At 40.3% G+C, this 121,896-nt stretch overlaps 2 protein-coding genes across 8 annotated transcripts; one reads left to right on the forward strand and one right to left on the reverse strand.

The window, feature by feature from the left end:
* Positions 1-6,266: 6,266 nt before the first annotated feature.
* On the reverse strand, positions 6,267-91,098 carry CD86 (CD86 molecule). 5 transcript variants are annotated; one of them, XM_047874181.1, is made up of 8 exons: positions 49,888-50,001; positions 37,450-37,499; positions 24,787-25,122; positions 22,193-22,498; positions 19,113-19,262; positions 10,141-10,186; positions 7,894-7,970; positions 6,267-7,313 (listed from the first exon to the last, which is right to left on the reverse strand). In XM_047874181.1, the coding sequence occupies exons 1-8, from the start codon at positions 49,902-49,904 to the stop codon at positions 7,306-7,308; spliced, it is 990 nt and encodes a 329-aa protein (XP_047730137.1). In that variant the 5' UTR covers positions 49,905-50,001; the 3' UTR covers positions 6,267-7,305. The 5 variants fall into 5 exon arrangements, with proteins under 5 accessions (XP_047730137.1, XP_047730138.1, XP_047730136.1 ...); XM_047874182.1 differs by lacking the exon at positions 49,888-50,001 and adding an exon at positions 91,042-91,098 and having other exon boundaries at positions 6,267-7,970; XM_047874180.1 differs by lacking the exon at positions 49,888-50,001 and adding an exon at positions 73,780-73,906 and having other exon boundaries at positions 6,267-7,970.
* A 68-nt stretch (positions 91,099-91,166) lies between these two features.
* ILDR1 (immunoglobulin like domain containing receptor 1) lies at positions 91,167-120,904 on the forward strand. 3 transcript variants are annotated; one of them, XM_047874177.1, is made up of 8 exons: positions 91,167-91,389; positions 102,751-102,921; positions 104,263-104,412; positions 108,008-108,127; positions 108,487-108,633; positions 115,222-115,353; positions 115,568-116,347; positions 120,610-120,904. In XM_047874177.1, the coding sequence occupies exons 1-8, from the start codon at positions 91,335-91,337 to the stop codon at positions 120,627-120,629; spliced, it is 1,575 nt and encodes a 524-aa protein (XP_047730133.1). In that variant the 5' UTR covers positions 91,167-91,334; the 3' UTR covers positions 120,630-120,904. The 3 variants fall into 3 exon arrangements, with proteins under 3 accessions (XP_047730133.1, XP_047730131.1, XP_047730134.1); XM_047874175.1 differs by having other exon boundaries at positions 91,168-91,389; positions 115,568-116,388; XM_047874178.1 differs by lacking the exons at positions 102,751-102,921; positions 104,263-104,412 and having other exon boundaries at positions 91,168-91,389; positions 115,568-116,388.
* Positions 120,905-121,896: the final 992 nt, after the last annotated feature.

A 121,896-nucleotide genomic window follows, 5' to 3' on the forward strand; every position in this document is an offset into this window, starting at 1 on the left:
AAAAAAATACTACCTTGCTCTTGTGTGTATGTAAATAGGGAACAATGTAAATGGTGCCAGGATGAGAAAGGCTGGGGTCCTTAGTTTCCTCTGAAAACAGTATTAGTAGACAGCCTAGTCCCAAGACACAGCATCTGTGGTTCCCCCAGCATTGGGATTCTGATTTAGACTTTACAGGTGTAGGGCCCTATGAATACCAAAATGTATTCCCCTTTCCTCATTCACTAAAGAAAATTTATTAATCACTGTAATAGAATGTGTAGCTTAATAGGAAATAATTTGAGAAGTGGGAAATCTTATGTGCTTTTTCATAAGAATGAAAACTACTGGTTCTTTCCTCTTCTCTGTTTCATTCATTATCTGTGACTTTTATCCTTAATGCTTGTTAAGTTACTCTTTGCAGATAAATATTTTCTTAGGAAATGTATAAGGAACAGACAAAAATAACTGCTCACAAAATTAGAAATGTTTTATTACATGTTGGCAAACTTGAAGGGTAGCACGGTTCAGAGATGTTGCTGTAAACAGACAATTTTCCTTTTCTATTCTACTTTAACCTTCCCACCACCTTACCCATCTCTGAGTGAGTTCATTGTCCGTTTCCACATCTCTCCAGACCCTGCTTCTTAATTCCTGTAGTATCTATCTCCACCTCCCATGAGGGCCAAGGAATGTTTGAGTTCTTTTAAGCTCTAAAAGTATATGATTCCATGAAATGAGAGGTTTTACTTAAGTTAATGAGGATGTTTACTAAAATTGAGGGGTAGGTACGGGACACACTTTTACCTCCTGTGGAGGGCCATGTGACTCTGTAATCCTGCTTCTTGTTGGCTGGGAAGATCTGGTCTGGTGTGACTGCTTTGAAATAATGGGTTCAGAAGGCTGAGATGGTTCAAGGGATGATTATCCTGGGTGGCCAGAGGCAGCTTTTTTAGGGAGTGATTCCAAGTCATACTTAGAGCGGGAAATTAAGATTTTAACCTGGGAGGAGAAGTTGATTGTCAGGTCTCAGTGGTATGGCAAGGCCAGAGGCAATTGGGTGATCAAAAGCCAAAGCTAGGATGGTTGGTAGAAGTTGGCATGTAGAACATGAAACTACCCAGACTAGGATGTTTAGGACTATAGCCATGTATAACAAAATAACACTTGCTATTTGGTGGCTTGGATTTCCCCTAGGAAACCTGGAAGTCCTCTATATATTGGCCAATGGCCAGAATCATGGTGCTTGGTAGGAAGGAAAGTTTTAAGATAGGAATGAATTACTGCTGGGAGGGGCATTCTGTGATCCAAGGATATGGTGTTACTGTGCAGCCTGGGTAGTTGTTAGGTGTGTGGTCCAACAGACATAGTGGTATTTGAGCCAGGTTTTAATGATGAACAAGAGTCCATTAGGGGCGCCTGGGTGGCTCAGTTAAGTGTCTGACTCTTGATTTTGGCGAGCCCTGCATCAGAGCCTCTGACAGTGCAGAGCCTTCTTGGGATTCTCTCTTTCCCTTCCTCTCTGCCCCTCCCCCTCTCATGCTCTCTCTGTTTCTCTCAAAATAAACAAATAAACTTTAAAAATTTAAAAAAAAGGGTCCAGTAAACAAAGACAGAGATGGGAAGAAATATTCCAGAGATACAGAATAGTGTAAATGGAAACAATCTGGATAATACAGGCTATATTTCAGAAATTATTAGTAGCTAAGTCTGGCAGTACCATGGTTTCCAATAAAAGAAGAGGGGAAAATAAGGTTGGTATAGTTGGGTTAGTTTCAAGTCACATTGTTGATGACTTTGGATGTTAGACTGGAGGCACTCAATGGTACAGTCCTAGAATAGTGGAGTTCCAGGTACAATGATAGATTAAATACATACATCTAATTTTATTACCTTCAAAAATTCCATTAAAACTAAAGAAAAAATATTTTTTAACTTAAGTGGACAAATTTAAAAGTATAAGAATAGGAAAGGAGACAAGTTTGGAATCTGAAAAGTAGATGGTTGAGGGGTAACTAACTTAATAAGGCAGGACAGCCAAGTCTAACCTGTCAGTGCAGAAACCCAAGAAACAATCCAGTTTATACTCCAGAGCCATCAAAAGCCTCAGGAACTGGTAGGACCAAGAACCAATTGAGGGGAAGGTTGAGGGAAAAGATAAGGGCCAAAATAAGGAAGACTGGGTAGAAGTTGTGTGATAGTTAGAGCTGCACTTTCCTTTCCCACTCCACACCACTAGGCAACTCCCCCCTCCCATCTTGGCAGAAGTCAGGAGTCTTGTTCTATGGACAGGGTAAAGCAGAAAGTGTTTGAATTGGGAAATATCTCACACATTTGAGGATGGAGTTACCATACTGAAAACATAGATTACATAAATTTATTCATACTTAATAAAGCCTGCAGAGACCCCACCACTATCACATGTGCACATATTGCTTTTCTCTTTTCTCTCACGTGACTCCCAAAGTGCTGACAGCCAGACTTCCACCTTCCAAGCAAGATACAGGAAAACTATCAACTGAAGAGGAAAGATTTAAATGTGGTTCCCCCATAAATGCCCATCCAGATCCCTTGACTGTAATGGTAAAGTTAACAAGCCTACCCATAGACTTAGATCCTCCAAACAAATTTTTAATTCCTTACTCTTAATCATGAACAGACATCACCATCAGACATCTGAGCAATCCTCCAACATGGATGATATAGACCAAAACCAACAAATAAAAAGAAACAAGTTGGAGGACACAGAGATAAGGGAGGAAAAATAAGACTTGAACAATAACCTATTACTGACATTTTCAGAGAGTCAAGAGATGATAATGCAACATTAAGAACAGACTCCTTGCAAAAAGAAACATTCAGAGAATAGAAAAGAACTTTTGGAAATTAAAACATGATAGCAGAATACAGCAAAAAGGTTGAAAGTTATACTTGAGGAAATCTTTAAGAAATCAAACAAAAGACAAAAAGATGGAAAATGAGAGAGAAAGATAAAATGGGAGGATCAGTCTAGGAGATCCAACATTGGAATCCATATCCTAGAATGAGAGATTAGTGAAATAGAAGGGAAAAAATAATCAATGAAATAATTCAGGAAAATGTCTCTAGAGTGAAGGACATGCATTTCCAGATAGAAAAGGCCACCTCAGTGTCAATCACAGTAGATGAATGGGAATTTTATTACAAAATTTAAGAACACTGGATACAAAGAGAAGATCTTAAAAGCTTCCACATAAAAGGATAAGGAGTCAGAATTTCTATAGCCTTGTCAAGAACAACACTGAAAACTAGAGACAATGAAAATAACTTCTAATCTAAAATTCCATATCAAGCCAAGTGATTAATTAAGTGGGAGAGGAGAGGAGGATAGGGTAAAGACATTTTAGATACACAAAATATCATTAATTTCCTATATATCCTTTCTCAGAAAGCTACTGGTGGATATGTACCACCAAAGAGAGGGAGTAAATCCAGAAAGATAAAAAATGGGGGCACCTGGGTGGCTCAGTTGGTTAAGCACCTGACTCTTGATTTCAGCTCAGGTCATGATTTCACACCCGCATCAGGCTCTGCACTGACAGCGTGGAGCCTGCTTGGGATCCTCTCTCTCCCTCTCTCTCTGCCCTTCCCCCATTCTTTCTCTCTCACTCTCTGAAAATAAATATTAAAGAAAAGAAACAAAAAATGAAATGCAATAAATGGGAGATACATTTCAGGGTGACTGTTGTTCATCAGACCTAGAGTATAACTTGTTCAAACTGGAACAGGCTCAAAATTTGTGTCTAAAGATAGTGCAGGACTCCATATCTGTTAAGTATTTTTTTCTTCTGGAGTTAACAGGCAGATGTGGTAAAAGCCAATGGGATCTCACTTTTATTATAAGATCCACAGTAATGCTGGCATATGGGTGAGAGTGAAAGCCAATATAGTAATATGTTTTTAATATGAAGGATTATACTGAAGACAGGTGTCTCTCTTAATCATCTTAGCAAGGGTCTTATGTTTAGGCTGTTTGCTTAGGTGTAGAATAAAACCAAATCTGGGGTGCCTGGGTGGCTCGGTCGGTTGGTTGTCCGTCTTCAGCTCAGGTCATGATCTCACGGTCCGCGAGTTCAAGCCCTGCGTCAGGCGCTGTGCTGACAGCTTGGAGCCTGGAGCCTGCTTCAGATTCTATGTCTCCCTCTCTCTCTGCCCCTCCCCCTCTCACTCTCTGTCTCTCTCTCACTCTCAAAAATGAATAAACATTAAAAAAATTTTTTAAATAAAAAAATAAAAAGAATAAAACCAAATCTGCCTGAATAAGGGGAAAAATATGTACACACACATGTGTGTATGTATGTTTATATATATATACTATATATACATATGTATATGTACACACACACACACGTGTGCACACACACTTATAAATAGGCATAGTGTGTCTATGGAAAGATACATAAGAACCTGGAGATCATAGTTGTCTCTGTGTGGCTAGGGAAAAGAAATGTGAGGAGACCTTTTCACTATTTATCTCCTTGTTTCTTTTAATGTTTTGGACAGAATGCAGGGTAAGAGAGACAACAGACTGGGATCAGTAGAGATTGTCATGTTCTTGAATTGAGGAAAGAAGGGCCTGAATGAGAAAAGAAGGGGTGCTTGCTGAAGTCATAAGAATACTTGCCTGGTCTTGTGATAACCAAATGTGGCAGAAAGGTGGGGTGGCAGTAGGTACTGAGGGAGAGGCTGGAGGGCAGTGGTCAGAGATGACTCTTTGCTTTCTAGCCCAGGTTAACAAATCTGAGAACACCATGAGAACACTGAGGAGGGTGGATTACAAAAGAATAAGTGGCAGGGGTAGAGGTGGAGGAGTTGGAGGCAGAAGTTGTAGTTTGCTTTCCTTCTGACCCAAAACTCATTTTTGCTGGTCATATCATGTGTCTTATCATCCACAGCTTCTGGTCTTGTGAGATGATGGAGTGGCTTCTGGAAATCTCAGTGATGTATCCTTGGGAGGCACCACCTCAGAGGGTTGAGGGAGTGTAGTGCAAAATGTGCTGTAGGCACTCAACCAACCAAAATGGTATTTCTTCTATGGCTGAGAAGCAAAGGGGCAGGGGGGCTGATGCTTTGCAAAACTTCCCCCAGCTCTGTCACTTACTAAGTTAGTGACCTTGGGTTAATTACTTTGACCACTCCATGTCTAAGTTTCTTCATCAACAGAATGGTCATTATATCCTGATACCTCACAGGGTCATTGTGAGGAATAAATGAGATAATGAGTTTAAAAGTTTAGAAGAGTGCCTGGTACAAGGTAAATACCAGTAATGTTAACTAGTAGTGTTATACTTAATGACATCTTTTAACTGTTCTTGGCTTTTCTTCCCCCAGACTTGGAACACAGAAAATCTGGAGAATTTAATATACAGAGGAAGGATGTTTTCACCAGAGGCACATTAATGTTTCATTCAATCTTTGAACAAATAGTTTTGAGGTACTCTTAGGTGCCTAGGATTCATTGGTAAAGAAATTAGACACATTGCTGCCCTCACAGAACCTAGAGGTTTTTTTTCCCAGAATTTCCTTGGGTCGTCTCACATGTAGCAATATATACTAAGTGCATGCTATATGCTAAGTGAATATACATGTGTGTGTGTGTATGCATTTATTCATTTTTAGTTGAGATATAATAGACATATAACATTGTACCAATTTTAGATGTACAACATAATGGTTTGATATATGTATAGATTGTGAAATGATTGCCACAATAAGTTTTGTTAACATCCATCACTACATATAGTTACAAACTTTTTTTCTTGCGGTGAGAACTTTTAAGATTTACTTTCTTAGCAACTTTACAAATATACAATACAGTTATATGCATTTATTTTATAATCAGGGTATTTTAAAGAATATTTTACATTAAGATTTTGTTTAATGTATATATGAGCACATAATTTAAAATTACAGAATATAAAAGTTACAAACTGAAAACCAAGTATCCCTTCCCTAACTCCAAACTTCCCAGTTGTCCTCAGAAAGAACCTCCCTTACTTGATTTTTTATGTCTCATGACTGAGATAAACATATAGAATCATATAAGCCCCCTTTTCTTATACAATGGTTAGGGAAAGGGGAAGAGGAGGGTGTGGGATGAGTCAGAGGCCATTAGCTGACTGGAGAATGAGGCTTCCATAGAGACATTAAGAGGGAGAAAGTACATTAGGAAGACAGAGGAAGTAATATCAGACTACAAGGGTTGAGTAGTACCACTGAAGTAGAAGCAGAAAATGGAGACTTTTAAATCAATTTAAGAAAAATTTATTAAGAACTCACTATACGAAACATGTTAGAAACCAACAAGATGCTTATGGCCTAATGAAGCAAATGCAGGGAAGAACACACAAATGGTAATATTACAAGGACAAGCATGGCTAGTACAGCTGTCTACAACCTTCTAGATTCCTTTATGTAGAATAAGAAGAAATATTTCTGTGGGTTGGGCCTCCCAAAGTTCTCTCTTGGTTTGGACTGAGGCTGCCTCATCCCTTAGTGATGCTGCTTTAGAGCCAGGGTCATCTGACTCATCTCTACTGGGCTAGTATAGTCCTCTCGTGTACCCAGTTTCCCCATCATTTATAATGACATATAGACAGTCCTCAGATATAAATTTGCCAGCCCTGCTCTTGGCCAGCTGATCTCTCCCTAGGGCACCTGCCAGCTAAGTTGGCCTTTAGATGATTTACATCTTGGTCCTCCTGATTCCACTCTAGCTCTTTGTGTCTCAGAAGTAAGTTGAAAGAGTCCTAAGCTTCCTTCCATTTATCCCATTATCAAGATGATAGCTCTTCCTCCCCTGCTCTGCCTGCAGCCAGATGAAACATCACAATAACTTGATTATTATCCAAACTTCTCACCAACCACCATGGAAGCTGCTGTCTGTCTTAAGTCCTTTTGGACAGACTGTCTACCTGTTGCTAATCCCAAGGTTTGTCAGAGGACTGGACAGACAGGACATTCATGTGCATCTCTGTTGTCAAGATCTTTCATTTTTTTTCTGAGTGTTGTGATCTCTCAGTTGGCTCTTGCATAGTTGCCCTGGACCATCATCTCAGTCATTTCTTTTAAGAAGAGAAGTAGGTTCACAATGCGCAGTGCTTGACCCAGTGTTCTCTGCTAAGGCTTATCTATAGCTTGTTCCACAGGCGGATCCTTCTCAGGTTAGCAAGGGCCCAGATAGAAGTGGATCCAGGATCCAGAGCTGATTCCATCTTCATTGTTCTTAATTTTCCAAATTTTGAGTTGGTCTGCTCATCATTGTCAGCACGCCAAGCCACCATTTTCCTACTGATCTTCACAGAGGGACAAGAGCTCCTCAGCAGTGATTTTCTCAGGGCATAGTAATTACATTATTATAGTACACATCTCTTTATGTTTCAAGATATTGATAGCAATACTATAAAAGCCATAAAATATATAACTCCCACAAGACTGAAGAGGTAGTTATTCAGTCACAAATATACAAGATAGAATGAGGCACTACCTTAGAATTATCATAGATAAAAGCCATTATTCCAGTAATTGGGAGTTCTACATAAAACGCAATTTATAAAATTAAGAAAAGAAGGCTGAATGTGAAACAGGAGGTGTTAGTCTTAAACATTATTCCTGAGCCAGGAGCCAGTCAGGTGAGCTTGGCGCACAAATTTGCTCTGAAATGAAAAGAAGCAGTTAACGTCTGCTCCTGAGGTAGGGAGCAGAGCTGGCATTACAGGGTGGCTTTCTCAGATGGAGTCCTGGAACCTCCACTATTATTAATGGTAATAATAATATTAATAGACAAAAAAAGGTAAGCCCAAAACTTGAAGGGAAAGGCATATAAACAATGGACAGTTATATGGACTTTATTCTTTAATTAAAAATGTGTAGTACTTTTGTCGCCTGAGGCTGTCTTCAAAATGTTAACACACTGGGCTTCATCAGATCTCTCAGGTACGTGGTATGGTACTCTGGAAAAACAGAAAGAAAAAAAACTGGGTGAGATTTCACAATACAGCCACTTTATTTATTTATTTTTTTTTTTCAACGTTTATTTATTTTTGGGACAGAGAGAGACAGAGCATGAACGGGGGAGGGGCAGAGAGAGAGGGAGACACAGAATCGGAAACAGGCTCCAGGTTCTGAGCCATCAGCCCAGAGCCTGACGCGGGGCTCGAACTCACGGACCGCGAGATCGTGACCTGGCTGAAGTCGGACGCTTAACCGACTGCGCCACCCAGGCGCCCCGCCACTTTATTTTTCTAGATTTCAGTGACAGGGTGAAACATAGGGGGCCACTGCAATAGCAATAAGGAGAAACAAACTATTGAAGAGAGAGAAGGGGATGTGCTGTTCATGCTTCCTTCAATTAACTATCCTTTATTTTAATCTGGGCCTGCCCCTGCCATGTGTTGATTCCTTGCTGCCTTCTCTCTGTAGGCTCTTCTGGCTATTTCTGAACTGGGTCTGTGAGGAGGACAGGCAACATCTTAGCACCTGGGCTTATCATCCAGGATTCCTAGATTCACAGCAGTTTATGCATTAGGTCAATGCTGAGCACTCTGGGGGCTGTGCATCCTGGGGTTATGACTGTATCTTTGTGACCAGGTGTTTGACTTAGGATTGCTTTGACCCTATGACTGTGTGGCCAGAGCCTTGATATTCTTGAGAGCCCTGTTTCTCAGGGAGGATGGAGTACAAATAATCTGATTTCATCATGTTGTGAAAGAACTGATCACCAGGAATCCTTATGCATTCTTCATGCATACATTCATTCTGTCAACAAATATTTGCTACAATAGCCAAGATATGGAAACCTAAGTGTCTACTGATAGATGAATGGATAAAGAAATTGTGGTAATGTACATACAATGGGATATGATTCATCCATAAAAATGAATGAGTATTTTGCCATTTGTGACAACATGGATGGACTGTTTTTGTTTTTAGTTTGAATAAATTGAATTTAAAAACAACTGAAAACTTGAACTCTTAATAAAAAAGCACTTCATCATATTTTGTCTACTTTAGCCCCTAGTATGTGGACAAAAGATAATATAAAGAAAAGGATATACACATTTCCCCTGTGTCATATATAGGATTGCTTATTTAGATTTGATTACGTAAAAAATCTAGAAAGAAAGCAAATAAATGAAAAAATAAAAATCAAACAACTTATAATACTGCTCAGCTGAAAGCAAATGTAAGAGAAACTAAGTCCTGATGAATAGCATTTACTTTTCCATGAAACTCTTTTTCAACATGTTATATATTTACCAAATCACTACCATGTAAATGTTATGAATACATCCCATTATCTGTAAATCGGTAGATGCCATGAAAATTATAACTATAGAAAATTGTTAGTACTATAAAAAGGCTACTTTCTATGGATTAAAAAATATCTGCTACTATAGTTTCATAATAGAAAAAAATTATTGAGCACCTACTATATGCCAGGCACTGAGCTGGGTGCTAGCAGCACAATGATAAGCTTAACTGTTATGGTCTGTACCCTCCATAAGTGTGTACTTCACAGAGGTTAATAATGTAACTGCACAAAAATGTAAGTATTGCCTGGTGTTATGAAGATAAAGCATAGGGATCCATATGATTGTATAACAGGTTAGCATAATCTAGCTTAAGAATGGGTTTTTTAGAAGTGCAGCTCGAACCAAGATGTGAAGAATGAGTAAAGAAGTGGCAGAAGAACATTCCAAGTAGACGGCACAGCAGATGCAAAGACACTGAAGTTACAGGGAACATGTTATCTCTCCTCACTTATTTATTCATTCTATACATGTAGGATTCCCACTAGTCCAGGCATCGTGATAGGTACCGAGGTTACCATGTGAATCGTATACAGCACACACACACCACACAGACCACCTTTGGTGTTAATTTTTTACTTTACTATGACTGAGCTTGCCATGTCCCTTGAGCATTGTGTACTGGACATCCTGCCATCCACTTATAGCTAGAACATTTCCTTCCAGATCCTGACTAGTCTCATTTTCCTTTCTTTCTTCATTCGTTCATGTTTGCTAAGGGCTCAGCATGCCTCAGATTCAACTGATGGTCAAGTTATAAATTCTCTGGAGATGGTACCTCTTTCAGCAATGTTGTAAGGTCAAGACTCACCTTTCGTTGGTCTGTTTGCTCTCTTTTCTCTCCCCTTTGATGGTTTCTGAAAGAGACCAAAACAACTTTAGAAAATGTATTGCCTTATAGACACTAAACGAGGGAAAGTTTGAAGACAATCCAGTCCTAGGACTCAAAGAGAAATCATGTGCCTATACACGTGGAAAAGATGGTTACTTGATGCAATTTCAGGGGGCCTGAGAAGGCGTTTTTTTGCATCCAAAAAGCAAATGCTTTCCTTTATTCACTGTGTCTTAAGTTCTAATATTGGAAATAGACTTTTCACATATAGCTCTACCCTTTACTAAAATAAAAATACTACTGGGAGGGGTAACACATATAGTTTTAGCAATCATTTAGTGATTGGAAAAGTTTTCAATCCTTTTCTGAAAGTAAAGGTTTAGAAGAAGGAATAAAAGGAAATCCTGAATATGTTGATGCCTAAATGGTTGAGTCAGCTGGCACTACCCAATATTATGCAATGTGGCATGGATGGGCCTAAATGGGAAATCTCTAGCTGGCTAGATCTCCCAAAGCCTGAGTTGCTACTGATATGGGCTTACCACTGATGCAACTTGGAGTATGAATTCCTTTAGGCTGACTGTTGTGATAGTGCTTTTGTCTCACTCAGAATCTTGCAACAGGGATTGTTAACCTGGATGTCCATAGAGAACTTTAGGGAGTAAAACAATACCCTTGATGGGTTTTAACACTTCCTAGCATTGGCAGTTCTGGTGTGTGTGTGTGTGTGTGTGTGTGTGTGTGTGTAAAGATAATCAGCTTTATTGAGGGATAATTAATATACAACAAAATCCAGTGATTGTATAGATTTTTATGAGTTTAGCAAATGTATGCAGTCAAGTAACTACCACCATAACCAAGATATAGAACATTTATATAAGCCCCAGTAGTTCCCTCCTGCCCCTTTTCAGTCAATATTTTCCCCTATCTCATCCTCTGATAACCACTGATCTGGCTAATGTCACAATAGTTTTGCTTTTTTAAAATTTCATAATTCCAAAGGATCATAAGTGTGTGGTCGTGTGGTCTTTTTGTGCCTGGTCTCTTTCTCCTAGCATACTTCTTTTGAATTTATATATGTTGTTGCATGTTACTAGTAGTCTGTTCCTTTTTATAGCTCAGCAGTATTTCACTGTATGAATATACCACCATTTGTTTATCCATTTACCAACTGATGGAAATTTAGGATACCAGACTTTCAGTATTTCAGCTGCTATGGACATTTGTATATGTATCTTTGTGTAGACATATGTTTTTATTTCTCACGGGTAAATATCTAAGATTTCTGGGTTGTGTAGCAGTGCATGAGAGTTTCAATTGCTTCATATCCTCTCCAGCCCTTGATATTTACCAGTACCTTTAATTTTAGCCATGTTAGTGAGTGTGTAGTGGTATCTCATTATAGCTTTAATTTGTATTTCCTTAATGACTAATGATGTTGTGACTGTCTGACTGTGCTCATTGTCCATTTGTATATTTTCTTCTATGAAGTATGTGTTCAAGTCTTTTGCTCCTAGCCTTTTGTTAAATGGATTGTCTTCTTTACTAGGTAGTAATTTATAATTATATATTCTGGATATATAGTATATAAGTTCTTTTCAGATATGTATTTGGAAACATTTTCTCCCAGTCTGTGGCTTGGCTTTTAATTTTTTTAACAAAGTCAAAGGGCAAAAGTTTTTTAATTTTGATGAAGTCCAGTTTATCAATTTCTACTTTTTTGGTTTTCTCTTTATATTTATTTATTTATTTTTGAGAGACAGAGACAGAGCACAAGTGGGGGAGGGGAAGAGAGAGAGAGGGAGACACAGAATCTGAAGCAGGCTCCAGGCTCTGAGCTGTCAGGACAGAGCCCGACGTGGGACTCGAACTCACAAATCATGAGATCATGACCTGAGCCGAAGTCAGACGCTTAACTGACAGATCCACCCAGGCGCCCCCAATTTTTACTTTGTGCTTACTGTATCCTATCTAAGATTTGCCTAACCTAAGATCAAAAAGATTTTCTCTGATTTTTAAAAATCTCTTAATTTTAGCTCTTATTTTTAGGTCTATGATCCATTGCAAGTTATGTTGTGTGTGTCAAGGTTCATATTTTTCCATGTGGGTATCTAATTGTCCCAAAACCATTGTTGAAAAGACTATCCTTTTCTGCATGGAATTACCTTAGCTCCTTTGTCCAAATCAGTTGACCATATGAGTTTACCTTTTGATTATCCCTCTTGTTTCATTGGTTGGTATGTCTGTGCTTTCACTAATACCATGCTGTCTTGATTACTATAGCTATATAGCAAATCTTGAAATAAGGTAGTATAAGTTGTCCATTTTTATCTTGTTTTTTAGAATTGTTTGGCAATTGTATGTCTTTCACACTTCCACATAACTTTAAAATTAGCTTTTTAATTTCCACTAAACAGCCTGCCAGTATTTTGATTGGTATCTCATTGAATCCACAGATCACTTTGGGCCAAACTGATATCCTAATATCTACTCTTCTGATCCATGAACATGGCATATTTCTCCAATTATTTAGGCCTACTTTAATTTAGTCAGTAGTAATATTTTTCAGTTTTTGGTATACAGGTCTTGTACTTATTTTTAAAAAGTTACTCCTAACCTTTTAATATTATTTGATGCTACAGTAGCATTTGTATTTAAATGGCATTTAAAATTTTTTTCAGTGTCCAACTTGTTTGTTGTTAGTATGTAGAAATACAACTGATTTTGATTTTGTGTATTGACTTCGTATCTTGAGACTTAGCTACACACAATTAGTTCTAATAGCTTTTTATGGATGCCTTGGGCTTTTCTATAAACATGATCATGCTATTTTTGAAAAAAAGACAGTTTTTCTTCTTCCTTTCCAACACGTGTGCCTTTTCTTTCTTTTTCTAGATTTTGCACTGGCTAGGACCTCCAAGAAAATTTTGAATAAATATAATACATTTAAATGTGGTATCTTTTCCTCATTCCTGATCTTATGGAGAAAACAGTCAGTCTTTTATCATTAAATATGATGTTAACTGAAGGTTTTGGTCTATGTCCTTTGTCAGGCCGAGGAAGTTCCTCTATATTCCTACTTTTATGAGAGTTTTTCTTTCTTTTTGAAAATTATGAATGAGTATTAATTTTGCCAAATGCTTTATCTGTATCCACTGACATGATTACATGGCTTTTCTTTTTGGTTTGCCAATATGGTGAATTTTATTGCTTGATTTTTTTATATTGAGCCTATCTTATATTCTTGGAATAAACCCCACTTGATCATGATGTATCATACTTTTAATATATTGCTAGACTTTAGTTGGTAATTTTGTAAAGCATTTGGCCATTTATGTTCCCAAGGCATATGTGTAGTTTTCTTTCCTTATCAGAGCAGTCTGGAAACTGACTTTAAGTAGTAGTTTGGGGGCAATCATACAGCTCATCTCATCTTTTCCCTTCTTTCAGGGATTACAATTTTCTACAGCTTGTTGTCCAAAGTCTGAAAACAGTTGTTTCATATTTTGTCTGATTTCCAGTTGTTTACAGTATGAGGGAAATTCCTGTAGCAGTTCATCCTACATGGGAGGAAGAAGTTTATATCTTCTATATAATTTTTAAAATTTAATAAATTTAAAAAATTTTTAATTTTTACAACTCAGTCTATTTCCTTACTTCTTTTTTTTTTAATCTTTTTTTTTAACGTTTATTTATTTTTGAGACAGAGAGACAGAGCATGAGTGGGGGAGGGTCAGAGATAGGGAGACACCGAATCTGAAACAGGCTCCAGGCTCTGAGCTGTCGGCACAGAGCCCGACACCGGGCTCGAACTCACGGACCATGAGATCATGACCTGAGCCGAAGTCGGCCGCTTAACCGACTGAGCCACCCAGGCTCCCCTCCTTACTTCTTCTTATAATCATGCACTGAGATGCCCTTTGAAGCCACAGTTAAGTATGATATTTGTACTCTATGGCAGTTCTTCAGATATTTGAAGGGAACACCTTTCCCATTCCCAAAGCTTCCTTTCTGGCTAAGCATCCTCAGTTACTTGAACTATTTCTTATTTGACTGAACTTCTAGACACTTTATATATCTGGCTAGGTTTTGTTTTTGTCAAGGTTCCTTTTTTTAAAATAATGCTTATAGCTGAATACAGTTTTTCAGATGTCTGTGGACCAACATAGAATATTTATATTGTCCTTTTATACCCATGACAAAACCATCACCATTAAAAAAAAAGCTTCTATTTTAAAATGAAAGCGGACAACAAAAAAGCAGATTCTAATCTTGTGTATTTGATTACAAATTTAGCATTCTGAAGGCCAGATGTGATGATATCACCAACTTTCAGTTTTTAAGTCCTGTGAAGGTTTCTGTCTAAATAGTGGTTAAAATTATTTATTTCAGAAAAGACACTTGCCCTTTAAGAAATCATTCCTGAAAGAGCTGAGACTCTTCCAGGTTTGGTGGAGGGAGGCAAACTGTAAAAACTGTTGGTTGCTAGGGCTCTATTACATACAGATTTCAGTCACACAAGACCCAAATGAGGAAGTAAAACTTCAGGAGGAGCTATTTTTAGTCTCTCTCCCCTATGGGTAAGCTGATAGGGTAACTGCTGATTGGGAAAAGACAGTAATTCAAGGTTACAATTTCTCATGCCTAATCTGCTTTGTTTGACAAATCAAAAAAGAGAAGAGAGATTAGAAACCAGCTAGAAGAACTGTGGCATTTCCCTTTTATTCATTTAACAGCCTGAACAGAGTAAATCTGGATGGTTGGGGCATAGAAAAAGTATAATTACCGAACAAACACTGGAAAAGACTTCTGATGCCAAATTATTTAGCTAGAGGGCTGTCTCCTCTGAGAAACAGATTAATATTGGATTAGGAGGAAGCTCCATTTTTGGAGAAATTCCTACTGGTTATCAGTAAGTTTGTGTCTCTGTGGATGGATCATGACTGCTTCCATGTCTATTTGTCAGCAGAATTTAGTTCCTTGTGGTTTTATGACTGAGATCTCCATTTCCTTGCTGGCTTTCAGCTGAGGGCCAGTTGCAGATTCTAGAGGCCACCCACATTCCTTGTGTCACAGCCCCTTCTCCATCTTCAAAGCTAGCAATGATGGGTTAAGTCTGTCTCAACCTTTGGATTTCTCCTTCTTACATCTCATCCCTCTAACCCAGCCTGGGAAAGATGCTCTGACTCATGTGATTAAATTGGGCCCACCTGGGTAATTCAGGATTATCTCACCATCTTAAAGTCATTACCTTAGTTACATATGCAAAGTCCCTTTTGCCATGTGAGATAACATAATAGGTTCTGTGAATAGTATGTGGACATCTTTTTGGGGACATTGTTTAGTCTATCATATAGCCTATCATATAGGCTATAGAGGTATCCACAAGGCAAAGTGCAGACATTGCTGAACTACAGAACCCAAATTTACAAACACATCTACATAGCATCGTTACTTGGAACATGTCCTCCTCCAGTGATATCAAGACTCTTCTCTTTGACCAAACTCACTAGCACAGGTGATTGTCTGATCAAACTTTCCCTAGAAATATTCTTTATCACATTCTTGGGAGGAAGAGGTCATATATGTGCTATGTTCTCTTGTTATTTTCTGCCTTTTATCATTCATAGCTCAGTTTGACTATTTCATATGCATACACACAGCTTCTTTTTTTCTTTTCATATTTTTATTTAAATTCTAGTTAGTTAACATACAGTGTAAAACTTGTCTTAGGAGTAGAATTCAATGATTCATCACTTACATACAAACCCAGTGCTCATCATAACAAGTACCCTCCTTATACCCATCACCCATCTAGCTCATCCCCCACTCATCTCCCTCCATTAGCCTCATTGTCAACAATAGCCAAGCTATGGAGAGAGCCCAAATGTCCATTGACTAATGAATGGATAAAGAAGATGTGATATGTATATACAATGAATGGATAAAGAAGATGTGGTGAAATATTACTCAGCCATCAAAAAGAAGGAAATCTTGTCATTTGAAATACAAAGCTTCTTGAATCCCCTTTCAACTTCTTTCATGTATATACACACATCCTCTTTAACTCTATAGTCTATTCTCCTGAATTTTTCTGATTTCCTCTTGGGGGAAGAAACATTCTTACTCTCCTTTTCTCCATTTCTTCTTTGTTTCATTTGTGAGCTAATCATTCCAAAGTAAAAGAAAATTTAGGAAACAGCTTATTTTCAAGCTGAAGCCTGCTTCTGCACATTTAGCTAATTCTAAATGGCAATGAGATTGAAAGAAAAAGCTCAAAATTGTCACCTTGAGAAGTCAAAGCTTTGATAACCACGATATATCTCTACATCTGACCCTGTGTTCTGAATTTTACACTTTCATATCATAGAAATCTATTATTATATCAGCACACTACATACTTTGGTGGTTTGAATGACTCTACCATAGGCTTAGTATTCATTTATTGAAATTGGATAATCAGTCCCCAATTTCCTGTGTTGTTTTGTTTTAATGTAGCAGGATGATGGGTTGTCCGGGTGGCTCAGTCAGTTGAGTGTCAGACTCTTGGTTACCACTCAGGTCATGATGTCACAGTTTGTGGTATTGAGCCCTGCATCAGGCTCCCTGCTGACAATGCAGAGCCTGCTTGGGATTCTCTCTCCCTCTCTCTCTCTGCCATTCCCCAGCTCATGCTCTCCCTCTTGTTCTCTCTCAAAATAAATAAATAAACTTAAAAAAATACACATAATAGGATGCAATGAACGACTGCTAATGTTATCCATCTATTTTCTAGTGGATCTTATAATCAGTACACTGACTGAGCCAGCCAGGTGACCCAAAATTTTATTTATTTATTTATTAAAGTTTATTTATTTATTTATTTATTTAAGTAATCTCTATACCCAACGTGGGCCTCAAACTCACAATCTTAAGAGTCCCATGCTCTTCTGAATGTCAGAATGGCTAAAATTAACAACGCAAGAAAGAACAGGTGTTGGCAAGGGTGCAGAGAATAGGGAATCCTCTTGCACTGCTGGTGGGAATGCAAACTGGTACAGCCACTCTGAAGAACAGTATGGAGTTTCATCAAGAAACTAAAAATAAAACTAAACTATGATCCAACAATTGCACTATTAGGTATTTACCCAAAGGATACAAAAATACAGATTTGAAGGGGTACATGCACTCCAACGTTTACAATAGCATTATCTACAATAGCCAAACTATGGAGAGAGCCCAAATGTCCATTGACTAATGAATGGATAAAGAAGATGTGATATGTATATACAATGAAATATTACTCAGCCATTAAAGAATGAAATCTTGCCATTTGCAATGATGTAGATGGACATAGAATATATTATGCTAAGCAAAATAAGTCACTCAGAGCAAGACAAATACCAAATATCATGTAATTTCACTCATTTGTAGAATTTAAGAAACAAAACAGATGAACATATGGGAAGGAAGGGAGTAAAGAGAGAGAGGAAAACAAACCACAAGATGCTCTTAATGATAGAAAACAAACTGTGAATTGACAGGGGGAGGTGGGTGGGAGATGGGCTAGATGGGTGATGGGTACCAAGGAGGGCACTTATGATGAGCACTGGGTGTTGTATTTAAGTGATGACTAACTGAACTCTACTCCTGAAACCAATATTGCACTGTATGTTAACTAACTAAAATTTAAATTAAAAATTATAAATAAATAAATAAAATCATTTGTGAACATTAAAAAAAAATCAGTATACTGAAATCTTAAATAAGATGCTGATCTGAAGCATTTACTCATCTGATGCTTTTTACCAAAGTGAGTAAGAAGGTTACCTAATTATTAGCAACAACCAAACTTCTACTACAGGCATTACTGATATAAAGTCCAACCTTACTCTACAACTTTGCCCAAACCAGCCCAAACCACAAAGAAGCATAAGATTATTATAAATCCAGGTGCAACTTTGTCCCCCATTAAGCACAGGGCCACTTTTATAAAAGTCAATGAGGAGGCTGCTCAATGCAGTGCTATTTATAATAGCAAAACTATGGGAACATCCTAGGTGTCTACCGATATGGAGTTAGTTAAATAAATTAAGGTATATCCACAAAATGGAATATCTCACAGCCATTTAAAATGATGCTGTAGAAAAAAAATAAATGATGCTATAGAATGATACTTACTGACATTAACAATTTTCTTGCTACATTTAGTACAAATAAGTTAGAAAACAGTACATGTGGTATTATCCAAACTGTGAAAAACAGTCCTATAATATTATTCCAATTATGGAAAATAACATAGATTCCAGAAAAATCTGGAATATGTACACCAAAATGTTGTCTACATAACTATTTCTTTCTTGTGGAACTATAGATGATTTTTACTTTCAGTATAATTGGTAATGGGTATGTAATACTTGGTAATCAATAAAAGTTAATATTATTTTTATAATATTATTTTATATTTTATTTATTATTATTTTTATAATAATATTATTTTAACAAGTCAAGGGGGAACCATTCATCCCACTTTCTTTTCCTCAGAAACCTAGACTTTTAGAGATGAGAAGGTGAATCTTATGGTCATCTAATTCTCCCCTCCTCTCACCAAGCTTCCCTGCTTGAACTCTGCCAGGTCCATAATCACTAACATTTAGAAGTGTTTTCACCATTTTACTTCATTTAAATGTTCACAGTGAACTCATGAAGTGAGGTAGGTAAAGCAAGGAATAATCAGCTTTGTCTGGAAACCAGAAGTACCTTTGTAAACCTTAGAAATGTTGCCTCTCCTAGAAAGCCAAAGCAATGTTGAGTCCCATCTATATGGGCTACAAACTCTGAGGGAAAACCTTTTCCTCCAGCCACTTGCTGACTTTTTGCCAGTCTGAGCTCAGTCAATGAGCTCCAGAAGGCAGCTGATCAGGAGGTAGCTGCAAAATAGCAATCTGTAGAGAGGACAAGCACTGACTCACCACATTCATGAGAGGGGCCAGGCTGCTTCTTCTTCCTTTTCCTTAGTGTTTTAAAGGACACCATCCCACAAAAAACAACAAACATTACAAGTACAGCCGCAATCCAGAGGAAGTGGCCTTGTTCAGGGTCTTTATCCTTAGGTTGTGCATCTAGAAATGACCACAAGTTTTCAATCAGCCAGGAAGGTTGATTATAAAAGGTTTATAATTACGGTTGTCTTCATTTACAAGTCAACATCTCCCCAGGGTTCTACTGCCAGAGGAGCCTGAAATCCACAATCTGAGGCCATAGAAAGCCCGAGTCACAGGGCCTCACAGCTAAGAACCAAGCCATTGCTCCTGGCCAAATGCTTGGACTAAACTACCTTCTCTTCCCAGAGGTTGGGATGACAAGGACTGTGATCTAGAAGTAGAGTGTCAAATTGGCCCTTGGTTCTGTGCATGGATATGGTACCCATGCTGAAGGTTTTGAATGTATAGTCATCTGTGCAGCAGCATGCTTCCTCAGCCCAGGCATAGTCAAGCCCTGGGGTCCTGAAATTTCCCTTATAACAATTTTTCCATCCACTATCATCTGTAGATCAGGTGTCAGACATACCTCACTTGGACAAATATAACAGCTTCCTATCTCCAGTTTTGCTTGTTTGTTTATTTGTTTCTTCCACTGAGGTCACAGTGGAAAAAGCAGGGCTTTCAGAATGTATCACCTACTAGAAAACCTTTGATATCTTTTCATGCCCTGAGGAAACCGGTTTAGAATCAGCTCCTGGGAGGTCAGGACATTCTTTCCTGCATGGGGACTTCTAAGTGTCTACAAAGTTGAAAAACAGACTTTGGAGAGAAAGCTTATAACTGAGTGGCCCATTTTATAGACAATTTATGGGAATGATTTGAATAGTTAATCTCAAATTACAGGCAAATAGGAACCACTGACCTATTAGTTTAGCTGCAATTTGTGGATCCATACCTTGTTCCTAAGATGTTAAGAAAAGGAGTTGCTGCCATTACAGGCCATTTTCAACACTTTTTTGAGTCTGTCCCAGTTTATCCCACTTGAGCCTGTTTGGCATTCCCAGTATAGAGAAGTTATACTTGATAACATGGAGACTGCTACCTTTTGACACTCAAAAAGATTCCTTGATTCAGGGTCTACTCAATTTCTGATCAAGCCATAGAACAGGGATACAGAGAGGCAAGCCCTGGCTTCCTGAGGCAGCTAGAGCTAAAACATTTCTGAATATGGTGATAGCTGGGAAGGTCTTGACAGCAGTGGAGAAACAGCAGAAAGGTGAGACATGATGAAACTACAGTGGTGGTAATGCCCTGTTCATTTGTAGACTGTGGGAGGCATGGCAGAGGAAGCCATGGCAGAAGGCCCCAAGGCATGTTAGGTGTGGTGGTATTGCTGGCTCCAAACAGGTGCTGAACCTCAGGGATAGCTTAGGAGAGGCTACTATTAGGCCAACAGAGGTTACAGTGAAGCAACCAGGACAGGCTATGTGGCCTATTTACTGGACTCTCAGAGGCAGAAGTGTCTTAGCAGGAGGAAATCAGTAGAAGGAAAGGATTGGGCCACCGGTAAAGCTTATTGGCCCCAAGGACTGTCCATAAGAATGTGTCCATGGACCAAGTTATGTTTGAACAATGAGACACCAGGAGAGAGGAAATAGCAGGGTTAGAGGATTAAGAAAGAAGTTGAATGGATGCCTTAGAAGAGGAAAAAACCAAAAGGGAGAATTGGAGAAGGGGCCAAGGTAAGCAGAAGGCAGACGTGTGGGAAAAGGGGTCAGGATCAGAAGCAGCCATAAGGGCAGTGTGGGTACAGGGTCCCTTTATTCCAGGAGAGAATCTTGGAGTTACTGCTCCTCACAAGTGAAGTCTCAAATATGGATACATTTCTTCCAGGGCAAAGCCAGACTTTAAAATGTCAGGCTCGTATTAGCAGACACTGCTTTATCGTCAGCCCTTTCCTCCAACTAGACTGGACCCTGTACTATACTGTCAACATGCCACAAGAACTTCTGCTTCTGAGTCTTTCCTTGATGCATATGCCCACACCACCACCTGTGCCCATATCAGATACTGTGAATTGATTGTGGTCCTCTCACTTTTCTTTTTTAATGTATGTTTATTTTTGAGAGGGAGAGACAGAGTGCAAGTAGGGAAGGGGCAGAGAGAGAGAGAGAGAGAGGGAGACACAGAATCTGAAGCTGGCTCCAGCCTCCGAGCTGTCAGCACAGAGGCCAACACGGGGCTCAAACCCACAAACTATGACATCATGACCTAAGCCAGAGTCGGATGCTTAACTGACTGAGTCACCCCAGCGCCCCGGTCTTCTCACCTTCTAAGCCTGGATGCTGAGAATTTTTCTTTCTGTTTAGGAAACCACTAGTCTGATGCCTGTCATCTCTTCACCATAATTTTAAAGCCCAGTTATCTTTTAAGATCCCATTTCCTTTAGGAAGAATTCCCAAGGAAGTTACCTACCTCTGAATGTCTATAAAACTGATTATCAGTCATTCTTGTTTTTAAATTTGGTCACATATTTCCATGGGATATGCTTTAGACTCTAATTCCAATCTTTTTAAAATCAAGTTTTCCATGTGTTTACATCATGGAGTTCTGATTCTATTAGAAGGTCCTTGAGGGCAGCGAGCATGTCTTATACCCTTCAGCTTTCATGTCTGCAGTCAACAATGTGTAGAATGGTTCTATACTCAGCATGTACTGTTATATATGAATGTATGTATGATGTGTGTGTGTTTGTGTGTATGAATGAATGGAAGAATTCTAGCCTGGAGGAATCTTGCATTTTCTGACTGAATTTCAAAATATTCTATCCAAAGGTAGCCCAAAAGACTGGGCTAAGAACATACTTCCTCAAGTGCAGCATGCGTTCATAGTTTCTGGGACCCTGCAGCACTCAGATGGAGAGGAGACCTCTGTCTGAGTCCTCCCTAATAGTACAAAAAAATGACCCCATTGGAGGTTTCCTGGCAAGCAAGGCACATTGAGTGATCTGCCTCAACCATTTGTGTATAATACCTGTTGAAAGAAATAGTCTTGGGAAGCAGCTTTACCTATATTGAAAGGTAGGGAGAGCAGCATCTCCAGTGTCTCCAGTTTCAGGGCACAAAAGACGCTCACATTGTGTGCTTCAGGGACTGAAAAAGGCAAGCTGATAGAAACGTTGTACAGTTCTGTCACATTATTTTGAGATTTCTTCATGACAGTATCATACTTAGTAGTTGAATTCTCAGTGTTTAGCTGAAAATACATCTCCTTAGGTTCTGGGTAACCTTGTATAGATGAGCAGGTCAAATTTATGATGCCAGAATTTTCTGTTCTATTAGAAGTTACTGTTATTTCAGGTTGACTGAAGTTAGCTGAAAGCAGAATAAAGAGACAAAAAAAAAAAAAAGAAATCAGTCTAAATTTAGATGTGTCTAGCAAATAACGCTCTGATCTGGGAACTCACTGGGGGCACATCTGGGAGCCTCCACGTGTGTAAATTGTGGGCCTCAGTCCATGGTGAGAGCTTCATAATGACCCCACATTTATTTTTCAAGAATAGAGTTTTGGACTATGCTTACTTCCAGCTTACCCAAATCAGGGGGGTACTCTCTGAGTGAAAGGAGGGCTGAAATTGAGTCACCAAAGATTCACAATGAGGCCATTGTGCTGGAGAGTGGAGTCTTGGGAAGGAGAACTGGTGTGACTTTAGAACTCAACCGTCTCGTGGGGTACGTTCCAGCTTGCCAGACTAAGGAAGCAGAAAGGGATTGACACCAGCCGAGTTTATGGTGCTGGCATACTCTGGGCCATATCTTCCAGAACCCCAAGCAAGATAGTGGTAAGTGAGTGGATGTGGATTTTGGATTTAGAAATTCAGAATATTGGTTTTGGGCATAACTGTCAAGTTTTCTACATCATGTACAAGATGAAGGTCAAACCCAGCCATTTTTAGGGAAAATATATGATCTTGATAAACACAGAGATTCCCCTGCCTTGGTTTGCCATTCAGATTCCTGTGGCCATTGAGGATCGCTGGCACCTAGCCCCTTCTGCCAGCCAGATCCCTGTTCTTCTTCAGTAGTCACTGGGTAGCTTTCAGGTTCTACATGCTAATTTATAATTTAGTAGATTGCCTTTAACAGTGATTTACATGTCATCTTTGTAAGTTTTGCTGTAAGTACCCTGTTTTTGTAAGTTTTGTAAGTACCCTGCCTATACTTTATGAAGTCTGTAGAAAGTGGGTTGCCATGGTGCTACCTACTTCGCCCTCCTTAACAATATCTGTGGAATCACAGGTTGGAAAAATGATTGTGTCCCACCTAAAACACACCATGTTTCTCAATGGTATCTGGCCATACTTTAAAAACATTGATTTAGCATGTGTACAAAATGTTCCAAAAGTCCTGCAGCCTACTTTAAATCACATAAAGCTTAAAGGGAGCAACTCATCATTCTATTTCTACTTTGCCTTTGCTTTAACTCTGTGTTTTCAAAATCAGTGTTGATCTGCCTTTTCCAGTTTCATTAAAAATTAATCTGAATCTAGTAATCTCACACCTGGGTATCTAACTGAGAGAAATGAAAACTTAACATTCACACAAAAACTTGTACATGTTTACAGAAGCTCTATTTATGATAGACCCAAAACAACTGTAATAGACTGAAAACAACCCAATGTCTTGCCATACACTGAGTGGATAAAATATAATACTCCTCAGCAATAGCAAGCAACAGGCTTTTGATACATGCAACAATTTAGATGAGTCTCAAAGGCATTATGTTGAAAAAAAGAAGCCAATCTTAAAAGGTTACGTACTATGTGGCTCCATTTAAGTGACGTTTTCAAAAGTTAAGACTGTAGGATGCAAAACAGGAGTTATGCATATGGAGAGGATATGATAATAAAGTGATACAGCATGAGGAAAAATTTTTAGGGTGACAAAAATGTTTTATATCCTATTTGTAGTGGTGGTTACATAAATCTATACATATGTCAAAATCAACAGAGCTATGCATCAAAATAAAATAATTAATTTTACTGTATTATAATAAAAAAAAACTGTAGTGATATGTAGACTTTTCAAGGCCTGGAAAAAAAGAGGAGCTGAATTGTCACTTTTGGGGATTATGTGTTCTGGGTTATTTCCCTTCATCAACCAGGCTCTTGGTTGGTCAGCAAACAGCTCATAAGTGACCTCCAGGTGGTTGAAGAAAAAACCCAGATCAATCAGCTATTACCTTTGCTAGTTGCTCTAGGCAAAGATTTAGTTGGTGAGAAATCTTGGACCAAAGGAAAAAATGAACATAAAAGAAATCTGAGGCCTATATAGCTTTGTAAACTTAGTAATGGCCAAATTACCCATGGTTTTCCCTTGGCCACATTAACTTTGTTCAGTTAGCTCTATTTTGCCCCCAAAGCAGATTCTTGGTGATCCTTCAGAAGCAATCTATAAAAAGTACAAGGACTTTCAGTTCCCTATTACCAAACCTTGCCTTCCCTTCAAATGGACTTCCCAGAAATGGCTGGCCCCTGCCTTCTCTCTCCAGGTACCACCCCCACCCCTCTCACCTCCCCAACCCTACCCCCTGCAACATTTCTCTGTTCATTGCAGTCTCATCTGAGAAGGTCAGGGATCTGAACATGCCCTTGATTACATACCAAGCACTGATAGGTCAGAACTCATTTGGTGCATGGGAACTAGTCCTTTGGGCCCTTTATAATGAATGAAACAGTGATATGTGCCCTTGTCCTTGATCTGAACATTGTGGAGTCTCAGGGTCCAGTTGTCCTTGTCAAAGCTTGTACGGCCCTTATATTTGAGATGAACATTTTGAGGGTTCTCTTTGCCTCTGAATATCTCATACAGAACCAGCTTATCCTGGTCCTGCCAAAATACTACCAGCTCATCCAGGCTTATGTTTTGAGAGTTTGTAAAATGGCATGGCAGTTCTCCAGTCTTGTTGAAATATGCTTGACTCTTCATGGAAGAAACACCTAAAAAAGGAAAGGTGGAGATTGGAGAAGGTGAAGCAAGAAGGAAAAAGAAAAAACAACTCCATTTATCTTTATACAATACCCAGATGCTATCTCACCAGTACAGATACTAAAGAACTAGATATTAAACTCTGGAATGTGCAATATACTGGCATCTGGAGAATGGGACCTTTGTTCTCTCTCACTCCACTGCTAACTAAAGTGGGCTTTGTGCAAACTGCAACCACTATGAAATGCACTTTCCTTATCAGTTTAATGAAGGGGTGGACTAAGTGTTCCAAGAATCTTTCAAGTACTATGGTTCTGTGAATTTAAATCCCAAGACAGGGAAAACCAGCAGAGTTAGATAATACATTTACATTCACCCATCTATTAACCTTCCTGTAACCTGAATATTGATTCTCTTCATTGTAGCTGTTACAAGGTCCATTACTTCTATGCCATCACCAAAAGTTCTCCCTTCCCTTCCCTATCCGCTTATCCCTTGGCCTGCTATAGTTGAAAGATTTCTGATAATGGCAACAAATTTGATACTCCCTCCCTTTCATTATGCCTTGATAGTTGGGTATTACATTGAGTAATATCTTTGAAATTCAAACAGTTCCCTTTGTAGAGCTTCCCTCATGAATACTGCTTTCCATGGCCAGCTCGCCCAAGGATATAAAGCAGTTTGGAAATGACACGGTCAACCAAAGCCTCTATTTTCAGTGACCTCCCTAAGCTCTTTCAGGGATCAGAAGGAGAACTGTGCCAATATGATGGTTGTTTTGGGTTTGTGGTGGTCAAAAACCATTTAAGGTACATGAATAAAATCCTGGAAATGAATCATAGATGAGAAGGTGAGGATGTGCCTTTGGAGTACTGGGGAAACCCCAGGTACGAGAAACTTGCTCTTCCCCATATGTGTTGCCACTGGAAATTTTTACAACCCCTGGAGGACATGCTGGGAAAGTTCAGATAAAGGCTTTCACCCCTAAGGACATAGTGAAGTGTGGAAGGGATGTGGGCCACCTAACTCCTTAAATGTGATTGATTATAGGGTTTTTGTAGGACTTGTTCTGAGTCACAGAATTACGTATGAGTTGGCCAAGAAATTAAGTAGTAGTGGGTGAGAAGTGCAGGGTTAGTGGGAAATGAAATGCTGTTTCTTAGTTAATATGAAGTTAAATACCACCCTGGGGAGAATGTTAGGGTGGGTTTTGAATAAAGCTTCATCATTCAAGACTTCAGTGAAGAGATGTTGACATTAAGCTGGAAAGGAGAGCAGGTTGGTGAGAGAGATGAGAGGAGTTTCGTTTGAGGTGTTCTTTGAGGGTGGTGGGAGAAATTGAATTGATCTGATCAGTGGGTTCTTCTTCTAAGAGGGAGTAGGACATATAACGGTGACATGCACTTGGCAAAATTGAACTATTCAAAGTGTGGCCCAGTGAGAACACATAATCAAGAGGGTTGGGTGGTCTTGTACTCTAAGGGAAGAGGACTCTGGGCACTCTTGAGAGTTAGCACAAGTTCAAATCACTGACTGTTGCATTGTGCTCACTAGAACCCTGTAAAACACTTGGCAAGTATAAAATGCAACATCTGTATGGGATGTGTTCCCATATTGGAGGGTGGTGAGAAAATTTACCTGAGTACCTGGAACTGTGAAAGGGGAACCTAAGAAAGATTTACTTATAATTTACAGCAATTGCCTTACAAGGCAATCTGAGGGCTCCTGCTACTTCTTTGCTAAACTCTGAATGATAATGTAAGAGTGCCACCTGCTGTAAAAGCTTCTAGTAGCTATATCTCTGGGGAAACTCATTCTGGTTTTATTGCTAATTTACCATATATATATATATATATATATATATATATATATATATGGTGTATATATATATATAGGGCAGATGACGTAAAGGCGAAACCAAACTCATAGTTGAAAATTCTACCAGTTAATGGTCAACATTAAATTATTGCTTAGTGGTCAACTGTGTCTTCTGGGCTTGGAAATGACTTCAACTTTGGCTTCTTTTTGTCTTCTTTGTCTATGACTGTTTCTCTGCAGAACCTCTCTCTCCTTCCTACTCACTCTTTCCACTCACAGATCACTCTAAATTCTCTGACTCAGGTCCCACACCCCTCCTCCCAAAGATTATAAGGGCTTTTCCTTCCACCCATCTGACTGCCCCAATCCTCAACTACCAATCAAAAGTGAAAGGCATGGGCATCACTAGGGGACTGGACAGAAATGCGAAATCTCTGCCCCACCCCCACCACCAGACCTACTGAGTCAGAATCTTCATTTTAACAACAGCTCAGTTTGAGAAGCTGCAAGAGAGGATCTCTACCTCTGTCTTCGGAGTAGAACAAAGAAGATAGTGATAGGAACAATTTATTCCTATTTGTCCCTCCTCCCTTTCCCCTCACTCTAGGGTAGAAATCACTCTGAGGCCCATCTTGAGTGGAACTGAAAGTATTTCACAATTTACATTCCAAGTTCCTCACCAACCACTGGCTTACATGACATCACTCAGAGCTACACAGCTAATTCCCTCTCTGACAATGTGGGGAACATTTAGCTCAAGGTCTATTTTTCCTAAGTGGCTTTAGGCCTCCCCTGTTATGACTCCACACCTTAGGTCACCCAGTTACTGGACTCATTGAGACTCCACTGGTGGTTAAGCATTGAGATTCTCTCCCTTGACCAGCATCTAGGTAACAGAAAAGGTCTGGGTCTAGTTATCACTAATTGCTATGATGATGTCAGGAGCTAGGCACACAAGAATCCATCTAGACACCTCCCTGATCAAGTAGAGAAGTTTGTTTCAAAGGATACTTGAGGACTTTCTTAACAATATAATGTTTAAAAGTTACACAAAACTGTAGTGTTATGACCTTGTGAGGTCTCCGACCACACCTGGGACTTTAGTCTTTCCAGGCCACTACCCCAAATGCATGTCTTATACATTCAAGGTCCATCTTCTTCTCATGTTACTATACTTATTTATACTCATAAATTTTTCTTCTTTTACTAAACTTCCTCCAAAGCTTTACCAAGCCCCCTGGAAATCTCATTCCATTGTAATAAACTCCTCTACATCTTCAATCTCTTCATCAAATATTTCCCCCAAGGTTGTGCTTTCATTGGAATCTGGCCTACCTGAAGGCCACCCTTTGTCCCCAGCTACTGCTTGTTTTAGCACACTTTGAGAGGACCTTGAGGAACACCCTTCCCCTTTTGAGGTGTTCACCTCTCTCACTGCTGTTACTACTAATCACTTGTCATTACTTCTTTGCTCACTGAGGCTTTTGGCAGTAGACGCAAGATCCTTCTTTCCAACCAGTTATTACTATCAATTTGAATGATTTAAGTATGGATAAGTTCACCAAAAACTTTGCTTCAAGTTTCTTTGGTCTTTTCTACTTCAAAGATCTTCATCCACAGGCTATTTCAGCAGCACCTCTCCCATGACATAACCCTGAACCTTTTCACCAAGAACATCTCTGCTCCTAGAATCCTAAACCTCAATGTAATTATCTCTGTCCACAATATATCTTCCTCCAACATTTGCTGCTGACTACTCCACCTAAGTTTGTTCTCTGACTTCATCAAGACCTCAGCTCTATCCAGTTTATACCCTGTAGTGTGGTGCTTACCAAAAGAACTCTCTACAATGATAAAAATGTTCTATATTTGTGCTGACCAACGTGACAGTCACCAGCCACTATAGCCATTGAGCACTTGATATGTAGCTAGTGTGACTGAGAAAATGAATTTTTAATCTTATTTAATTTTAATTAATTTAGTATTTTTTATTATTATTTTAGAGAGAAAGAGGAGTTCATGTGGAGCAGGGGAGAGGGGTGGAGGGAGAGAGAGAGAATCTCAAGCAGTCTCCTACTACGCAGTGCAGAGCCTGACGTGGGGCTTGATCCCATGACACTGCGATCATGATCTGACCCAAAATCAAGAGTCGGATGCTTAGCTGACTGAGCCACCCAGGTGTCCCTAATTTTAATTAATTTAAATATAAATAGCCGTATATGGCTAGCGGCTATCATATTAGATGATAGTATATCTTTCCAATCATTCTTTTGCCAATAAACTTGCCCCGCTGTACAGAATTCATCCTAAGAACATTTAATTTTTGATCTACATACCTGTTCTTACAACTAAATAATTAAGCAGTACCAGGGAAATTACTCAATTATTCAGACTGATGACATTACAAATCTGTAGTCTCCCATCTCACTTAATTTGTTCTCTGGGCTGATTACCCTACTTACTCTCCCTCATAGCAGTTACTTCAGCAGTTTCCTTCGCTACTGCTTTTAGTTTCTTTTTCTCTTATAGTCAAACTCTCTGAAAGAGTAAGCAGCAATTGCTGCCTCCACCCCCAGGCTCTGTCCCCCACCTCTCTGCCAAAACTTCCCTCACAGAGGTTGTCAGTGATTTCCCACCAATGCCAAATTCAGAGCTCTTTCAGACCTCATGTTATATGACCACACTGTTGAATGTCACTGTGTTGACCATATCTCCTTCTGGAAACTCTCATCTTTCCCATTCTCTGACCTCCTGGTCAGTTTTCTATGATCACTCTTTAAATGCTGATTATCTCTGGGGCGCCTGGGTGGCGCAGTCGGTTAAGCGTCCGACTTCAGCCAGGTCACGATCTCGCGGTCCAGGAGTTCGAGCCCTGCGTCAGGCTCTGGGCTGATGGCTCGGAGCCTGGAGCCTGTTTCCGATTCTGTGTCTCCCTCTCTCTCTGCCCCTCCCCCGTTCATGCTCTGTCTCTCTCTGTCCCAAAAAAATAAATAAACGTTGGAAAAAAAAATTCAAAAAAATAAATGCTGATTATCTCAAGTGCCTGTTCTTGATCTTCTCCTTACTCTCTACTCTCTATGTTTTTTCTTCTCTACCCCCCTGGATTCTTTTCTTCTCTATTCCCCTGTCAAGTATAAGCTAATAACTCATAGATGCTTTTCTTCAGCCAGTCACTTTTACTAGAGTTCCAGATATCCATATTCAACTACCTGCTGAATACTGCTATTTATATAGCAACAGATACTCTCTTGCTCCCCTGTAAATGTTCTTGTCCTCTACCTCATTGAATGGTTCCTATATACCATATATATACATATATATATATATATATATATATACACATATATATATAACATAATATCTATATGTTTTATAAAGTTATAAAAATATGTTATATGTTTTATAAAATATTATCTATTAAAATATATGAAGCATCGTTTAACGTACAATGGAAAACACATCATTATACATTAAAAAAACCCCAGCTCCTTTGAAGTACAAGCCATCAGAATATACCATCCATGACCCCTCATGGCTGCTGTTACCTGTCTTCTTCCTAAGTGCCCCTTTTTCACTGAAGATCTGAGCATCCGCTTGCTATAGTTATCTTCTCCTATCTTCTCCTTCACTGCCCCTGTCTAGGTGATTTCAGCTTCATGAACACAGTGTTGGGCCTCCCACTTTCTTGTCCTCTTTCTGTCCAATGGTGTTGTTGTTCACGCAACCCCAGCCATCTCCTCCCTGGACCAGACCCCAGACCAAAATTCTACCTCTATATCTCCTAAAAGCTCTCAATATCAAGCACCTCACCTTATTATCACCACTTCCTGTCTTTTCACTTCATTCCTTCTACTACCACCACTCCATCAATTCTTCTGCCTCACTGAAATAGATTTTGAATTGGAACATTACTCACTGAGTTTGTAGATACTCCCCTAGGCCAAGCCTCCATTCCATCTCCACTGGGATAATTGCAATTGCCTCCTAATTGATCTCCCCACTTTCATTCTTGCCCCCACATCTAGTTATTTAAGCCCAAATAATCCTTTAAAAGTGTATCTCAGGGGCGCCTGGGTGGCTTGGTTGGTTAAGCGTCCGACTTCGGCTCAGGTCATGATCTCACAGACTGTGAGTTCGAGCCCCGCGTCAGGCTCTGTGCTGACCGCTCAGAGCCTGGAGCCTGTTTCAGATTCTGTGTCTCCCTCTTTCTCTGTCCCTCCCCTGTTCATGCTCTGTCTCTCTCTGTCTCAAGAATAAATAAACGTTAAAAAATTTAAAAAAAAGTGTATCTCAGATAATATAATTCTTCTGTTCAGAAGTCTCTGATGACTTCCTACAACACTGAAAATTAAATCCATATCCTTTCACATCACCCTGAGAACTAAATCCAAAATCCATCCCATGGTCTATAAGGTCTCATATAATCTGGCCCTTGGTACCTTTCAAACCTCTTTCCCTCACTTAGCTCTAGCCACACTGGCTCCCTTGCTATTCCTCCAAAGGCAGGCACACTCTATCTCAAGGCCTTTTCTCGTATTGATCCCTCTGCCTAGAAGGCTCTTCCTCCATACAGTCTCATAGTTATTTCTTCACTTCATTAAGTCTCCCATAAAATGCTACCACCTAGGGAGATTTCTCTGACCGTTCTATTGAAGATAGCATCCTTGCCACTCCCTATTCCTTATAATGACTTATTTTTTATCAGAGTAGTTATCATGCCCTGACATGATGTGGTATGTTGGTTATTGTCTGTCTCTTCTGAGGAATCCATCTCCTAGTTTAAAAACCTATGTGTGATTTTTTTAAGTCCTCATCCTAAAGAATTACAAAGGTTTTACCTAGAAGGCTTCATGGGGAAGAACTGTCCTTCCCACACCAGACTTACTGCACAGCCCATGCACAGCAATCTCTGATACGAACTGTAGTCAAAACTCAAGATCTGTGGCCAGTCATGCTCATTCAAAAATTTACATTAATAGCCTGGACACCTTCATTCCTAGATTCCTTTGAGTTATTGAGCAGAGGCCTTCAGAAGCCTTTCCTGAGGTCTCCTAATGTTGGGGAAGAGGAAGAGCCTTGAAGACACTTTTCTTCATGCTGACTCAGTATGTCCAACCCAAGCACTTCCCTTCATCTTTCTTCCCCACCCCAACCTCAGGGTCCAAAACACTGTTGGAGCCTTTTGTTCTGGGCTCCCTCAACAATGAGAAGACCTCCTGGCTGTGCTGATCTACCTGACCCTTGGTTAGCATGCTGTACAGAAAGAGAAAGAAGTAAAAATGTGGAAGAACAGATTGAGTCATGAACAGTTAGTGTGAGAAGCTCTAGAGTTTCTCAAAGAAGAGAGAATGGAGGAATGGTACGTAAACAATAGTTGAAGAGATAAAGATTGTGAATATTCAAGTTGAGAAGAACTTGGGTCCTCTGATTTAAAATATATTCTAAGTATCAAGTAAGATAAATGAAAATAAGTTCACACCTAGAAATGTTGTGGTGAAACTGCTAAACTTAAAGCATAAAATATTTTTTCAAACTTATAACTTATTCTTTAAAAACTGAAGAAAGAAAACCTAAATGACAATTAGATTGAAATGTCCTTAGCAACCAAAGAAGACAGTGAGGTCATAACTTCTAAATGAGTAACACACACACACACACACACACACACACACACACACTAAATTTTAACTCCAATTCAATGGATTAATGCAATTTCAAAAATTATGAAAATGAAAATAATTTAGAAACTTTAGAAAGTATGTATGAAACAATATTGAGTAAATGTGAGAGATTCTTATATATATTGTGATCATAACTGTATGTAACTGTTTTTACTGCCTTATCTGTTGCTTTATAGTAAATACCAGAAAAGTGATTTTTAAATGGGGAAAGGAGTTGAATGCTTTTTAATAGACACATATATAAGAAGAAGGAATTAAAGAAAGTGAAAATGAAACCAAGAATGGGTAAATATTCTTAGAGGGTGTTAAAAGTGTTTTTATACCTTTGAAACTATGGCCCTGGAACTTGGCCCTATGGCCTGACAATGTAAGAGGGGGTCACTTCTGTTGAATAGATTGGCTCTAGAAGTAAAATGTTGCTTATATAGTAAGGGCTACTAAGTGTTTGTTTTTGTTTCCATAAATTAAAACAGTCCCATGGGGGCCAAAATTCAGAGTTACATATTCTGAAAATGGTATTAAGATCTCTCACAAAGTAAAAATAAGCCATAATATCTCAAACTTCAGAAAGGAAGGAGTCTGTCTACCATTGAAGCCTCTGTGTTCCCTATTCAAATTGAGCACATGGGTCCTCAGATCAAAAGTACATTGCAAGTACCAAGCAAGATAAATGAAAATAAATCCACACCTAGAGAAATTCTCTTTTCCCAGTTTTATTCTTGCTTCTAAACAACCCTACACTTATCCTATTCAGTGACCATCTCCCACTAAATTATCATGGCTGACAGCCCATACTCTTTATTTTTCACAGAGTGTGAGCAGGGGAGGGGCAGAGAGAGAGGGAGACACAGAATCTGAAGCAGGCTCCAGGCTCTGAGGTGTTAGCACAGAGCCCAACACGGGGCTCAAACCCACAAGCTGTGAGATCATGACCTGAGCTGAAGTTGGACACTTAACCAACTGAGCCATCCAGGTGCCCCTTTTTTCACTTTAAAGAGAGAGAGAGTGAGTGGGGGAGAGAGGCAGAAGGAGAGGAGAGAGAGAGAGTGTGAGAGAGAGAGAGAAAGAGAGAGGGAGAGAGAGAGAGGGAGAGAGAGAGAGAGAGAGAGAGGGAGAGAGAGAGACGCACACTCAGCTCAGAGCCCAATATGAGGCTTGATTCCATGACCCTGGGATCATGACCTGAGCTGAAATCAAGAGTTGGAAGACCAATGAACTGAGCCACCCAGGCGCCCCCCAGCCCATACTCTTTGGAACTTACTAAACACTCTACTAAAATGATGAATTACTTTTGGGATAAGATACTACCTACTGGGTTGCATGAATGTATTTCAAAAGACCCTGAAACAGTAGCTTAACATGGAATGACCCCAATAGGACAACTATTAGGCTTCATGACAATTCTTTGGGAATTTTGCAATTAAGTCTGAAGTATCTGCTCACCTCTAGGTAGTGATTTTAGTGACCACTATCAACAGTAGCAGGAAATAGGAGTGAAAGTAACCACATATATAAACATAATCTCCATGCAACCATCCGCTGGGAACCTGCAAAAATCTGGGGGAAAACAGTGGACCTTTCCATGTGGAAAAGATGTGGAATAAGGGTTTGACCCAATTTTATGTAAATTTTAAAGTGAAAAAAGACTTTCAGTTATACTCCGGGTACATTCATTGAGCCAGAGGTATTGATCAAAAGAAATGGGAAGCACTACCAGACAATAAGAGAGCCATCAACAAAAGTCAAACAAGAAAGAAATTTACTTCTGATGTGTGAGCTACTGATTTTCCAAATACCACTCTGGCTCCAGCTTTAAAGAGTTACAGAGGCACTGGGACAGCAGCAAACAGAACTTGACAGTTAAATGTGTCTCTCCAAGTGGCACCTAGAAATTCCCTTAGCTTTATAAATACAAAGCACAAATTGTAACCTAATTCTGCAAGGCCCTCCTTCCCTTTTCAGTCTTAAACTCTCATCCAGTTTTCATCTGAAGGGCAGAGGTGGCCACTATAATGTCTAATTTCCACAACTAGGGGAAGACACAAAAGATATGGGGGAGAGGAAAAACAAAATTATTTTGCTGCACTGCTTTATCTCTGCCATCAAATAAATCATTCAACCCTGCATTTTTGCTGCAGATTAACTGGGCCAACTGCATCTCCTTTCTTCCCTTGGATCCCTGCCTATGGCCGGGTCAATGCTCACCAACTCAGTAAGCAGAGATGTGTCCTGAGAAGAAAGACAGATAAAATTCAGTTGATTCTTCCCCTTCTTTAAAAAAGAATATCTGTTTTGTTGTTGTTCTTCTTTTTGTTGTTTTTAATAGCATGTGAAGCATTGACAATGCTACATTCTAATTCTAATCCAGTATCACCATTTTCCTATCCCAATATTGCAATTTTTATTGCCAAATATATAGCTTATACTTTTATTTTTTATTTTTTTTTATACTTTTAATTCCATAAAACTTAAGCAGTTACCATTTGGGGGGTTATTTTTAAGGTTTCAATACTGGTAATTCTCTTTTCTGAGGTTAAGAAGTGTCCAGGCAGTTTCAAAGTTAAAACAAGGGCAAAAGTGACATCTGGACTCAGTTTTGATAGGGTTTCTCAGCTTTATTCTCACTTTCAGTGTGCAGAATCAGAAAGTTTAGGGGAAAATGGTATCTCAGTTCAGATTTTTCTAAAAATCTGTTTCTAAGCCATTTTTCTTCATTTTTTCCCCACGTCATAAGAGCTGGGCTGGCCACTGTAATGAGAAGGGAGGGGGGCCCGAGCATTAGAGACAGCTGAAGTGTTGGCTATAGGGAAGGTGGAGGACGTGCTGGTGGGGATCTTGTGACCTTGGCTGAGACATAAGTGACCTTACCCAACAAAGTTGTTTGTATCTTCAAGGAACAAATCCTACCACTTATGAACAGTTCATGAGCAACAGTTAGGAGAGGAAGCATAATGTCAAGGTTAAGTGAATAGATGCTGAATCTACACTGTGGGGTATGAATCTAAGCTCTGCCACTTATACCTATGTTGGTCTTAGACAAATTACTTAACCTCTCTGGGCTCTTTTCTACATCTATAAAATGGTGAGTCAAAATAAGACCTAAAGCAGCAAATTATTGTGATGTTCAAATGAGTTATTATTTATAAAATGCTTATAACAGTACCTGGCACAAAGTAAGTGCTACATCTAAGTATTTGTCAAGTAAATAAAATAGGAAGTAGAATGGGAAGGGCTTCCTGCTGGATAATGTTCTCCAGAGACTTGTCTTAGCCCCTTTCTCTCTTACTCTTGCTCACATATACCTTATGCCTCCCCAAGAGCTAAAGTTAGCAGGTTATTGGCCCTGGATCGTAGAAGCTTCTGTTCTGGCCTAAACCAGTGAAGTGGTCAGTTAGCACATCTATAGACCTCATACTCATGGACTCAACAAGCTCCAAGGTGCCAAGTAGAAAACAGAAATCACAAAAGGCCTGTCCCAGCTAGCATCAATCTGAGGGAGCATCTCTCCCTAGAACCTTGACTCCTCATCACAGACAGCAGGCATGAGGCCAGTGGCCATGGGCCTGGTGTGCAGCCCTCTGGAGGAGGTGAACTCACCAGCATGCTGGTTACTGAGGGGCAGCCTGCCTCCTGCTATGGCCACGCTTGGGCTCAGCTCACCCTCCCTTCCTGCCCCACATCAGAACTGGGATGGTTTCTCTCTTGGTGCTGAGGGTGTGGAAAATGAGCAGCAGGAAGGGGTGGGAGAGGAGAAACTAAAGGCACCCAGTCACAGGGTGTGCGGCAGGAACCTCGATCAATCCCAGTTTATAGATGAAGAAACTGAAACTCAGAGAGGAGCAGCAAACAGGGAAGATCTGAGTTTTGTGAGGCCTGAGTCTTCTAAAACATCTTTGTTGGGGGTGGGGAGGGACGGGGAGTTCTCTTTAAGAGAAAGAATATAGAATTCAAATACAAAATGCCCATGGCCACTACAGTGGCACCCAACAGAAGGAGAATGTGATGGAGAGGAAAGCTGCAGTGGAAAAAGACAGTGGTCTTAACTATTGTGGTTAAAATATCATATTGATGAAAATTTTACCAAAGCAGGAGACTCATGATCACACTACTAGGGCCCCTTATGGAGGCTCATAGGGGACTTTGGAAAGTGTGAGAATCCCTGAAGCTCAGCTTCATTCACTTCATGGTGAATCCACAGATGCAACAAGCTGAAGGTCACTGAGGTAGGTAGCAGGGCTGGGCTTCTTGATCTTTCCAGTAAACAGTGGCAACTATGATCTATGGGCATGGGCTGGTAGGGAAGGCAGTGGAGGAAGAAAGGGAAGGTAGGGAACATGGAAACCAGTGGTCCCTAATGGAAGGCTTTCCGAAGCCCATCAGCTATTTTCTAAAAGCCAGAGAATGCCAGGAATGGGGACAGAGAAGACCAGAAGGAAGTATGTGTGGAGCAAAAGAGTTAAGCCTCAGTGGTATCAGAGCAGGGGCCTTCCCATAGCTCCCTGGGTGCTGCTGGACAGGCCAGTGTACCTTACTTTGTGTATCCAGTACCATGGGTATAAGATGGCAAAGGAGGAGGATGTGCAGAGGGGTGGAGCTCCATCCCAGGCTACACCTGCCATTGGTTGAGATACCTGTTCTTAATCATGATGCTTCCTTCTTCTGCAGAAAAGTGTTTTTGTTGTTGTTGTTGTTGTTGTTGTTGTTGTTTAATGTGGTATTGTGCAGCACTGTATAGGAATTAAGTAAAATCCATCAAGTCTCAGGCCTGGGCTCAAAATGGTCAACTCATTGGGAGACAGTAGAAGGATTCTAGGACTTTACAAAGTCAAAGGTTCTTACCAGAGAGCAGGAGGGCCATCACAAGGAGAGTGTGACTCAGTCCCATAGTGCTAGAGTTAAAAAAGAAAAGATAAAATTTGATTAGAAAATGACACTGAAAATCAAAACATGACATGTGGAGTTTGAGATTCACTTAGGCCCATGGATGTGGTAGAGACCATGCTATGTATTCACCAAAGCTATTTCCTTTTCCTCCTGGCTCCACAGATATGCCCTACACCCCAGCCTCCCCTGCAATTAGGTGGGCCACGTGATTGGGGTTCTAGCCAGGGGAATAGTAGGCAGAAAAGACTGGTGTTGCTTCCAGACCTGCCAACAAAGCTTCCTCTCTCTTTGTTCCCTCTCCTGCCTTCTTAGATGCAAAGAACCCAGAGGAAGAATCCAAGGCCCCAGAGGATGGCAAAGCCTCACTATGAAAGGAACTGGTTTAGTGAACAAATTAATGAAACAGCTCTTTCCACCCTAAAGTGATCAATATTGGACTGTAGCATGAGCAAAACATAAACTTTTATTGTGTTAAGCTAATGAAATTTTGGGGATTATTTATTGGAGTAATTGGCATTACTTATCTTGACCAATACAATGGGTTTGATGGGACAAATAAAGAGTATGTTTAGCAATCAACTTGCCTTTGGTTTCCCTGTGATTCTCGAACTTTAATGTGCATAAAAATCATCTAGCAGATCATGTTAAAGTAGTTATTTGGGCCTTGTCCATAGAGATTATGAATTAGTAGGCAGGGTGAAACCCATGTCTAACGAACTCAGAGGTGATGCTGCTGCTGCTGGTCTAAGGATCCCTCTTTGAGAACATGATGGAGCCAAAGAAAACAATAGGCATTGCTTTATACTCTCATCTCTTTCTTCCTCTCCACCCTCCCTCTTTCTTTACTCACCCATTTACCCCAACTTAGACAAAAAAGGCTGTAGAATGGCTTACAGGGAAGCATAGAATAGGGGAGAATGACCAAAATTAGAAACAGTTGAAAAGCAAAACAAATGCAAGAATAAAAAATGGAGACTTGTACAAGCCCAATGCTAAATGTTTACCATAGAAATCTGCTCATCCTGCATGGTTCAGGTCATAAGTTTGGCCTATAGCTTTTTACCAAAGTGAAAATGAAAACCTAATTGGTGAATTAATCTACAGATCTAATTAAGATACAACAAACCAATGCCCAGGAGAAGATGCACAACTATTTCTTATCCAATAGAAGAAATGTCTTCCTTAGGGGTGTCTGTGGAGGAGCCATCTCTGATCCATTTGGGCTATGCTAGATACCCTTTCTCTCTGCTCCCATAGCACTCAGCATAGAACTTTGAGCTATAAGTGTCTGTTATGTTTCTTCCATTCTAGACTATAACCTCTTTTTTTTTAGTTAAAAATCTTTGAATAGATTATACCTGCACATGGAACTAAATTTAAAAGTTAAAGGTGATAAATAGTGGAAAGGAAGTCTCTCTCCCAATCTGTCCCCTAGCTATCTAGTTTTCCTCCACAGACATAACTGGAGTGACCACTGCTATCTGTTAAGTTTCTTGCCTAGACTTGCAGTTATTTTAAGTAAAGCAGAATGAAAACATAGACCCATATTCTTTTTTCATTTCATTTTTAAACACTAGTGGTAGTATTTTATACACAATTTTGCCCACTTGCCACTACCTTAGAGGTTGTTCTGTATCAGCATGTACTGGGTATCTTCATTCTAACAGTTGCATATTCTGTTGTATTCTATTGAGTGATAATAATTTATTTCACCAGCCTCTATCAATAGATGTATTTTGCTGCAATGAAAAACCTTGATCATATGCAAAATCAGTGTGGGAGTAAGCTATCTTCCTAGAGGTAGAATGGCTTGACCAAAGGGTCAAAATTAATTGCAATTTTAATCTTTGAAACATTGAAAAATTGTTTTCCCCTAAGATTATATGTTTATGTCCCCTATGAGCATGCTTCTTTTCACATAGCTTTTGCCAACATAACATGTTTTCTAATTTGTCATCTTTACTAATAAGGAAAGTTAAGATGACACCTCATTGTAATTTTCATTTCTATTATTTAAAAAAAATTTTAAAGTTTATTTATTTTTGAGGGAGAGATAGAGTTTGAGCAGGGGAGGGGCACAGAGAGAGGGAGACACAGAATCTGAAGCAGGCTCCAGGCTCCAAGCTGTGAGAATAGAGCCTTATGTGGGGCTCAAACCCACAAACCGAGAGATCATGACCTGAGTCAAAGTGGGACACTTAACCAACTGAGCCACCCAGGTGGCCCCTCATTGTAATTTTTAAAAATTATTTTTTGGGGTGCCTGGGTGGCTCAGTCAGTTAGGTGTCCAGCTTCAGTTCAGGTCATGATCTCACTGTGGGTTCGAGCCCTGCAACAAGCTCTGTTGATAGCTCAGAGCCTGTAGCCTGCTTCGGACTGTCTCCCCTCTCTCTACCCTTCCCCCACTCACACTGTCACTCTCTCTCTCTCTCTCTCTCAAAATAAATAAACATAATAATTAAAATTTTTTTTAATTATTTTTCACTCTGGTAAAATACACATAACATAAAATTTACCATTTTACCCATTTTTTTTTGACAGAGAGCACACACATGCAAATGGGGGAGGGGCAGAGGGAGAGGGAGAGAGAGAATCTTCAGCAGCCTCCATGCCCAGCATGTTGTGGGGCTCAATCTCATGACTGTGAGATCATGACCTGAGCTGAAATCAAGAGTTGGAGGCTTAAGTGACTGAGCCACCCATGCGCCACCCCCTCCCCGCTCTTTTTTTGAGAAAAAGAGAGAGCGCATCTTACTCATTTTTAAGTGTACAGTGGTTTTAAGTACAATTACATTATTGTGCAACCATCATCACCATCCATCTCCAGAACTCTTTTCATCTTGCAAAACAGAAACTCATTACTTACTAAACACTAGCTCTCTATTCTCTCCTCCACCCAGGCCCTGGAAACCACCATTCCACCTTCTGTTTTCATGAATTTAACTACTCCAGGTACCTCATATAAGTGGAATCATACAGTATTTGTCTTTTTGTGACTGGCTTATGTCACTTAGCATAATTTAATCAAGGTTCATCTATGTTGATTGTATCAGAAATTCCTTCATTTTTAAGGCTTAATAATATCCCACTGTGTGTATATGCCACATTTTGTTTATCCATTCATCTGTTGATGGATATTTAAGTTGTTTCCACCTTTTGGCTGTTGTGAAAATGCCATGAACATGGATGTACAAATATCTCTCTGCAGCCCTGTTTTCATATCTTTTGGGTGTATAGTCAGAAGTAGAATTACTGGTCATATGGTAATTCTATTTTTAATTTTTGAGGAACTGGCATACTGTTTTCCACAGCAGCTGCATACTTTTACATTCCCATCAATAGTGCACAAGAGTTGCAATTTCTTCAAATGTTTGTCAACATCTGTTATTTTCTTTCCCTATGGTATTCATCCTAATGGATGTGAGGTGGTTCTTATTGTAATTTTATTTTTTTAATTTTTATTAAATTTTTTTTAAGTTTATTTATTTATTTTGAGAGAGACAGAGACAGTAGTGCATGTGGGGGAGAAGCAGAGAGAGAGGGAGAGAGAGAATCCCAAGCAGACTCCACACTGTTGGCATGGAGTCCAATGCAGGGCTCAAACTCATGAGACCATGGGATCATGACCTGAGCCAAAACCAAGAGTTGGACACTTAACTGACTGAGCCACCCAAGCACCCCTCTCACTGTAATTAAAACAAAATTTTTTTACATTTATTTGTTTTTGAGAGACAGAGAGATACAGAGCACAAGTGGGGCAGGGGCAGAGAGAGGAGACACAGAATCCGAAGCAGACTCCAGGCTCTGAGCTATCAGCACAGAGCCTGATGTGGGACTTGAACCCACAAACCGTGAGACCATGACCTGAGCCGAAGTTGGACGCTCAACCAACTGAGCCACCCAGGCGCCCCTCACTGTAATTTTAGAATGAATTTCTTTTATTATGAGTTTGAATATCTTTTCAAATGTATAAGAGATAACATTTCTTGTTCCATGTACTGTCCATACATTTCTTTTACATACTTTTGAATCTTTGGGCTTTTTACAAGTTTTCCTTAATTTGTAGGAGCTCTTTAATATTTAAAAAATTAGTGTGAATTGGTAACTACTTAGAAAAGTAGAGCTTTATGACACTGAGTTGCAAATATGTTCAGTTGCTGAAGCACACAGTATGTGTTCAGTATGTGAATCTCACACTTGCTCCCAATTAATGTCTCTTCCTTCCAATGATTTCAATAGGTTACAGAGCTTGGGCATTATCTATTGGGCCAGAGCTGACACCACTCAATGGTAGAGCTAGAGAGTTCTCTGTTTGATTCCTGTGCACTTCCTCATACTAAATCACCACCAGCATCCTATTTGTCATAGAAACTGAGGACTGGGAATCCTTTGAGTCTGAACTACGATCTACTATAGGAATCTCCCATTGTTTGCAATCCAAAAATCAGCATGTTTGACCTAGCCAAAGATTTGTTTTTCCTTGAGGTGATGTGTTGAACAGGGACACAAAATCAAATTATATTTCACTATAAATTTAACAAATCGTCTTTAATTCAAATTATTACATGAATCCGTATGGCCCAAGAAATCTTGGACAGATGGTCCCTGTAATTCATATATTGGGGAGAAACACTGCATATGACAAGGAAATCAATACCATTTTAACTTCTCTATTTGGAAATTCTCTCTTCCCCTGAGCGAAAACTGCCTCTCCTTAACTTCCTCTCATTGATACTGGTGTCACTCTCTGGAGCTATGCAGAGAAACCTTAATACACTTCTGCGAAAGCCCTTTAAGAATTTGGGGGCAGAGATTACATCCCTCCTCAAAATCCTGGCCCAGCAGTGAGTCTTTTTAGTAAACTTTACTAACGTTAATTTGAAGATTGCACACTGTCCTGGACAATACTTTGGACATTTTGTTTGTCAGAGACCCTCGTAAAATATGGTGCTAAAATACTTGAGATTGACATGATCCTCTAAACCCCATGTGAAGAATTTCTCTCAACTCTAGACATGGCATATGTGTGAGGATGCAGGCTTGGGTTGGGAAGCCAGTTTCTTCAATGTTTTCAGCTCTGAAGAAGAGCAGAAACGTCACTGTTCCCTCAGGAATAAACTCTCAACCACAACCACAAGTCATTGCTTTCTCCAGAGGGCCTGAGAAGTAGATACTCTTGCTTTTGAAGGGAGCGAGCAAAAAGGGGAATGGGAGAGGAAAGAACCTAAGAATTTACGGGGGGATTCTCTGAGAAGAGATTTCTGTCAGTGGTGAGCAGAATAAGGTCTGTAGGTAGGTGAACTGACCAAAAATCTAATAGTACGTTTTTGCCTCCATGTAGCTGGAGGCCCATTGTAGAAATCAAAGCAGAGCACCTACCCTAGTACCCCACTTTCCCTTACTGTATATGCCTGGCTCATCATAGACCATGAGTGAGAGTCAGCTGAATGACTATTTACACTTTTATTCCTCACAGCCAAGTGTGATTATCTGCCCCCAAGTTACAGATGAAGAAACGGAGCTGCTGAGAGGTTAAGGAACTTGCCCTAGCCACCCGGTAGTAAATGACAGAGTTGAGGTTTAAACCCACACAGTATCATTGTGTTCTTTTTTTTTTTTTTTTTAATATTTTTTTTTTAACGTTTTATTTTATTTTTTGGGACAGAGAGAGACAGAGCATGAACGGGGGAGGGGCAGAGAGAGAGGGAGACACAGAATCGGAAACAGGCTCCAGGCTCTGAGCCATCAGCCCAGAGCCCGACGCGGGGCTCGAACTCACGGACCGCGAGATCGTGACCTGGCTGAAGTCGGACACTTAACCGACTGCGCCACCCAGGCGCCCCTCATTGTGTTCTTTTTAACACTGATAGAGTTCCTTTAAAAGTTCCAACCAGTTTCAGCTGCGCTGTGGGAGCAAGGAGAAAGGATTATGATTCTACCCACTCTTAAGGTAGCAGGGGAGCAGCACATCCCAAAGGCCAAGTGTGAAGGTAACTCCTGGGATCGGAGTGTACATTACGGGAGAGGCAGGTGTTGTGATGGGGGTGGGAGGAGCCAAAAGTCCCTTCCTATCAGAAGAGTTTCTGTCCGAGCTTCTATTCATTCCACAAATATTACTTGAACACCCTTTCCGTGCCAGGCAGAGAACGTTCCTCTCCACTCCAGCCCTGAACAGGTTATCAGCGTTCTAGTGTGGATTTAGCTGCAGGCACAGGTTACTGTGTTTCAGCAAGTCTCACCTAGAAGAACTCTGGGGGAAATTCAGGTATTTGGGCAGAAAGAGGAGGGGATAAAGAAGGTATCTTTGGTGTCTCAGTTCTGAAGGAGCATGTGGGATCTATTTCAGGCAAGAGGCTGCATGAAGGGAGGTGGGGTGATGGTGGTTAGCTAGAGGGTGAGACTGGGGAGTGCAGATATGATGTCACAGGAAGTGAGAGAAGAATTCAAGGTACAAGCTGGTGTCAACAAAGAAAACTGTTTCCTGTTTCACAACTTTATCTAGAGTATTAGCCATGATCAGGGTATCAGGAAAAATGCTAAGTTTGCTGGTGTCTAAGGAAAATTGTTTGATCATTGAGACCTTCTCTCATGTAAACATTTAGTGAATTTACTCAGTGACAGGCTTGTTCTACAGGTTGTGGGGGATGTAAAGATGTGTGGGTCTTGGTCCCTCACTCAGTACTAAAAAAAATGATAGGGTGTACACATATAACTACAATTTAAGTTCTAGGATCAGTGTGGAAGGTGGCAATGCTTATCTCCTCCTGGCACATACAAGAGTCCTTGCTCTAAGCAAAGCAGGAGATGATGCTGCAGCCTCCATGGAGGGAAGATTAGGTCGGACTCAGTCCAGTACTCTGGGCCTGGTCCTTTGCCTTCTGTCAGTTCATCCTGTGACTGGACAACCCAAGCTTGCTGTACTGGCATTGTGAGTGAAGTCCAGGAGGATCACAAGCTGCCTGGGGCCTTGGTTTGCCTCTGGTTTGACATGCTGCATGAATTACGTCTCAGAGCACCAGAATCTGAAGGTATAATTTTAGAGCAGCTATTATCACCTTTGAGGTACTGGGAGGAATAGGGTAGGCTTATTTCCTTTTTTATAAAGTTTCTGAACTACAAATTCATAAGATTGCTGGGAATGGAATGTGTCTGAAATTTAATAGGGCCTCTGACAGGGTGTCTTGTGATATGCTTTAGAGCAATATGGAGAAATGTGGGATCAATATTATTAGTACAGTTAATGGCTGCAAAGTTGTGCCCTAATATCATTCATTCATTCAACAAATATTTATTAAACCAGGCGTTGTGCTAGCTGCTTAGAATATAATAATGAACAAAACCAGGAACCTCTTCACATGGTTGGTTATAGTTTAGTGAAGGAGCAAAAGAATCACACAGATAGATGTAAATTTGTTAACAATGACAAGTGCCACATAGGAGAGTTTCACGGTAATTTGAATGCCTATAATAGGACTAGTCTTAACTGAGATTTGAAGAATGATGTGATAGATTAAAGATGGACACATATTCTTTGTTACTCCTCCCATGAAGAGGTGAAGTCTAATCTCTCCTTAAATCTGGGCTGGCCTTAGAGACTTCTCTAATAGAATACAGCAGAAAGGATGTTTCATAAAAAGCCTTGCAGCTTCTGTTTTTCTTGGAAGACTCCATCATGGAAGATGTCCCACTACCCTAAGACCACCATGCCAAAGAGTCCATGCATTGATGTTTGGGTCAACAGTCCCAGCCGAATCCTGCCTTCCAGCCATCTCTGCCAAGCCACAAGACATATGAATAAAATCTTGGATTCTCTAGGGGTGCCTGGGTGGCTCAGTCAGTTAAGCGTCCAACTCTTGATTTTGACTCAGGTCATGATCTCACAGTTCATGAGATTGAGTCCCACATTGGGCTCTTTGCTGACAGTGTGGAACCTGCTTGGGATTCTCTCTCTCACTCTCTCTGCCCTTCCCCTGCTCATGCTTTCTCTCTCCCTCTCAAGATAAATAAATAAACTTAAAAAACTCTTGGAAGCTCTAGATCAGAGGTTAGCAAACATAGCCTGCAGACCTAATCTGGCCACCATCTATTTTTATAAATAAAGTTTTATTGGAATGCAGCTATACCCATTTGTTTAATTATTGTCTATGGTTGTTTTTTCATTACAGTGGTAGAGATGAGTAGTGGACTGTCAGGCCTGCAAAGCTGAAAATATTTTCTATCTGGCCTTTTGTAGAAAAAAATGGTGACCCTTGCTCTAGATTAGCACCATCCACTAGAAATTTAATGCAACCACATACGTAATTTGAAAATTTCCAATAGCCATATTAAAAAATTAAAGAGAAAAAAAAATAAAAAAATAAAAAATTAAAGAGAAATAGGTAAAAATTAATTTTAATGATATGTTTTCTTTAATTCAGTATATCTAAAATATTATAATCTCAACATATAATCAATATAAAATTATTAATGGATATTTTACATTCTTTTTTCTGTACAAAATCTTGTAGGTGTTTTACACTTACAGAACTTAGATGAACTACATTTCAAGTGATCAGTAGCCACATGTGGCTAGTGCCTACTGAATTGGACAGGGAAGTTCTATACTAGCCCATTCAGTAACTTAGTACCAACCACCAAGTGACTTCACTTGATGCCATGAGGAACAGAAAAATCACTCAAAACCCTGCCCAAATTTCTGGCCCACAACATTGTAAGACAGAGTAAAATATTCATTGTTTTAAGCTGCCGAGTTTAGGGGCAGTTTTTTAGGTAAACATAACAGATTGAAAAGTGCCAGATAGGTGAAGGGGGTAGTTTGGAAGGATTCTAGGCAAAAGGAACAGCAGGTGCAAAGGCACCACGGCAAGAAGGACATGAGGGAAGGTTGATGTGGCTTAAATGACTAGAGGGGTGGAAGACAAGCCTGGAGAGGTCAGTGGAGGCCAGACCATGCTTATCTTAAGGGTCAGCAAAGGATTTTGGTGTTTATTCTGAGTGCAATGTGAATCACTGAAGAAATTAAAGTGGAAGAGTGACATAATCAGGTTTGTAGTTTGAAAAGATGACTTTGGCTACTGTGTAGCAAGTGGATAGTAGGGAAGTCAGAACAGATGCCAGAAGACCAATCCGTTGACTATTGCAGTCATTTAAATGAAGAAGATGGTTGTTTGGTCTAGGGTGGTAGTAGCAGAAGTAGCAGTGGATAGGTTCAAGTGATATTTAGGATTATAATTGACAGGATGTGGTGATGGATTAAGTATGGGAGATGAGAATAAGGTATTAATTGATTGGTTTATTTATTCATTCATTCAACTGAGTATCAGGAATCACTCTTATTTAGTAGACTAATGCAGTGGATGCCACAGAGTTTTTTTACTTTTTCACTTGCACAAATAATGGGAAGTTCATTTCTTTAAGTAGAGTAGGATAGCTTAATGCAGTCTGGTATGTCAGATGAGTTTATATTTGATGTGATAGAAAATTGAGAGTTTGGGATTGATGGTCTGGAAGCAGAAAAATTATGTAATGAAAGTTTAAAGAAAATGAGCCTGTCAGTGGTCTGAGGAAGGGGTGAGGGCTGGTATCAAGAAAGCCAATATTAAACTCTCAAAGACCTCAGATGAAGAGGCTGAACCAGCATACGGACAAGAAAGAGAAGAGCATGAGCGACACCTTGATGAAAACATGAACACTTCCTGGTGTCTGGTGGGCATAGATGATTGGCTATAGATGTGTGTCACCCATCTTGAGCTTTGCTAAGTTCCCATGCCAAACATGTCTCTTTCTAGCTCACGCTGGATCATATGTCTGACTTGGTCTCCAATCTCTTCTTGGAGCAAATCCTCCTGGACTCCCATTTGTGGAGATTTTTCATACCTAACACTGCCTTAATTTGATTAGGTGTCCTTTCCCATACTCATTTGGGAGCACAATGTTTCCACACAGATATGAGGGGAACAGCATCAAAGATGAATAGGTACAAAGAAAAAATATCTATGTAGCTTCATATGGGGGAGAAGGCTGCTTTTATTCATTCCCTGATATTGTAGGTAACTAAAGTATTAAAATTAAGAGTCCATTCCCCTCACTCCCGGAAGAAGGAACGTACATAGCATGGTTAGCTTTCCAGTCTCCTTATAGCAAGTTTGTATACAAGACAGATGCCCCAAAATCAGATATTTTTGAGTCAAGGAGCATCTCTTTTCCAAATTATTAATGGTTTTGGAAACCATTTTTTCCTTTTTTGCCAAAAGGTGCCTGTGGGTAAGCATCTTGCAAAGTTTTACAGGTGAGTCTGTGCACATCTGGTCAAGGGCTCTGCCTACCACAAATAAGAACCCAGAACTCACTAAAAGGCATTTATGCCAATCATGGCCCCTTAAGAGGGCCCCTTCCTGTTGTCTCAGAACCAGAACCATGGTCAAAGAGAGAAAGCCAATGTATCAAGGGCACAATTTGAGGGACGTCCCCTCTCCCCATTCTGTGTACCAGCCCTACCCTGGTGCTTGGAATTCCCAAATTACTCATTCCTTGGGTTTAGGCATTTTTGAAAGCCCCTATTAAAATGCAAATGCTAGCTAGAAGGGAGAAATGTTTTGTTTTTAGCCATTAAGAGTTAAGTTCAAGTTAATGCAGCTAAATAGGAAATGGAACTCAGAAAGAAATCATACTCCTAAAAAGAGGGAGAATAGTGCATGGGAACTTTCCTACCCTGATGGGGAGATGGAAAGTGCCGAAGACATATTTTTCTTCTACATATACTCAAAATGGTGTGTATTTCCCAACCTCAGCCTGAGTATACTCTGATGTATGGTTTAGAAACTAGTCTCTATATTAGGTTAGAGATGAGGATAAAGGTTCAGTAAAGGATTGTGCACCTAGCCTATGGCCCTATCCTTCTGTACTGCCCCCCTAAACCACTCTTATTTGCCTGACCATGAAAGGTGAATTGTCAATTCTTGCCTGGACACTGGATAACCACTCCGGAACCTTCCTACTCCTTGCTTGTTTCAGACATGTTAGGTTCTTACTCTATTTCTTCACAGCTTCAGTCTCCTGGGAGAGGGACCCCCCCAAACTTATTTCTCACCTTTTTGAAACATGGTATTTGAACCTTGATTTTCTCCTGAAGAATCTGGCTTAGCTCACTTTTTTACCTTTTATGCTCTTTCTTCTCCCACCTTAGCTTCAACTCCATAAAATCCAATTCTCATTACCACCAGGAAGACATATCTGATATCCAGGGCCATTAGAGCAACCAAAGTATCAAGCTCAAAGACAGTCATTAAACAGTGGGTACAATCACAAAAAGCCATTTCCTTCTCTTCAAAGCAGTGTTGCTATACAGTCATTTTAGTGTGACTATTAATACTATTTTCCCACTAAGCTAAAAGCTTCAAGAGTACAAGGACCATGACTTTTATGCTCTCTGTTAAAACCCAGGACACAGTTAATCACTCAGATACATTTAGAACATGCTAATGAACAGAAATTTATAAAAAGCTTCCATTATACACAGGATAGCTCATGTAAATAGTATCAATGGTACCTGCAACAGCAAACAGATGAAATAATATAGAACTGTGAGCTTGTGCACATAATTAGACTCATTTAAGTCCACAGCCTTAGTCCCAAGATTGAGGTTGCATGTCAGAGGAATAGATCATCTCCCTAGTTATTACAATTTGAGAGGAGTGGGAAGTTCCCTTGGCCAAAAATTATTTTCACCTGTCTCTCCTTAAATAACTATTAGTGGAGGCACTATTTTAAGCCTATTTGCAAATGCAAATATGTTCATGGTATACAGAACACGAGAAACCACTGCATGGGCTCTTTTTGGACCTAAGACTTTCTTTTCAAATGAGCTCTTGGTCTCTGGTGCCAAGAGGAGCCAATATTGTGGGGGGCATTTAGATGGGAAGAAGAAATGGAGACAAAGAGACGGGAAGAGAAAAGCCAAATAAGAAAGCAGAGACCACTGCAGAAGCTGTGGGTTTTGCCCCAGTTCTCTGAACTTCTCACTGGCACAAGGGGCCAGCATCCTTGGATACCTTCTCCTGCAGTGGAGATCCTTGGAGCCCCCAGCACCCTGAGGCCAAGGGCAGCTGTTGGTTGTTTGGTAAGTGGTGCCTTCTGTTTCCTGCCTGTCCTGTCTCTTAGCTCACGAAAGCAGACAAAGGATCTGGATGGAAGAGACACATTTCTATAATGTCCTACCTCCAATGTAGCCAGTCTCAGAATCAAGCCTGGTGGTCAAAAGTTTTATGCACGTATTCCACAACCCTTCTTACCCACTCCCTTGCCAGCCATCAGCCCAACCTCTGAACATCTGCCCCAGATGTAGCTTTATCAGACACCAAGCTCCCAAAGCATACAAGCTTCATAAGAACATACCTGTCACAAATGCCCATCCACTGCAGCTCCCAGAGACCAGATGTATAAGCTCAGTGACATTCCCGAGGAACACAGAAACAAGGTGTTAAGAATAAACGATGAGGAGCCTTTGTGAGCTCCCCATAACTTCCTAACACTCTTTGTAGAGAAAGAAATAATGTCAGGGCTGAGACTAGAACTCAAATGCAGAAAGGGGAACTGACAAGAAAGAAATAGCACCACAGACAGGGGCTGGTTCCAGATAACTTCTGATGGCAGGTGGGCATTTCCACCGATGAAAATGACTACAAATGCACTGGCGGAGAGTGAGTGAATGTAAAGCCCTGAGGAAACTCCCCAAAGACAGCCCAGCCACAAACATGACAAAGACTAACAGAGATCCAGGAGTGTAGCCTTTGAGTCCCATAGGTGAAGGTTCAGCTCAGTTTAACAAGTGTTTTATGCAGCAGCCATGTACCAGGTACTGTTTCCGGCTTGGCAGGGCTGCAGGAGGCAGTCGGCAACCACAGAGCCCAGAGACTGGGTATTTTTCTTCTCACCCCACCCCCCTACAAACCATTCATTTGAGTATATCTCCATGGATCCTGCTAGAAGCCAATTAACATACACAGCTTGTTTTTAAATTATCCTCATCTAATCCTAATTATCCTAATGTAGAAAATTTGGCCCCTATTCCTGGAAGTGGGTGGTACTCGAGTCTGGGGACAGGTCACCAGCAGAAGAGTGATAGGTGTATGAATGCCAAGTGGATTTTTCCAAACCTAGTGCTTCGAGAGGGACAGGCTTCACACATATAATCCTGATCCAAATGTATGGCTTCTTTTCCTGATCCAATCAGGCCCTGAAAAGCCCTCTGCTCAGTGGGGAGGGGGGCGGGCAGGCATTTATGTGCCTCTGAGCCTGCAGCATTTGCATTCGGGAGAGAAACAGCTCCCTGTGAACCTGCCTCCTCTGATCTCTTGGTGGCTAGCTGGGCCCTGCAGGACTAGAGAAATTAAAAGTAGCAAAGGGAGAGCTGTTTGTTGTCTGGGTTGAGAAGAGCACCCAAGCAAGGACATGTGGTGCAGGGGAAGTAGCATAGCACAGGTTTGGAACTGGTAGTCCAAGGTCAAACCCTGGCTTGACCACCGAGCCCTGGACAAGTTATTGAACATCTCCCCATTTTAGTCTTCTCATCCAGGAAATGTGACCAGCATCCTTGATGCACTGTTCTGAAAAACAAATGGGATCTTGCATGTACATCACCTGGCACAGAGCATAGTATGCAGCTATTTAGTCTTCGTTATTACTTTTCTGTCTTCCTGACAGACTTTACAGTTCTGACTTTGACCTTTGCACAAAGTTGGTCCTTAATCACTGGAAAGGTGATGATCATTCTTCCCAAAACAGGTCTGTAAACTCCTCACCTTCCATCCAGGGTCTCTCAAACCCAGAGGGCTCTTATGTGGGTCCTGGGCCCTGACTCATAGGGTCTTCACTTCCTCTCAGCGATTCTCTGTGCATACCTTGGAAACTTCATCCTTTACTCGGATAGGCACCACCTGGGGTTTTCCTCTGGATTTTACAATCATATATATTTTTTTTATTTGAAAGGGTCCATTTAGTTTCCTTATTGTAACACATGAAATTACCCATGTATCAGAGCACAGGAGAATTAATTTACATACCACTCCGTTTTCAAGTTTCCTTCTCTTCCTTATACTCAGCAGTCAAAATATCAGATAGGCTAAATTGGGAAGTCTTGCTATCAAAATATTTAGAATAGTATTTCCCAAACTTCAGTCATTCTAGCTACTAGTACCACTTCATATCCATGTAAAAATCTGTATTATTTTTTATGCATTCATTTTAATCTTGACTTATTTTAAAAGGAATCTTTATATAAATAGTAAAAATTTTAAAGAGCAGTATTATTTACCAAAAATAAAGGGTGAGTTCAAACTCTGTGTTTGTTCAAACCTGTTGTTCAAACTCTGGCCCACTAGTTAATACCTGTGTGTTCTTGAGGAAGTCACTTAATTTCTGAGCCTTAGTTTCCTCACAGAGGTAATATTAAATGTCTCATAAGCTTGTTGTGAGGATTAAATAGGAAGACATGTATATGGTGCCTCACACAGATCCTGGCATACGGTAGGTTATTTAAAAAAAAAAGTTTTATTGTTTTCTCTTTTCCATATCCCTTCTCTCATCTCCTTATTTCAGGTCCTGATTAGAGTAGTATCCAATGCACTGTAACAGAAGTAGTGGAAGATAAGTAGTGAGGCAGGCAGCAGAAATAAAGGACAATTTGGTGTCACGGAATTCTCTAATTCTATGAACTAATTAGCATTGCAAGGTTGTTTCAGGGACATCAAAAGTCATTTTAGTCTCTCACTGAAGCAAGGACTCCCCTCGGTGTTATCTGTAATAGATGGATGTCCAGTCTTTGCTTTCTTACTTATGTTGGAAAACTTACTACCTGATATGACAGTTATGAGAGAAAGGTCTTCTTTATAATAATCCCAAATCTCCCACCACTCATTCCCCAGTCCCATAAGTGTCCCTGTCCTGTTTTCTAAAACTTGCAGGATATGTATTTTTACCCCTTCACATGGAACCCTCCAAATAATTGAAAACAGATATGTCATAAGTTTCCTCAGTAGTCTTTTCTCTCAGCTACATATTATCAGTGTCCTCAACTGTTCCTCATATAATGTGGTCTCTAGAACCCTAACCAGCTTGGTGGTTCTCCCACTGGCACCTGTCTCCCTGAATGTGTCAACATACCTCTTTGCAGAAAGGGCTTACAGAATGAAATGGATAGTGACAAGATCACTTTCACTAATGAGTCAGAGATCAAATTAGCCTGTACACAGTTGTACTGGAGTGGCTGACCATGATTTTTTTTTTCAAATGTCATGTCATATCACCACCTCTTGGCCCCATCTTATTTGTACGTCAGTGTTCAGCCAATCAAAATTACTCTGAATCCTCTTTATATCTTTCATTGTACTAGTCATCCCTCCAATCCTGTGCCACTCAAAAATCTGATAAGGAGGCCTACCCAAGAGTCATCAGAGCCAAGCATGCACGGGGTTCAGCAGTGATGGTGGTCAACAGTATCAAATGCTGAGATGAGGTTAAACAAAATGAAGAAAATCAGTTCCTTGTGTTTAGTGAAGAGGAAGTTACCAGTAACCTCAGAAAGTTGCTTTCTGTGTGGGGCTGCTTCCTCCATGCCTCACTCCCAGATGTTCTCATGTCTGAGGAGGCCAAGGCTACAAGAAAAAGCAGCAGGAGGGGAGTGGCTATAGATGGTAGCTGGGTTGGGGGGGGGAAGAGATATTCCCCTGGGACCACATGGTTAGGATTTACTCTGAGGGTGGAGGGGCAAAGCTAGAAACTTGTGGGCATTTGGAAAGATCCAAACACTTAGCTGAATTTTCCAATTCCAGCTATAGATTTGTTTGCTATACATAAATGGCTTCTCATGGCCACCAGTCAAGAAGCACTCTAAAAATATTCTAGGTGGTGGTGGTTCTAATATAGGACAAAATAATTTCCACAAATAATTATAGAGGCATTACTTATCGAAATGTTAATTAGCATTTGTTTTCTGAGATTTCTTGACACATAGATTTTTGCAGGGGAGAAAGCAGAAGTGACTTAAAGTCAAAGGCACTTTTGGACTTTTGTGAAAGCTCATGGAAGAGATAATATAGATGTCCTAAAAGGGAAGAGAAAAGAGAGTGCTTTTGAGATGCAAGAGGAAGGAAGGGCAGAGTTGTTTGGGTCCTGTGAGCAGAGGGATCAAACAAAGCACTCCCTCTCAGTGCTCCCAAGGGGATAACAGCTTTGGGAGTGATGGCTCATGCCTACAGAGGCAGTGCACTTGGTTCATGGGCCTCAGGAGATAACCTCATTTCCCACTGTGGCATAGGGGTGGAGAGCTGCCAGACTTCACAGACCACCGTGGTTTAGATAGTGAGGTTGCCAATAGCAACCAAAACGGTCTTGGGATTTGAGGCCCTTCCTCCTTCTAGGCACTAGGTAAGCTTCCTGAATTATGACTGGGCTGTAAGAAGGAAAGGGCATCCCTGTATGATCAAGATGGAATCCCCTATCCAACTGGTAGAATAGGTTTCACAGGTGAGATTAGGTTGAATTAAAGGAAACATGGGAAGTGACCATCTCTTACATACTTGGATTCATGGACAGAAATTCATACCCTATTCATAGTTCCTAAGTTATTTTTAATTTAGAAGTGATGCAGCACAGGGTGGTCCTGTTCTTATTCCCAGCCCTGCTGCACAACCTCTCAGAGTGCAGGAAGCCACAACCACTGTCCCCAGAACCTGACTTTTCCCTTTTAATGAAACTCTTCTGGGTCCACAAACAGGGTTCTCTGATACTGCTTGACAGAGAACATAAAACATTTGCTATGAATTTTTTATTTTACTGCTGTTATAAAATTGTATTTCAAAAACCCTTCATCCTTAAAACATAAACACACTAACTGCTGAGAGGATGAAAAGAGAAGCCACAGACTGTAAGAAAATATTTGCAAAACACATGACTGATAAAGGACTGATATCCAAAATGTACAAAGAACCCTTAAAACTCAAGAAAACAAACAATTCAGTCTAAAAATGGGCAAAATATCTGATCATACACCATACCAAAGAAGATACACAGATGGTACAGATATACATATTAAAAGATGCTCAGTATCATATGTCATTAGGGAATTGCTAATCAAAACCATAATGAGCTACTACTAAATACCTATTAGAATGGCTAAAAAAAAACCCCAAAAAACAAAAAAAAACAAAACTCCTGACAATACCAAATGCTGACAGGGATGTGGAACAATGGCAACTCTCATTCATTGCTGGTGGGAATGGAAAATGATGTAGGGACTCTGGAACTCATTGTGGCAGGTTCTTATAGCACTTAACATAAGCCTACCAGATGAACCATCAATAATGCTCCTAGGTATTTACCCAAATGAGTTTAAAACTTATGTCCACACAAAAACCTGTGCATGCATATTTATACCACCTTTATTCATAATTGCCCCAAAGTAGAAGCAACTGAGATGGTCTTCAATAAGTGAATAGACAAACTGTGGTATGTCCATACAATGGAATATTATTCAGTAATAAATAGAAATGAGCTATCAACCCATGAAAAGACATGGACAAACTTTAAATGCATGTTGCTTAATGAAAGAAGCCAACCTCAAAAGGCTACATACTGTATGTTTCCAACTAGATAACATTCTGCAAAACGCAAAATCATTGAGACAGTAAAAAGATCAGTGGTTGCCAGAGGATGTGAAGAGGGATGAATAGAGGAGCACAAGGGATTTTTAGGGCAGTGAAACTTTCTGCATGATACTGAAATTAATGGTGTATATATGTTATAAATTTGTCAAAACCCACAGAACTGTAGAACCTAAAGAGGGGACTTTAATGTAAAGTGTGAGTGTTAATTAACAATATTGGTTCATTAACAAATATACCACACCAATGCAAGATCATAACAGAGGAAACTATGTGCAGGGGAGAGGGTATATGGGAATTCTCTGTATGGTCTGCTCAATTTTTCTATAAATTTAAAACTGTCACAAAAATAAAGTCTATTAATTAAAAACATACACACACACACATACACACACACTACGTAAGCACTGATTCCTGGTAAAGCAACTAAGTTAATAACGTGACATTTTAGAGGGCTTCTACCCCATGGGTAAAAAAATTAGCATCAATTTCACAGTCCAGAGGTTCGCTTCTCCATGTTGCATACTTGTAATCAAATGCCATACATAAGACATTGCTGCGAAACATCTCTAGTTTTGTATTTCTGCCCTCTATTTTGACATTTTTTGCATCTTTCTGGTGCAGAATCATAAATTTTCATGTCAGTTCCTTGCGTACATTAAAAAGTCCCATTGTTTTCTAAGGGCCAGATCAATAAAAAAATAGCTTTCAGTTCCATGTTTCTGGAGGAACATTCTTAGAAATGTAGTAAGCTTCTTTTTTTCTTTGAGGCGGAGATACGATGTTGACCTACGCTTAAAAGCAATTTTATATAGTTTAGCATTGGAGGTTGAGTCTTTTTCTTTCAGCCAAACTTTTACAGCCTCCATATTTACATCCTATAAGAGGGTCACCAAGGTTGGGGGAGATCCTCACTCTTACAACCTCTAGCGCAGTCTCCTCTCTAGTCCTGAGTTGGTTTGTTTGGTCTCCTTGGCTGCCCTGGAGTATCTTATTTTATTCACTTTCTCGTGATGCAAATTCACACCCATCATTCATGCATGTTAAGAAAGAGGGAACGTGTATTGTTTCTTAATTTATATTCGATCAACTTCTGAACACAGAAACTAGGACTCAGTGACACACTTTTGCCTAGATGTCCTCTAAGGAGAAGTCAGAAAGGCAAAGGACACTAACAGTTATTTACAAGATCCTACTTAAGATCCTTGTCTGCATTTTCTCTCAAAACCAAATGGTGGCTTAATAAAACATACCTAAACTTCAGCAACAAAATTTATGTGGGTTGAAAATTACATTTGCATGTTGTAAAAGGTAGGGTAAGGAAAAATTGTCAAAAGGCTAAGTATCAGGATGTGCACATTTTAGAAAAACAAGTGATGTTGTACCTGGGATGACTGTGGCATTTACATGATCTGTTACTTTAGCTGCATGGGCAAGTGGGGAAGATTAAGAATGTGGCTCTGTGTAGAGCTCAGGCTAAGGACAGCAACCCCAGCTAGTACGGAGCCAGCCATCCCAAACCCAGGGTCTGAGAGTGGTCAGTGGTCTGGTGGAGACATGGCGGAGTGGGGTGGAGGTGTGCTGTGGCACAGTCAGAATTGGGAGTTTCTGGGAAGTGTGATATCTACAGTGTGGTGAGTGGAGATACTTCATTGTTTGCCCCTGTGAAATAAGGCCCTGGGGGACACTGGGGGACAGGCCCTAAGGAGCAATGGGGAACTGGGGCCACAGATCAGGAAACAAGGCGAAGCCAGAGAAGGACTACAGCCTGGGGAACTGAGGAACTCACCATTTGCCCCCTTGGACACTAGAGATCAGGATTATAGCAACAAGACCACATCTGGAGCCCCCCTCCCACCAGCTATGTGTACAGACACTTCATAAAAGGGACTGGGCAGAGCTTCAGGAGTGGTTCCAGGATGCCCATGGAAACTAGTAATACTATAGACTCTAGTGACACACAAAAGCACATATTTTTATCCTTTACCTTTGTTTCCACCCATCTTTGTATCTTAACATTATTTCCCACTTTCTAATAATACTTTAAAATCCACTGATGTAATTGCACCATTTGCAATTTCTACTTTTTAATTTGCCTTCATTCATTCAACAAATGCTTATCCAGCCCTAACTAAGTATAGGACTTGGGCTGGTCCTGGGATACAAGGAAAAGCAGAGGGTCCCTGCTCTGCAAGAGCCTGAAGGTGAATGCAGGAGACCTATACCAAACTGGTAATATCAAGGGGCCTGCCAACAAGTGATTTTCAACAAAAACAGCTTCAGTTACTAATGATTAAATAACATCTGAAGAGCATGTGGTAGATATTAACTAGGTTGTATAGGTCACAATTAAGAAAAATTTCCCCAGGCCCTCTGACTCAGGAATAGACTTCTCTAAGAAATATTGGTTCTCCTTCGGTTCATATTTTAAATGGTCACTGTGTCTGCATGACTGTCAGTCACAGATGGCACAGCAGAGAACTCACTCTGAGAGAAGGGTAGATGAAAGTGATACTTAACTTCTAATTTAATAATTCTATATTCTAGCTATTTAGTAATGTTTACAATACAAGAATCTCAGGACTATCTGAGAGTTTATACAAAAGATGGCCTGTTAGTTAACAAATAACAAAACCACGTAAAATCTTTCCAAGATGAATGAAATACATACAGCAGCAAGTTTAAAAATTGATGCCAATAAACTACCAACATCAGTGATGGCACTTTTCAGAATTCAACAAAGTAAATATATGATTCCAAACATATTATTTCGATCTTTAGTGTTACCTGGGAACATTAAACCCAAATTCACAAGATTGTGATCTCTGAATTTAAAGTGGCCCATTTGCTTAAAGATATGCCCTTACGCATTCTGAGAAACTGTCATCTCTTTCACAAAGCATCTGACATTTGCCATTTCCTTTAAACCTTAGTTAGAAGAAATAAAATGAGGTAATATTCTAAGTATAAAAGTTGCTTAAAGAGTAAAGTCCATATGCTTTTTCCTATTTGTGCAGAGGAGGGAATATAATACATAACAAAACTAACACATTTTAATAAATGGCAGCATATTTCAATTTTACGGAAGCATAATCTGAGAAAGCACCTTTTTATGCAAAATATTTATATAAGAACATAAATAAAATGTGCTCTACAAAGTAAAATAAAATAGATTGGGGCATATAGAACACAGCCAATATGACTAAGCTTGTTAAACAAAAAACAAAAAACCAAAACCACTGGATTTTTTAAAGCTTCCATTTCACAATAGGGTCGAAGGAGGGGGCATTGCACACACAAAGGCTCACTTCCCTGTGGCATCTTTGTAACCAAAAGCAACGAACGTAAGACTTCTGGGAACCCTTAAAATACGTATTTATCAACCTGGATTTGCAATTTTCAAGTTGGTGGTACAGAACCACCAGGTGTAATTTTGTAGCTCCCTTCACATGCCTTTATCTGGAAGATTCTGAAGGTCCACCACCACTTAGACATGTTGCCACTTACAAGAAATTTTCCACATCTATTCATCAGTGATGGACATTTGGGCTATGTCCATAATTTGGCTATTGTTAATAGCACTGCTCTAAACATTGGGGCACATATGCTCCTATGAATCAGCACTCCTAAATCCTTTGGATGAATTCCTACTAGTGCTATTGCTGGGTCATAGGGTAATTCTATTTTTAATTTTTTGAGGAAACTCCACACTGTTATCCAGAGTGGCTGCACCAGTTTGCATTCCCACCAACAGTGCAAGAGGGTTCCTGTTTTCCACATCCTCGCCAGTATCTGTTGTTGCGTGAGTTGTTAATTTTAGCCACTTTGACTGGTGTGAGGTGGTATCTCAATGGTTTTAATTTGTATTTCCCTGATGATGAGTGATATTGAGCATCTTTTCATGTGTCTGTTGGCCATCTGGATGTCTGCTTTGGAAAAGTGTCTATTCATGTCTTCTGCCCTTTTCTTCACTGGATTATTTGTTTTTGATACAATGGAATACTACTTGGCAATGAGAAAGAATGAAATTTGCCATTTGCAACAACGTGGATGGAACTGGAGGGTATTATGCTAAATGAAATAAGTCAGGCAGAGAAAGATAGAGGTCATATGTTTTCACTCATATGTGGAGTTTGAGAATCTTAACAGAACATCAGGGGGGAAGGGAAGGGGAAAAATAGTTTCAAACAGAGAGGGAGGCAAACCATAAGGGACTCTTAAATGCAGAGAACAAACTGAGGGTTGATGGGGGTGGGCAGGGGAGAGAGGACAATGGGTGATGGGCATTGAGGAGGGCACTTGTTGGGATGAGCACTGGGTGTTGTATGTAAGTGATGAATTATGGGAATTTACTCCTGAAGCCAAGAGCACGCTGTATACACTGTATGTTAGCTAACTTAACAATAAATTATATTTAAAAAATAAATAAATAAAAAGTAAAAATTAAATAAAAAGTAAACATACCATTTGGCAAATGACATTAAACCTTTTACTAATAAATTCAGATTCCTTTCATATTTCTTGAATAATTCTAAATACTGAAGATAAATACTAAGTGCTAATTAATTTCTAAATTTATAAAATAAACTAGCACCCTGCATTTTAAGAACAACAACAACATTTCCAGTAAAATAAGATGTCGCTCCTCCTACTCTTCCACCATGTGAGTAAAGGATGGTCTCTTTTGAAAAGTGCCTTAAATAGCTTTCCTCAAATCTGGTTTAATATCAGAAATGATGTCAAATAAGCCTTGTACTTGTTGGCTACGGTTTTAATGTGAGGAGTTGGAATTCTTAAGAAGGACAGCATTTGTAAACCAATTTGATCTTTGCAATTCAAGGATTGGAGACAAAATATTGTATTTGTCATCATACTTGAGTTGCGTTTTCACTATGCATGGCCTATTTGCATACAAACAAAAGAGATTATTTTTAAAAGAGGTTTTCTGTGTTTTTGTTTTGGTCCTTTGGTAAGTAAGGGACCAAGCCATTTTCATACCATGGACTTCACACATTATGTTTATGTCATCCTTCACTTCCTCTTCCTTACCACCCACTTCCATTTCATTGGTGGCCAGTTTTGGGGTCTCTGTCACCTCCTGTCCAGACTACTGCAACAATCTCCTGGCTGGATCCCTTACACTATCCTTTACCCTATCATTATTTTTCACCAAAAGCATTCTGACTATGAAACTTCCTCGCTTTGAAGACTTGCTCCCTTTTCCTCATGGACTAGTGGTCATACTTCTTAGCAAGACACACAAAGGCCTTCACAGCCTGAACCCAACTATTCTCTTCTGCTTTTATCAGTCAACCCACATAACTTACCTTCTAGTCACACCAGAACTGTTCACTGACCCTTGACCCTCCTAGACCTTTCAGGACTTTTTGCCGTCTTTGTCTTTGCACAAGCTATTCCTTCTGCCTGGAATGCCTTTCCTGCCTTTTCTGTATGCAGAACTCCATCCACTGTTCCCTTGAGATCCAGGTCACTCTGTACTTCACAGCTGGAACCTTCCCTGCCATCCTTCCCTCCTTTTCCACTATATCTACATCTTTCTCGCTCCCAAATCACATCATTTATTCTTTCATTATAACAGTTTCCTCCTTGTGTTAAAATTTCCCTCCTTATATAGATGTCCTATCCTGACTTCCACAAGAGCAGGGAACATGTTTAGTTCTCTTTGCATTCCTGATACTTAGTGCAGTAACAGGTCCAACAAACATCATTAAAGTTAATATCTGTTAACTGATGACTTATAAGCTAGGTATTCTGCCAGGTACTTTAAGTGTATTGCTTCATTTAATCTCCACAATAAATGTAGGAATTTTACAGATGAGGAAACTGAGTTTCAAAGAAGTTAGACCACTTGCCTAGGGACACACAGCTGGTGACCTCAAGTTTTAGCAGGATATAGAATTGAATCTGTTTCAATTTCTAGCTGATTTTGCTATATGACTATCATTAGAATGTCAGATAGATGTCAGCGTACTTTTTTGGTGTGGTTTGGCTCTTTTTAAGTCTCTCCACTCTACCTTTTACTAATTATGCAACCTTGAGTAAATTACTAAACCTCTCCAAACCTCAATTTCCTCATTTTTTTTTCGGTGGGGGAAAATAATACCTAATTTACATGGTCATTATAAAGATTCAGGGACTACACCTATGTGAGGTTCCTAGCCCCATCCCTGCTCATCACAGCAATCACTTCTTCCTTCCTGCTGTCAGCCATGCACTTCATATTCCTCCATTCACTCACTTAATCCTTACTCTCTGAAAATTGGAAACTATAAAACCTTCTAGCAGATGAATAAACAGGCTTCGAGAAATAAGTAACCTGCCCCCAATTCTTTTAATCCAAGTAAATGTTTTTCCTAAAGTCCCCAGAACTGAATGGGACCCTCAGATCGATACCTAAGTGTGTGTAAAGGGATCACTCTGCCTGTATGTGTGAAAACACAACTAGAGACATTAAAGAAACTGAGTTTGGGTTTGCTTTCCCTTTTTTTTTTTTAACTTTTTTTTTTCCTGGTGACCATGAACACTTAACAAGTCAGAGAATCCTCTTGAAAATTGAATCTTGGGTGAGCCACTGCATAGGCGTATTAACTTTTATACTCCCTGCTGTCTCAATTCTCCATGTCCCTCAAATTCCCACCTTTTTCACTGAGCCTTCAATCAAGTTCCCCCTTCTCTACCAATCTACTTCCTTCTAACCTGCAAGCAAAGATCTTGGGACCACTTTCCAGCTCAGTCAGAAGGGAAGATGTAAATGGCTTCTGCCTTAAAATTTGGTGCCCTGGGGGAAGTATCTTGCTGGGTCTATATTTTCAAACATCCCTAGCTTTTGTAACTCCTGACTCAAGTGCGTACATGGTCCTGGCAGTTAATGTAAATAAATGAGCAAAGTAGGCTATGTAGGAAAAGGAGAGCTTTTACCCCCTTAGAAGTTGAGCAGCCTCTTCCAGATTCATCTGTTGTTACCATATGAGAATGAGGGTCCATTGTTACTGGTTATTCTGATTTCCCAGAGGAGGTGGAAATCCAAATTTATGTGAATTCTCCAGATTTTTAAAGTACTGGCAACTAGTTATAGTTATTTTTTTTTAACTTTTAAAAATTACTGTCTATCTATATGCTATTTTTGGTCTACCAATCTTTAGTTTTCAATCTCTGTCCCAGACCACTTGCTCCCTAGTTCTTTATTACTTGGCTGCCAGAGCTTGTTTTGGGCCCTGATACAACACAGCTCTCTCCAAGCACAAATATTTCTACCCACAAATCTGTCTTGGTCTGCCATAATATATGCTCCCATAATGCTGTTCAGAGCTTTGGTCTAGAATTAGATTGGTGGCTGGACTCCTGGCTCTGTATCAGCTATGCGACCTGGACAAGTTATTTAACATCTCTAAGATTTAGTTTTCAGTTGTGGAAAATAGGGGATAATAATAGTACCTACCTCCAGGAATTGTAAGGATTAAGTGAAATAATATATGATAGAATGTGCCATAATGCCTGCCATGTGATAAGAAATGCTAGCTATAATGTAACCTTCTCCCTTCATAGCTGCTAAATAGGATCTCTATGTGATTCATCTTCATTTTCTCAACATTAAATAAAACTTTGCTGAATGAGTTAATAAACAAATTTTCTCAGCCCCCTCTTTTCTAGCCCTGATTCACTACAGCCTGGAATTTAATATATTCTTAAACCTTTCTATCCATAGTGTTCTCACACTCCTCTGAACCTCTGTTGTACTAGAGAACAGAAGTCAAAATTGGAGGCCTGAGCCAAGCAAGCCCCTCCAGACATTGAGGCATTACATAAAAATCAGGAGATATCACATATAAGTCTACCTCCCTAACTTCTCTCCAAAAAATGAGATTAGGTTGTACTGGACCACATTCCAGCACACAAGACAACAGAGTGGGGACCAGCAGCATTGCTCAAGATGGGGCTCATCTGTGGGGCACCTGGGTGGCTTAGTTGGTTAAGTGTCAGACTTCAGTTCAGGTCATGATCTCATGGTTTGGGAGTTCGAGCCCTGCATTGGGCTCTGTGCTGACAGCTCAGAGCCTGGAGCCTGCTTCGGATTCTGTGTCTCTGTCTCTCTCTGCCCCACCTCTCTCTCTTTCTCTCTCAAAAATAAACATTAAAAATTTTTAAAACAAACAAACAAACAAAAAGATGGGGTTCATCTGCTGTGTAACGAAGCTTCCACCATTCAGGCATCATGAGGGTATAATAAACTATATGCCTGCATCACATTCTATTATCTGAGGATCTCTGTAGGCATTCTGTGTTTACTCTTCCCGACTCAGAGACTGTACCTCACTACTAGGTTGCTTTTTATCTTGATTTTATCCTGCTTAGCAGAGCAATATAAATTCACTGAAGATTTAGCAATTTCAAAGAAAAAAAACCCTATTCCTATGATCCTGTCAATCTAGAGGTAACCACTATGACTGTTTTGACCTACTTGCTATGTTGTTTCCATGCGTTATTTTCTTTATAATTCCATAGCCTTATGTTTTCTCTGTCATTAAAAAGTCATCAACACACACACACACACACACACACACACACACACACGTTATCAACAACTTCATCTTTAATTTACTTAACCATTCACCTACTATGAAAAATTCAGGTTGATTCTTATTTTTCATTATATTAAATAATGCAATAATAAACATTTGTGTGCACAAATCTTTTTCATGTCTCATACTATTTATCTATATCCTTAAAAGTGAAATTATTGCAGAAGAGGAATAAGCATTTTCACAATAAGCAAAAGTGGTAGTTTATATATCTTCTAGAATTAGAAGTGCAAATTTGAATATGTTACCCATGATGACTAATAGGCAAACAAGTCTTTATAAATTAAGAGCAGACATTACCAAATGTACCATATTGGAAATCCAGAAGGCTAAAAAGGGGGCTTCATAGCTTCATGAAGGTACATATAATTACCAATTATAGGACAGGACTTTATTTTAATGTTTTTGGCATCCTATCTTACATAAAATATATTTTAAGTGGCTTTGTTGTTTGGCTTTCACCTTATTCACTTGCATTGAGCCTGCCCTTCTCGTATCTATAATTAGAGGTTTACTATAGTGACTTCTGGGTTTTAGGTAAGAATCCACTTGCTATGGGGCGCCTGGGTGGCTCAGAGTTAAGCGTCCAACTTCTTGGTTTCAGCCCAGGTCATGATCTCACAGTTTGTGAGTTTGAGCCCCATGTCAGGCTCTGTGCTGGCAGTGAGGAGCCTGCTTGGAATTCTCTCTCTCTTAAAATAAATAAACAAACTTAACAAAAAACCCATTTGCTAGAACTAAATAAGAAAAGGCAGAGCTAAAGAAATTGAAGACAATTTAAAATATAGAAAATAATAGATTTTAAAGAAAAAATATGAAGACTAAAACATGTTATTTCCATGAGACTTCATATCCACTATAAATTCCTATAAGTCTCATGGCATTAAAAAGCACTCATAACCACATTTTTTAGATGAGGGCACTGAAGTTCAGACAAGTAGATAGCTTCCCCAAGGTGACATGGCTGGTAAACAGAAAACTACTTATTAACTACTTATTATTTGACACCAGCCAGACTGACAAAACTCTGGCACTTATTCAAGACATACTGCCTACAGACAAATAGAAAGCAGTTACCTTTGTTCTCCTTTGGAACCTCACACACTTCACTGCTATTTTTAAAAAATCGTCATATTTGATATATTTACCACTAAACTGAGCTCCTTGAGAAATCATGTCACTCATTTTGGCAATTTCTAACATGTAGCCCAGAGCCTGGAAACAAAGGTGCTGAATGAACTGAGAAATTACTAAGAACATAGAGAAATAAGCAGTTGGCTAGAATGGGTGTGTTTCAGCATTCTTAAGCTTTTTACAGTTGGAAAATTGCTTTCCAGAAAGGTTATAGCCATTCATAATCCTCCAATCAATACCATATGAACGTACTGTTCTTCTTGTATACTCATTAGCATTATTATCCCCACTCCAACAAAACAAATTGTTAATTTGGTTAATAAAAATACCTCATTGGTGTTTGAATTAGTATTTGTTTAATATTCAGTGAAGATTAACATTTTGGGTTTTTTCCCATTACATTTTAAAATTAAGTTTTTGATTTTAATTCTAGTATTGTTAATGTACAGTGTTACATTAGTTTCACGTATACAATACAATGTATACAATTCAACAATTCTATACATTACTCAGTGCTCATTGTGCTAAGTGTACTCTTAATCCCCTTCACCTATTTCATCCATCCCCCCATCTACCTCCCCTCTGACAACCTGTAGTTAAAAATCTGTTTCTTAGTTTCTCTCTTTTTTTCCCTTGCTCAGTTGTTTTGTTTCTTAAATTTTGCATTGTGAGTGAAATCATATGGTATTTATCTTTATCTGATTTATTTCACTTAGCATTATATTCACTTCTTCCATCCATGTTGCAGATGGCAAGATTTAATTCTTTTTCATGGCTGAATAATATTCCACTGAATACGTATATACCACACCTTCTTTATCTGTTCATCTACCAATGGACACCTGGACTGCTTCCATAATTTGGCTTTAACTATAAATAATGCTGCAATAAACACAGAGGCACATGTATTCCTTTGAATTAGTGTTTTTGTGTTTTGGGCATAAATACCCAGTACTGCAATTAGTAAATCATAGGGTATTTCTATTTTTAACTTTGTGAGGAACCTCTTTGGTTTTTGATTGTAGCCATTCTGACAGGTGTGAGGTGATATCTCATTGTAGTTTTGATGTGCATTTTTCCCTGATGATGAGTGATGTTGAACATCTTTTCATGTGTCTGTCGGCCATTTGCATGTCTTTGGAGAAATGTCTGTTCATGTCCTCTGCTCATTTTTTAACTGGATTATTTGTTTTGGGGGTAATGAGTTGTATCTTTACTTTTTAAATGTTTTATTTTGAAATAATTTAAGATTCAAAGGAAGTTGGTAAAACTGTAAAGGAGGTCTTGTGTGACTTTCACCCACTTTCCCTCAGTGGTAACATCTTTTACAGCTGCAGTATAACAGTTAAAACTAGGAAATTGAGATTGGTATAACCCATAGAGCTTATTTATATTTCACCAGTTTTATGTTTTATGTGCATGTGTATAGTTCTATGCAACTTTATCATGTGTATAAATTTATGTAAAAACTGTCACTCTAGTGTAATAAGGAAATATTCCATTACCACAAGGCTCCCTTGTACTATCCCTTTATGGAGGCATACCTCCTCCTTTCTCCACCACTCATAACCATGGCAACCATCAATCTGCTTTCTTGTCTTTATGATTTTATTATTTCAAGAATGACATATAAATGGAATCATATGGTATGTAACATTTTGAGATTGGCATTTTCACATAGCATAAGTCTCTGGAGATTTATCCAAGTTTGTGTGGGTATCAATAGTTCTTCCCTTTTATTGCTGAGTAGTATTCCATAGTATATATGTACCATAGTTTGTTTAACCATTCACTCAGTGAAGGATATTTTCCCCTGTTTTGACTACTAGGAATAAATCTGGTATGAATATTCATGTATTGGTTTTGCATGAACATAGTTTTTTCATTTCTCTGGGATAAATGCCCAAGAATGCAACTTCTGAGCCATATAGTAAGTGTATGTTCAGTTTCTCAAGAAACTGTCAAACTGTTTTCCAGAGTGGCTGCACCATTTTACAATCCCAACAGAAAAATATAGGTGATCCAGTTTCTCTGCATCCTGCCAGCGTGATGTTACCATTATTATTATTTTTTAAAGCTATTCTGATAGGTGTGTAGTGATATCTCATCTCACTGTGGGCTTGATTTTCATTCTCATCATGGCTAATGATGTTGAATGTCTTTTGATGTGCCTGTCATCTGTGTATCCTCTTTGAGAAAATGTCTTTTTATATCTTTTTCCCATTTTCTAATTGGATTGTTTGTTTACTGTTTAATCTGGTAAATGAAGATATCTCATTGGAGCTTGAATTGGCATTTCTTTAATATGTAGTGAAATGAACAATTTTTGTCATTTACATTTATATTAAAAAATTGCTTAATTATTAACTGCATTGGATTGCTTTTGTCATTTTATAATTGTTGGTTTCTCTTCCTAATGACACTGTAAAGATTACATGTTGGCTATTTTTTTCTGTATTCTACACAGTTCCTGAAGACAATCAGTTTCTTGATGAAGATTTATTGTTTAGTTGGTTGAAAATAGTCATAAACATGAAGGTGATGAACTAGGTTTATCTTATGGGTAGTTACTTTCTCAGGTTTTACCCCATGGTTAGTTTCTGGCTGGTATTGACTAATTGGTTTACTTAACTAACTATTCATTCTTTTTTATTTTTATTAAATCTTTCAGTACAGCCAAATTGGATTAATTTGATCCCCTAAAATACAGAACTGTGACTTTTGAGTTGTTTGGCTGATAATATCTCTGAGACTACAGAAAGCAAATTTTAGACTCATTTTGACTTCAGAGCTTTCTCTTTTTTTTAAATCTTTTTTAAAAGTTTATTTATTTATTTTGAGAGAGAGATAAAGAGAGAGATTGAGCGCACATGCAGGAGGGGCAGAGAGACAGAGAGAATCCCCAGCAGGTTCCACACTGTCTGTACATGTGTAGAGCCTGATGCAGAGCTCGAATCCACAAACCTGAGCTAAAATCAAAAGTCAGTCGCTTAACCAACTGAGCCACTCAGGCATCCCATTGGCTTCAGAGCTTTCTAAGAAGATGCTTTAATACTTCTTCATTCCAATTCTACTATATTTTTCTGCTTAAATTATAAGCGATCCCCCAAATTCCACATCATCAGATTCACCACAAGTCTTCATCTCTGAGAAGTTTCAAAAAACAACTTTCTTATGGCTTTACAAAACAGAATAGAATCTGTGTTAGTACTAAAAATCTACCTTGTGGGGCACCTGGGTGGCTCAGTCAGTTAAGCCTCTGACTTCAGCTCAGGTCACGATCTTGTGGTTCTTGAGTTCGAGCCCCACGTCGGGTTCTGTGCTGGTGGCTCAGAGCCTGGGGCCTGCTTTGGATTCTCTCTCTCTCTCTCTCTCTCTCTCTCTCTCTTTCTCTCTGCCTCTCCCCTGCTCGTGCTCTATCTCTGTCTCTCAGAAAAATAAATAAACATTAAAAAAATAAATAAAAATCTGATTTGCCAAAATGTTAGCTACAAAAATCCTTTTCTTCCTGAAATCCTTCCCAAACCAGTTTGGGTGGAAAAGGAATACCTGTATCTGCTTTTCTCTCCTCTATTTAGCTATTAGAGTAGAGGAAGGAAAACTCCAGGTCTGGCTGTCTGGACTCTAGGTTGTTTCCATGTGGCTGTTATGGACAGCAGAGGTGAGTTTTGATCCAGAGAGGAGGTCCCTTTTCATTGCCAGACATTTTGCAGGAGTGGTCCCTGTTCTGTCTCTGTATTCTCGGCTCTCTATAATTTACTCCCTCTACTCAACTAGGAGATCTCTGCAAAGGTCACCAAGGGCCTCTGGACGGACATTTTCAGTCATTCTCCTACTTCACCTTTCTGCAGAATTTGACACTATGACTACCCTCTGCATTGTGAAATATTTTCCTTCTCTTAGCTCAGGTGACCAATCCTTTTTCCTCCCTCCCTCCCCCATTCACTTATGCCCAGTTTCTTTCTCTGGCTGTGTGCACTCTTCTCACCAAGGTATTATGCACACTCACCAAGTGTATTAGTTTGTTAGAGATAGTAACAAAATACCACAAATTGTGGCTTAAACAACAGAGGTTTATTGTCTCACAGTTCTGGAAGCCAGAAGTCTTAAATGAAGGTGTCAGCAGCATTGCTTCCTTCTGAAGGCTGTGACAGACAGGTCTGCTCCAGGTGTCTCTCCTTGGCTTGTAAATTGCCTTCTTCTCCATGTCTTTTCACATTGTCTTCTCTTTATGCACATTTCTCTAAATTTTCTCTTCTTTATCAGCACACCAATCATCTTGGATTAGGGTCCACCCTAATGACTTCATTTTAACTTGATTATCATCATGAAGACCCTCTCTCCAAATACGGTCACATTCTGAGCTACTGGGGTTAAGACTTCAACATATTAATTTTGAGGGGACACAATTCAGCCCTTAGACTCACTTTTTCTGTTGTATCTCATGTGTCCAACGTAGAAGTTTGGTAAATATGCTTTGTCTTTCCCTAGGCATGTTCTGTTGTTTCATCTATCTCCTCCCTTGGTTTCTAGGACATCACTTTTCTCCTGCTTTAATTCAATCTCTCTAGTCCCTCCTTGGTGTGTCTATTTTGGACTCTTCATCTTCAACTCCCTCCTTAAATGTCATGGTTTTCCAGGTTCTATCCCTGGCTTTTTCTCACTCCATCATCCTCTCTCCCTAGAGATCTTACCCACAATGAGAATTGCAGCTATGTTGAATCTATTCCAAGCCCATACCTCCTTTTTGAGCTTTGTACCTGTATATTCATTGTCTACTTACTCACCACCATTCACCTACTCCATAGGATCTCAAATTCAGCATGCTCAAAAACGAACTCACCTTTAGTCCTCTTTCTTCCCCAGCTCAAACCCAATCCACTTCCTATATGCCCCATTTTATGAAAGACGCCACTGCATACTTAGATCTCTCCTTCCAAGCTCCACATCTTTCAGAAACCAAATCCTGTCAATTCTTGTGCTTAAACATCTTCTAAAAGCATCCGCTCCTCTCTGATCCTGCCATAACTGTACTGGTTTCATGTCCTCAACACCTCTCCTTGGATTATTCCAATAGTTTCCTAAATAATCTCCTTGTTAGCCCAGATCAGTTCTGCACTCTGCTGACAGAGGTATTTCTTTAAAGCAGATATTATCATATCTTTTGTTTATTAATTTTCAAACTTAGGCTGTAACTTTAGGATAATCACAGCTGGATGCCTGGCCCCTCCTAGTTTCCACCTCTTCCTTTATTATTACTATCTGTCGAGTATCTCCTCACAGCTATATTTGCAGTCCCTCCCCACCCCACATAGCCCATATGTCTATTTAATCACCCACACTTTGGGTCTTTAAACCATGTTGAGCCCCCATGAAACCCACAACTGGTGGTCTATAAAAGCCTCAGCAGATCTCTGAGCCATCTCTTCTCTTCTGCCCTATCTCTGCTCCTGGCTGCCCCCTGCATCCAAATTGACTCTCTGCTTTCTTAGCTTCACCCTCCTTTTCCAGCATTTGGCTTCCCATTGTAATTAGAGTCACTCCCTAGAGTGGCTGGCTTTGCCCTGGGGCTCTGTCTTTTTCGTGTCAGCTTCACTGGAAGCCCAGCTTGGGGTTGTCTTAACAGGCTCTGAGGGTACAACACACTTCTGTTGGAAAAAACCTTCCTGAATTTTAGTCCTAGCATTGTCATCAAATAATTGTGTAACCTTGGACAAATCACTTCCCCTCTATTTCTTAATACTAACAGTAATAGTAATAACAACTAATAATAATAACTAATAATTAATACTAACAGTAATAATAATAACTAATAATAATTACTGAGTACTTATCAGAGCAAGATTCTAAGCATTTACATGGGTTATCTCTCACAACCACCTTATGACATATCACAATTATCTCTATTGTACAGATAAGAAACTAAGGATCACAATTTTTAGGCAATTTGTCCAAGGTCACATAGCTAGGAAGAAGGAGAAGCTAGGATTCAAGCCCCAACACTCTGGTTCCAAAGCATGGCCACTTAACCACTGCCCTGTTCTTCCTCCCAATATGTAGCTCACTCAAGAGCCATCCCATCACATCTGTAAAATGACATGAGCACTCTGGTCTTTCCGCGCAGAACTTCTATGAAAACAAGCTTATTAGGATCTAGTGAGTATATTTTCAACATTTAAAAAAAATTTTTTTTAATGTTCATTTATTTTTGAGAGAGAGAGAGACAGAGCATGAGTGGGGGAGGCATAGAGAGGGAGGAGACACAGAATCTGAAGCAGGCTCCAGGCTCTGAGCTGTCAGCACTGAGCCTGATGTGGGGCTCGAACCCATGAACTGTGAGATCATGACGTGAACTGAAGTCGGACACTCAACCGACTGAGCCACCCAGATGCCCCATTAGTGAGTATATTCTGACGAAGAGTCAAGAGAGAAAAAGTTAGACACAAAGGGCCAAAGCCTAAATAGAATTCCACAAATTATGAGTGATCTCATAGTACTAGACAGCTGTCTGGTTTTCTGAGAGAAGCCAAGTATTGATTTATTTTTTTAATAATCTAGTTTTATTTTTCTGCCTACAGATATGATCCAAGTTCAAAAGCACAAAGTAGAAAATAAAAATCATCTGTATTTCTGATTAACATTGTTTGTATAAAGATATCATGTATAAAAGTCATAGCACTGTCCATTCTGCTTTTTTCTTTAGCAAAACACATTAAAAATTATTCTACAATAGAATTTTTAATTATTTCATAGTATTTCATTATGGATGTTCCATAATTAGCCAATTACCTATTTTAAGACATTGAAGTTTTTTCTAAGGTTTTCACTATTAGACACAATGACAAGAAAAATGTTCATGTCACTAAAACTTTACAAACATATGATTATGTCTTTACAATAAATTTCTTTTAAAATTTTTTTAATTAATAAAAATTTTTAAGTTTATTCATTTTTGAGAGTGAGAGAGACAGAGTGTAAGCAGGGGAGGGGCAGAGAAAGAGGGAGACAGAATCCAAAACAGGTTCCAGGATCTGAGCTGTCAGAACAGAGCCCGACACAGGGCTCAAGCTCACAAAATGTGAGATCGTGACCTGAGCTGAAGCTGAATGCTTAACCGACTGAGTCACCCAGGTGCCCCTACAAAAAATTTCTAAAAATTGAATATCTTGGTTAAAGGGCATATAAATTTTAAGGGTTTGATTTGTATCACCAAATTTTTGTCCAGAAAGATTATATTAGGTAATAAGAGCATAAATGTTCCTCTTTTCTTAGAAACATGTAGGCTTATTGTATGAATGGTAGTTACTTCGTAAAAAGAAATCTGCCATTTAGGGGTGCCTGGGTGGCTCAGTCAGTTAAATGTCTTACTCTTGATTTCGGCACAGGTCATGATCTCGCGGTTTTTGGGATTGAGCCCTGTGTTGGGCTTCGGGCTGACAGCATGGAGCCTGCTTGGGATTCTCTCTTTCCCTCCCTTTCTGTACCTTCCTCCACTTGTGCTCTCAAAATAAATAAACTAAAAAAAAGAGAAATCTGCCATTTTGATAAATAAAAATGATATTTTGTGTTTTTAACTTGCATTTCTTTTATTTCTGAGGCGATTAAACATTATTTATTGGTCATTTATATTTAAAGATTTTATTATCAATTTTCAGGCACTGTGAAACAGAGAATCTTAAAAACAATATAGACAGTGGCCTGTGGTTCTATAGATGTCTGCAGGCAGCATTAGCATAATTAAACAGTATCACCTCTGGTTCCACAAAAATTATAAATTCTAAATTTTTTTCATACACGTGTAATATTTCAAAATTCTACAGCAAGGAAGCAAGACTCTTTACTTGGAAATTAAATTCTAATCTTCTGAAATGAAATCAGCAAAGCTGTTTCCCTAACCAGTAAGCACTGTGTAGATGAGGGCTACTTAGATTTTCAAAGAACAATAACAAATGATGACTGATTCCAGCTGCCACCAACAAAGAGGAGGGTGTATGTGACTGCTTCCAGTAAGTCACTGCCATGGGGGCGTGCCACACATGAAGAAACCTTGTGGTACAGAGCAAAGCAGCAAGAAAGATTTTAGTTCTATTCCTTATGAGCAGTGTGACCTCAACAAGTTATTTAGGCTCTTCAAGCCACAGTTATCTCATCTATAAAACAGATATTATCTGTCCAAGAGTCACTGTGAAGATTAAAATGCGTGAAATAACATGAATAAAGCACACAATACATCATGTATGTTCAATACCAGAGAGCTAATTGAATTACTACTCTCCTTCTTTCTACTACCTCACTCTGTTCAGAATCTTTCATGGCCTATTTGTGACTCATTTTCTGGGTTCTGCATTTTCTTCTTACACCTCTTCTTCCTCTTACTTTTCCTTACAAAGGAAAATTTACTCTCTAGTCTATGGTACTACTTATGCAGACATCTAAAATTTTTCTGATTCTTAAAACCAACAACTGCAACATTGAAATATTCAAAACACAAATTTATAAAATTAAAGTTAATCACTTGAAAAAAAAAAAAACAACAACCAGTAAACTTTTGGGCACCTTAAATAATTTTTACTTTTGAGTGGCAGTCAAATGTCCTTGCTAGAAATTTCTTTAAAAGATCCCCTGCCTTGGAGCTATAAGATCAACCTAAGGAGATGCTCTCAGAAGGCGAGAATGGCTTTGGGACTTTATCCAATTTTTCACAACATAGATTATTCATTATCCCAAGCATTCATGCTTTTGGCTTGTGCATAATTATGCCCTTAATACATATTAGCATTCTTGAGCAGGAAGGACAGAAAACAGAGAATGAGCACCATCCTCAACCTCAGCCTGCTACTGAGGTTACATAATCCTTAATTGCCTTTCAAAGAATAATAAGAATGATCACTCACCACCCGAGATCCATCTTGACTGTCTGCTATTGTGCTAACGTCTGGGAATGACTCTTGTCTGTCTGTAGAGTCTGCGTTACAGTGGAAGGAGGAGCAATCTCTTCTACCCCTGTGAAAAGCCTTCTTCCTCAATGACTGTATATCCTGTAACTTTCTTTAATAAAGGCCGTTCCTCTTTTTTCTACAGATTTTGCCAACACTTGTGGAAGAAATTTAACTCTTTCCTTGCATTTGAATTCACTGACCTAGATCTAAACATGTTTTTAAAAATAATTCAGTGGCTTGAGTTCCAGACATGACATTAAGATGAGGCTGACTAAAACTCCCCCTCTTGAAATTCCCTCAAAAAAATCTAGAAAATAAAATAATTAAAAAGAAAAAAATATCTGTATATATAAATAGAATAAAAAGTATTTTAAAGTTTTGTTAAGATGAGAAAAAGTATGATTTATTATGGATTTGGATTTGGAGTCACTAACCTCCTCCTACTGATTTCCATCACAGAGACAACAGAGGATTTCACTGAACTTTGGGGGCAAGGGAAAGTCCTCCTGTGAGAGCTGCATAATCAAGGAGGACAAACAAAAACTACAGATTTTATTATTTCATTCTTACTGTAGCCAAAGATTAAATTGGTCAAAGAGAAGGTTCCTGAAATAGAGGCCTGAAAAAAAAGCAGCATCCTAAAATTAAGAGATGTACTTGAGAGAAAAACATAAAATTCATTAAGTAGAAACTATTTTCAGAAGAAACGAAATTTCCATACATGAACTGAAAAGGACACTATTAAGGAACTCAAAGGATTCAAATTGTCAAAAAAAAAAAAGTAAGAAAATGGATATTCCTACAGATAAATAATTGTAAGCATTTTAAATTATAAAGACATTGAAAGCTAAAAGCAAAATGAAAAAGTAGGATGGCTACAGAGAAAAATAAACCAGTTTGACCTCTTACTAAACCCTACATGTCAAAAAAACACAGCATAATATCTAGAGAGTTTTGAGGTAGCCTTCTCTACCTAGAGAAGATGACAATTAAGTAGGAAGGTCAATAGAATATATTACCAGACAGAACAATAACAACAAAAATGCCACTACAAAGATAAACTTCCTAAATAAATTACCTAGAGTGTTCCAGAATAGTAAAGAAAATGAATTAAAGTTGAAAACATAAAGATGGAGAAGTTATTGTCTCATTGTCTGGCTCCAAAAAGGGGAAAAAGAGAAAAATGGAGTGGTAGGAAGGGCACAAGGAAAGCAAGAACTAAGGTGGAAATTTATAGATGTAAACACTTACTTTAAGAATTAAGAAAGATCTCAAAAAACAAAGAAACAGAAAGATCTCAAACCAACAACTTTACAACTTAAGGAAGTAGAAAAAGAAGAACACACTAAACCAAAGATAGCAGAAGGAAGGAAATTATAAAAATTAGAGCAGATAAATGAAATAGAGAATAGAAAAACAATAGAGAAAATCAATGAACCCCAAAGTTGGCTCTTCAAAAAAATCAAAACTTTAGCTGCCAGATGGACGAGGAAAATAAGAGAGAAGACTCAAATTAGTAAAATCAGAAGTGACCAATGGATCAAAGAAGAAATCAAAAGTTTCCCTTTTGATTTCCTTTTAAAAGAATCTTGAGGCAGACAAAAATGAAGACAGAAATTACCAAAACTTATGGGATGTAGTAAAGTACTTCTAAGAGGGAAGTTCATACAAATAAATGCCTACATTGAGAAAAAAAGTAAAATCTCAAATAAACAATCTAACTTTGCATGACAAGGACCTAGAAAAAGAACAAACTAAGCCAAAAGTTAAAAGAAGGAAGGAAATAACAAAGATTAAAGCATAAATAAATGAAATGGAGACCAGAAAGACAATTAAAAAGATAATCAAAACTAACAGTTGGTTTCAAAAAGATAAACAAAATTGACAAACCTTTAACTAGATTAAGACCAACAGAGAGAACACTCAAATCAATAACATTATAAATGAAAGAGGAGACATTACAACTGATACCACAGAAGTACAAAAGATAGTAAAATAATACAATGAACAATTATATGCCAATAAGACAGGCACATGAAAAGGAGCTCAACATCACTAATCATCACTGCTTTAAAGGCCATATCTCAGAGGTTAGAGTGGAAGAGAGCCAAAGCATAAGAGACTCTTAAAAACTGAGAACAAACTGAGGGTTGATGGGGGGTGGGAGGGAGGGGAGGGTGGGTGATGGGTATTGAGGAGGGCACCTTTTGGGATGAGCACTGAGTGTTGTATGGAAACCAATTTGACAATAAACTTCATATATTGGAAAAAAATAAAATAAAATACTTCCTAAAAAAATAAAAATAAAAATAAAGGCCATATCTCCAAATACAGTCATATTCTGAGGTACTTGGGGTTAGGGCTTCAACATATAAATTTTGGAGGGACACAATTCAGTCTATACCAAAATCAAATTTCTGGAAACCAAAATCACAATGAGATACCACCTTACACCTGTTCCAACGGCTAAAATCAAAAGACAAGAAATAGTAAGTGTTGGTGAGGACATGGAGAAAAAGGAATCATTGTGGCACCGTTGGTGGGAAGGTAAATTGGTACACACTGTGGAAAATAGTATAGAGACTTCTCATGAAATTAAAAATAGAAATACTATATAATCCATTAATTCCACTACTGGGTATTTATATAAAGAAAAGGAAAATACTGATTTGAAAAGATATATGCATCCCTGTGTTTATTGCAGTATTATTTATTATAGCCAAGATATGGAACCAACACAAGTGTCCATCCATAGATGAATGGATAAAGAAGATACTATATACATACACAATAGAATATTACTCAGCCATAAAAAGGATGAGATCTTCCCATTTGCGACAACATGAATGGACCTAGAGGATATTTTGCTAAGTGAAATAAGTCAGACAGAGAAAGATAAATACCATATTATTTCACTTATATGTGGAACCTAAAAAACAAAACACATGAATAAATAAACAAAAAGCAGAAAGCTTACCCATAAACACAGAGAACACACTGATGGTTGCCAGAGGGAAGGGTAGTGGAGGGCTGGGAAAAATGGCTGGAAGAGAGTGGGAGATACAGGCTTCCAGTTATGTAATGAATAAGTCACAGGAATAAAAATCACAGCATAAGAATATAGTCAATAGATATTGTAATAGCAGTATGTAAGGACAGATGGTAGCTATACTTCTGGTGAGCATGGTATAATATATAAGCTAGTTAAATCACTATGTTGTACATAGTTGAAACTAATGTAACATTATACATCAAATATACTTCAATTAAAATGAATAGATAGAATTGGCAAAAAAATTATACACCAACAAACTGGGTAACTTAGAAGAAATTGATACAATTCTGGAAACATATAACCTACCAAGGTTGAATCAGGAAGAATAGAAAATCTGAACAGACCAATAATGATTAAGAATATTGAAGCAGTAATCAAAAACTGCATCCAAAAAAATGCCCAGGACCTGATGGCTTCACAGGTGAGTTCTACCAAACACTTAAAGAGGAATAATGCCAATCCTCCTCAATGTCTTCCAAAAAATTGGAGAGGAGGGAACAATTCCAAAGTCATTTTACAAGGCCCCCTTTACTCTCATTATAAAGCCAGATAAGGGCACTGTCATAAAAAAAAATTACACGCTGATATTCCTGATGAATATAGATGCAAAAATTCTTAGTAAAATACTAGGAAAGTGACTTCAGCAGCACATTAAAAAGATCATACACCACGATCAGTGGGTTTTGAGGATGATTCACCACAGCAAATCAATAAACATGATATACTGCATTAACAGAATGAAGGGTAAATATCACATAATCTTGATTTCAAAAAACAAACTCTTGACAAATTGGTATAGAAGAAATGTGCCTCAACATAATAAAGGTCCATAGCTAACGTTATGCTCAACAATACAAAGATGGAAGCTTTTTCTCTAAGATCAGGAATAGATAAAGATGCCTATTCTCACTGAAATCCTAAAATTTTTATGGAACCACAAAGACTCTGAATAGCCAATCTTGAGAAAGAAAAACAAAGATGGAAGCATCACACTTCCTAATTTCAAACTATATTACAGTTTTTCTTTCAGCACTTTAAATATGTCACTCCACTGTCTTCTTACTGGCATTGTTTCTGGGACAAAAAGTCCATGCAATTGTTATCCTTTTTCTCCTGGGGGTAATTTTATTTCTCTTCTGTGTATTTTCTTCTTTAAAAAAGTTTTTTAAATTTGAGAGAGAGTGAGCACAAGCTGGGGAGGGGCAGAGAGAAAGGGAGAGAGAGAGAATCAGAAGCAGGCTCCATGCCCTGTCAGTGTAGAGCCTGATGTGAGGCTCTATCTCCTGAAGCATGAGAGCATGACCTGAGTTGAAAATCAAAGAGTCTGCTGGAGCTCCTGGGTGGCTCAGTCGGTTGAGCGTCTGACTCTGGCTCAGGTTATGATCTCATGGTTTGTGGGTTTGAGCCCCATGTCGGGCTCTGTGCTGACAGCTCAGAGCCTGGATCCTGTTTCAGGTTCTGTGTCTCCCTTTCTCTCTGTCCCTCCCCCACTCTCACTTTGTCTCACTCTCTCTCTCAAAAATAAATAAATGTAAAAAAAAATGTAAGAGTCTGCACTCAACCAACTGAGCCACTCAGGCGTCCCTCCTCTGTGTGCTTTTTCTTTGGTTTTAGTTTCCAGAAGTTTGATTTTGATATAGACTGAGTTGTGTCCCTCCAAAATTCATACACTGAAGTCATAATCCCAAGTACATCAGAATGTGACTGTATTTGGAGATATGGCCTTTAAAGCAATGATGAAGTTAAAATGAGGCTGATATGGTGACCCCTAATCCAATCTGATTGGTGTCTTTATAAGAAGAGAAAGTTTGGACACAAAAAAAGACATCATGGATGACATCCATGGACAGATATAAATACAGCAAACAGGTGGCCATGTAAAAGCCAAGAGGAGATGCCTCCGAAGAAACCAACACTGCCTGCACCTTGATCTTGAACAGGCAGCATTCAGAACTGTGAGAAATAAATTTTTTATTTAAGCCACCCAGTCTATAATATTTTGTTATGGTAGCCCTAGGAAACTAATACAAATATGATATGCCTAGGAGTGGAGTTTATTTTGTTTGGTTTTGGTTTTGGTATTTATCCTTCGTGGTGTTTTCTAAGCTTCTTAGCTTTGTGGTTTGAGGTATGGCACTAATTTTAGGAAATTCTTGGCCATTATTTTTTTGAATATTTCTTCTATCTTGTATTCTTTTTCTCTGTCCCTTCTGAGATTCCAGTTACATGTATATTATAACATTTGATATTTTCCTTCAGCTCTTGGTTGCTCTGTTCTGTTTATTTTCCCCCATTTTAGTTTTTTTCCTCGTTTGTCAGTTTATATAATTTTTATTGACCTATTTTCAAGTTCCATGTTTTTTTCTTTTGCTGTGTCAGGTCTACTGATGGGCCTGTTTAAGGCATTTTTCATCTCTTTACTACATTTTTTAATTTCTTGCATTTCAATTTGATTCTTTTGTTTATAGTTTATATTTCTCTGCTGAAATTATCTTTCTGATCCTGTATATTATCCTCCTTGTCAATTAGACCCTTTAACATATTAATTTTAATTTTTTAAATTCCCTGTAAGATAGTTCCAACATGGGTCATATTTGTGCCTGGTTCTGTTCTGATGATTGTTTTGTCTTTTCAGATTTTGATTTTTCTTGTCATTTTGTATTCCTCTGCTATAGATTGAATTGTATCTTCTCACAAATTCATATGCTGAGGCTCTAACCCCCCAATGTGATGGTACTTGGAGATGAGGCCTTTGATATGCATTTGGGTTTAAATGAGGTCATGAGGGTGGAGATTTCATGAGGATTAATGCTCATATAAGATGAGACACCAGGAAGTTTGCTCTCCTTCTGTCTCCACCATATAAGCACACAGCGAAAAGGCAGTCATCTGAAAGCCAGAAAGAATTCTCACCAGAAACCAGCCATGCTGGCACCCTGATCTTGGACTTCTCAGCCTCCAGAACTGTAAGGAAATAAATTTCTGCTGTTTATACCTCCAAGTCCATGGTATTTTGTTATGACAGCCTGAGCAGACTGACAGCCTCATGATTTTTGGTTCAAAGTAAGATGTGTTCTACAAGATAATAGACACTGAGTATACATCTTTCATGCTTAGAGATAAGCATGCTTTTCCTTTTGCTAGGCACTTAGTGACATGAGGACTGGTGTTAGGTTTGTCTGGAGTCGAGTTGGGCTGGAAGTTTGTTGTTACTATGGTTACCTCAGTGTACACAGGCTTCAAATTTCTCTAGCGATACCTTGTGTGAGCTATTTGCCAGAATGTTTTTCTCGGTGTCTTCTCTACTCTTGGTTTCATGCCTTTCTGCTTTCTTTTGAGTCTTCCCTTTGAACTGGTTCCCCAAAATAATCTGTCTTTTGCTGTTCTCCTAGCTGTATTCCATTCTTATTTTTACTTAATGTTTATCAGAATGGTTGTGGGGAGGAGGGTAGGCAAGGCCTAGTTCTCTGTGTTTTAATTGCTTCAGTTTTCGGCAGACATTATGAACCTTCACTTGTGTTCCTGCCTTCTACCGGACTTAGTGCTGGGCCAGAACCTATTCTTGACTTTCTCCCAGGGGTAAACATTTATTTTCCTGTTTTCCTTCCCCAGTAGCAACGGGCTTCCATCAGTACCTTAAAAATATAGTTTTGGTTTCCATTAACTCTGCAGATTGAGCCTTTTGTTTCACAGAGGAGCTAGAATAGATGGGTTAGAGCAGAGTTTTGGCAATGATTTCTAGTCCCCCTCATGTAGCCATTCCTGTAAGGAAAATGTCCTTAGAGTTTTCTCCAATTTTCCTGGTGAGCTCCTGGTGAGGTTCTCACAGAAAAACCCTGAAAGAAGGTACAGACAGACCCACAGGGGCTTCAATGTATAACACTGGTCCACACTCAGCCTTTAGCAATTTATTAGTTTTCCAGCTATTCTTGTGACTGGCTTATATGGCATCAGGAGGCATCTCCCCCAGATAAGCAAATGCTCTGATTCTGTTTTTCTATATAGGAGCTTGTCTCCCAAATTTGGGTTACATTTTTGTCCAGTGACAGCAACCTTCTTAAGGGTTAAAGAATCTTTAATAGTTTTTCAGTTTGTCCAGCATTTTCTTAATGTAAGGGTGGGAACAGCTCTTTATAGCTCTCTATACCTCTGAGGTGAAACCAGAAGTAATTTCTATACCTTTTCATGTATTTCATACAATTTCTGGGACTCAACCAAAATAACCAGACACACAATTTTGCTGAATACAAGGTCAATATATGAAATCAACTGAAAGTCTATACACTAGCCATAAACAACAGAAAATACAATTTTTAAAATGATTTTTAAATTGATGTAATTTACCATCAAATTATATAAATACCTACAAATTAGCCTCATGGAGATGTATTTCTACCAAAAAAATGAAAACTTAAAAAAATTTAAGAAAAATGGAAGAATATAAAAACAATTGGAGGTATATACTAAGTTCATAAATTGGAAGGCTCAAAAATATAAAAATGGCAATTCCTCCCAAATTCATCTATCGGGTAGGTGGGTAAGAAAATCCCAATTAAGATCCTAGCAGATTTTTGTGTAAATTAGCAAGTTGATTCTAAAATGTGCGTGGAAATGCAACTGGCTGAGAATAGCCAAGTCATTCTTGAAGAAGAAAATGAAATGGAACGACTTGTTCTAGTAGATATGAAGACCTGTTATAAGGCTATCATAATTTAAAAAATGTGGTATTGGCACAAAGATAGGCAAACAAATAGAAAGACTAAGGAAAGAAAGTAGAGAATCCAGAATCAAATATACACATGTATGGACAGTTCACTTTTGGAAAAGCTGACATTGTTGAGAAGGGAAAGAAATTATTTTTTTCTCTTTCCTTCTTTCTTCCTTCCTTCCTTCCTTCCTTCCTTCCTTCCTTCCTTCCTTCCTTATTTCTTTTTTTTGGGGGGGGTGGCATACGTGCTGCTGAAGCAAGCACAGAAATTAATTTTCAATAATTAGGTTTGGTTAATTGGATATCTGAGGAAAAAAATGGAACTTAACTCCTACTTCATACATCAGTTCTATGTGGATTGTAGATCTAAATATAAAAAGCAAAATATAATGCTACTAGGAGATTACAGACGAGAATATTTTCATGACCTTAGGAAAGGCAAGTATATATTAAATAAGACACTAAAATCTTAAAGACATTAAAATAAAATATTGATAAATTAAACTTCTTTAAAATAAGTAATAAATATATTTGTTCAGCAAACAATATCATTAAGAGAGCAAAAAACCAAGTCACAAATTGGGAGGAGGTATTTTTAACCCATGTAAATCACAAAAAGGACCATATCCAGAATACCATAAGAAACTCCTATAAATCAAGAAAAGAATAGAAAATTGAATAGAAAAAAAAAGCAAAAGATTCTACTAAAGCCAAAAAAAAAAAAAAGAATATCCAAAAGTCCCAAAAGCCAATAAACATAGAAAAAAGTGCTCAACTCATTAGTCATCAGGGAAATGCAAATTAAACCACAATGCAATACCATTGCATACCCACAGTAGAGCTATAATTGAAGACTGTCAACCCCAAATATAGCCAAGGATGTGAAACATTAAAACTTTCATACACTAGTGGTATATAGGTAAATTTGGAAAAATCTAAGGTTGAACATATGCTTACTATACTGATAATCTAATGCTGCATAATAGCACTATTGTTTTAAATAATAGTTTAAAACAGTAGTTTGTTGCTTAAAACAACAAACATAGTCTCTTCCTGTGGGTCAGGAATCTGACAGTAGCTTAGCTGTATGGGTTTTGTCTCAGGGTCTCTCATGAGTTAATAGTCAAATGTCAACTCTTCTGAAGACTTGATTGCAGCTAGAATATTTCCTTCCAAGATGGTTCACTCATATGATCATTGGCAGGAGGCCTTAGTCCCTTGCCATGTGGACCTCTCGATAGGATTGCCTTAGTATCCTCATGATATTGCAACTGGCCTCCCCATACTGGGCAAGGAAGAAGCTATAATGCCTTTTATGATCTGGTCTTGGTGGTAACACACTATCACTTTTGCTGTTCTTTTCATTAGAAGTGAGTCACTAAGTTCAGCCCATACTTGAGGGTCTCTTTTGAAGAGAGGAGGGTCAGAGAATTTGGGTACATATATTAAAATCACCACACATACCCAATGACCAGATAATTTTACCTTAAGTTATAGAAGCAAAAATGGGTTAGTGTATGGTTCTCCAAACATTTACAACAATGTTTATAGCATCATTATTCATAATAGCCAAATAGTAGAAACAAAATCCTTAGCAACAATACATTAAATAAATTGTGGTATATTCTATCAATATAATTCTATTCATAAATAAGAGTTAACAAACTTAGAGATACATGCAAAACTATAGATGAATCTTGCTAATATTGAGCAAAAGAGACAAGCTCCAAAAATGTGTACTACATTATTTTCTTTATGTAAATGTTAAAAGAGGCAAGACCAATCTATAATGTAAGAAGTCAAGATGGTGGTTACCTTTGGGGAGGAAAAGGGAGGGAATGATTTAGAGGGGTTATGAGGAAATCACTATTTCATTACTGATCTATGACTTGCCCAAAATAATTGTAAAGATATGTTTACACTGTGATAGTTCATTGAACCATACACCTCTGATTTGTACAGGTTTCAGAATTGTCTTATATTTCAAATTTAGAAAAATTTTTTAAAAAGACGCCAAAGAAAGAAAAAATAGTATTCTTCAGGCAAAACCAAAACATGTCTGTGCGCTGAATTTTGTCTGCAAGTAGCCAGTTTGTAATATCTGCTTTAGACCAGGTTGGTAGATATGATCTTCAAAAGGCCTCAAAGCATATGGGTTATGTTAGACTTTGGTGGTAGCATAAATCTATTCCTGTAGAATTTAGAATTGTCAACTGTTGGCTATGGAAAAGCCTTTCTGGATCATTCAATCCAGTGATTTTTCAAACCGACCTTTCTGGCAGAGGCAAATCCTTAGGTACTCCACAGAATGCAAGAGCTTCTCAGAATACAGTGTAAAAACCACTGATCTTGCCTAAGTCCGTTGTGTTAAAACAAAAAACTGAGGCCTAGAGAGACTGTGATTTGTTTAGAGTCAAACAGCTGCTTGGTGACGATGTCCTTAGCCTCACTCCCATGTGAAGGTACCATGAGTATGTTGTGCTGTCCTGGTGAAGAAACCTAACATCGGAAAAGTTACATACCTCAGGACCTTGGTCTTTGGAGTAGAAACTCTGTTATTCTGTCATTCAAGGTGGTGGCAAAGCAGAATTATCAAAGATAAACTGAGACAAGAAATGTGTTGGAAAGTGTTCTGTTTAGGGACTGCCCTGGGGAATGCCCTATTTGCTAACAAAGATGTGGGGCATTCTCTCATCCAGCTCACTCTTCAAGTAGCTTCTCAACTCTGGCTGTACATTAGAACCACCTGGGAACTTTTGAAAAAATACTGCTTCCTGGGTCTCCCCATAGACTAACTGAATCAGATTCTCTGGAGTGGGCTGGAAAGAACTGGATATTCTGACCCCTATTGAGCTTCACTGAGATGTGTATGGACTGAGCTCATCATTTCAGAGAAGCTCTGAGTCTGAATAACAAATTGGGCCTTGACACAAGATGAAAAACACTAGAGAGAGAAAAAAATCCCTCTGTTGGTAGCAAAACTCCAGACTGCCTACCTTTGCTTTGCTATGAGGACTTGGGCCTCTTCTCCAGCCTCAAGAATTGGACAAGCCCCCCCAATTGTCCTTAGATTTTCTCCTTACAATAAAATAGTCAGAAAACCAGATTCTTAGGCCTTCCATGAAAAGTGCAATTAAAGTACCTTGGTTCCATGCATGGCTTTGGCAGAACATGGAGTCTACATCTCTGCTTAGAATGGGTAGAGCCCATTCTCTGAGGAAAGTCACCCTTATAGATGCATTAGTTCTGTATTCCTCTGCCCAGCTAAAGAACCCTGATATCTTCCTAATCTGGGTCATTCTCACTTTTGTAGAATGCCAGAGGTGGGAAGAACCAAAGAAGTTATCTCATCCAGTTTCCCATTTGATAAAAACATTCTTGGCCAAAGTGACTTACCTAAAGTCACACTGGATGTCAGTGGAAATGTCATAGCCCAAACACACATAGTCTCATTCAGTGCTACTCTTTTTTTGTCTTTAAAGCATTTTTAATTACAAAATAAGCCAAAGATACAGAAAAGCATATAAAATAATATAATCAGCACCATTTATACCACCTAAATGTAACTGATTTTACATTTTTAGCGTATTGGTTTCAGATATTAAAAAATTTTTTTTAATGTTTATTTTTGTGAGAGAGAGAGAGAGAGAGAGAGAGAGCACGCACGTGAGGGAGAGAATGAACGGGGGAGGGGCAGAGAGAGAGGAGACACAGAATCAGAAGCAGGCTCTAGGCTCTGAGCTGTCAGTGCCAAGCCCCCCCCACCCCCCCAAACAGGGCTCAAACTGACAACACAGGGCTCTAACTCACAAGCCATGAGATCATGACCTGAGCCTGAGTTGGATGCTCAACCAACTGAGCCACCCAGGCACCCCAAGATATATATATTTTTAAATAAAATGTTATAGATTCAGCTGACGTCCCTCCTAACCCATACCTCTCCTCCCTCCCTCTCAGGAGTAACAACCCTCCAAGATTGGTGAATCCTATTCCCTGGAATGTTTTTGTATTTTGTTCTACATATATGTGAATCTTATATATATTGTTTTTGTCTTAACATTTGACAAAATACTGTAAATAATATCTTGCAACTTCTTTATTCATATAACATTATGTTTTTAATATTCATCCATGGTATAGATTTAGTTAATTCATTTTAACAGTGTCATATTATCTCATTCCATTGATAAGCCCCATTTTATTTATTTACTCCTCTCTGTTGGGAAGTTGTTTCCAGGTTTTGCACAAACTGTTTTGCAGCCAACGTCCATGTATCTGTGTGCACAAGAGTGAGAATTTTTATAGATTGGAGACCTAGAAGGGAAATCAAAAGGTGCAGGGATATATGCACCTTCAATTTCATGAGATTTTGTCAAATTGTTCTCCAAAGTAGTTGAACCAATTTAAACTTCTCACATCTTTACCAACACTTAGTTTGCTCAGACTTTTACATTTTAACCAATTTGTCAAACATGAAATAGCTTTGTTTTAAATTTACAATTTCTGATTAGTCAGGTTGAGCATCTTTTAATATAATTAATAGTGAATCAGATTTCCTCTTACGTGAATTGGCTATTTGTCTCCCTTGCTATTGGGTTGTCCCCTACTTACTATTTAGGAGTTGTTGTTGTTGTTATTTTTTAAATATGCTGGTCATATTTTTTTGCCTTTTAAATGCACAGCAAATATTTTTCTCCAGTTTGTGCTTTGTTTTTTCATTTTGTATACATTGTCTTTGATTATAGAATTTTAAAATTTAACATAGTCTTCTGTATCAGTCTTCCTTAATGAATTATTCTTCTTGTTTTCTGTTTAAGAAATGATTCTTTTCTTCAAGGTCATATAGGTATTCTACCATATTTTCTCCTAAAAGCTTGACATTTTTGCTTTTAATGTTTAGATTTCAATCAGTTTGGAATTTTGTATGTAGTATGAAGAAACAATATCTTAACTTTTAACATAACAAACACTAATTGTCCTAGCATCACTTATTGAATAGTTTATGGTTATCCCTATCCTCCCATTGAATTATAATGCAATCTCTGTAATATATCAAGTTCCCATCTATATGGGTATCTGTTTCCAGAATCTCTTTTGTCTTCGTTCCACTTGTCTGTTTGCTTATCTATGCCACTGCCACATGGTTTTAAGTTCTCTAGCTTTTTCATTTAAAGAGGCAAATTCCCCTCTTCCTTCTTATTTTTCTTCAAAATTATCTTAGCTATTTACCACTGTATTCCATTTGATTTTAAGAATATCTTAGGAAGTTCTGGGGAGATTTTTCAGGTTTTTGTTAGAAATATTTAGAATTAACTCAGAAAAAAATACTGTCTTTAGTGATATTGTTTTTATCTATGAATATGGTACATCTTTGCATTTATTTACATCTTTGAAAAGTGTTTTTACTAACTTCTTACAATTTTCTCCATCGAGCTATTTCACATATATTGTTAGATTTATTCCTACTTTATAGATTTACTGCTATTACAAATGTATATTTTATTTTTATTTTTTAAAGTTTATTTATTTATTTTGAAGCAGGGGGGCGGGGAGGGAGGGAAGGAGGGAGGGAGAGAGAGAGAGAGAGAGAGAGAGAGAGAGAATCCCAAGCAGGCTCCACACTGTTAATGGAGAGCCTTATGACACAGGGTTCAATCCCACAAACTGTGAGATCATGACCTGAGCCGAGATCAAGAGTTGGACACTTAACCGACTAAGCCAACCAGGTTCCCCACAAATGTATATTTTAAAGTTATATCTTCCAAATGGATGTTCCTGGTATATACAGATGCCAGTGACATTAACATATTGACCTTGTTTTCAGCAACTTCTTGTTAGTCCTTATGTATATAGATTCTCTTCAGTAGTCTATGTAATCAAAACACTGTGATAACAATATCTTTATTCATTTTCAGCCTTTTAAATTTTCTTATTATGCTAATTAGAAGATTCAGTATAATGTTGAAAAGGAGTGGTAATAATGAACATATTTGTTCTGAAACTCCTTTCCCCAGATTTTTTCACCTCCTGCTTTTAGCCCTACTCCCAGATGAATTGTATCTTGGATTATATTCCACTGACCAAAAAGTAGGTCTCCCAGTCCCATCTGACCCAGACCTCTCTTATCAAGCATGTAGTTCCTACCAACCCCACTCAAACAACTGTACTTAATAAAGGTGTCGAACCATCCATGGGGGTTTCATTTGGATACTCCACTATTCTGTCAGGTGCAAATGTGTCTAAAATGATTCAAAATTTTTTCTGTATATCTGTGTAGAATGGCAACACCATCCACACAGACTTAATAATCAGAAATATATATTCTCTCAATTCCCACATCTAATTTACCATCAGTCTTGTCAATTCTACATTCTAAATGTCTGCCAAAGTATTTTTTCTTCCCCATTCTCAACACCAATGACTGGGTTGAGCCTTCAGTATTTCCATCTTGACCACAGTAACAGTTTCCTAACTGATCTCCCTGCCTTTCATCTCAATCCTTGCTTACCATTCTTCTCATTGCTGACAAGTTTATCTTCCTAACACGCAAGTCTGATCATGTCTTGTCCAGCTTAAAACCCTTTGCTGCCTCCCTAATGTCTACTGTATAAAGTCTTAGTTCTCCAGCTGGTCATGCAAGGCCCTTTATTTACCCTGGCTCTCTAACAAATTTTCCCACCACTCCCCACCTTGCCCTGGCAAAACTGAAGTGCTTATAGTTCAACTATGCTGTTTCCTGGTGCTATGATTTTCGCACATAGTCTCTCTGCTTGGATTGCTCTGACAAAGTCTTGTTCATTTTCAAACCCAGCTTACATGTCACTTACTCCAGCAACTATAGATAAAGAACTCAACTATATCTATTGAGCACTACCAATATGCTAGGTGCTATTCTCCTTGTATGCCAGACATACAAAATGAATGAGATATTTCCAAATGTTGCAGCATCAGTTAGCTACTTTCATTTCTTGCGTCCCTTTAGGTTTAACTGGAGCAGGATTTTTAATTACGTATTTCTTTATTTTCTTTCTTCCATTCTTGATAAATACACACATGTACAAATATCAAACTATTCTCAAGCAGAGATGCATACGTATATATAGACACAGTATTCAGAAATATTTATGGACAGTTTTAACTAGAAAGTATGATTATAAATGATGAAATCATAGGCTCGGTACTTTGTGGTTAGACCCTAGACGAGTGAACACCAAGAAACACAATATGGCTAGGGTAATAATTAAGGGTGTGTTTTCCAAAGGCAGATTGCCTGAGTTTACCTCTCAGCTTTTCTGCTTACAAGCTGGGTGACCCCGGGTAAGTAACTGAATCTTTGTGCCTCAAGTTCCTTAGCTGTAAAATGGGCACAATAATAATAATACCTGCTTCAGAATGTTGTCGAGAGAATTATTGAAGTGCTGAGAATAGTGCCCAGCACAATATAAGCATTTAATAAATACTACCTATTGTTACTTTGTATATGAGGACACTTTTGTCTCCGTCACTATCAGCAGGTCAAGTGATTTTTACTTCTATATTTAGCAATGAAAGAACTGTTTGTTGTTCTGAGCCAAATGTATATTCTTATCAAATCTTTATTGAACCAATGGTACATGTTGGCAGAATAACTGGTCCAGGAGAGCTCACGGTAGTGGAATGGAGTTTTACTTTCTGTAGAGCTAAATGATATATGTGGAAACAAACTGCCTTAGCTGATAACCTAACTGTAAACACAGATTGAGACATAGCTAGGTGAGAGTGTATGGTGTAATAGCTAACAGCAGAAGGTCTGGAATCAGACTGCCTCATTTAGATTCATAACTCCACCACTTACTAGCTTTGTTACCTTGGTCAAGTTACTTCTTTGTACCTCAGCTTCTACATCTGTAAAATGGGATTGATAATAACAGAATAACAGTCCCTACTTTATATAGTTATTGTAGAAATGTAATGAGATAATGCACAGAAGGCTCCTAGATCATTGCTTCATACAGGTGGAATACTACCTTTACAGGTGGTAAAGAAATAAGATGCATGTAGTATTAAACTGACCTTTATATCAAAACAAGGACTGAAGGGCGTAGGAGGTAGGTTTGGGAAAGTGAGGGCTCATACTTTTTTAGACTGGGATTGAACATTTGCCTAGAGCAATTTACAAATCCAGGAGCCACACAAATCCCTCAGGGTCACAAACACTCAGATACATACAATGTTCCTGACAGCATGTGCACAGTCTCTGGAGGGGGTAGGGGGAGCATCCCTCACATTATATCCTGCTTCTGCTGCTGTGCTAAGATCCCACTGTGGAAGGTCTAAAGGCCCCTGAACATTCTGTACCATCTGCCTTTGGCCATGTACTTACTGCCTGAATTTACTTCCTACTTTCTTGAAGAGAAGTGGCTACAGGAAAAAACATTTAAAGGGGAGAGGCCAATTGGGGAACTAGAGGGCAGACTAAAGGGGAAGGAGGGGAAATTGGGAGAAGGGACTGGGTTGACCACCAATTAGTCTCAGGACAAGGATGTTCCTCTGGGCGGAAGTGAGATGAGGGACACGAGTAGCTCTAGTGAAGAGAACCCTTCACAGCAGAGGAGGAGATAATCTTAAGAGAAATAATATTGACTTCTAAGGTCACTGATGAGAATGGGAGCTTCCTGAGGGGCAGAAGCCATGTTTAATGCACCTTTATAATTCTTTTCTTGAGGAAAAAGATGGTGGCTAGGAGGGAGAGCACAATGAACAATCCCTAATAAGGGAGAGGTGTATAAAATAGCTTGTTGTTTCTATTGACCAGTGTATAGGTGACTTTCCAGGTTAATGTTGTTGGTTGGTTTCCGAAGGCAAGTGTGTCTTCTTCCTGTGTTTTATGGTTCCCTAGTGGGTTCCTGCCAAGGAAGGAAGGACTGGATTATATCTTAGTTGGCCTGGTGCAAAGTGACCTAGAATCTTTGACTTTGGGGGGGCTGAGTCAGTGAGGGGCTGTGGAGCTGCACTTCATGAAGGATGGAAATTAATAAAAAGGAATACACCAACATTAACAATGCCTAACTATGGGTGGTGGGAGCAGGATTTTTTTCTTATTTCTAATAATTTATATTTTTCTAACTTTTCTGTAATAAGCATCTATGAGTTTTATATTTGTGGAAAATTAGACCTATTTGTCTAGTTTATACCATACACTTTAGTTTCTAGAAAACCTGAGTAAACATTATGTGCAAACGTCATATTAGTGTGTTTTCAGTGGGGAAAAAAAGTTTTCCAAACACGCATGAGGGAATGGAAATATAACGCAGGAAATGCACCTAGACAGTTATGTCCACATAAATTCTCCAAAGAGGGGTAAGAAAGTTGCTAGGGGTGAGATTTCCCAAGAACTTCTGGGGGGTAAAATGGTAACGTTCTTTATAAGCGGGAAAGGTGTGGCAAGAGATGGGGTTCCAGGGAGGAGAGCTACCTGGAGTCTTGCGGTGGAAGAGGCGAGGCGGTGGCAGGTAGGAGAGAGAGGTGGCCGCGGTCCTCCGGGACCGGGGGCGGAGCAGGAAAGGGCGGTGCGCCGGCCGGGAGGCGGGGCTGAGGGGCGCGCCCCAGGTGGGGATGAGCCGGACCTCACCTGCTCGGGGACGCGCCGAGCGAGGGGAAGGCGGAGGGATTCCTTGGAGAAGTGGTGCGTCCTGGGATGAAAACTGTGGAAGAGAGCTGACGTGCCCCCGGAGCCCCTGAGCAGAAAGGGGCCAGGGAGCGGCTGGCATGGGCCCCGAGCTGCCTGCACCTTGGCTGCTCCTCTTCACCTGGCTCCCAGCAGGTGAGCCTTGGGAAAGTGGGTCTCACCCTGGGCGCAGAGAGACAGGAAGCCATTGTTGCCTGGCCTTGCAGAACTGGCCTCGGGCAGGACAGGGCAGGGTAGTGGAGGCTTGGGCAGCGCTCTGGTAGCTCTTGGCACAGGCACCAGGCGGTGCGGGGACTAGCTCGAGTTTCTGCCTGTGGGAACCTGTTGTTTTCCTCATTTATTGGCCTAGGCCCTTCTGAAACAGGTGCAACTAAGAAAGAAACCCAGAGCCCCTGGGCTTCCCTCCAGCAGTCTTTAGGTACTTCTTAGTCTTTAAAACTGAATCGATAAAGGTGGAAGCACCACTCTTTTGATGCCTAATTACTTTGCTTATTTTATAGGACTAAGCCATGTGGCTGTCTGCTAACCATGGTCAGTGTCACTATTCTACTTTCTTTGTATCCGCTCACTTTCCTAACTCTTCCCCCTTGCTTAGTATCTCCCCACCAGGTGCCCAACCACCCACCCTTTCCTCCCTTCTCTTAACTTTCCTACCGTGTCTGCTTTGGAAAGCATGGTTTTTGTGTCTCAGTGTATCTCTTGGAAATATGGCAGGAGTGTCTATCTGCATGAGTAAAATCAGGTGAAAGGATAGCTGAATGACTGTGCAGGACTTTCAACCCTTTTCAAGTAGGATGTAGGTGTGACCTTGCAAACAAGAATGTATGAGTGCCCTTGGAAATTCTTCCCTGTTTCATTTCATTTTACCATCCCTTGTCCCCTTTTTAGGAAAAACTGCCCTCTTATCTCAGTGGGAAGTCAGCTCAGTTTGCTCACAGACCAATTTGAGTCTTGTATTTTTCTGAAGGAGATGTAATTTGAAGTTATGGGCAGAGTTCCATTTTTACCAGCTTGATAGGACATGAAAATCACTTGGATGTAACTAAATCTCATTCAGACAAGATTCTACAATAGCTTAAGCTTAATGCTGAGAATAAAAAGGAGGGAGAATTGCAAAAGGGTGAGAAAACTGGAAAATCAGTATCCCTAAGACCCTCTGTCTCACACCGTTTTCTGCAGGATCTATGTTCTATCAGTTGTCTGAAGCTAAGAAGGCTAGGTGTCCGACACATGATACACAAGGAAATGGACTAAACCTCACCTAAATTGAAGTGCCCCAAATTCCACCAGAGTAGTTACCAGCTGGGACTGTGACAGCAAAATCATAAAAATCCCAGCTTCTCACAGTCCGCTATCCTGTGCGTTATGTGTTCAGCTCAAGTTCCATGGCAGCTAGGGATTTCTGAAGCTGCTAGAGCTGCCTTTTCAAGAAAATACAGGTCTACTCCCATCTCCCCCCTTTAGCACCCTATCCCCAGATTAGGACTTTGTAGCCAGCAGTCATCCAGGTCAATAGAATAAGAAAAGAAGCCTTACAGACAACAATTTTATTAGGGTATAAACCCCAATCCTTAAATCATCAGCATAATGTTCTAAAAGTTCTATTTTTATGAGGAATATTGAACACTGAAAAATTTTCAAATACAGCGATTATAACCAAAGGGTATATTCTTTATAGTAAGCAGATTGCTAAATGGACAGGGGCTTTAGAAAGTGGAGCTCCAAGTGTTCAGGAACCAGCCATGCAGTGTTAGTAGCCAGGATGCCGAGGTGGTAAAATTATACAGACTGCTGTGTTTGCCTGGCATTCTTTATTTTTTTTATTTTAAAAAAAATTGTTTTTTTGTTAACATTTATTTACTTTTGAGACAGAGAGAGACAGAGCATGAACGGGGGAGGGTCAGAGAGAGAGACACAGAATCTGAAACAGGCTCCAGGCTCTGAGCTGTCAGCACAGAGCCCGATGCGGGGCTCAAACTCACGAACCGTGAGATCATGACCTGAGCCGAAGTCAGACACTTAACTGACTGAGCCACCCAGGTGCCCCTGCCTGGCATTCTTTAAATGGAAGCCTACCTGCATGACCCATTTTAGAACTAGAGAAAGCTGAATTCACAAAAAGTCCTAAGTAACATCTAATCTCACTTTTCTTTTTTTTTTTTCCTTTTTATTTTAGAGAGACAGAGAGAATGCAAGGGGGGGGGGGTGGGGAGAGGGGCAGGGGGGGAGAGAGAGAGAGAGAGAGAGAGAGAGAGAGAGAATCTTAACCAGGCTCCATGCTCAGTGCAGAGCACTTGAGGGCTTGATCTCATGAACTGTGAGATCATGACCTGAGCCAAAATCAAGAGTCAGACACTCAACTGACTGAGACACCCAGACGCCCCAAATCTCAACTTTATTTCATAGGTGAGAAATTGAGATTTCAACTCTTCAGACTCCAACAGTTTGAGGGGAAATAGCTATTTTAGCAGATATTTTCCCCGAATATGTGTAGAAGGTATATATAAAAGAAAAAGCTTCATCCAACTATTTAATGTGCATTTGGATTTTGCATCCACAATGTTTGTGTGACTCTGGTCAAGTTACTGAAAGCCTGCAGTAAACAGGGATGATTATAGTACATATCTCATAAGGTTTTTGTGAGGATTAAGTGAAATGAAGATTTTAAGGCACTTAATATAGTGGCTGAAACAAAGTGAGGGTTTAATGAATGTTAGCCACGGTGGTGAGGTGATGATACTCATGATTTAGATCCAAGTAGGATATTTTAGAGCTAACTTGAATGAAGCAATTTAAGTTTCCCCTCCTCCTCCTTCCCCTATAGCTAAGAAACTGCAGTTAATAGTCAGTGGACTATCAAGTTGGAATTCAGAATCTGCCTCTTACTAGCTGTGACTTTGGAGGAATTCAATTCCCTTCATCCAGAAAACAGGTGAAATTCCTGATAAGCCCCTCACAACCCCCACCCTCCAGTCCCCATAAGGCCAGCTCTTGTTGGATGGCTTAACATCAAGCACAGGGTCTACAAAATGGTCATCACTCAGGAAATACTGCCCCCGCCTCTTCATTTTTACACGAAACTTCCTAAAATTCCCTAAGATCAAACAGAAATCAAACTACTTTTCTCAGTTCCGGTATCTACCAAAGAAGTGCTTTTCAAACTTTTTTTACAGCTCTCAGTAAGAAATACAGTTTATGTTATGACATGGACACATATAGAAGATTTATAAAACAGAAACAAGAGCACACACACACACACAAACCCATTACTATGTTGGGTAAAAGAATAACAGATTGATACACATATTATTTTAATAACATTTAAATAAGTAGAAAATAGTCTCCAAATTAACACTAAATAGAAAAATCCAGTAAGTTGATTTTCTCAAGGTCTGCTGCAGATTGCAATATGAGCTTTGGAAAATCCTAGAGTATGTTCATTTTGATCCAGCACACTGTTCTCTTCTGTTTCTAAAGAAGAGTTAACCCAAGCTTCTAGTTAGCATCCAGGTTTCTGCAGTTGTTAAGTGTGAGCCATTAGTGAAATCATGTCAGATTTGGGTACTGGCAAGTCTAGTCAGTGTGGCCTGGGGCCCTGATGGAGCCTCTCAGGTCCCGGAGTCCTGGGAAGTTAACCCCAGTCCCTGTGCTCTGAGCTGTGGAGAGATCAGTTGTCATTGTTTATGTTTGTTTTTGTACTTTTTCAAAGTTTTTTTTTTTCTTTAAAAAGAAATGTTTAGCACACAAGTGATACTTGCCTCTTAAAACAAAACATTAAGATAATCTAAGGTAGGTTCTGCAGCCTTTTGCATTATTGGCTGATAGTTCTGGTTACCTCCATTGAGCCTCAAAGTTTATGCCTGGAATGAAAGTTTAGTTTTCCACGCAAATTCTAAAAGAGTGTGTCTCATTTGGGCTTTTGTGAATTTTTTAAAGATTATAGAGTGGTGTTAACTTACAGATTCACACAACTATCAACTTGTATTATCATTCTTTGGGAAATGAGCCGGCTGATTCTAAGACACAAGATTCTTGGCATATAGACCAGCAATTTTCCCTTGGTGATGGGGGTAAAGTGTGGGATCACACTGAAGACTGAATGACATCTCGATTCACAATGTAGTGGATAGGAAAGCGGAGTTTCTCAGGCTGAGGAGGGTGTGGGTGGTGGTTGGGAGCTGTCCACTTGGCTCCTTCCTTATCTCCATGGGATCCCTGACATACCTCCCCAGAATCCCAGGACTCTGCCAAACTCAAGTAGAACTCACTCCCAGTCTCTGTCTTCCTCTCTGGACCAGTTTTGCAGGTAAGGAAATCTGTGTTCAGGAAAGTCACAAGTGCCAGGTTGACATAGTAGACTTAGGACCAGAACCCTGGCATCCTCATTTTTAGTACATTGCTCTTTCCCCTGTTTCATACCATGGAGTAAATTCGTTTTGTCTAATCGAATCCTAGTATGCAGAAGTAGAAATAGATTGTCTAACTAAATGCTACTTATTAAACATGTTGCCCCAACAACAATGCAGTGGAATGAAATGCTGATAATTAATGTATCATCTGCCTGGGTTTCTTTCAGCCCAGTAGTGTGTTTCATTTTGTCCTTGGGGGAGAATTAAATTTGTGTTTAAAGAATTGGGAAGATTCAGGTCATGTCTCATATTTCCCTCATCTTTATTTCTGTATCTTTCAATCTGTGAATCTTAGGGTAAGGTGGGGTCAGAAGAAAGCAGTTTTGACACTTTGTTCATTTCCCAAACCTTGTTCTATTTCTTAATCCCAGGCTTTGCCCCTTCTTTTCTATTCCAGGTGGTAAACCTCACACTAGCCTATTTTAAGCACCTTAACCATCTTGCCTCTTTTCTGTCTAGTTCCAACCAGCCTCTACTCAGACGATAGGTTAACCTACCTGGGTTCATCTTTTTCACCTTCATTTTATTCCTCCAAGAACCTCTATTAGATCCCCATAGCTTATAGAGTGGGTTAAAGCTCTTTGTTTGGATTTCAGGGCTCACTCATTCTTGACCTCACTCACTACTTTGGGCAGCCTTCTCCCGCTGATACGGCAATACCCCCTCTCCCAGCAATACACACCCTTCTTTGTTTTTTTGTCTGCTACCCTACAAATGGTTAACTTTATTTGTTTTCTATACTTTTAGAGCACTTAAAATTTGTTCCAAGCAGTTTATCCTATCTTGTATGAATTTGTTTTTAGTCAGCAAATGTTTAATGCATACCATGTATAAGGCACGCATTAATGTATAAGGCCAGCCATGTATAAGGCTGGCAAACACTAGCTGTGTGGTCCTGAACCAGTTACTTCATCTCCCTGAGGATTTTTCTCATTTATGAAATTGAGATAAAATAAGGCTTATCTCATGGGTGTTTTTACAAAGGTTAAATGAGATACTATATAATAAAGCACCCAAGACTATGGCTAACAACATAGCAAGTGCTCAGTATATATGTTTCCTCCCCAGTGTAGCCACATGCTTAGCACCACCCTGAGCCTCACACTGTTGAGTAGCAGATACCAGACCTTTGTTAAACATGTAATACATAGACCTAATTCCTACCCCCACCCCCGCCCCAGCCCCCTTCTCTTTGTCCTCTTTTCTCCTCTCCTAATTCGCTCAACCCCTTTTTGTTCACACTCATGGCCACTCCCTCTTCCCCTTGATTCCTTTTATATTTGCACTGTTATCTAAAGAAATGTAACAAGTACTGACGGCAAATATACTTGGGGAGATAGCTTGCTCAGACATAAACTCTGATAGGATTAAACTGTATACTTTTTGTTAACCTGCTTAGTGGATCATAGGTGCCTGGGTGCCTAAAAATCACTCAAGAATCAAGACCTTCCATCAAGTGTTGGCACTAGGTCAAGCCCCTTGCCTGGAAAGACCATGCTCCCCTGCTGCCTGCCACACCCCTCCAGGCAGGGTCCTTCATGTGTAAAGGAGAGGAAATGGCATTCAATCCCCTGAATACCTCTGTCCCTATGCTGTATGGATAATATGTTCTAGACACTGTAAAACATCTTGCCCAATCTGATATTACACAGGGAAGACATTATTGAATAAAGTAATGTACAGAGATATGCATATGTTTGGAACACACATCATTTAGCTGTAAAGATAATTTTCTTTCATTGGTTTTCCTTTGACTTTAATATAGGATGTAGTCCCCACTGGCACCTGAGCGTAGTCTTAAAAAGTACTTCATGGTAGGAAACAGAATCCTCTACCACTTCCCTCCTTCCCACAAACTCCAGTATCTCATCTGAAGTTACCTTTCAATCCTTAGATGACAGGTTTCTCTCCCTTTTTCCCAGAGGAGACGAACTGAATGGGTTTGCCAGGGGACAAAGTGATGCAGCTTTAAGAGCTTTTAATGCCAGTTTACATTTGTATCATTTTAATGCTTTCAAAATGCTTTTACATGTTGTTGTCAGTTGACTTCAATCTCCAAAGTAGGCAAGATAAGTACAAATGAGACAAGTAACAGCTAATGTTTCTTCAGTGCCTGTTATGTCCCACCCTCTTTGCTAAATGCTGGACATTTATTATCTCATTTAATCCCCACTACAACATTATCAAGGAAGTATTATTATAATTCCGCATAAAGAGGCAATTGTAGTTTGGAAATAATTTGTTAGGTCTTTTAGCTGGTGGGAGAGTGGAGACAAAATCTGAACTCAGGAAGTCACTCTCCAGAATTAAAGTTTCAAAAGAAAATGATAGAGATATTTAGGAAATGAAGGGGATACCACAGGATGAAGGAAATTTAAAAATAGAAAAAAATATATAAGAATTTGAGGGGCCCCTGGGTGGCTCAGTCAGTTGAGCATCTGCCTTTAGCTCAGGTCACGATCTCATGGTTTGTGGGTTCAAGCCCTGTGTCAGGCTCTGTGCTGATAGCTCAGAGCCTGGAGCCTGCTTCAGGTTCTGTGTCTCCCTCTCTGTGCCCCCCTTCTGCTCACCTTCTGTTTCTTTCTGTCTTTCAAAAATTAATAAAAATTAAAAATTAAAAAAAAAAAAGAAAAGAAATATAAGAATTTGAAAACAATTTAAAGAGCAAAGATCCAGAGCGCCTAGGTGGCTCTTGATTTCAGCTCAGGTCATGATCTCAGGATAGTGAGATTGAGCCCTGCCTTGGGCTCTGTGTTGGGCATGAAGCTGCTTAAGATTCTCTCTCTCTCTCTCTCTCTCTCTCTCTCTCTCTCTCTCTCTCCCCCCCTCTCCCCCTCTCCCTCTCTCCCTCTCTCTCCCTCTCCCTCTCTCCCTCTCTCTCCCTCTCCCTCTCCCTCTCCCTCTCCCTCTCCCTCTCTCTCTCCCCCTCTCCCTCTCTCTCTCCCCCTCTCCCTCTCTCTCTCCCCCTCTCCCTCTCTCTCTCCCCCTCCCCCTCTCTCCTCCCACCCCATCTCCTTCTCCCTCTCCCTCTCCCCTGCTCTCTCTCCCTCAAAAAAAAAAAAAAAAAAGCAAAGATCCAACATCGACATCTACCTTTTTGAATCTGTCCCTAGTTTCAGCCCAGATTCTTCTATTCTTAGTCTCTTCTTGAAAACTTTACCTGCACAGTAGTGTGCATGACCAATGTGGTTAGTTTTACTGAGAAGTCTGAGGCTACAGAACAAGAAGCATGGGAAGTTTTTGCCTTTGAGATAGGCTGTCCTCCTCCCAATCTGGAAAATCCTCCTACTTTTTGAGTTTAACACCTGACTTCCACTTGGAAAGTCAAGCTTGCCTGCTTGGGAAAGATCAGGTTTGGGTGCCAGCAGAACCAAATCCTGAGGCTGAGAGGGCTTGGTTTATTATAGTCTCTGAAGCTTGGCCCACATATATGAGCAGAGGGATTCCCACCCTAGAGGGTTTTGTGAAGAAGATTAGAGGCAATGTGTGTACATCACACAATAGATCCTAAGATTCACAGCAACAGCTGAGAAAAGGGGAGGGAGGTTTGCTGGTTGCTCAGTACCTTTTGTCCTGGGACTCTTACTCTCTTTGTGGAGGAGGGCAAGGGGTATAGGTCCAAGAGTGCATATGCTATGGGGCTGGAAGAACCCTGGAGAGAGTGGGAGTGAGCTCAGTTCAGTCAAAATTGTGGGAACCTGATCTATTTCAAGGCTTGAAATTCACATAAGGGATGAAATCTGAGAGAGGATGAAAGAGTAAATACCCAGCCAGCAAAGCCAGTGCTGACGTTGGTAAAGGTGAGTCATGTCACCTCAGGTATGTTTTGGCCATAATAAAGGCATTCATGGAAGGGTGCTGAATGGGAATCTGGCAATAAAGGTGATCACCCTTGTCCCCATTCTTCTCCCTCAGAGTGTCAGATTCAGCAATCTTCAAAGCTACCTGAAAGTAACTTCTAGCTCCAAATTCCTTTCTCTGACTCCCAGCAAACCTGCCCTCCCTCCAAATGTTCCACCTCTATACAAATAATATTCACTAGAGTCCTCTGAAGAAATTGCTATTTATGTCACATTACCATTCAGGAAAATGAAGAACATGCAGGTTATCAATCAATCACAGTATCAGAGTGATTGCTGCCGATTATAGCCTGGCTCCACACTCCACAATTATTTGCAGGCTAGTGAGTACCGAACATCTTCCTTTACTTAAAGAATAACCAGGCAGAGTGGCAAGAGTACTGCTCAGGGGTGGAATCTTGACTCTGACCTTATTAGAAAGTAAAACGACTACAGACAGGCCACTCACCTTTTCCAGTCCTAGATTTGCGGTGTATGAAGGGGCACTGCTCATCTCCTCCCAGGGATCATTTTTAATGTGTAAAAGAAAATATTTGAAAGTACTGTGTGGACATAGGATTTTGTTTAGACCACAAATAGGTGTTTTTTTTTTTCCATTCCAATCCGTGTATCTGCTGAGCAAAATAAGCTGGTGTTGACAGTGCCATCCTGGACATTGTCAAAAGCTTACCTGTAGTGACTTCTCTTCAGTTAAAGCTGTGTTGGGGGAAAGTTCCAAGGTCTATGTCAGGTCAGCTCTGGAAAAAAACAAGGAGGGTGGTGAGAGTAGAGAAGCAAAACTAACAAAGCAGATTACAAAGCAATCCATGTTAGGCTTGAGACACTGGTCACTGGCTCTTCCATTTCAGATTGGACTAATTTCCAGGAATCTTATAGCTGGTAGAAGACAGCAGCTGTTTTTCTCCCAAACTACTCAAGGCTCACTTTTGAAATGATGATCTTTATAGCTGGACGAAGAAGTCATCAGTCTTACCAAAGACACCACTTTTGCCCTATTACTCTACAGAAAAGTCTCCAGTGATTATCCATTAACTAGAAATACATGCTTCAGTGTGATTTAGACTCCACCCCCATGCACTACCACCAGCCCCGCCTTATTTATCCCTCTGCTTCCCATAAAGCCAGAATACTAGCCAGTTTGGTTCCCTCCAAGCCCCGTAAATAACTGCTCCTTTCTGATAAGGGCTTTTGCTCACTCTCTTCTTCTGCCTCGAAGCCATGAGTTTCTCTGCCTTCTCCCTATTTTTCACGTGTGATCTTAATCCTACCTGAGTCTTAAGGTCCAGCTTATATTTTTCTTCCATGAAGTCTTGCCCAGGTACAGGTCTCCCCTGCAGATCCTCTTTCCAGCAGGTCTGTCACAGGCACATCCTCATTTCAGCCCAGCCCTGGAGACAGTTTAGGTCATTTCTGGGGGCAAGGGCCTGTCCTGAGCAGCACTCTGCTCTTTCTCTGTGGATGTGAGAAAAGTGGGTGCATGTGCCCATCACAAGCCACCACTTACTATTTCACGAGGGCTGTGTCCAGCAGGTGAGGAAGGACTCAGAACCACATGGCTCTGGCCTTTGAGCCAGGCTCACCCAGCTGTTTTGTAAGGGATGAGAGTGGCGCTAAATGTTTGTGGGAGTAAAACAGTCACCTTGAAGCCATTCCACCTGAGAACTCTCCTGGAGAGAACCCCAACTTGAACCCCTTTCTCTCTGGCCTTCATGATAAAGGAAAAGAGGGAAAGAGACTCAGATTCAGACTCCGACTCCGACACTAACACAGCAGCATATGTGCCAGGCGCCATGCCAAGTGCCAGAAGAGAATGATCTCACTGCGTTCTTTCAAGGACCCGATGAGGTTAGGACTACTCTAATCTCCAGCCACAGCTGAGAAAACACAAACTCAGAGTAAAAAAAAAACTTGTATAATGTCCAAATAAATATCGAAGTGTTATTTGAACCCAGTTGTCTCAGAGTACAAGGCCTGTTTGTTTTGTTTTTAGTTTAGTCGACACCAGTGGTTCTCAGAGTATGATGCCCAGAGCAGTAGTATCAGCGTCTCCTGGAAACTTGTTAGAAATGTAAGTTCTTGGGCCCCACCCAAGTCCTGCTGAATCAGAAACTCCTACTGACAGTGATCTGGGCTGTTACAAGTCCTGGTGGTGCGTGTTCAAGTTTGAATACTACTATTCTGAGCTAAACCTCCCACAAGAAGATCCCTTATAACTTGGCCTAGAAACCATATTGACATAGGAACATTCTAAGATGTTGGTTATGTGTGGACCCCTGACCACGCCAGAGTCCACCTGACTTTCTGTGCCACCTCGTTCCTCATCAAGGCAGACCTGGAGCTGCAAGTATATTTGTAGCTTTGGAGGCTGGGGAGAAGGAGTTTTAAAAAAGAGAAAAGAAAAAACCTTAATTTCTTCAAGTTTTCTTGATAAAATTTGTCACAATCTGATCGTTTTTATTTATGTTGTCATGCTTATGTCTACAACCTGTACTGCCAGTTTCTACTGTTGATGTATTCTTGGTCATTCATTCCATTATTTATTCAACAAACATCTGTTGGGTGCCAAGGAGGTGACAGTGCAGGATGAGGTGCTTGTGCTTAAACGATGCGTCAGAGACAAACTCAGCCTGCTCAGAGCCTGCACTTAACTGGCCATCACCAAGGCATGTGAAAAGTGTTGCCTGGGGGTAGGAAGAGGCACTTTAGGAAAACACACAGGGCCCCTTTCCCAGGTTTGCAGTCAGGGAAGGCTGCTGCTTCTTCTTCTTCTTCTTCTTCTTCTTCTTCTTCTTCTTTTTTAACACTTATTTTTGAGAGAGAGAGAGAGAGAGAGAGAGAGAGCGAGCATGAGCAGGGGAGGGGCAGAGAGAGAGAGAGGGAGACACAGAATCCTTCCTTGGGGAAGTGAGGGAAACATTTTAAGAAAAGTGACATGAGAAAATGTATGCATGTATTAGCAGGCTCAGGCCAGTACCTATACAGCCTTCTTTTCATACAGTTTCTGTATTGTTGCTGGACGGATGAGACCCTCGCAAGTCATCCTTGCTCTGTCCTCCACCTCGCCCAGAGTGTCTGTAGTCTCCGCCTCTGACTCTGCCTGTGAGCCCCCATCTAGTCAGACAGTGTGTTCACTTATTTGCATGGCTTTTATCACTCCATGAACAGAAGTAGGTCACCTCTCAGAGACATAGTATGCCTTCAGTGTTTTCTCCTGCTCTTGGCTGCAGGGTGCCTGTCCTTGCTGGTGACCGTCCAGCACACGGAGCGCTACGTCACCCTGTTTGCCTCTGTCGTCCTCAAATGTGACTACACCACCTCCGCCCAGCTCCAGGATGTGGTAGTGACGTGGCGCTTCAAGTCCTTCTGCAAGGACCCTATCTTTGACTACTACTCTGCATGTGAGTGCCCTCCCCCCTCTGCCCAGGCCCCTCTGTGAAGCATTGCCATGAAGGCATAGGAATTATTTAGGATCACAAATCCTTATGATTTAGGATCACAAAGATCACTTAACGTGGCCCCCTCATTTGATAGATAAATGGCCCAGGCAGATGAACTAACTTATTCCTGGTCACATACTATTTTATTTTAAAATTTATGTCCTACCTTGTTCCTGAAAAGATTTAGGCAGCTCAGACATTAAGTTTTTTTTAAAAGGCAGCTCAAGTCCTGCCTCCCAGCCCATTTGGTTGCATGCCAGCACACTGAGATGAGTCTGCAGTCTGCCGCCATCACCTTCACCACCTTAGAATGTAGACAAGAAGCCTCCTACACCCTCCAGGACGCTGAGGAGTGGCCATTTGTGAACCTCCGCACACTGCCACACTCCCTTTTATGGTCAGCCTTCCTGGTGGCCGACTGAACCCTCCAAGTGAGCGAGTGAGCGAGAGCTCACTGCCCCCAGGGAATACATTCTCAGGGCTGCACAATTCCCCCTACCTATGCTTAGCCACGTCCTACCTCACAGTAGTGGCTGCCCCACTCATGTCAGTTCTGTGCTCCGAAAGCAAAGCTCTTTCTAGCTGTCTACTTCTGCCTCTCTCAAGGAACAAAGGAATGCAGATCCTCACTGGCAGCCCTGGACAATTAACCTTGTAGAAATTTTTGAGAGTAGAAGTAGATGCCGTCTATAAGGAAGGAAGTGAGCTTCCTGAGATGAGGAAAAATGGAGGGAGGCCTGAGCTTTACCTCTGTCAGCCCTGACTTACAGTACATCCTACAGTATGAACCCCGATACCTAAATGTCTGAGTCACTGACAGAACCTGGCCTCGTTCCCAAAAGACACATCTCTAAATCAAGGCATGATTTTCAGGGGGTTACTCTTCAAATAAAGGGCCAGGGAAAAGAGACCAGGGTGGTAGGCATTTGCCACCAGAAAATGCATTGTAAGGGCAGGTAGATGAACCCTGTGGGGGCAGAATCTGGGTAAATGAGGTAAGGGTAGTTGGGATGGGAAATGGGGGCATGCAGCCAGGATTTAGAAATGATGGCCTTTTAGAGGGGTCTGGGTCTTGCTGCTCAAAAGTTCATTAGTATCACCTGGGAGTTCATTAGAAATGCAGACTCTCAGATTCTCACTCCGGACCCGCAGACTCAGAATCTTCATGTTTAGTAAGATTCCCAGTAGATGCATGAGCTCAGGAAAAATTGAGAAGCTTCCCTGCCCCAGGGAACACTATAGGTGCCTTTCTTCATGGGAATTCCCCCTGCTGTGTGACTTAGCTGTGTCCCCTTTTCTCAGCTTACCAGGCAGCTTTATCCCTGGGCCAGGACCCCTCCAATGACTGCAATGACAGCCAGCGGGAGGTTCGCATCGTGGCTCAGAGGCGGGGGCAGAATGAGCCCGTGCTGGGGGTGGATTACCGGCAGCGCAAGATCACCATCCAGAACCGTGAGTGCAGGGGAGGCAGCAGGGAAATGGAGGTGGCGGACACCAGGCCTGACAGGCTGAGTCATTGTGGGGATTTCCCCCCACCCTTTTTTTTCCATTTGTTTGTTTGAGGAAATTGCCAGATACATAGAATGCTGTAACACCATCTGAAGTCACTCCCCTGGAAGTTGGTGTCTGGATGAGAAGATGTCCTACAGCTTTGGCTAAAGGTCTGGGAGCGGGTGGTTTCTTTTGCTTTTTCATGGCTAAGGTGTGGATCAGTCTTGTTTGCTCCCTCCCATAAATTGCCCTCAGGGCCTGTGTGAACCCCAGGGCCCTGAGTTTCCCTCTGACCACTCCTGTTGTATATATCTAAGGGGCTTTCAAGTAGGTGACCACCTTGACACAATCATCACCCATTGGTAGAGGAAAGAGCGTTAGGCTTCATTGACCAAGAGCATTAGTTCATTGACCAGCAGCAGATTTTTTTTCTCTGGTGTCTGTTACCTCATCTGAAAGATGGACATAATAGGCTCTGTCTCCCTACACTGAAGTAAGTATCAAACGTGATATCTGAAAGCTATGTCTAAAGCATGTTTATTCTTTATGCCTAGTACACGGAGTGGTGGTTAGAACCCTCAGTCTGCAGTCAGATTCTGGTGTGGGTCCCCATTCTGCACTTATAGGGTATGTGAACTTGGGTAAGTCCCTTCGATTTTTTTCTACAAAATGGGACTTGCCATAGTACTCCCCATCTCGTGGAGATTTGTCAGGATTAAGTGAGCTGATACACATAAAGCACTTAGCAAATATTAAGTGTGCAGTGAACTTTAGTTACCATCACTGAGCACGCTTTTGGACGGAGGGTTAGCCCTACATTCCTACCTTGTAATCCAGGATTGCCATGATGGGTTATTGGCACATAATTCAGAGCCTATTTCAGTGAGCTTCATGTGCAGTGTTAAATAAATATTTGCTGCTTAAAAGGGGAAAAATGGTAGAGAATACACTAAGCAGGCCACTCAGGGTACCTGTGGCAACAATGTGAGGAAATCAGTGAATATTTGATGACCCATTTAAAGGTAGATCATTTAAAGGGAGCCAATTTAATATTTGCTTCCAGATTGGTGTCTAATACTTTAGCTGTAATATTTAAACCTGATCCTTTTACATGCAGTCTCTGCTTTCCCCAAGCCAGCCCTTAAACTCTTAGCTTTAGTGAACATCTGTCCTATTCTGGTCTCTAGGTACATTCTCAAAGATTCAGGGTGGTTCTGTTTTTCCCAGAACCTGCAAAATGAGCCCTGATCTGACTCCAAAGTCTCTTTTGGCAAGTCTCATTTAGTTTTTGAAGGATAATATTCCCCAGAGGTGACAGGGTGACAGACAGTCCTTGCTTTTTTCTTTCTTTCTTTCTTCCTTTCTTTCTTTCTTTCTTTCTTTCTTTATTTCTTTCATCTAATTTTGAACAATAGTATCCACTATTTCCACTCCCAGTCACTTTTGGATCAAACTTTGCTTCTTCCTTACTGTCATGGAAAACCATTATTTCCCCCTTGGTTTTTAATTCTACCTCCATGCTTGTTGTGACTTCCTAGAACCCTTGTTTTCTGACACTTCTTTGCCCTGTGCTTGTGTCATTTGAAAAGACCCTGTCAAATCAGTTCTTGGATCATTTAAAATATAAACATATCCAGGGGTGCCTGGGTGACTCAGTTGGTTGAGTGTCCAACTTCAGCTCAGGTCACAATCTCACAGCTCATGAGTTTGAGCCCGCATTACTCAGAGCCTGGAGCCTGCTTTGAAATCTAGGTCTCTGTTTCTCTCTGCCCCTCCCCCACTCATGCTCTGTTTCTCTCTCTCAAAAATAAATAAACATAAAGAAATTTAAATATTAACATATCTGAATGTCCTCATTACTGTGACATCCCTGAAAAACATGTTTATGTTTCTAATAAAAACTGGGGCAGACCTATGATACACATTAACTTAGAGGGAGAACCTCCTCCAAAACACTTTCCCCATTCTTCCAAGTCTAGGGGAAGTTCTTTCTGGGAAAGGTAGTGTGTTTGGAAAATCATGGACAGGAAAATATTGTAGAGATTGACGTAGAAAGAGAAGGAAACAAAAGTTGAAGTTAGCTCCAGTGGTGCGTGACCTTGCATTTCTGTTTCATTTCCTCAATAAATATTTTTTGACAAACAGATAATGGAGAATTGTAAATATGACTGCCAGCTAAGCAGGAGCAAGTCCATAATGCAAAGGGTTTTTTTGTTTTGTTTTTGGTTTTTTGGGTTTTTTTTTTAAAGAATTTGAAGATGTCCCCTGGCACTTACTGTGGGTGAAATAGCAGGAATGTGGAAGCTGCCTGGATCCTCTGACTGGACTTTAAGCCCTGTTAGGACAGAGGAGTCTGGTTCCTCTGCAGATCTTCCCAGTGTCTGACTCAGTGCTGGACCCACAAAAGGTCTTTAGTGAAGATTTGTTGCATTTACTAAACTTGAGCATACCATTCATCTATGTTAAATAGCACAGCGCTTGGTGCTCATGAGAACTGAAAATCCTTTCTTGAGCATTGAATAACATTTACCCTTAAAATAGTGGCATTTCATCCTTACTTATTCAATTCATCTCATAACCCATCCCTTCAAGATCCACAGGGATCCATTCATAGCCAGTGAGGGATCCAGGCTGTGGAGTTTTCTACCCACTTTGGAGAGGACATTAGAACTTAGTGGTTAACAGCACCAGCTTTGCAACAGAGAGACATGGATTTGAACCTACTTATGCTAAGCATTATTTCTCTGTTCTTAGGCTAGTTTCTTAGCCTCCTGGAGTCTTGGTTTCTTCATCTGAAATGCAGCCAATCATAGTTAGTGTATCAGGGTTGTGTAGAGTTTGGTTATGAATAAGCAAAAGCTCCAAATACTAGTGACTTAATAAAGAAGTTTTTTTCTTCTCATGTATAAATTTGGAGGTAGATAGTCCAAAACTAGTGTGGTGCCTCTGTTCCATTAAGTCCTCAGGGATGGTCCCCAGCTCCAGCTCACCAAGAAAGTCTTTTTCTCCCCCATGGTCCAAGATGGCAGTCATCACATGTGCTTGACTGATAACAGTATAAAAGAAAAGATGAAGAAAAGGACAAAGATGTTCCCCAACTGTTTTAAGAAAGTTCCTGGGAGCCATCTTGTGACACTTCTGCTTACATTCTATCCACCAGAACTGAGTCACATGTTCATGTCCACCTGTAAGAGATGACAGGAAGTAGTTACTTTATTCTAGATGGCCATGTACATGACCAAAAATTATAAGACTGAGAGAAAAGGGGAGAAGAGACCCTGGGTGACAGTGTAATGTCACCTCACCCACTGTGAGCTGTGGTGGGAATTAAATGAGGTGATGTCCAAAATCCTTTCAAGGCACCTGGTAGGGTTCAATGAAAGGTGAGTTCTACTATTATTAGACTGTTTGGAGAAATAGGATGGTCTCAGAAAATAAGACAGAACTATGAGGGGGGCCCTAAGGATGTGGAAGGACAGTGCTGAGTCCTAAGCCATAGGTCAGATACCAGGGCCCTCTCCTTTAACACCTGGTACTTTCTCCCTCCTCCCTGCAGGAGCAGACCTTGTGATTAATGAAGTGATGTGGTGGGACCATGGAGTGTATTATTGCACCATTGAGGCTCCAGGGGACACATCAGGAGACCCAGATAAGGAGGTGAAGCTCATTGTTCTGCGTAAGTGCTGTTGGAGCTTTCTATTTAGCCACCTCATTGCTGTGACACTTTTACATATAGCACAGAAACAAGCAAGCCCAGGTTATTGTTGGATTGCCAACCTCTGAAGGTCCCTTACCAAAACTAAACTTTATTTTTTTTCTTTTCCTTTTCCTTTTCCTTTTCCTTTTCCTTTTCCTTTCCTTTCCTTTCCTTGTCTTTTTTTTTTTTTTTTTTTTTTTTTTTTTTTTTTTTTGCTGGTATATTCGTCAAGCTTAACCTATAGGTCAAGAGCTATATTTATTAGACCTCTAGAATGTTAGACCTGGAAGCATTCACCTGCATATTTGGTTAGCTTCCTCTTGGTGTCTCCCCTGCAGACTGGCTGACAGTGATCTTCATCATTCTGGGAGCCCTCCTCCTGCTCCTGCTGATTGGAGTGTGCTGGTGCCAGTGCTGTCCTCAGTATTGCTGCTGCTACATCCGCTGCCCCTGCTGTCCTGCCCGTTGCTGCTGCCCCGAGGAAGGTGAGAGAGGACAGATGGGCAGTGGGATGGGGTGATGCTGGAGCCTGGTATCCCAAATACATGAGCTTCACACACACAGATCAAAACCTTGGGTCCTTCCAGGTTCTCCTCAATGCCCTTCTCCCCTCACAGGCTCAGAGGTCTTTGACCCCAGCACAGAATATAATGCTAGAGAAAGCTTTAGACCCAAGTGGGAAGATTTCTGTCTCTCCACATCCGAGCCTGCCTGAGGCCTCCTTCCAATGGTTCTGCCTATTGATGGCATTTCCTCAGTGGCCCTGAAATGCCTGTGCTTCAGTATTTGCTCCTAGCTCTCACCTTGCTTGGACAGGGAGTGGCTAGAGCAAGTGGTTTGAATGTAGCAGTGAGAGAGAAGGCCACCCCTTAGAGAGGACTTGAAATGAACAGATAGAGGAGAAAGGAGTTAAAGCAGTGATTCTTAAACTTAAGAATCACCTAGAGGGCTTGTTAAAACTTAGTTGTTGGCTCTACGTCCAGAGTTTCTGGTTTAATTGGTTTGGGGTAGCCTGACAATTTGTATTCCTCAAAAGTTCCCAAGTGATGTGATGCTGCTGAGCTGTGGGCCACACTTTGAATATCTCTTTTTATTTTTATTTATTTATTTATTTATTTTTTTAACGTTTATTTATTTTTGAGACAGAGAGAGACAGAGCATGAACAGGGGAGGGTCAGACAGAGAGGGAGACACAGAATCTGAAACAGGCTCCAGGCTCTGAGCAGTCAGCACAGAGCCCGATGTGGGGCTCGAACTCACATACCGCGAGATCGTGACCTGAGCTGAAGTTGGACGCTTAACCGACTGAGCCACCCAGGCGCCCCTGAATATCTCTTTTTAGATAAAGGAAAGAGGTTTAGATGAAGGAGAGAGGGAATGGAAGATCTTGCTCTTAATGTGATCTTTCTTTGGGCTAAAATTTGACTTTTTATTTTTTTATTTTTTTCAAATGTTTATTTATTTTTGAGAGAGAGAGAGTGACAGAGCATGAGCAGGGGAAGGGCAGAGAAAGAGGGAGACAGAATCTGAAGCAGGCTTCAGACTCTGAGCTGTCAGCACAGAGTCCAATGCAGGGCTCGAACTCATGAACTGTGAGATCATGTCCTAAGCTGAAGTCAGGCACTTAACTGACTGAGCCACCCAGGTGCCCCTAAAATTTGACATTTTAAACCAAAATTATGATATACCCTAAAAAATTTGTCTGTGGAATGCCAAATTTTTTAATAGAAAATTATTCTATAATGACTTCTTAATAAATAGATGGAGTGGAATCACCTGCTTTAAATGGTAGGAATTTTGCGTTCTTAAAATAACATTTTTTCCCCTGATGATACAAGTAAGGTATGACATTGTAGAAAATTTGAGAAATTTGGGAAAGTGTAAACACTAAGCACTCAGAGATAATCACTTTTATCAGTTTGGTTCATTTGAAAGGAAAATTTTTAAAAGGAAATATAAGGAATTACCTCTTAAGATAGAAAAAAAACTTAATCTACAATGTCAAGAAGGCTAATGGCCTGAGTCTGGTTTCAGGTCTGTGTTCCGAGGTTTTTGTCTTATAGAAAAAGAGAACTAACTTTTTTTTGGATGTCTGCTATGCGTAAGCCCCTTCCATATATTTCCCTCTGTGAATCCTCACAACCCTAGAAGACTGTGTTATCACTGCTTAACAGATGAGGAGAATGAAGGTCAGAGAAGTCACACAGCTAGTAAGTAACAGTGGCAGTGTGGTGTTGAATCCATGTTCACCTGACGTATGAATGCCCGAATGTCACACAGTTTAGGCTGCCACAGCCTCTGTGTGTAGATCACAGTGGGCTTGGCAGAGAAACCAATGACCTCCTGAAAGAGAGGGAAAATAGCAGAGGACTCAATACTGGGCTGTGGAACTCCCTACCTTTCAAGAGCCTCTGGGACAGATCCCAAGGAAAAATCACTATCACTGAAGTAGTAATATGTATGAAGAGATGAGAAAACTGCTCCCAAGATGCCTTCTTAGAATCCCTAAGTCAGTGGGGCACTAAAAACAGGCAGAACCGGGGACAAAGCCCACACAAATGATAAATGTATCCACTGTCAGTAAGCTGATAAACACGTTTGGGGGAGAATGATTTCTCTTAAGTGGTTAGAGTTCATTTAGAAGAACTGGTAAAATAAAGAAATGCAGGCCACAAATAAAGGTCCCTGAACTTGAGCAAATGAGGTCACTTTCAGAGTGAGTCACTAAGGCAGACTGTCCTGAGAATTTTGATGACAAGAGGAGATTACATAGGATTGAAGTTGTTAAGGAGGGCTCTTGCATGGGGAAGGGTTTGTGTGTGTGACTGTTGGTTAGAATAAGAAAACCCCAAGTGTATTTGTAGGCAAAGAACCAAGGCCAGTAGGAAATGAGTAAAGTGAAGCCTTATTTTTTTAACGTATTTTTTTTTGAAAGAACACAAGTGGGGGAGGGGCAGTGAGAGAGGGAGACACAGAATCCAAAGCAGGCTCCAGGCTCTGAGCTGTCAGCACAGAGCCTAACGTAAGGCTTGAACCCACTAACCATGAGATTGTGACCTGAGCCTAAATCGGACGCTTAACCCACTGAGCTACCCAGGTGCCCACCCCTAAAGTGAAGCCTTATGAGGCAAGGCGATCACTGAGCAGGAGGAACAGTTGGGATTGACATCAGGTATACAGCAAAAGAACTACCTGTAGAAAGGAAGGGAAGGGCAGCCTGACCTCTGGAGAAAGGGGGGAAGTCGTTAAAATGTGGGGGATGATCCAAAGTGTAAGGAAGAAGCTGAGGGATCTCATACCAGCCTGTCTCAATTTCAGCAAATCAGAATTCTAGAGGCAGAACAGAGCTTGAGAATGACATCAGTGCTTCTTGACCTTCTCTGACCACAGCTCACCTCCCTAACTTGCTCCCGCTTTACAGTGAGTTAATAGAGGACCAGCGAGGAGAAAAAATGAAATGACACCAGATATTAGTAACTCTTGATATTTCACTTAGTACTGGTAAATGACCCACAGTAGAACGTAAAAGATGAAAGTGATTGAAACTGATCCCTACATCGGTTACTGGCCATCCTCCCCACAGGGCCTCTAGGCATCCTGTGTAGTAGGGCCACAGGCCACACTGGGAATCTCTGATCTACCCACCCACCTCCCCATTCTGCTTACAGCAGAAGGAAGTAAGGCCTAAAGAGACTTTTGCACAATTTCACACAGCTCATTAGTGGCAGATCCTGGACTAGACATAGTTCTCTTGATTCCATGCCCAGGGCTGGTTCCTCTTCCTCAACCAAGATGATGTCATCAGCTGAAAGTTCATGGGGAGGGGAAGACATGAGAAGTGGGGACCATTTAAACTGCTGCTCTAGAGGAGGGAAGTGGGGTCTATAGATCAGTCAAGGGAAGCCAGTTGAGGAGGGCTACTTGAAGGCGGTTGTCTGACTGCAGTCAGCTCTGGCAGCATGGGGCCAGAAGCTAAAGCTGAAATGGTAAGAGTTCAAGTGCATGGGATTCTAGGGAGCTCCTCAGGATTCACTGAAATGATTAGCCAGCCAAGTTACGGGGACTGGTGTATGGGAAAAAGTGAAAGGACTATGTGACCATGGTTCAAAAGAGGGTAAAGAAGGAGTTCTTTAAGAGTGGGGAATGGCTGGTAAGCAGTTACAGGCAAGTGCAGTTGGAAGGCTTCAAGGCACCACAGATGATCTTGACTGCAGGGAAGGAGAGGCAGGTGCTGTGTCATTTCTGTCACGGAAGAGATGTCTTAAAGAACATGCCCTGGGTTTTCCTCACAAGTGAAGATAAATATGCCTTTGGTAGTTTAGGCTCCAAATGTATACAAATGTATACTTTTGTTTCCTATGGGATCTAAAGCAAAAAAAGTGACTTATTATAACAATGAAAGCCACTGTCTCTTGACTGTCTGTCATGTTGGGCATTTCAAATGTATTGCTTCATTTAACCTCAACAACTTTATGAAATAGGTATTTCCATCCTTAGCTTACAGATGAGGAGCCCGGGCCCGCACACTCTGGAAGGTCACTCAAAATCAGACTCCTGGTATACGCTGGGATTCAGGTGGAAGTCCATTGACCCTCAAAGCTTGTATTTAAGGAAACTAAACCCTGAGGACCATAGTTCTCAGGAGATTCTTGAGAATCCTCAGTAGACAACTCTAGTTGAGCTTCCTGCACTTGAATTAGGGAGCTTGTTGAAAACACCGCTGCTGCTTGCTGTGCGTGAGACTGAAGGATATCTGGGAACAGGACCCAGTAATCTGTATTTTTAAGTAGCTCATTACAGTGATCAAGGCAGACTTTACTCCACTGAGGTTCAGAGATAACTTATTAGGAGTTTTTTGAGGCTTAGCTACTTTCTCCATGTCTCTTATTTTATTGCCCATCTGATTCCCCACTAGGTGAACAGAAAACCCTGACATCCCTAGGGGACAAGAGGGCATAGGAGAAGCTCAGAGGTTGTGTTTTCCACTCCCATCTCAACAGTTCCATTGCATCAGGGAAGGGAGGGGCCCTGGGGAAAAGGATGTGGCAGCTAAGAAGGGAGCAGGTGGGTTAATCTCTGAAGTATGGAAAATTTAACAGGAAAGCTCATGGAAGATCTGGAAGGGTCTCTAGAGAGTTATCTGTGCAGACGGTCCCATTAGTTAAGTCATTTGGGGAGCAAGGAGTAAGCCCAACTTTCCCTTTCTCTACTGTTGAATTAAGAGAGTAGGAGAAGGAAGTGGCCAGGATTCAGTTAGAGGGGTGGGGGGTGGATAGAGTTGTTCCCAATTGAGCCAGATGTCCCCAGGCCTTAGAGGCAGAGGCAGGTCTGGAGTGGGTTTTGAAAGGTATAGAGCTGAGTTGGAGAGTAATAAAGGGAGGAGGTACAATTGTGGAAGGTTTTTGTTTTTTGTTTTGTTTTTCATCACAGACATAAAGGAGTCTGGGGACTCACTGATTTGACAGAAAGGACACAGGCCTGGGCATCAGAATGGCACCTCTGGCCATCACCAGCTATGGGACCTTGAACTGGGAAGTCAACCTCCCTGCACCCAGCTTCTTCATCTAATTCCCACATTAACAGATTGCTCTGAGGATTAGTTAGCCTATATAAAGTGACTGGCACATACGTATTAAGCAGGGCATTATGTGTGCTGTTGGTAGCACATATAGGAAGCTAGGGGAGGCATCTGTTAGCAAGAGGGAGAGGAAAGTGCTGAAGCATGTGGAGGGTCTAGAGTGCTGTCCAGTGGCATGAAGGTGTGGCAGCTGGGTGAGCTTCTCTAAGTTTGCATCTGATTTCCTCCAGGCTGGGCTATGACGCACCACCAGGGCTGGAGCTCCGGACATTTCTGGAGGCTCTGCTGCAACCACTTCCTGTTGTGCTGGAAGTTTGTTTCACACTGGAGTCATTGGGTCCAGATGGCCACTTAGCTGTTGGCCTCAGCAAATCCCTGGCCCTTTGCAGTAGGGTCCAGAGTGCCTGTCTGCCCCTCTTACTGTGCCAGGAGGAAGCCTGAGGCAGAGCCCTGCTGCTTTAGAGGTGGCCACAGGCTTGAGGAACCCAGGAGGAGGTGAGAGTGCCAGCTGGGGGGCCTGAGGCAGGCACTTCCTGCCTGAACACACAAGTCCTTTTCCTACATGCATGGATGGACTGAGACCTTGGGACACAATCACCTTAAAATAGAAATTCATGAACAAACCAGCTAAATGATTTTGTTTTTAATTTACACTCATGGGGGCAGAGAGGAGAGGATTGTGTCCTTCAGACTAGCTGCACTAGGGTATCAGAGTGACATTTCTATTGATCCCTCGTGCTTTTTTTATATGATTTTCTTTGCCCTGAAAGGAAATGGTATTTCCCTTCTCCCTTCTCTGCCTTCACTGCACCACTTAGAGATTCCCCCTACTTAGGATAAGGAGAAGAGTAGAAAGGATCCACTGGGATCTACTTCAGCTTTTTGCATCTCTTGCCTCCCTTCCACTAGTTTCTCCTCTCCACCCCCAGGGTTGCAGGGCTGTTGTACCAGCTGGAACATTCTTCAGTGTCCCTCCCTTTACCAGTAATTCTGCCCATTGACCTCAGCATCTACATCCTTTTTTTTTTTTTTTTTTTTTTTTAGCTTTTTCCACTCTGAGTGGGCAGCCCTGAGCTTCCCTGGCAGTCCCTGACTCATAGCTGCCTTGAAGTCCTTTGCGTCTGCACCTTCTAGATTTGGCCCGTGGCTGAAGGCCTTGTTGGCCTGGGACCCAAGATTTCATTGCCTACTAATACCCACGTATCTACCTACATTTTAGGTGAAACTGGGAATTGCAGGACGATACAATATTTTCAAGACTAGGAAGTCAAGGTTATAGGTATGCTTTCCTTGGGAATAGGGGTTGCATCCTGTACCCCAGGAGTCCCAGCTCCTTGCAAGTTGACCAATTAGTTACTATTCCCTTAACTTTCACTCCTATGTAAGATAGGTCAGAAACTGGCCTCTTAGCAAAGCCTCCTAGCAAGAAAAGTGAGGTGGGAGGTGTGGGGCTTGTCCTGGCTGAGGGTCCGCATTTCTCCTTTTTCCCCTCTAGCCCTGGCTCGCCACCGGTACATGAAGCAGGCTCAGGCCCTAGGCCCTCAGATGATGGAAAAACCCCTATACTGGGGGGCGGACAGGAGCTCCCAGGTTTCATCTTATCCAATGAACCTGCTGCTGCAGCGAGGTAAACCTTGCCAGAGATTTGGGGTGGGAGAAGGCAGAGGGTAAGGGTAGGAATATGGGCTGCATTGGGGCCTTCATGACAATATAGTGGATATCTGTGATCAAGGGGACGGGATGGATGCAAGCTGAAAAATGTGGCATTTTGGTGCCATGGTTCTGAGAAGCCATGTTTTGGGCCAGCCATTCTGTATGTTCTTATCCTTGTTTCCAATCAGATTTGTCCCTGCGATCCAGCCTCCCACAGATGCCAATGAGCCAGACCACTGCTCACCCTCCCATCACCAATGGTGTCCTAGAGTATTTGGAGAAAGAGCTGCGGAACCTCAACCCAGCCCAGCCTCTGCCCCCTGACCTCAAAGCCATATCTGGCCAAGCCTGCAGCATGCTGTCCTCCCTGGGCTCTGAGGTTGTGGAACGCAGAATCATCCACCTGCCTCCACTGATCAGAGACCTGCCGTCCTCCCAGAGGACCAGCAACTCCTCCCACCAACAGTGGCTCACTCCAATTCCCCCTGGACCCTGGGATCTGAGGGAGGAGAGAAGGCAGCCCCACTACTCTGCTTTTCACCAGGAGCTCCAGGACGGGGAGCCTAAGCGCCGAGCATTGGAAGGACGGGAGCTGAACCAACCTCGGAGGGGAAGGCGCCACTGCTCTGGGCTGCGTGGGTTACCCACGCCCTGGGCAGACAGGGACAGCCTCAGTGACGGCCCCTCGTCCAGTGAGGCCCGCTGGTGGCCCAACCACCTATCTGCTCGGAGCCACTACTCAGGCCGACCTCACAGGCCTGGCCCCCGGGAGAATGCCCAGAGGCCCCGGAGGCGCAGGCCCCGCAGCTACTCCCCGCCCTTGCCTTCCGGCCTCAGTTCCTGGAGCTCTGAGGAGGATGAGAAGGAGAGGCAGTCCCGGAGCTGGGGAACCCACCGCCGCAGCTCACACCCCTCACACTGGCCTGAGGAGAAGCCACCCAGCTACCGCTCGCTGGATGTCATGCCAGGCAAGAATGGCAGGAAAAAAGGGAGTGTGGAGAGGCGCTCGGTGAGCCTGGGGCATCCTGCTGAGGGTCGGGCATGGGCGGAGCGGGGCTTGGCCACAGCTGGCAGAGGCCACCCCACGTGCCACCAGTGAGAGTACCTCCTCCTTGTTTTGCACAGCTTGCCTCATGGGCTTGGTGAGACCTCGCTCGAAGGGGCCGGGTGAGTGCAGAGGGCCAGGAAGGGCTCGATGCTTGATGCTTAAAACAGGGCCTTCTCATCCTCAGACCAGCCTTCATCACAGTCTGGTGAGGCAGGGCTTCCCCATTTCACAGATTCAGAAATGAGGCTCAGAATAATTAAGTGCCTTGTGAGTAGTGGAGCTAAGACTTAAACACGGGCTTTATGGCTAAGGCTTTACTTCCTGTCATACCTGCCTGTCTTTACTTAGCAACCGTATTTCCATACCCCAAATTAGAACATGCAGCCTGACAGAGGACATTTGTGCCACTTCTGAGTGCTGCAAGTCAGGGTGCAAGGCCTTGCTGTATTCGAGGATGAGGTCCTCTGAGACCCCCTGGAAAGAATCCTTAAACTGATGAAAAAAAACCCCAAACCAAAACAATAAATACCTCATATCCCAAAAATGGGTAAAACTTTAGGGTTCTGTGAACAGGCAAGGTGCTAGTCATAGCTTACCAGCCTAAAAGGGGCACAAAGAGGGATTATAGGCCTTAATTTGTTTTGTTTTTTTTAATTAAAAAACCCTTGTTTTAATTTATTTTTGTGAGAGAGAGAGACAGAGCACAAGTGAGGGAAGGGCAGAGAGAGAGGGGAACACAGAATCCAAAGCAGGCTCCAGGCTCTGAGCTGTCAGCCCAGAGCCCAATGTGGGGCTCCAACTCACAGACTGCAAGATCATGACCTGAGCTGAAGTCAGACACTTAACTGACTGAGCCACCCAGGTGCCCTGGCCTTAATTTGTTTTTTAAGATGTGACTTAAAAAATCATTTTATAATTAATATATCCAAATGATGACATTCCCTTAATGTTGTCACTTTGCAAAGTTATGCTGCCGTTGCTCAAAAATATTCACGAACTGCCTTCGGAACCAATTTACATGAAAATATATTTCTGTATTTGACCTAAATCCTCTTCTGTTTGCCTCTGTTGAGATAGAGATATCTCTGAGGGAAGTTCCCAGAGTAGAAGATATCATAGGAAGAAGAATTTTAGTCTCTAATATACCTTCAAGGATACATCTGTCATTTGGAAATGCAAATACTGCTGTGATTTGTTTAAAAAACAATCACATGTATGTAGTGTGCAAAGAAACAGGGACGTTGTGGAAGCTATGGTGCTAGTCTTTCAGGAAAAGAGCCTTGGTGAGAGAGTAATTCATGAGGAAGGTCTGCAGGCACTTCTGAAATAATGGCAATTATATCATATTCTCACAGATGTCCCATGAGAGAGGCAAAGACCAGTAACAATGAAACTTACTAGTATCCTTACTAAGTAGTACCTAGCTATGGGCATTTATGCACTAATTTAATCCTTACAACACCCTGTGAGGTTTTTACTATTATTTTCATGTTACAGTGGATACAGCTCTTTCTTCCATGTTACCAGTAAGAAAATTATATCCTGAAAGAAAACCCGGAACCAGTTAGAGCTGGGACAACAGCTGTTACTTTAGTCATTAGTGACTAAACTGTCTCTTATTTTAACAGAAAAAAAAAAAAAGTGTAATGTAAAAGCCAGTGTTCGGCCCCAAATCCAAGCCCTGTTTTCTTCTAATTTTTTTTTTCATTTTCTTCTCTTTAAGTTCAATTATGTGGTTTCTTGTAAGTGAGAGAAGGGAAAAAGGAACATTAATTAAGTTCCAGACACTGGGGTAAGCCCTTTCTAAACCTTATTTCACTTAATCTTTATAACATTAGGTGAGGCTCAGTGAGATTAAGTATCATGCCCTAAGTCACAAAGCCAGTAGGGAGTGAAACCAGAATTTGAACACAGACAGCTCTCTGACTCTCAAGCCTGTACCCTTTCAGTAACTCATAATGCCTCATTTGAAAGAAAGAAGAATCGTCTGGGGCAATGATGCTCTCCTTCTATATTTCTTCCTCAGACTTTATTTCTTCCCTATTTTCTGAAAGTATCACAGCTTCCTTTATCATTAAGATGTACACACCACTAATTCTAACACAGGCAAACCAAATTTTCTATTGCAAAGTTGCTCATAAGACCTAAAGATCTCACTAACGATCATTTTGAAAGCCTTCATTGTTTTGGATCTCTGAGCTTATCTCACAAAGGGTTATCAGTTTACTTTATCACATTCAACTGTCTACTCATATTCTGAGTGACTAGAGGCCCAGGGCCAAAGCTGGCTTTAGAAAATTGATTGGTTTGAAAGGGCACAGTGTTTTGTTCATAGTTGGAATTTTTAATGCCTTTAGTGAAGCAAAAGTATCCAGGGCCAAAATCTCTTTGCATCTTTCCTCAGTGGGGCTGGTTGCTTCCCACACACTTTCCTAGCCTCTGAAGTCTTCAGAGTTTGCAGCTAACTTCAGAACTTATAATACAATTAGACCACTAGATGGCAATCTTTGATTATGTATAACTGGAAGTTCCTGTTTGCTCCTTGACTTGATGTTTCACCATTTTCTTAAATCAAGCTTTTGGCAGTTAGTTTTACCATAACTTTTTACAAAACACTTTTAAAAAATAGTTCATTAAATATTCAGAGCAATATGCATTAATCAAAAAATCTTTTGCTCACATGGAACCTTCTCTCTAAAGAATCATTAATGTTTAACAAATATATACCAAGGAACAAGGGCTTCCATCCAAAATATTACCCTGTTCTTTACACAGTGCCCATGAGAAAGTAGAAGTTATGTTGAGGAGTCTCCCGTTTGACTGCCAAACCAGTTGATATCTGACCTCAGGTCTGGTGTTTTTTCCACTCCATCAAACCTCAGAAATCTAAGAAACTATAATGTCATGCTTTAAACTCCTGTGGTTTCACACTGCATTGCCCCATGTGTTCCTGACCTCCTTCAAATTGATTATCTTTCTTTCCAATCTTGCCTTATCATAAAGGGCTTCCCAAGGCATTTCTGGTTTGTTGCAAGCTTGGCCTATACACACCTCTTATAATATGAAAGAAAACTGCATTCCTTCCTCTCCTAGTTAAACTCAAACTTTCTGTAGAGAAGCCAAGATTTTTTTTCATTTTTCTTGACTCAATTTAATAAAACCTTTTTTTGATCAGTATACTTAATCTTCTACTTTTAATACAATGCCTATTCCTTGATCATGTGTAGGTTTTTCTTCAGCAAGCCCTGCACAAGGAACTTTCCTTTTGTCCCATTTCATTACTTTCCTTTGTATCAGAGAACATTTATCCCATAGCATTTTGATTAGAAGTCGTGCCCCCTAAAAATCACTTTCCTAATAAAATGGAAACACAATTTTTCTATAGCAACATGAATGTAAGTACATATACAATGCATTTTGAACAGTATGTTTTGGGACAGATACCTTATTTTGCCATTTCAAGTAAGATAAGAAAGGTCACATTCATGGACTACAGCTGTAGATATTCAAAACATAGATAGAAATCCCCTACAATATATAGTTAGAGAAATAGGAGAAATGTAGACATAGTGCTTGCCCTGATAGAACAAGTTGAAAAAGCCGAAAGATCAAGTGGACTAACTATTGAAGAAAAGCCACTGAGTTTAGTCAGGAAGAGATAATTAATGATCTCTGAAAAATAACTTGAGAGAAATACTAAGGTATGAAGCTAAACTTTTTAGAAGGGCTGAGAAGGAATGGTTCAGGAGAATATGAGTAGAAAAAGAACTCGGCCATGTCTTCATAAACAAATGGTAGGGAGATGAGCTGATGAATGGACAGGGTACTTTTTTTCAGTCTAAGGGACACTTAAAGATGTTAAAATCAGCAGGTGACAAAGTGAATGAGACTAAAACTTTCAAAAATTAAAGATGTTTGAGGGAGCCTCCAGGGAGGTATGAAAGAAGAGAAACTTCAGCCTGGGGAAGACACTGGCTTTATGAAGAGTCAAGAAATAATTTTTAGATTCATACATGCTGTCCCAGCATCCACCACTCATCTATGATGAGTGAACACATCACTCATCTATGATGAACACACCACTCATCTATGATGATTGAACACAATCAAGTGCACCTTGTGTGTTATATGCATAGACAATAGATCCCAGCTGACTGGATTTTTTTGTGTTCTATTCCACAGGAGAGAGACAGCTCCCATAGTGGAAGGAGTGTGGTCATTTAGTCACCCGGCACAGCACTACTTCTTTGGCTACTTCTCAGCTCCGCAAGTCATCAGCATCACCTAGATGTCCAGCTGACTTGGGACGGACTCTACCAATCCGTTTCTAACAGTTCTGGCTTAGGTTCTGAGAATAAAACAGAAGAATATTAAAAACATGAGTTTGAGGGGTGCCTGAGTGGCTCAGTCAGTTGAGCGTCTGACTTTGGCCCAGGTCATGATCTCACGGCTTCTGTGTTCTAGCCCTGTGTTGGGCTCTGTGCTGATAGCTCAGAGCCTGGAGCCTGCTTCGGATTCTGTGTCTGCCTCTCTCTCTGTACCCCTCCCCTTCTCATGCTCTGTCTCTTTCTGTCTCTCAAAAATAAATAAACATTAAAAAACCTGTTTAAAAAACAAGAGTTTGAGGAATTCATGACTATAGTGTTAGCTTTGGCTCACACTCTGCACATTTAGAGTACCTGACATGTAATGGACCCTAACTGGGATGTGATCCCTCAGAAACTTAGTATCTGGAGTCTTCAGCTAGGTTACACACTCAGAACCGTGGCCATTTCCACAGAACTCAGGAATCTTGAGGAAGAAATCAAACATGTTTCAGGTGCAGGAAATTTATTGAATAGTATGTGGGAAATTTCCATGGGAGCTTGTCTCTATCTCTATAGCATACCTCCATATTAGGAGTACACTTTGCTGCACCTATGCCCATTCCTGAGTGCTCTTGAGGGTCAAGTCAGAGATAGCATGGGAAATACTCCAGCAGCGTGTTCTCTCATGGGTTATTTATGCAAGTGTCGAAAATCACAAGAGGCAATTTTGCACCAAACTTGTTCCTGTCCCTTGTTTTCATTTTGCTCTTTTTTTTTTTTTTTGCTTGTATCTAATTTATATATTCTTACATATTATGTATCCATTAAAATCACTTTGAATGCTTCTTGGGGACAACACAATATATAAATAAATTAGAAACAAAATGTACTGACCTAAGGATTCTGCCCCAAATAAATATCTACTTTGATGTACTTGACTGAATTGAGTTTTCTTCCCAACTAAAGCTCAGAGTAGAGCCAAGCCAACTTGGATAGTTTTGGAGTCACCTTTCTCTTGGCACCACACAGCCTTGCAGATTTGAGATTTCCCAAGCAGAAGCATCCAGGTAGGTTTTGCCACTCCAAGAACCCCAGGAGGAGTGGGCTATGCCCTCCCTATAATAAGCTGTACTACTCCCTCCCATTTTCTCCAGCCCATTTG

Source organism: Prionailurus viverrinus, chromosome C2 (assembly GCF_022837055.1).
Source record: "Prionailurus viverrinus isolate Anna chromosome C2, UM_Priviv_1.0, whole genome shotgun sequence".
Classification (NCBI taxonomy): domain Eukaryota; kingdom Metazoa; phylum Chordata; class Mammalia; order Carnivora; family Felidae; genus Prionailurus; species Prionailurus viverrinus.

Bases quoted from the DNA above. Each gene is read 5' to 3' on its own strand.
- ILDR1 (XM_047874175.1), top strand. From the start codon at position 91,335: ATGGGCCCCGAGCTGCCTGCACCTTGGCTGCTCCTCTTCACCTGGCTC. The intron at 108,634-115,221 runs GTGAGAGAGGAC...TTTCCCCTCTAG, and splicing joins TTGCTGCTGCCCCGAGGAAG to CCCTGGCTCGCCACCGGTAC. The intron at 116,389-120,609 runs GTGAGCCTGGGG...TCTATTCCACAG, and splicing joins GGAGTGTGGAGAGGCGCTCG to GAGAGAGACAGCTCCCATAG.
- CD86 (XM_047874179.1), bottom strand. The intron at 25,123-37,449 runs GTAAGAACCTTT...TTCCTTTTTTAG, and splicing joins GATGGCCCTCCTGCTCTCTG to GTGTTTCTTCCATGAAGAGT. The intron at 10,187-19,112 runs GTGAGTCAGTGC...GGTCTCTTTCAG, and splicing joins TGGCCCCTCTCATGAATGTG to AAACCATCAAAGGGGAGAGA.